This window comes from Sus scrofa, chromosome 13, assembly GCF_000003025.6.
Source record: "Sus scrofa isolate TJ Tabasco breed Duroc chromosome 13, Sscrofa11.1, whole genome shotgun sequence".
Classification (NCBI taxonomy): Eukaryota; Metazoa; Chordata; class Mammalia; order Artiodactyla; family Suidae; genus Sus; species Sus scrofa.
This window is the reverse complement of record NC_010455.5, coordinates 203207811-203324964: the sequence shown is the minus strand read 5'-3', so window position 1 is coordinate 203324964 and position 117154 is coordinate 203207811. Positions and strand designations below refer to the sequence as shown.

The window sequence follows — 117154 nt, the reverse complement described above, 5'->3', positions numbered from 1 at the left end:
CGTAAGATGCCTTTCCCCCACCCCTCCTTTTTCCCTCCTAAATTATCTATTTACATGGCTAATTTATCTCAAACCATTTAATGAGTCAGTTTCTTCCTTTCTTGGCTGCAGTGTGGACACAAAATAAACCTTTTTCTTTTTTTTCTTTTTCTTTTTTTTGTCTTTTTGCCATTTCTTGGGCCGCTGCCGCGGTATATGGAGGTTCCCAGGCTAGGGGTCTAATCGGAGCTGTAGCCACAGGCCTACGCCAGAGCCACAGCAACGCCAGATCCGAGCCGCATCTGCGACCTACACCACAGCTCATGGCCACACCGGATCCTTAACCCACTGAGCAAGGGCAGGAATCGAACGCACAACCTCATGGTTCCTAGTCGGATTCGTTAACCACTGCGCCATGACGGGAGCTCCAGAATAAACCTTTTTCTCCTGTTAATCTGTCTTTTTTCAGTTTAATGCACAGGCCCCCGTCAATAAAAAGGAAAGAGGGCATGGTCAGAAAAATGATGAGCAAGAAGAAACATGTGGGGGAGCTCCCGTCGTGACTCAGCCGAAATGAATCTGACTAGTAGCCATGAGGATGCAGGTACCATCCCTGGCCTTGATCAGTGGGTTAAGGATCTGGCATTGCTGTGAGCTATGGTATAGGTCGCAGACAAGGCTTGGATCCTGAGTCGCTGTGGCTGTGGTGTAGGCTGGCAGATGCAGCTCTGATTCGACCTGTAGCCTGGGAATCTCCATATGCCACAAATGTGGCCCTAAAAAGCAAACAAACAAACAAACAAAACAAAACAAAATTCCATATGCTTCGGATGTGGTCCTAAGAAAAAAAGATGTGGGGAGTCAATATACTGGTCAAATAACCTCACACATATACACAGGGTTGTGACACCTTATTTAGGAGCTGTGGCCCTGACACCACAATGAAACCAGAAAGATGATTCCACAGTCCGGGTTCTTGTTCACAGCAGTTGGAGAATGAACTCCGAGAACACACAGGCAGCAAGCAGGCAAAGTCTTTATTAGAGGAAAGCAGAGAGCTCCCAGGGCTGCTGGGGCGGGGGGAGAACCCCCCTTTTCTATTGTCCCATAGCGGGGTTTTCCTCCTAAAGTTGGGGGGGTACCAACATGAGGTCCAGAGAGATGTGGTTTTCTGCCATTGGCCTTGTGCAATTACCCGTATCAGTCCTTATCCAATAGGGTCCTAGGGGTGGACATGTCCCGTAAGTCTCATCGTTTCTTTGTCCTTTTCATCCCTTAAGCTGAGCCACAGGGGATTAGGGATTAATGTCCATCTGGGTGTAGGTCCACTCCCTACAGTAAACAAGGCCTGTGGGGATGTTACTCCCTGGAGCCCTTAAGCCACAAATGTTCATCCATGGCCACATCGAAGAACACATCCAAGCCCAGGCTCCACACTGACGACCTGAGTTACTATTCTGTCTCAATAGCATAATTCAAAATTCTAATAATTTCAGGTCAGGAGTTCCATTGTGGCTCAGTGGGTTAAGAACCCAGCTAGTATCCATGAGGATGTGGGTTTGATCCCTTTTGCCTTGCTCGGTGGGTGGAGGATCTGGTGTTGCCGGGGGCTGTGGTGTAGGTCACAGACATGGCTAGGATCCCGCATCACTGTGGCTGTGGTGTAGGCCAGGAGCTACGGCTCTGATTCAAACCCTAGCCTGGGAACCTCCATATGCCACAGGTGCAGCCCTAAAAGGGAAAAAAAAAAAAACAAAGAAGATCTTGAAAATAATTACACAGCATCCAGCTCCAGGAATAAAAATCAAAGGTCAGTATTGCTCGTTTTTGCCTTCATTTGCTTTTTTTTAAATTTTCTCAGCTTCAGTCCTTCCTAACATTTAGAATATCGGTCACCAGGAGCCATGAGGACTGGCCTTCAGAGCACAGTACCAACCCAGATCTCCAGCTCTACCCTCAGCCCCAGGTCCTGGGGAATACTGTTAGAGCCACTAGACGTTTTATTCTTTTTCTCTGTTAAGGGCCACACCCACGGCACATGGAGGTTCCCAGGCTAGGGGTCGAATCAGAGCTACAGCTGCCGGCCTACACCACAGACCCAGCAACGCCAGATCCGAGCCATGTCTGTGACCTACGCCCCAGCTCACAGCAATACTGGATCCTTAAGCCCTTGAGGGAGGCCAGGGATCAAACCTGCATCCTTGTGGATACCACTCAGATGCGTTTCTGCTGAGCCGCAATGGGAACTCCTAGACGTTTTTAAGATATAATAACAAAGAGTGTGCAGGGAAAGGGAAAAAACTTTACCCTCCTCAGTCTGTGGCTGGGGCCCTGGAAATGAAACTGACAAAGACAGACTAGCAAGAGAAAAACAAGAGACTAATGAGAATTTATTAACATGTGCAGCAAACAGACATGCGAAAGAAATTCAGCGCTGGGCATCTCAAAGGGGCAGTTAGGACTCAGGCTTCTCTAACATCTAAGAAGACAGTCAATTTGTAGAGAAAGGACAAGGAAAGAAGGTTAGGCTTTGGGGCGGCCGCTGCTGTGGGTAAAGCCTAAGGGAGGACAAGGGTTGTCCTGATAAGATTCGTTGTGTGGCTTCTGATAAGAGTCTCCAGTGATTCAGATCCCTTTGCCCTTCCTGGTACAGAGGAGGGGAGGGCAGAGAATTTGTTTGGTGTCTGCTGTTTCTCAATAATCTTCAGCTTCAAATGATCCTGATGCCAAAGTGGCATCTTTCAGGCTGGCGTGTTCTGATCCCCTACAGATGCCATAACAACTATTGCCAAAACTTGGCCTCTGTCCACTGGTGCTAAATAGAAATGCAGAGACAGAGCTTGGGGCAAAAGAGAAAAAAAAACTTTACTGCTTTGCCAGGCAAAGGAGACCACAGCAAGCTAATGCCCTAAAGACTGTGCCCTCCACTGGGAGACTAGGACGTGGTTTTATCGTTTCGGAGTAGAAAATAGGGCCACAGATCAGGGTCAAGGGTAGAGGCAAGCTTGCATTCTTCTTCAAAGAAGAATGGTGTTTAGTGGCCCCCGGACTGGTTCTGGTGTCCTCCTCTCTGGTTGTCATTTGTTGGGGGCTTCAGTTCTGCAGAAGCACTCAGAGGTCTCATTATGTGTATCGCTTGAGGGGGAACCAGGACTCTGCCCCAAGGCTGCCCTCTTGTCTCTTGACGGCTCCTCCCTGGTCTCTGCATCCCCTCCCTTCCTTGATGAGCAACCGTTGGAGCCTGCCCTTTGGGACTCAGAGAAGCTCATGGACGCTGAAGCATATTCCTAAAAGCAAGAAATGGGGGACCCAGAAAGGCTTGGGTCCAGGAGCCCTGCCACGCCCTGCTAGGGTTCAGTAAAGAGCATAATCGCCCTGAGAAGGTCCAGAGCAAGTGCTGGGCCCTCCTCGGCCAAGTGGGCCCCAGGGTTTGGCCCCAGGGTGTTCCCATTCACCTGTTACTAAGAAGTCACCGCAGGGCAAGAGCAGAAACCCTGCGGACAAGTCACTGGCAACACAGCGCAGACCGTGCAATCCTGAGAGGCTTTTTTTTTTTTTTTAAATTTGGGAGATATGCCTTCTTTCAAAGTTTGAGCATCAAGAGAGATTTGACTCATATTTTTAGCCCATGCTATTTTAAAACTCATAAAGTTTGGATCTACATAAAACATTCACACTGTACTTCAAATTACAGTAAAATCGCTGCAGGGAAATTGGATGCCATTGGGGGTGGGGAGGGAGTCTCCCTGGGGAAATTGGGTTGGAGCTCAGATGGGGGCCGGCAGGTTAGGAGTTAATTGGAAAATGTGAAATAAAAGTCATACTTTTATGCCAAGACATGAGTAATTTAAACAAAAATACAATTTTCTCTGCCCTTTAGTCTCCTCTCAGCCACACCATGCATTGTGTATCTACATTATGCTTCAACCAAGCCTCCCCCATTGGCAGAAATACCGGCTCAACCATAGAGAACGACATTCTCCCAGCATCAACAAGGCAACTCCTTCCCGTCGTGGCTCAGTGGTTAATGAATCCGACTAGGAACCATGAGGTTGAGGGTTCGATCCCTGGCCTTGCTCAGTAGGTTAAGGATCTGGCGTTGCTGTGAGCTGTGGTGTAGGCTGGCAGCTACAGCTCTGATTGGACCCCCCACCCCAGCCTGGGAAGCTCCATGTGCCACCGGAGCAGCCCTAGAAAAAAGGCAAAAAGACAAAAAAATAAATAAATAAAAATAAATAAAATAAAATCACTCCTAGTTCTATTGCCCAGAAGTAATTCTCCTTAAAGATAACTTTCTCTTGGAGTTCCCTTGTGGTACAGTGGGTTAAAGGTCTGGCATTGTCATTGCAGCAGCTTGGGGGCGCTGCTGTGACTTGGGTTCAATCCCTGGCCCGGGAACTTCCACATGTTGCAGCACGATCAAAATGTTAAAAAAAAAAAAAAAAGAGTTCTCATTGTGGCTCATCGGGTTAAGAACCTGACTAGCATCCATGAGGGTGCAGGTTCAATCCCTAACCTCGCTCAGAGGGTTAAGGACCCAGCATTGCTGTGAGCTGTGGTATAGGTCGCAGATGCAGCTCCAATCTGGCGTTGCTGTGGCTGTGGTGTAGGCCAGCAGCTGCAGCTCCATTTGACCCCTAGTCTGGGAAATTTCATATGCCGCAGGTGCGGCCCTGAAAAAGAGAAGAAAAAAAAAAGTATGCCATTTGATGTACAGCCCTCTGTCTCAAAAAACTTATGTAACTGTGCCTTGATTCCTAACAAGCAGAAGAGTTCTCAGAGCTTTCTGAAATGTTATTCCTGGGTTATAATCCTTAAATTTAGTTCAAATGAAAGTTTCCATTTCTCTTAGATGGACGGATTCATTTTTGTTGACAGCAGGAAGGCGGAGGCAGCGGACGTCTCCCCAGGCAGGAGAACAGTGTGCATCTAGGCTCAGCCTCCATGCTGGCTTGGCAGGAGGCCTGGTCCCCTGAGGACATTAAAGAAGCTCCTGGGGGTGAAGGGGGGGGTGGTTAGGGGACCTCAGATGAGCCCCGAGAGGAGGCAGGGTCCAGACTGAAGGTTCAGACAAGACGTTGATCTTCATCTTCTGATACAAAAAGAAATGTCAGTTTAAGTGGCGAAAAATGTGAGCTGGGTAAAGAAGATCAAGGGGTTGCCTGACTTAGGACCTGAGCTGCCTTGGAGCTATTGAGAAGTCCGAGTCTGCAATGGCTCATTTGATGCGTCAACCCGGCAGATCACGGGGCACCCAGGTATCTGGTTATACATTATTCTGGGTGTGTCTGTGAAGGCGTCACTGGAAGATGCTGACATTGGAGTCAGGAGATGGCTCCTCAGTGTGGGTGGGCGTCCTCTCATCTCCCGCGGGCCCGAATGGAACAGAAAGTTCCATTGTGAGCCCCCAACCCCTGCAGACAGTTTAGCTGGGACAGCGCTCTTTTCCTGACCTCGGACCCTGGAGCCCCTGGTTCTCAGGTCTTTGGACTCAAATCGGGACGTATATCATTAACCCTTCCGTTTCCAGGGCTTCATACTTGGACTGGAACCACGCCCCCACCTCTCCTGCGCCTCCTTTCCAGAGTCAGCAGATGGCAGGGCTCCTCGGCCTCCATAATCATGTGAGCCAATGTCTCCTAATTAATAACCAAGTAGCTAAATCCTATTTGTTCTGTTTCCGGAGAACCCAGACTAATACAAAGTTGAAAGAAGTTGATAGCAGTGCAAATGATTCTGGTATAGAAATGCCAAGGAACTTTGGCAAAGATGCAATTAATTTTTGGAGTTCCTGTCGTGGTTCAGGGGTTAGCGAATCCGACTAGGAACCATGAGGTTGCAGGTTTGATCCCTGGCCTTACTCAGTGGGTTAAGGATCCAGCATGGCTGTGAGTTGTGGTGTAGGTCGCAGATGTGGCTCGGATCCCTCGTTGCTGTGGCTGTGGTGTAGGCCGGTGGCTACAGCTCCAATTCGATCCCTAGCCTGGGAACCTCCATATGCCTCGGGAACAGCCCAAGAAATGGCAAAAAGACAAAAAAAAAACAAGATGCAATTAATTTTTGCCCTGAAGCTATTGACAAGTTTTGCATCTATTTATAAATTTTTACACATTCATGATGGTACGCACATGTGTGTTACTCGATTTGTTGTTGTTGTTGTTGCACCCACAGCATGCATGAGTTCCTGGGCCAGGGATCAAACCCACACCACAGCAGTGACAACACTGGATCCTTAACCCACTGAGCCGCTAGGAAACGCCTGTGTGTGTTATTTGAATCCTCCATTGAATCTGTTGTAATATCTTGCTCATTCCCTAATTACTGAGTTAAATAAAATCTGGAGTACACATTCCTTTTAGAGTTGTGTGAGAGCCATGATGGAAAATCCTTTAAAAGGAGCGCTTGAGGAATTTAAGTGAACTAGTGGTATGATTTCTATAGAATTGTTTGTTTTTGGGGGTGATTGGTTTTTTGTGTTTTGTTTTTGTTTTTTTCTTTTTTGGAACCTATCTGTGACATGTGGAAGTTCCCAGGCTAGGAGTTGAATCAAAGCTACAGCTGCCAGCTGCCACCACAGCCACAGCAATACCAGATCCTTAACCCACATGTGAAGCCAGGGATCAAACCTGAATCCTCATGGATACTAGTCAGGTTCATTGCCGCTGAGCTACAACAGGAACTTCCTAGAATATTTTTAAAATATTAAAAGCCGTAGATTGAATTATAAAAGTGTTACAGAGTCCAAGTTCATATTGCTTATCACTCAACAGGCCAGAAATTCAAGAGATGAGGCACTGAAGCAAGGAATAGTGGCTTTATTTGCAAAGCCAGCAGATGAGAAGATGGTGGGCTAGTGTCCCAAATATCCACCTCCCCTGAGTTAGAATTCAGGCTTCTTTTATACTAAGGGGGGCCGGGGGAGGGGTTGCTGCAAACTGCTTGGTGCCAGAATCTTTTGTTCTTGCAGCTGTCCCCATAGGTCTGGTCAGAATGTACCTAGAACCTCCCGCAAGACAAATGTTTGTCTTTCTTCTGCAACTTTTTATCTCTATATGAATGAAAACGTCTTATTCCTTTAAAAGGTCAGAGTCTTGAGATGGGCTGTCCTGCATAGTCCAGGCTATAGGCAACATTCTTTCATTGATTAACTTGTAGCCAAAGCAATAGAAAACACAAAAGTGAAAGTAAAAGAAACAGATCCAACATGGAATCAAATTTGTTCTTCCCAATTACGAAAGTGCCTGCGTTTAACTGTTATTCACTTACAGAAACAGCAATTTCATATTAGGCTCAACCTCATAGAAAAAAGAAAAGACAACCTATCTGAAACTATTACCCCTAGATAAGCATGATACATTTTTAACATATAGCTTCTTATTTTAATCATTATAAGTGATATTATTAACTACTAGAAAAATTAGGTAAATCATTATAAGTGATATTATTAACTATAGAAAAATTAGACAATTCAGAAAAGGAGGGTGTTTTTAAAATGCATTGCTCTTAAGCCCAACATGCAAAGACAAGCAGCTGATAGCATGGCCTGTACTTGATTTTAAAAAATGTTCCTATTGTAGCTACTGTTTAGAAACCAGAATTTATGTGTGTACTGTAGTCCAAACCCCTGCCCTCCGTCAGCAAACACATTCTTTTTCATGACTACGCATAATTTCATCAAATGAAGGTCTCACTTCTCTAAGCAGATTCCCACTGCTGGGCTTCACATGACTTGCAATTTATATCCACCAATTTCCTGGGTGATGAATATACCATCGTAGTGAGATCAGATCATCTACACACCTAACGATTTTCTTAGGATCGGGTCTGAAAAATGCAATCGCTGCTACCGAGACAGTAAAAAAGATCAGGGATTGCGGGGAGGGGGGGTAAATAGGCAGAGAGGGGAGGATTGGGGGCCAGGGAAAATGTTCGGCATGACACCATAATGGGAGAGGCGCATCATTATATATTTGCCAAAGCCCATAGAATACGGACACTAAGAGTGAACTCTAGGGTCAACTGCAGATTCTGGATGGTCACGAGGTTTCACTGTAGACCCATCAATTGCAACAAATGGACCCCCTGGGGAGGGAAGTTGCTAGTATAGAGGCTTTCCTGGTGTGAAGGCAGGGAGGCTATGGGAACTGTCTCTAGACTCTGCTCAATTTTTCTGTGAACCCAAAATTGCTCTAAGAAATAGTCTTTTTTTTTTTTTTCAATCTTTTTGTCTTTTTAGGGCCACACCTGTGATGTATGGAGGTTCCCAGGCTAGGGGCCTAATGGGAGCTATAGCTGCCCACATACACCACAGCCATACCACGCAGGATCCGAGCCATGTCTGCAACCTACACCACAGCTCACAGCAACACCAGATCCTTAACCTGCCAAGCATGGCAAGGGATTGAACCCGAATCCTCATGAATACTAGTCAGGTTCATTAACCACTGAGCCATGATGAGAACTCCTTTTTTTTTTTTTTTTTTTAATGCAATCACTGAGTCAGAAGACATGCGCACTGAAGGAAGTCTGAAACATCCTGGCTCAGCAAGAGTAATTACGTTGCCCCTCGCAGCTAACGTTCAACGCAATCAACACCATCAGCTATTTCGATTTTTGATTATTTGTTTGTTTGGGGGTTTGAGGGGCTGCACTCACAACATGTGGAAGTTCCCTGGCCAGGGACTGAACCCCGAGCCACAAGCGTGACAATGCTGGATCCTTAACTACTAAGCTGCCTGGGAACTCCTTGGTTTTTGACAGTGTGAACAACAACTTTTTAAAAGTCATTGTTGTTTTCATTACAAAAGGAATGTGTTGTCAATGCAGAAAATGTGGAAAATTCAGAAAAATATGCAGAGGTCACTAAGCAGAACCCAAAACCTTGCTGCCTGGGGAGGGAGGCCTAGCATAAAGTGTTATAAAACCTTCTAATCCTTTATGTGTGTGTGTATCTGCACCTATGTGTCTAGGAGTGGGTATGTGTGTGTGTCATCTATAATTTTTAACTTTATTGAATTATCATACATATATATATATATACACATATATTATATATATATTTTTTTGCTTTTTGCTTTTTAGGGCTGAACTCGTGGCATATGGAAGTTCCCAGGCTAGGGATCGCATCAGAGCTGTAGCCTCCAGCCTACCGCACAGCCACAACCACGCCAGATCCGAGCCGTGTCTGCAACCTACACCACAGCTCACGGCAACACCAGATCCTTAACCCTCGTTGAGCGAGGCCAGGGATTGAACCCACAACCTCATGGTTCCTCGTCGGGGATTCGTTTCCGCTGTACCCCAATGGGACCTCCTGTGGTCACCCCATTGCATCCTATTGGTTGAGAAGTCAGATTCAGGAAGACCCTCCACGAAGAACATGGAAGACTCTAGTATCGTGTTTAAACCCACACTTCCTCATAGCATTTGGGCTTGAGGGGAGGACCCAAAGGAACAGAAGAGGGTAACCTGTGTCCACGGGGACATCCTTGTCAAGCAGTCTGGATCTCGGATGTCAGGTGTCCTTCAGGTGACCAGAGGCCTCGTGAGGTCAATCTGGTTTTGCCACTGAGCAAAGAGTGGTGCTTGCCGATGGGTGAGAGGGCTTTCAAATGGGCAACATTTTTTAAAAGCAGTCCTTAGGCGTTCCCATCATGGCTCAGTGGTTAATGAATCTGACTAGCATCCATGAGGACACAGGTTTGATCCCTGGCCTTGCTCAGTGGGTTAAGGATCCAGCATTACCGTGAGCTGTGGTGTAGGTTGCAGACATGGCTCGGCTCGGATCCTGCGTGGCTGTGGCTGTGGTGTAGGCCGGCAGCTACAGCTCCGATTCAACCTGTAGCCTGGGAACCTCCATATGCTGCACATGTGGCCCTGGAAAAAGACAAAAAAAGAAAAAAGAAAAAGCAGTCATTAAATTGGAGAGCCTTCTATTGTACCCTGGCCCTAAGCCAGGATACACCCCCTTAGGTACCAGCCTGCTCTCGCACCAAGACAGTGCACACACTAATAATTACATGGAAAGCAAAATAAAAGTGGCCCTTGAAAGTGAACTTCAATTTTCAAGGACAAAGAAAATTTCTTGTGTTTGAAAATGAATGCCGAAGCACAGGAAAGTATAAATTGCCTTTGGAACATCATCATCTAATTGCTTCTATTCTATTTTTGCAGCAGAATTCTCATTTTAGGCCTGTCAGGATGGCTTGACACATCACAGGTGCATGAGGCTGGGAAGCAATCGTGTCCCCGCTTTTTGGCAAATTTGTATTTGCACAAGGGCTGGGAGCGATCGAAACTCCCCGGGTGGCGCTGTGGGCTTTGCTAGCGGGATCTTTCCTGCTTCTGAGGAGGAACGTTAAACTTGACTTTGACTTCAGCTATGCACCTCTATCAAGCCAGCCCTTATGGTTGAATGAATTGTATCTCCCCAAACAAGACAGGGTGAAGGCCGCACCTGCAGGACCTCAAGTGACCTTATTTTGAGATGCGGTCTTTACAGAAAAGTCAAGATAAAATGGGATCGTTAGGGCCCTAATCCAACTTGGCTGATGTCCTGACAAAGAGGAGAGACTCGGACACCGAGACAGACGTGTGTAGAGGGAAGCCCACATGAAGAGACGTGGGGAGAGGACCCTGGGAAGACGAGGTTGGGGTGCTGCCATCCGCCAGAAGTTGGGAGACACCAGGAAGAATGTGCCCCCTTTGGCCTGAGACACAGCCTGGCCCTGCAGACACCTTCATATTTGGGACTATAAATATCCATTCTTCTAGGCCATTCGATGCATGGTTCTTTGTCCTGGCAGCTCTAGGACTCCTGCACCAGTGAGTGCTGCAGTCTCTGAAATCGCTCCTGTCCAGGAGCCTTGTCTGGTCTCATTTTTCTCATGTCCTCACTTTGCTTTATTCACTTGATGTCCCTACTTCAGACTTGGAATGGAAATCCCCACACTGAGTTTCCCTCAGTCAGAGCGTCCGAGGAGCCCTGGGGAAGAGAGCAAAAATCGCATAGCGTGTGCTTGCAGTAAAGCATTATAGTGGAGTTCCCGCTGTGGCACAACAGGATTGGTGGCCTCTCTGCAGCAGCAGGACGCAGGTTCAATCCCCTGCCTGGCAGAGTGGGTTAAAAGATCCAGCAGTGCCGCTGTTTGTGGTGTGGGTTGCAAGGGTGGTTCAGATCTGATCCCTAGCTCTGGACCTCCATATGCCACAGATGCAGCCAATAAAGGAAAAAAAAGAAAAGAAAAAGGGAAAAAAGAAAATGTTATAGCAGGAAGTGACTTGGCCACAGAGCAGAAAGGCCGCCCCAGCCGCTGCTGAAGTCAGAGACCAGGCCCAGAGGTCAGGGTCAGAGCACCACATGTCTGCAGGACCCCCTCTGGCCTCTCAGGTGGTTTTCCTCTATTCATCCCGCTCCATCATCAAGCATGTAAGACAGTGACCAGCCGCCGTCTCAGTGGATGGCTCCGTAGAGAAGTTGAATGAGCCACCTGCAGCGGGCCAGGGATTGAAATGCATCACCTCCCTCCTCCGACGCGGACTCTGGATGTTCCTCCTGCTCTTGCAGCACTTCCCCCGGGCCAGGCTGCGGGCCTAAGTGCCACCCATCATCACCATCACCGGACTGGGGAGCACCAAGAGAAGCCCAGTCATCTTCCCGTGCTTCAGTTGTGTGGCCGCAACCACATGGTCCCGGCTGGAAGAGCACCCTCTTTCCTGCTAGTCCACCCACGGGGGAGGCCCAAAGTTATGGGGTGGCATCTGGTTCAGGTGCCACGGAACCTTTACTGTGCACCTGAGGGCGAGCCCCCCAACCTCTACCCCAGGAACCTGAATCGCACATCCTAGAGGATGTACAGTTTCTGGCAAAACTCGACCAGGGAGGGAGTCACTGGGAGTGACAGTGAGAGCAGCTGATGGCTGTTCCAAGATTTTCTTCCCAGACCTGCGTATTCTAACCATTGGAAACGAGGCACCAGGTGTTGGCTGCGGGCTCAGCATCACTTTGGCTCTCATGGCAACATTGCCCAGTGGTTATCCCAGGGGCTGGAGGTCCCAACTTCAGGGGATGTCAGCCCTGAGCTGGCATGTCCCCTGAGCCTGCAACAGCCTTTTCCTTGGTTGTTTTTTTTTTTTTTTTTTTTTTTTCTTTTTTGGCTGATTGCTTCCAGGTGATGGTACATGGTGAAGACAATGGGTCCCGCGGTCATACGGTCATACACTCGTGACACACCTGTTTGTCCAGAAAATGGGTCCTTGGTTTGAGCTGATGTCAGGCAGGTTCGTATCTGATAAACCCTTCCTCCTGCGGCCCTCCATAGTGGTGCTGGCCGGACAGGAGCAGAGAAGGCAGGCCTATGCTAGGAGCCGCTGTCAATCCCAATAAGATAAATTACCTCCCGCTGCAATTGAAGGATTCCAGTGCTATCAGTGTGCTACCAAATGACTGCACAGCTGGTAACAGGGAAAACACAGCAGGCATTCAGCAGAGGCAGGAGCTGGGCAGCCTGGGTGAGGGGATCATGGGCAACTGCCATCCACCCTGCCATCCTGGCTCCTCCACCCATAGACCATTATAGGGGCACTGAGCGACTGAGGTCAGGGGCCAGGTGGCACCGCGTGGCCAGTCGTGCTGTCCAACTGGCTGTAGAGGCACAGAGACCTTCAGTGGATGTTTTCCTGGGACGGGGGTCTGCAGCCTCCTGTCTGCTCCCAGCAGCCCATCCACCTATAGAATCAGCGTCCCAAACAGCCATCACCCACGGCCACTCTTCACTTTGCACCAGAGGCACATGGCAATTCCCAGGCTAGGGGTCAAATTGGAGCTGCAACTGCCGGCCTACACCACAGCTGCAGCAACTCAGGATCCGAGCCACATCTACAAACTACACCACAGTTCGCGGCAACGCCGGATCTCCAACCCACTGAGCAAGACCAGGGATTGAACCCACATCCTCGTGGGTATGAGTCAGGTCTGTTTCCGCTGAGTCACGACAGGAACTCCCTCATTTCATGCTTTTTTTTTTTAACGTGATTTTCCACTTAAAACACAACTGCCTTCTTTAGTCTCTTCCAAAATCATAATATATGTGGAATTATGACCGTGATTTTCTTGTAATGTTTTTTGCTGATTGATGCTAACACGAAGTCATAAGTACAAAAATGGAAAAAAAAAATTGTATTTGTGCTTCCTAGAAGCATCTAAGGGACCACTTGTATGAAAAATGGTCATCTGGCCCAAAGTCAGATTTTATAGATTGAGTCCTCTTTTGTCTCTGGAAGAAGAAACTTGGCTGTTTTTGGATCCATTGAAGTGTTTAAAACTTGGATACTTAAAAAGACAAAAAAGAATGCTTTGGTGTTGGCGGTCCTAAAAAGACAAAAAAAACCCTTGGATTTGGGGTTCACAATTTGGGACTCTTAAAAGCTCTTTTATTTCAACCGAAGCAGAGAAGAAAGGGGTGTGTCATTTTCAAATGCTGCAAGTCACTTGGGGTTTCTATGTCAGGGAAACAAATGGGCTTAATTTTGCACAATGAAAGGAAAAATATCCTGGTTCCATTTTAAGTAAACCTAGGGACAAGCAGTAGTCATGAACTGCCACCGTTTCTTTTCTTTTCTTTTTTTTTTTTTTTTTTGTTTGGTCTTTTTAGGGCCGCACCTACAGCACATGGAAGTTCCCAGGCGAGGAGTTGAATTGGAGCTGTAGCTGCCGGCCTAACCACAGCCACAGCAACGGGTGATCCGAGCCACATCTTCAACCTACACCACAGCTCACAGCAACACCGGATCTGTAACGCACTGAGTGAGGCCAGGGATCGAACCTGTGTCCTCATGGACGCTAATCAGATTCCTTTCTGCTGAGCCACAGTGGGAACTCCAAACTGCTACTGTTTCTTATGTTACCATTTCCCATATTTAATGGCTTTGCAAAAGTATCTAAAACATGTTTAAACATCTTGGCACTCACACAGAAGCCGAGTCCTGCATTCCAGATGAGGGAAGCGGACTCTGCCACAAAGTCACAGGGCGAGAGAACCCCGATCTCTTTATTTGAAAGAGTGGAAAATCCAATGGACAAATCAGGCACATTTAGCAGAAAGTATAACACAGTCCAGCAGAGTCTTAGGGAGCACCTCGCCTCACCGCTAACCTGGCCAGATGGTATTGCCAAAACCTCAGCTGCCTCTGTGCACCGATGCCAAATAGAAACACAGATGCCACATAGAAACGTGGAGACAGAGTTGGAGGAAACAGAAAAAGTAGCTCTAATTGCCAGGCAATGAGGGGACACAGCTGGCGAGAGCCTCAAGGACTGTGCACCCCCCTCCCTGGAGGGGGCAGAGAGGAGTCTTACCCTTCATGGAGCCAGGGGCGTGGTCAGCTCCTGGACATTTTTCCGATTGGCTGGTGGTGAGGTCATGGGAGTCGCGTCATCAACCTCCTGGTTCCAATGGGTCCGGGGTCTACATGCTTGTGGGCAGCACACAGTTAACTTCTTCCACCTGGTGGGGGCTTCAGCACCTGCCAAACAGCCCCAAGAACACGGCTCAGGATATTATCTCTAGTCTTGAGGAAGAATTAAAAGTCCTTGACTTTGTCGAATGGCTAAATTACTATTATTTTGCCCTGAGTGACTGTTTTCCTTTTTCGTCTGTATTTTCTCACTTCTCTGATTAAATCGGTTCTTGGGCTAAACTTCTTCTATCAACAAAAAGGCAGGCAATGGACATGAGTCCACCCTGGGGAGACCGCATAAGGTCCTGCCCCGTTACAATGACAAACTGCCTCTTTATTACACATGCCTAGGTTGTAAATACCCCCTCTCTGTCAGGCTTTGTTGCAGCCACAACAAATTCTCTGCTGATCCGGAAGAAATCCATCTCTGCCAGAGAAATATCTGGCAGTCTATTTGTTTTCGATTAACAGTAGGTAAATATATAAATACTTACATGCAATGGATGCAGCTTGACAAAGGAGAAATTTCTTTAATACGGCATGGTTATAATTAAACTAAAAAATGGGAACTCCTTCAATGGAATGCCATAAAATTGTTGAGAACCAAGTTGCAGAGGAATGTCACGTGACCATGTACACTCTACGTTCTTGTGATAAAAGCTTGATAGAAAAATATTTTGCAACATAATTGCAATGTTTGGTAAAGCAAGTGTGCCTGTGGCTGTTTATGGGTGCCGGTGTGTGTTAGAGAACATAATTGCAGTTTTTGGTAGAATGTGCGTGTGTGTGGGTGTCTGTGTTAGGGAAAGAGAAGAAGGGAGAGACAGGCGGACCATCGATTGGGTGGCTTGAACAATAGACATTTATTTTTCATAGTTCTGGAGGCAGAAAGGCTGAGATGAAGATGCTGCAGACTCAGGGTCTGATGAGAGCTTGCAGATGGGCTTGCAGACGGCCACCTTCTGGCTGTGTCCTCACATGGCAGAAACAGGTCTCTCTTCCACTTGTTATAAGGACACTGACCGCATCATGGGGCCCCGCCCTCATGACGTCATCTAAATGTGATTACTTCCCAAAGACCCCATTGCCAACTACCATCCCACTGGGGGCTTCAACATATGAATTTGGGAGACACAGAAACATTTAGTCCACATCAGAAACGGAAAAGGTACACACCAAAATACTGACAACGGCTATCTCTGGTAAAATACAGATTTTTCTCTTTTTTCTTATTTGTGCATGCCAAGACTGCCACACATGTGCATTCCACTTTGTCCTCTGCAGAAGCAAGGGGACTGTGCTGAAACCGCATAGCTCCTTCTTGTTAATTCTCAGCCCTTGCTTCTCACAAGATCCACTCGAGCCCCTGGAGAGATTCTGGGCACACTTCTGAAAATCAAAAGCATCCTTATCTGCCAAATCCAACAATGAACCAACCCTGCTTGCTTAATTTATTGCATCCCTCCGACTCCCTTTTGGTCCTTAGGACATTTTCCAGGATGTTCTGAGGTTGAGTTTCCCTGCTCCCCACTGGCGAGCATGTCATCTGGTTCAGCAGTGGGAGAAAATCGGATTGTTTATATTTAATGCTGCCTCCTTCGATCCAGACTGACGCCATCAGGAGCTGACTGTGGTCCATAGAGGGAAGGATCCAGCGTGGTTTTAAGCACCTGGTTATTTTAACCGTAAAGCAAAAGCTCATGGATTTAGATTTCTTTAATTTGGAATGGATGGTAACATTACATCAAACTTGTAATTCATTTAAACTGTTCTGGACAAAATAAAGAATGCAAATAAGATACTGACGTTTCCTGCACAGGGTATAATTTTTAATAGGCGTCCATCACTTATTGACAGGCAAATCTCGATGACATATTACAGGCAATAACACAATTGATGTTCCAGGTTTGCTTAAATATTTGTTCATTTTTCATTTTATTTTTATGCTCACACCCATGGCACATGGAAGTTTCCAGACCAGGGATAGAATCTGAGCCGCAGCTGCAACCACACCAGATCCTTAACCGGATGTGCCACAGCGGGAACTGGAATTTTGTACCTTTTGACCCCCTGACCCATTTCACCGCCGCCTCTACCCTCACCCCTGGCACCATTCAGTCTCTTCTCTGTATCGATAGCTCAGGAGATTTGGGTTGGGGGGGTGGTTTCTTTTGGAGTCCACATAGGGTGTTGTGGTTTTTTTTGGTAAAATAAATGTTTTATTTTAGAGTATTCTGAGATTTACAGAAAACTCCCCACAGCAGTACAAAGAACCCCAGGTCCCCTTCAGGTCCCCCCAATAGCATCTTAACATGAGCTGTACCCTGTCACACTTCATGAATCAGCGCTTATTTCTTCTTTGGAACTCCCGTCCATGCTTTACGCAGATTTCCTGCTTTCCCCTGATGTCCTTTCTCCTTTGCCTGAACTCCATCCAGGATCCCACGGGACATTCCGGCATCACCTCTCGCTGGGCTCCTTTTGGCTGTGACAACTCCTCAGACTTCCCTGATTTGTGATGCCTTTGACCACTTCGAGGTGTATCTGGCAGATGTTCTGCAGAATGTCCTTCACTTCGGATGGCTTTGATGTTTCTCAGGTGCCGCACAGAGATAGGGTGTTAATTACATGCAAAACCGAGTATGGAATATATAGCAACCCTCTGAACTATATTCAGTTTTCCTGTCAATCTAAAACAACTCTAAGACTTAAAGTTTATTTTCAAAAGTCTAGGAGTTCCCTGGTGGTCTAGTGGCTAAGGATCTGATGGGGTCACCGAAACGGCTTGGGTCACTGCCGTGGCATGGGTTCCATCCCTGGCCCTCAAATCTCTGCATGTTGTGGGCACAGCCCCCAAAAAAGGGTCAATTGAAAAACAAAATCATCGAGATACCCTCTTCTATGTCAGACTGCCGAAGATTGCTCTGGGATTATGGTATAACGCCCAGCTCCGGGTGTTCCTGTGCTGGGAAGGGTGATGCTTCGGCCAGCTGACTCGCTTTCAAAGCCGGAGCACACCAGCACTTTCCATGTGCTGGAAAATACACATCAAAACCAAGCCAGATGGATGGTTCCATGTATTCTATATATTCATAGGAACATATTTTAGGGACAATGAGCGGCCCTGTGTGAGGCGATGGGAAGCGAATTTGTGCCTATTACATACGCAGGAAATGCATGTGTATTTCCTGTTCCGTCACCCCAGATCAGTTAAGGTTCGTCAGTTACAGCCTGATGGAGACCAGCAAGGGAATTAGGCCAGGCTGACCCTAAGCTGAGGCAGCCTGCTGGCAGAGTCTGGTGTCTAGTCTGTGCCCGAACTGGCCCAGGTGAAGCCTCAAACAGGTGAAGTCATCTCCAGAATTTTATCATTTACCATCCAGGCAGTCCCTGTACCTGTTCATGGACTCACACACCTAGAGCCCCTATTGCCTGTACAGGGACTGCTTTTTGTGCTCCAGGGACATAAAACAGATGTGGTTTCTGCCTGCACGGAGCTTACAGTCAGGTGGAAGGGGAAGGCGTGTAATAAAAATAAATCCCGAGTTCCCACTGTAGCTCAGTGGGTTAAGAACCTGATATAGTATCCTTATGGATGTGGGTTCGATCCCTGGCCTTTCTCAGGGGGTTAAGGATCTGGCATTGCCACAAGCTGTGACATAGGTCACAGATGTGGCTGGGATCCGGCGTTGCTGTGGCTGTGGTGTAGGCCGGCAGCTGCAGCTCTGATTCAACCCCTAGCCTGGAAACTTCCATATGCCACAGGTGCAGCCCTAAAAAGCCAAAAAATTAAATAAAATCCCAAAAGTGTAAGCACACAGCCTACTGGTGGTGAGGACTGGGGGCTTCTGGCTTGACCCCCCCCATGAGCACTTGTATCAGGGAGCGGGGGGAGACCTGGATGATGCGTCCGCACTGGGAGAACCCAGGCGCTGGGACTGGTACTAAGGGTAGACATGCAGGAGGGAGAGGTGGGTGGCTACCAGTGCCTCTCAGGTCACCCCACAACTGGGCAGACCTCTGCTTCTCCATCCATCCACGGCTGGGCAGGTTCCTCACAAGTTTGTCCAGGGGGCTGGAGGCGCCTCGGCTCCCTGATGGTGCAGCACAGGCTGCCCTGCCTGGCACTCACTGATGGTCAACTTTGAATGTGCACTTGTCCAAGTTTGGTCGGCTGCAGGTGTCCGAAGTCCAGTGTGCATGCATCCTCTCAGAAAAATGAGCAGTTTGTGCTAAAAACCCAAAGTGCCTCCTGGACGTCAACGACCGAGGGCTGGGCTTCAGGTCCATCCAAGCCGACACCTGCACCCCTTCCTGCTTCTACCCGCCCCCACCCCACCCCTCAAGACATGTGGATGGCGCTCCTGCTGGTGCCCTTTGATCAAAAGCCATAGTCAAAAAATAAAAATAAAAAAAAAAGCTACAGTCCACCAGCATTTACCTCCAGCTCTGGAAAAAGACCTGTATCCTTCAGGCCTCGTGTCCACCACTCCAGGATAGATACTCATTGACCCATCTGAGTGTGTGTCCAGCTCCAGGCCAGTCCACGGTGGCCTGAGGAGCAAGGTCACGAGAAGAAATGGCACTGCACGCAGTCCACGGCAGGGCGTTGGGGCATCAAGCCAATGCTGTGTCTGCTACGGCCAGCCTCCTAACTGCGGCTTGCTTGTCCGACTGCAGCTGTAAGTCCCTGCTCATCCCAGGTATCCCCTGATCTCCTGGGGGTCCCTGGATGCTGCTTCACTGCCCAAGAGAATGCTCTGTGCACTGGGCACAGTTTCACTACCGGCCACTAGAGGGCGACAGACCACAGAGAGAGGCACAGTCACCTAGCCACCCCATCCTCTAGGACAACAGACCCTGAGTCCCCCAGGGGACACTCGGGAAGGCCGGCACGGCCGACATGCCCCCAGGAGGGGAGGTAACAGAGGCCCTGGCTGCAGAGAAAGGCTCACGAGGCCACCGGCTCAGGCCAGAGGGCGATCTCCTTTGAGACACCTTGACAGCCCTGGAGGTGGACTTGACCTGCCTCTGAGAACAGGATTCACTTAAGCAGAGAGGTCCGGGGACATCAGCTCCAAAGGAACCTGTTTCTGGGAAAATTAAGATAACGCGGTGTTTCTCTGCATCTTATGCGGTGGGTGGGGCCGTGGTTCTTGGGCCGCTGGACGTCATCCAGGATGACGGTGGAGCCAGTGTCGCACAGACGGGGAGGCTGAGGGGCTGCCAGGAGCACGCAAAGTTTCAGGAGCCTCCGGAACTGGAACGTGATGCTCAGCTGGGCAGTGGGTTCCAGACCCGGAGCTGGGAGACCACCAGGCCTGGGCTCCCAGGTGCTTTGGAGCCCACTGGGTCCCCTCCGGTTCCTTCTCCCCCTTTGCTCTCACTTTGTCCCTCCCTCCCCCTCCTCCCTCCCCCTCCTTCTTTCTCCCCCCCCTCCTCCTCCCTCCTCCTCCCTCCTTTCCCTTCCTCCCCCCCTCCCCCGCCTCGTCAGAACCCTCCGGGCTCCCAGGTTTCATCTCCTCCCCAGGCAACCATCTGAAACTAACTAGTTTCTTGGGTCCCCTTTCTAAGTTCCGGGGAGGATGGGCTCTGATGGTCCACCTTGCTCAGGTGTTCGCACTGCCACCTGCTGTTGTGGGCACACGGAAACAGGCCACCAAGTTCCCAAATGGCTGCCAGGGCCTCCTCTGTGGGTTGGAGGGTAGCTTTGTAAGAAGGGTCTGTGGACAAGGAGGGTCCCCCAACACACCGGAGTTTGGCGGCTCAGGCTCAAGCCCAGCGCTCAGGACCACAGACTGGCCTCCATCCAGGACGGGGCTGCCCACCAACCTGGATCAGAGAAGCAGCCCCTGCTGGAGGCCTCGGTGTGCCCCCTCCTGTGACCCCTGCTGGGATGCCAGCAGAATTCCATCGAAGAATTACAGGTTCACACGGCAGGGCCCTGTGTGTGACACTCTCACCCTCGCACTGGCTGCTTAGCCCCCAAGTGCAAGCTGGCATCGGCTTTGGAACACTGGATGTGCTCCAACCTCAGGCAAGAACTTTGCGTCTAGTTCTTGCTATGGCCCAGTGGAACTTTCTGCCCTCAAAGCTGTGAAGGTCGCCACGGTCACTAAACAGAGACAAACATATCTTCATATAGGACGCAGTCCAGACCTACATGTATCATTCAAAGAGGCAGTGTAATTAGATAGCTCAGGCGTCTGCCTCCACAGTCAAAGTCATGCTGCTTGGCCAGGAGTGGGTTGTGGTCACCAGAGGTCAGCCGTGCAGCTGAGAGCCTGGGCATCCTTCTAATTTCAAATATCAGTTTATCCTTGCTGTCTATAAGCTCTTTTTTAAAAAAAAAATTTTTTTTTCTTTTTTGGCTACCCTGCAGCATACAGAGTTCCCAGGCCAGGGATCAGAGCCGCGCCATAGCTGCCACCTATGCCACAGCTGTGGCAACACAGAATCCTTTAGCCCGCTGTGCTGGGGATCGAACCTGCTTCCTGGCCCTGCAGAGACACCAGCAATCCCATGTGCCACAGCAGGAGCTCCCTGTCTAAATGATCTGCAGTAAATTACTTAACCTCTCCAAGCTAGGGGGGCCAGATTTGGAGGAAAAACAACAATAACAACAACAAACCACCCAGTTAAAGGTGAATTTCAGATAAACAAAAAATTTTTCCCATAAATATTTTTCAAATAGTGCATGGGATATCCTTATACTAACAACAATTTGGTGCAGAGTTCCCTCCGTGGCACAGAGGGTTAAGGAGCCAGTGTTGCCAAAGCCATGGCAAAAGTCACAGCTGCCATCTCAGATTCCATCCCTGGCCTGGGAACTTCCATATGCTGCAGGCGTGGCTGAAAAGAAAATTAAAATTAAAATTAAAAAATAAAAATTATTTGTTGCTTATCTGAGTATCTAGGACATACTTACACTAAAAAGCAATTTGTTGATTGAAATTAAACAGACTTCTTATATTTCTTTTTTTTGAAGATTTGATGTCATTTATTATTAGTCTTAGAACATCTCATTTTGGACTGGACTCAGACTCAGGCATAGATGCTCTGAGAGGACAGCCTCCATCTCTCAGCAAATCTGTTCCTGACGTTTTTCTTTGGCCTCCTTCATTCTCTTGGGCAAAGGTTTAGCATCTTCAACAGCCTGTTCCTTATTTTTCTTAGTCCGTTTTCTCTTCGGAGCAATACAGGGACGTTTGTGTTACACAACATGCGGAGTAACGAGACGCTGTCTTAGGTGCTTTGGTCCTGGGTTTCTTTTTTCTTTTTTCTTTTTTTGTCTTTTGTCTTTTTTTTAGAGCCATACCTGTAGCACATGAAGGTTCCCAGGCTGGGGGTCTAATCAGAGCTGCAACTCCCAGCCTACACCACAGCCACAGCAACGTGAGATCCAAGCTCTGTCTATGACCTACACCACAGCTCACGGCAACACTGGATCCTTAACCCACTGAGCGGGGCCAGGGATCCAACCCTCAACCTCATGGTTCCTAGTTGGATTCATTTACGCTGCGCCACAACGGAAACTCCTCCTTCTCCCCCTTTTTTACGATGACCAAATTGAGAACACTCAGACTGGCATCCACAAGACAACCCCGAACAGACTGGCTCTTTCTTTCTCCAGTCCTCCTTGGTCGGTAACAAGAATGCCCCTTCCTCAGCAGCAGGTGGACACGGCCATGGGTCCAGACACCCTGCTTCATAGGGAACCTTATTTGTCGTTCCCACCACTGATTCGGACCACATCCCCCTTCCCTTCTTCCCCCAGAGCGTCAGCAGCAACTTCTGTGCCCATAAGTTTTTCATAAAAGGTACAAAGTTTTCATTCATCGTCCACGTCAGTGAATTTCTGGCAGCCAGTGGCCAGGAAAGAGATGTTGGAGGCGCCATGAAAAAGAGATGTCTATATTTCATCCGGAAAGTCTACAAGCCTCGTGGCTTTAACAGAAAAATGAGGATAGTGATGGAACTGACCCTTCATGATGTTACCATGTGGGTGTTATTAAATAATTCATGTAAGGCATCAGTGCATCATAAACGCCCAGTGTGTTAAAATTATTGCTCTGGCATCTAGCATAGTCTCGCCTTTGACAGTTTGCGTTTATGCCTGTTGCCCGGGCAGTTATTAATAGATTGCCTTTGTATGGTAAAAGCTATCCCAGTTTGGATGATAAATTATTTGGTCATCACAGGTATAGCGGCCAAATATTTATACTATAATTATCTCAGTACCTGGGAATGTTTTCCTTCATTTCAACCACCAGATGGCACTGCAGGGTGAGACGCTGAATGAGAAAGACCTACGTACAATTTTACCTCAATAACATCCCTGGGTTGGTTCCCTCCCCATCTCAGCACACACATGTGCGCACGCGCGCGCGCGCACATACACACACACACACACACACACACACACACACACACACACACACACACACACGCTTTTCATTCTATTCAGTGAGACTGGGTGACTCAGTAATTCTATGAATGTTCACTCTAAAGTTGGAATCCAAAAAGAAGACTGTACATAACACTAATTATAAAACCCGTGAATGATTCTCCTCCAGCCTTGTTTTGTTCTTGAAGGGAATAAAATGTATTTCTACTTTCATAAATCAGGCTAAAATTAACCAAAACATTCTCTGTACTCTGCAAGAGCAGGGATTTTTTTTTTTTTTTAATTTGCTTGCAAAATATCTTTAGTATCTAGAGCAGTACCAGCCATAGATCCGTGCTCACCCTAGTGGAGGAAGGAGGAGAGGGAAGGAAGGAAGGCAGGCAGGCATATTTACCATAGCTGATTATTAAGAAGGTAAGTACATAGACCTCCGTAGCTTGGACAGAAATTTAGAAGCAGGAATGATGTGACCCAGTTGAAAACAAAAGCACATATTTATTTCCATTTAGAGAAAGGTTTACTGCAAAGGGAACGACAACTCTATTCTCTTTTTTTTTTTTTCTTTCTTCCTTTTTTTTTTTTTTAACGCCTGCATGTGCAGCATATGGAAGTTCCCATGCTAGGGGTTGAATTGGAGCTGCAGCTGCCAGCCACAGCCACAGCAACCCAGGATCCCAGCTATGTCTGCAACCTACATCCCAGCTCGCAGCAATGCTGGATCTTTAACCCACTGAGTGAGGCCAGGGATTGAACCCTGTCCTCACAGATACTAGTCAGGTTCATTACCCCTGAATGGGAACTTTCAACTTTATTGTTAAGGGAGAATCAAAGACTCTTCTTGGAAAAACAGGATAAACTAAACTAAAAAGCAAAAATTTTGCCCAACTCAATTTTTGCTTTTTAGTATGAAAATAAAGGGTTTTGGAGTTCCCGTTGTGGCTCAGTGGTTAACGAATCTGACTAGGAACCATGAGGTGGTAGGTTCGATCCCTGGCCTTGCTTAGTGGGTTAGGAATCTGGCGTTGCCATGAGCTGTGGTGTAGATCACAGACGCAGCTCGGATCCTGTGTTGCTATGGCTGTGGTGTAGGCCGGCGGCTACAGCTCCGATTCGACCCCTAGCCTGGGAACCTCCCTATGCTGCAGGTGCAGCCCTAGAAAAGGCAAAAAGACCAAAAAAAAAAAAAAAAAAAAAAAGAAAGAAAGAAAAAAAAAGGTTTTATTTTCCTTTCTGCTAGAGATTTGAAGACCTAGCATTCAGGCGACAGCACACACCGAATAATGAACAGGTCAAAGATAACAATATTTTTCCAGGCCAGTGCACCAAGAAAAACATTCAATCATTTCTTTTTCAGTTTTTTTCCCCATCACCTGTCTTTGCCTCATATTTACTACATGAGCTTTTTATTACATTTTCTTTGGCAATTAAAAAGAAATGGAGTTCTCGTCTTGGCTCAGTGGTTATCGAACTCGACTACTATCCATGAGAACTCAGGTTCAATCCCTGACCTCGATCAGTGGGTTAAGGATCTGGCGTTCCCGTGAGCTGTGGTATAGCTCCCAGACATGGCTCGGATCTGGTGTAGCTGTGGCTGTGGCGTAGGCTAGGCAGCTGCAGCTCCAACTCGACCCCTAGCCAGGAAACCTCCGTATGCTGCGGGTGTAGCTCTAAAAAGACAAAGGACAAAAAAAAAAAAAAAGAAAGAAAGAAAGAAACAAAAGACGTTTCACACACACACAAAAGTAGAGTGAGTGGGATGATGAACCCTGACTGCCTTGGTAGGATTCCACCTGTAAATGCTTCAGCAAGGCTTTCTGAAAGATAAACAGTTTTACACCCTAAAAAAAAAAATGAATGACTTTCTAATACAATCAAATATTCAATGCATCAGATTTCACTGGTTGTCTTTTTGCATATATAGCATATGTGCATAGATAATACAATACATGTATTCAATATATACATTCCTATATGTGTGTTCTGTCTATATATCATCTATCTCCATACATATACATATATATGGATCCAAAATAAGATCCAGAATTGCCTTTGATTGCATCTTTTAAATTTTTCTTTTTATTTTGAAACAATCGCAAATACGGAAAAGTGGCAAATACATTACAAAGAACTTTCCTTCCTGCAACTGTTTTGAGAGTGTTTGTGGACCTCATGCCCCATCACCCCCAAGTCTGTAGCGTTTCCTGCAAACAAGGACTGGCTTCTCTGTAACAACAGTACAACAAGCAAAACCAGGAGGAGGTTAACCAGTGCATCATTGCTCGCACGTACCCTTCAGATCTCCTTCAAGTGGCCAATTGCCCCAGTAATGTCTTTTTTTTTTTTTTTTTTTTTTGTCTTTTTGCCTTTTCTAGGGCCGCTCCCATGGCATATGGAGGTTCCCAGGCTAGGGGTCGAATTGGAGCCGTAGCCACCAGCCTACGCCAGAGCCACAGCAACACAGGATCTGATCCACGTCTGCGACCTACACCACAGCTCACGGCAACGCCAGATCCTTAACCCACGGAGCCAGGCCAGGGATCGAACCTTCAATCTCCTGGTTCCTAGTTGGATTCATTAACCGCTGAGCCATGACAGGAACTCTGCCCCAGTAATGTCTTTTAGAGCCGAAGGACCCCGTTCAGACACACGTGCTGTATTGAGCGGTCATGTCTCTTTCGTCTCCTGTAGTCTGGAAAATGTCCTCAACTTTGGACTTTTAAGACTTGGATATTTGGGGAGTGATTTTCCGGATCTCCCTGGGTAGGAATGTGTCTGACACTTCCTCGTGATGATGCATCTTCCGCAGGAATAGCACAGACGTGACCCTGTGGTTTGCTCATTGCGTCTTCACATGGTGGGTGTTTTGACAGGTCCTCAGACTCATGACAGCGGAGGTGAGGTCTGCCAGCCTTCTCCATGGCGAAGTTACTCTTTTCTCCTTTGTGATTTTTTTCTTTCTTTTTTCTTTCTTTCTTTCTTTTTTTTTTTTTTTTTTTTTGGTCTTTTTGTCTTTTCTGGGGCTGTTCCTGCGGCATATGGAGGTTCCCAGGCTAGGGGTCGAATCGGAGCTGTAGCCACTGGCCTAGCCAGGGCCACAGCAACGTGGGATCCGAGCCGCGTCTGCAACCTACACCACAGCTCACAGCAATGCCAGATCCTTAACCCACGGAGCAAGGCCAGGGATCGAACCTGCCACCTCATGGTTCCTAGTCGGATGCATTAACCACTGAGCCACCATGGGGACTCCTCTCCTTTGTGATTTTATAGAGACACTTTGAAACTGTGCAGATGTCTCATTCCTCATCAGACTGTCAATGTATCCATTTGTTTATATCAGTTTATATCAGTATATACTTCCTGTTTTATTTAATGGAATCCAATCTCTTACTTGCTCTTTAGTTTCATACTCAATTTGTCCCTAACTTGGCCAGTGGGAGTCCTTTCAAGCTCGGTCCTGTGTCCTTTCGAAAAGTACCCATCATTCTTTGGCTGCTTGTGTACTTTCTGGCACAACAAGATCTTCCAGGCACATCTTGTGCTTCTCCTGTCCCTGTGCTGTAATCAGGATTCTCTAAGGAAATGCCAAGTGGGGATATTTTCATTCTATTATTCTTTCTTTGTTTATTAGCTAGAATTCCTTTATACCAAAACTAACCCCCAAACTTCCTTTTCATCAACTACGAGTTAATTTCTTTGAAGTACAATTATTATTATTTTTTTTTTTTTTGCTTTTTAGGGCCACACTCACAGCCTATGGAGGTTCCCAGGCTAGAAGTCTAATTGAAGCCACAGCTGCCAGCCTATTCCAGAACCACAGCAATGCCAGATCCCAGCAATGCCAGATCCCAGCCAGCCTATTCCAGAACCACAGCAATGCCAAATCCCAGCTCACAGCAATGCCGGATCCTTAACCCACTGAGCGAGGCCAGGGATCAAACTCGCAACCTCATGTTCCTAGTCAGATTCGTTTCTGCTGCACCACGACAGGAACTCTGAGGTACAGTTTAAACAGCAAGTCAGAATAAATGCGTCTTTCCTTCTACTTGTCATTTTATCATAATGAGTTAGTTTTCTAGCATCTTCTAAAGATGATCAATAAGATTTTTTCTTCCAGTTTTATTGACATGGAAGTGACACACAGCTTTTCCAGAGTTCAAGGGGTACAGTATAATGTTTGTTCATAAATAAGACACACACACCCAAAAGCCCCTCGAAAAATGTCTGTGAGCCAAACAGAAGCAGCATTTCAAATGAGTCCTACTGGCCTTTTGAAATTTAACAAAGAGTATTTCACCTGATAACAACTATGTATATTGTTATGACAACATCTATTCATGATTGTAATAAAACACTCCAACATCACAGGAAAAACCACAATAACCTCCCGGCGTCAGAGGAGAAACTGAACGCAGACAGCAGATGCACTGATGAGGCTGACGCACGGCCTTGACGAGAGAATGAATATCTGGGGTTATCATCATTCATTGAGAAAGGAGGGTTTAGGGCTAATGACACCCCTGGAGCTGCAGGGCCCAGTGGAGATGCAGCAGCTGGAGATGGGGGAGCAGGTGTGGGGCTTGTCCGGAGGAAGCACCCTGTCATCTGTGCTCTTGGGGACTGTCTGGAGGACAGGGGTGCAGGGTCTGCAGGTGAGGGCCACCAGCTCAGTGGGACTCTAGGGGGTGGGTGACAACGGGGGGATGCAGCAGGACCAGGCTCCCTGAGAGCAGTGGGAGAGGGGAACGCATAGACGACCGAGGCCGGGGGTGGGGGGCAGCACTTCCCCGACAGCAGCCACGGGGATGCGATGACCTTGATGGGTGGCAAGACTGGAGGGGCAGCGGCGACAGAAGATCACCTGTACCACCTCCTCCGTTTTATATACTAACCAGCCCCCTTCCAAGCCAACCAGCCCCCTTCCAAGCCATAGAGATTCTGTTCTTTCTTTCTTTTTTTTCCTTCTTCTTTTTTTTTAATCTGAGGCACATGGAAGTTCCCAGACCAGGGGTCGAATCAGAGCCACAGGTGCCAGCCTACACCACAGCCACAGCCACAGCCACATGGCATCCAAGCCGTTGTTCGACCTATCCTACAGCCTGCGGCAGCACCAAATCCTTAACCCACTGAGCGAGGCCAGGAATTGAACCCACATCCTCTCGGATACCAGTCGGGTTCCTAACCCACTGAGCCACGGTGGGAACTGCAAGCCGTAGAGATTCTGCAAGGTGAACATGAAGACCTATAGTCGCAACCAGGCAGCAGCCCTGAAGACAGCTGTGGCGCCAGATGTGGGCTCTTTTCTAGAGTCCCTTAGCGGGGATTAGATATGATGCCACTGATTGGATGCATGCCTTCTTTTTCGCCTTCATCGGGGAGGAGGATTAGATGCAGTTTACAGTCACATGAGACGGAGAGCAGTATTTATTCATAGCTCTACCCCAGGGCTGTATTAATTCTCCTGCCTGCTGTCATAATTTAATCCAAAAGCACCTAGCGCATCTGGACCTTCCTCAAAACAACCCACGGGTCCACTCTAGAGATGACCTGGTAAGCAGACTGAATGACAAAAACAGCAAGTAGGCTGGAGGTGTCTGCAGGAGAAAATGCTCTAAGGATGCAGGGACCCAGGGAAGTCAGTAAAATTTTCAGGCTAAGGCTTCCTGGGCTACCCCAGCTCCTGAAGGGTAAGAGTTCCCATTGTGGCTCAGTGGGTTAAGAACCTGACATAGTGTCTGTGAGGATGCGGGTTCCATCCCTGGCCTCGCTCAGTGAGTTAGGATCTGAGCTGCAGCCTAGGTCACAGACGTGGCTCAGATCCCGCAGTGCCATGACTGTGGTGCAGGCCGGCAGTGATAGCTCTGATTCAGCCCTAGCCTGGGAACTTCCATATGCTGCCGGTGCAGCTGTAAAAAGAAAAATTAAAAAATAAAGGATGAATGATTGCCCCTTATACCTGCCACCTCTAAGAAGAAAGAGAGAACAGCCTGGTTCTCTGGGATCTGGAGGTAGCATCGTTCAAAGGTGGGAATCTTGCTCAACACTTTGACCATGTGGCATGGAAGGTCCAGGTCTCAGGGACACCCGGAGAAGGAAAGGGCATTGCACGGGGTCCGTTGTCGCGAGACGTGTCTCTACAATCTTTTCTCAGCCTCTTTGCTGAAAACTCCATCCTGTCCTGCTTTCCTTTACCCCATCTTCCTGCTTGGAAAACAGTTGCAGTGCTGGTGAAGGACTTAAGCTTAAGCACAAAGACCTAAAGGCATAAGTTAGTCATGGGGTCAGCTGAATGAGACATAATACGTTGGTCTAGACACACCAGACCTGTGCAGATGGGCACGCTGTTTGCACAGCATGATATGTCCTCTTAAGAATAAGAGAAAGAGGAACCTCATGGCCCCAAGGGGTTTATGAGCAGTCGTTAGCAGAACATGCGTCAGCAAAGAGAACCGAGGTGCAAACCTAGGCACGCTGGGTTGCCACAAATAGGCATGCTGTTTGCAGAAGCACAGTGAGGATGCTCTGAAATGCTCTACATAGATGGATAACTCAAATGCTAATGATTGTTAAATGCCTAAAGGTCCGAGTCAAAGCTTAACCATCTACCAGCTAAGTGACTTTTTAAAATAATAAAAGAACTTATAAAATAATTTAAAAAAACAACCCTATATCCTCCACCTATAGCCCCCTCCTCACTTGAGTAATCCTAAAGAGCACAACAAAAGCGGTGTGGTTTCTTGAGGTGGTGCTCTTGGTCCCTGAGACCTTGAGTCATGTCCCCCCGCTCCCCACGCCCCAGTTCCCACCTTTACTTAAGATAAATGTCTCTGTGTCTTGCTTTATGTTAACTTTTTTCTTAAAGTTTCACAGCACCCAGTCTTCAGCCCCGTCCTGCTGAGCTGGTCTTGGCAGTCCATGCTGTGGTGCAAGTGTGCCCGCTGCTTGGCCATGCAGCCCGGTAGACCCTATGGGAAAATACACCATGGGCCACTTAGGACAAACCTCAGCAGGAGAATCACAATGTAGACCCCTAGGATTCTAGAGCAAGACCATGCCAACTGCAGCAGAGAAAGACACTATTTGGAAAAGAGAAAAAGCACATTTGTCCTACTACTGGGTCTGATTGAGGATGACTACCTGGCTATGGACATCAAGTGACCTTGTAGCCATAACTGTCCATTATGACCCAAGTTCCATCAGGACCCACACACTCATAAGGTCAGGCAAGCAATCAGCAGATAGTTCTTAGGATGGAAGTGGAGCCTACAGAGGAGGCACTCAAGGGGCCAGAAGGCACAGGTTAAGTTGCCTCTGCAGGTGGCCTGGAGCCTGAAGTCATTTACCTCTGTTACACCAGCCGCTGTCCTGCAGGTCACACCTGGGGCCACAGGAGTGAGGGCTGTCCCTTATTACTTGCTAAAAAGGAGGTAAAAACTCTTATAGTTCATTGATGAGTGTGCTTGCTACACGGAACCACCTAAATATGGACTGTTGATGCACTATGGCCACTGAGGACTCAGAGGTGGCCCTGAAAGTCATGGTGATAGAATTCCTCCCAACGGGAAGATCTTCGAGCATCTGTCACCCATTTGGAGCAGAAGAAGTGGCCTGATGCTAGGACATATATGGACTCATGGGCAGGGGTGATTGGTTTGGCTCATTGTTCAATGGCCTGGAGGAAGGAAGATTAGGGACAAGGAGGTCTGCAGATGGTCCTGTGGGAGTGGACATTGAGTGTAAAGATCTTTGGGTTCTGTTAGCATCCACCAGAGAGCATTTGCCAGGAAACCAAGCAGATAAAATGACTGGGCCAAAAGAGGTCAGCTCCTTTCATCCACTGAGCACACAAGTACTTGTACAAATGGATCCATGAACAGAGTAGTCACAGTGACAGGAAGGAGGCCATGCAGGGGACCAGCAGCATGGGCTCCAATTCACCAAGGCTGATCTAGCTCCTGCTACCGCTGAAAGTCCAACTTGTGAGCAACAGAGTCACACCCCGAATTCTCAATATGGTACCATTGTTCAGAGACCAACCAGCCATCCCGGGGATTCTCAATGCGGTACCATCATTCAGAGACCAACCAGCCATCCTGGGTGTTCTCAATATGGCACAATCATTCAAAGACCAGCCAGCCATTCTAGGGGTTCTCGGTATGGTACCATCATTCAGAGAACAACCAGGCATCTTGGAAGGTAATGATTCACCTTGAGAGGCATTAACTCATGCTGATGTGAGTTTTTCTTTCCTGTCTACAGGGCTTCAGGCAGCACCACTAGCTGAAGGTTTACAGATTTGACCCACCAGTGTGGATCCTACACGATACTCATTGGACCCCAGGATTCATTCATCATCAGCAAAAAGAATGCGACAGCAGGGAAATGACTACAGCTTCACTGGTCCTACCACATACTGTTGGACACCAGAAGCTTCTGACCCGACAGCACAGTGGAGTAACACTTTGAAGGCAGCCTTCAGATAAGCATTGAGGTTGCCTCTCCTCACTACCTGCAGGGTAATAATGGCTTGCGGGTTTTTTTGCTGTATGTTGGCCTCCTGTAAAGCACTTTATGCCCATTACATGAATTTATATCACCTAATGTTTCTTGTTTGTTTGTTTTGTTTTGTTTTGTTTTTGCTTTTTTAGGGCCACACCTGCAGTATATGGAGGTTCCCAGGCTAGGGATCAAATCAGAGCTGCAGCTGCCGGCCTACACCACAGCCAGGGCTATAGCAATGTGGGATCCAAGCTAGATCAGTGATCTACACTGTCATTTGCCACAACGCCAGATCCTTAACCCACTGTGCAGGGCCAGGGATCGAATCTGAATCCTCATGGATACTAGTCGGGTTCATTACCACTGAGCCATAACGGGAACTCCCACACCCAATGATTTTATAACATACAAATACTGTTATTTTTATCCTTATATTGAGATGAGAAACTTGAGACCCAGAGAAGTTAGGTAACCTGCCCGAAGTCACACAGCCAGGAGAAGGCAAAGCTTGGCTTTCAGGCCCAATGGGTTTATTTCAGAGGCCATGTTGTAACAGAAGAACTGACCTCCCCACACCCCAAAGTCTATTTGTTGGTGGGGGAGAGGGGGTGTGTGTGTCACTGTTACCCCATGCTCTGTTTTTCCTCGACAACTTCCCTAGGCAATTAGATATATTTACAGCTGCCCATGAAAATATAGAGCTTATTACAACCTTCTTTTTTCCCAAGAACACTCTCCTTCATTCTTTTTTTTTGTTTGTTTTTAGCTACTCCTGAGACATGCAGAAGTTTCTGGGCCAGGGATCAAATGCAAGCTACAGCAGTGACAACACTGGGTTCTTAACCTGCTGAGCCGCCAGGGAACTCCTATTTCATTCTTTATAATGCTGCAGGGAGCTGTGTAGCAACAATGTATCTGGTTTATGTAGTCTCCCGCTATTGGTGGACTTTAAAGCCCTTTTTCCCATTAAAATGATTTTTCAATGGAGCATCCCTGCTCAAGCCTGTGTGCACAGGGACAAGTATTTCATGTGATATCCGAGATGCATCAAGAGCTGGGGAGGCAGGATCCCAGTGTTTGTCCACTTCAACTTTAATAGAGCCCCACATTCCCTGCCATCTGCTGCCCACCCCTGCCCCCCAAGCACCCGGCGCCGCTCCTGGCCATCGGTGACATGTGACTCTACCTATCACACGCTCCCTCCTAGAGTTCTCCGGTGGGTTCCTGGGATGCTCCAACCTCATGTTTCCCTTCTCTCCCTCTGACAGCCTTTGCTCATCCTCTTTTGCTTCCTGATTCTCAGACTGGCAACCACAGAATCTCCCATTCTATTTCCCATAGGAAATGCAGAACCCAAGTCTCCACCCTGTGGAAGCAGCCACGTGGTACATCTTCAGGCTGGAGAGACTGCATTTCAACCAGTCCTGGGGAGTTCTTGCTCCCAAGGGGATGCTGCTGCAGGTGGCTTGCAGGGAAACACCTGGCGGAACTGTGAATTCCCAGAAGACTGCGACAGGTGCTGATGTGTGCTGATATAAGAACATGACATGCGCATGGGCGCCAATTCCACCCGTCCCGAGTGCCACATCCCATGCTCTTTGATGACTTAGCCTTGAGACCTCAGCCCCCTGAGCAGGGCTTCCCACCCCTTAGGGGGCCATGGGAATCACACATGCATGGATAATGAACCTATCCCGTTTTGTCCCCCAAAGTCCCCCTTAATAACTCCACCAAGTTCAGTCTCAGAGCTGAGCTCCCCACTCAGGTTTAAGTGCCAAAGGTCAAGTGTGCTCCTTGCTTCGCTGCATTTGGTATCTTAAGCTGCATGAGAGAATTTTTCCAAAAGTCTTTGTGAGTTTTAATGAGCCTCTTGCTATCTGAAGTTCACTTTGAAATAAAAAGTATCATCTTACAATTACAGTAAATTATAATAATGATTATAGTACTGATTCTACATACACCATGACAATTTTCTTCGCAGCACTGAAGCCATTTAACTCTAAATAACATCCTCGGTGACAAAATGGGAAGGAAGAATCAACCTTATTATTCTTTTAAAAAGCAATGTTATTGAGGTGTAATTTATGTACAATAAAATACACCCATTTGGATGCATTTGAAGAGATTTATACAATTGTGTAACAACCCATAGTAAGCTGAATAATAACTCTCCCCCCCCCCAAGGACGTCTATGCCCTAATCTCTAAACCTGTCAGTATGTTACCTTATATTAGGGGTGTCCTAGCTCCACATAGAGCAGATGGCTGTCCCCAAAGGTGGAGCTATGGGATCAGAGTGGAGCCTCAAGCCACAAAAGGTTTTTCTTTTTCCTTTCTTTTTATTATTATTATTATTTAGAGTGTAGTTGATTTACAGCGTGTCATCAAATTCTGCTGTACAGTATAGTGACCCAGTCATACATATATATACATTCTTTTTCTCATACCATCTTCCACCATGTTCTGCCCCAAGAGATTAGATATGATTCCCTGTGCTGTACAGCGGGACCTCATGCTTGTCCATTCTAAATGGAATCGTTTGCATCTACCACCCGCAAACATAAAACATTACGTTAGTTTCAAGTGTACAATACAAGGATCCAATGCTTTTTGTTTGTTTGTTTTTTGTATTTTGTTTTTTGTTTGCTTTTTTCAGGGCTGTTCCCCCAGCATATGGAAGTTCCCAGGCCAGGGGGTGAATCAGAGCTACAGCTGCTGGCCTACACATGCCAGATCCTTAACACACTGAGTGGGGCCAGGGATCGAACCTGGACCACGACTTCATGGATAATAGTCGGGTTCGTTACCACTGAGCCACCATGGGAGCTTCCTCTCCATGACTTATTGTGTCACTGGAAGCTTGACTTTTTGACCCCCTTGCCCATGTGATCCCCCTCCACCCACACCTCTAGCCACCACCAATCTGTTTTCTGTATCCAGGAGCTTGGTTTTGATTGGTTGGTTTTCATTCTACACACAGATGAGGTCATACAGTATTTGTCTTTCTCTGCCTTAGAGTAATGCCTTCAGGGTCCATTAATGTTGTTGCAAAATTGGCAGGATTTTATTCTTGTTCCTGGCTGAATAATATTTTATAGATACCTAGATGCCACATTTTTAAACTATTTATCTGTCAATGGACTTTGAGGTTGCTTCCATATCTTGGCTCTTGTAAATAATGCTGCAGTGAACATGGGGTCCATACATCTTTTCCAGTTAGTCTTTTCTTTTGTTTCAGATAAATATCCAGGAGGGGAATTGCTGGATCATATGGTAGCTGCCAGCCTACACCACAGCCACAGCAACACCAGATCCAAGCCATGTCTGCAACCTACCCCACAGCTCATGGCAACGCCAGATCCTTAACCCACTGAGTGAAGCCTGGGATCAAACCCACATCCACACGAATACTAGCTGGATTCTGAATCCACTGAGCCACAAAGGGAACTTCCCATATCGTTTTCTGTAGTGGCTGCACCAATTTTCATTCCCCTCAACTGTGTAGGATGGTTGCCTTTTCTCCACATCCTGATCCGCATTCGTTTTGTCTTATCTTTTTGATGACATCGTTCTAACAGGTGTGAGGTGATATTTCATTGTGGTTTTGATGTCTAGTCCCCTGATGATTTGTGATGTTGAGTATTTGTTCATGTACCTGTTGCCCATCTGTATATTTTCTTGGGAAAAATGTCTGCTCATATCTCCACTTTTTAACTGGATTTTTTGTGGGTTTTTTGTTTTGTTTTGTTTTGCTTTGTTTTGTTTTTTGCTACTGAGTTGTATGGATTCTTTATATTTTTTGGATATTAGCCCTTTATGAAATACCTGATTTGCAAATAGTTTTTCCCATTCAGTAGGCTGCCTTTTTGTTTTGTTGATGGTTTCCTTTGCTGTGTGGAGCTTTTCTTTTTATTTTATTTTATTTTTTATTTTCATTTTTTTATTTTTATACATATATTTTTTTCTACTGCACAGCATGGTGACCCAGTTACACATACATGTATACATTCTTTTTTCTCACATTATGTGTTCCATAATTGACATAGTTCCCAGTGCTACACAGCAGAGTATCATTGCTAATCCATTCCAAAGGTAATAGTTTGCATCTATTAACCCCAAGCTCCCAGTCCCTCCTGCTCCCTCCCCCTCCCCCTTGGCAACCACAAGTCTATTCTCCAAGTTCATGACTTTCTTTTCTGTGGAAAGTTTCCTTTGTGCCATATATTAGATTCCATATATAAGTGATATGATATGGTATTTGTCTTTCTCTTTCTGACTTATTTCAGTCAGTATGAGAGTCTCTAGTTCCATCCATGTTGCTACAAATGGCATTATTTTGTTCTTTTTCATAGCTGAATAGTACTCCATTGTGTATATATACCACATCTTCCTGATCCAATCATCTATCAGTGGACATTTGGGTTGATTCCATGTCTTGGCCATTGTGAATAGAGCTGCAATGAACACGTGGGTGCATGTGTCTTTTTTAAGAAGAGTTTTGTCCAGATATATGCCCAAGAGTGGGATTGCTGGGTCATATGGTAGTTCTATGTATAATTTTCTAAGGTACCTCCATAGTGTTCTCCGTAGTGGTTGTACCAGCTTACACTCCCACCAGCAATGCAAGAGGGTTCCCTTTTCTCCACACCCCCTCCAGCATGTGTTATTTGTGGACTTACTAATAAATTTGATATAGTCCCATTTGCTAACTGTTGCTTTTGTTGCCTTTGCTTTCAGTGTCAAGTCCAAAAAGAATCTTCTCCAAGACTGATCTCAAGGAGCTTCCTGCCTATGTTTTCTTCTAAGGGTTTTACGGCTCCCACAAAGGTTAATTAGGATTTGAGAATCTGGGGGACTCTGGGACTGGGTGACTGTCTTTTGCATGTGGGATGGGCACAAATCTTTGGGGGCCTGAGGGCAGGCTGTGGCAGGCCGAATAGTGAATAGTAGCCCCCCTCAACACCTTGGCACCCAAGACAACAACTGTTCTATCTTGGTCATTGTAGGTGAGAGTGTAGAATTTTTTAGAATTCATATCAATGGAACCCTGCAGTATTAACACTTTTGTCCCTGGCCTCCTTTGCTCAGCATCATGGTTTTGAGATTCACCCATGCTGCACTTTTGTGTAGTTTGTTCCTTTTTTTTTTGTTTTGTTTTAAAGTATAGTTGATTTACAATGTCATGCCAAATTCTGGTATACAGCAAAGTGACCCAACCATGCGTATATATATACATACAGATGTACATATATTTACATTCTTTTCCTCAGGTCACCCCCCATCATATTCTATTCCAAGAGACGGGACACGGTTCCATCCTACACAGCAGGACCCTATTGCCCTGTTCCTTTTGTAGTGTTGAATAGTCTTACATTGTGTGACTCCATCAAAACTCATTTATCCGTTTTCCTGTTGGTGGGCATTTGGGTTATTTCTAGTTTAAGCTACTCTAAATAAAAACGTCGATGAATATTCATGACCAAGTCTTTGTGTGGGCAGATAAATGCTATTTTTAAATTCGAGAAAACTGAATAACGGAAGTGAATTGATGAGCAAGTGATCCACGCGTAGGCTGGAATCACATGGCAAGATTGTACATCTTGTTTAAGTCTAAGAAATCATATAACCCTTATAGGCTATAATTAGCGTTTCCGTAAATACTCTTTGAAGTAGCATCAAGGTTCTTATGTGCACAGTTTAGGGTGAAGACTCGTCAGTCTGAATATTCCCAATCCTAGAATAACGTTTTAAAAAAAATCCTACCTTGGGAGTTCGCGTTGTGGCTCAGCGCTAACAAACCCGACTAGTAACCATGAGGACGCAGGTTCAATCCCTGGCCTCGATCAGCAGGTTATGGATCCGGTGCTGCTGTGAGCTGTGGTGTAGTTGAAGATGTGGCTTGGCTTGGATCCCATGACGCTGTGACTACGGCGTAGGACGGCAGCTGCGGCTCTATCCTGGGGAACTTCCATATGGCACAGGTGAAAAAAATCCTGCCTTTATGATTTCTAAGTGTATAAAATAACTAAGATTATTTGCCTCCCAAGATGTTTCTAGGGAAAGACCCTGAGGTATTTATTTCAATAATAATTATACTCTAGTGTAATTTACCTTTGACTTTTAAATCACTTAGCATTCTCCCTGGGATCTTAATTACACTGTTAATTTGCTTAGCAAACACTTCCTTGGGAGGAGAACAAGAAATCTGAGCTAAACACATAGAGTCTAATAAATCCTTGGGTCATGAGGCCCAATTAGTGAAACTGTAACTTCAGGTGACAAGCCTGGGATCTCACCAGCTCGGCCCAAGAGGAAGAGCAAGTTCCTACAGATCAGAAGTGAGACTGGGGAAGGTGAAGACCCAGGCATCAGAGGCGCCCTCCCCGGCTAAAGGTCAAGTTGACACGGTGTGGCCAGCCCCTTGGAGTTCAGACGCTCCCCAGTGGGAGAATTCCTCACATGAACTTGGGCATAAGGAAATAGTGTGTTAAGTGACCAAAGGTGGAAATAATTCCTTGCAACTCTGAACACATTGGATCAGCCTGGGATGGCTGAGCAAACATAACTGTCAGGAAAAAAATGAGTCTACTAGTGTATAGCACAGGGAAATCTACTCAGTCCTCTGTAATAACCTATACGGGAAAAGAATCCAAGAAAAAAGGCTATGGGTATATGTATAACGGATTCGCTTGGCTGGACACCTGAAACTAACACAGTGTACGTCAACTCTCCTCCAAAAAAATTTGTTAAAGTCATTGAAATCTAGAAAAAAAAATAGGTCTATTAAATTCCCCCCCCCAAAAGAAATTAAATTGAGGATTGTGTGGTTCACAATCTGCAACACACACACACACACACACACACACACACACACACACACACACACACACACACACAGAGCAAATGGGAAGGTTGGGGAGCTCTTGACAAGACCTAACAGGAGTTCAGAGTAAAGGAAAGCCACTGGCCTAGGACCCAATCCAACTGGCCCCACAGAAATTCCTCTGGAGTTGGAGCTAGTCATCAAATCCTTTTATCTAGAGAAGTGTGTTTTCAGGATCACCCTTAAAAAAGTGATTTTTTTCGAGAGCCCTGGTGTTATCTTTGGGGGTGCTGAGTCCCGTGGCAGGGGTAGGGGCTACTAACAGCATTCAGGACCCAGGGACCAGCTATGTGCATCTCTGTTGGAAGCTGGAAATCACTTTGGTGGCAGAATTTATACCACAGAAATGGGCAATGCACAAATGATGTCCCCCCACCCCCAAGCATGTACCAGCACACCGCAGCCAGCAATGCCACACGGCTGGTGACCACTCCATGCCAGAGCTCGGCTGATAGTAAGTTCTCAGAAATCTCTTATGTCTAGGAGGCTTGTAAGAGGTTAAAGCAAAGTGAACTGCAGAAAATAGAGTATTTGTTCATTACCTTATTGCTATTAAATGTACATACCTTGCTCTTAAAGCATTAGCTTAAAGCAGGGCGGTTTAAGAACATTCCCCTTTAATCAACCAGAAGCCAGAAGTATGAGAGAGGATTTTATGGAGATTAATAAAGGGGAACACAGTATGTCACCCCCAAATATGCCCCTTTTGAAAGCACGTTTTGAATTAAACATCTTTGAGAAACAGTGGTTGCAAGAACACTCTCACCCTTCGCTGTCTCCCTGAAAGCAGGAGATAAATTTCCCAGGTGAAAGGTTTCTCCCTGTACCGGGGGTTGCGGGGGTGCTAGGGGGTGGCGGGGGGGGGAGTTCAGGGGCAGTAGAAGGCATCCTATCGCCAGAGTGTGGGAATTCGGGATCTATAAGCAAAACTTACACTTCACCAATTTACTACCCCACGCCCAAGCCCCTTTGTCTTGTCAATTCACCACAGATTTATTTTCTTTGCCTAAAAGATATAAAAGCTTCCTGCTTTGATCACTTCTTTGAATTTCATGTTTTTATGGGACTCTAGTATATTTGCATGTAATTAAATTTTCTCCTGTTCCTTTGTGTCGTGTCACTTGCATTATCAAACCAGCCAAAGATGGAGTTCCCGTCGTGGCGCAGTGGAAACGAATCCAACTAGGAACGATGAGGTTTCAGGTTCAATCCCTGGCCTCACTCAGGACGTTAAGGATCTGGCGTTGCTGTGAGCTGTGGTGTAGGTCACAGATGCGGCTCGGATCTGGCATTGCTGTAGCTCTGTCGTAGGCCGGCAGCAACAGCTCTGATTAGACCCCTAGCTTGGGAACCTCCATATGCCATGGACACAGTCCTAAAGAGACCAAAAAATAAATGAATTAGTTAAAAATAAATAAATAAATAAACCAGCCAAAGAACCTAGAAGGGAAAAAGGAAATTTTCCTATCCCTGCATTAGAAATGTCAAGCTTTGTGTGTGTGTGTGTATCAAACAGACAAAGAATAGCTCAAACAAGGAAAGAGGTTTATTCTTCTCATGTCATGTGAACTTTACTGGTATCAGCCTGAGGCCAAAGCCACTATCAAGGATGTGTGCAGTGAGAGTGCCTGACAATCGGCTTTTCCGAGTGCAGCGTCAGTGCTGACATTAAGCCTTTGACTGCCAATGCCAAGACCTCCATCTCAAATAGATGCATTGCCAGCTATACAACCAGATCAAGAGCCAGGCTGCCCCATCCACAAAGTTCTCCTTTTAGAAAGCCCTGGGTGACTTTGACTACCAACCACAGAGTGACCCTGTGTGTCCTGCCTTGTGTTTTAATTACTGTTCTTATGTTGTAAATTTTCCAAGAGTGAACCTGCAACCCTAGGCACCCTACCTCAACCCCAATAAAGGCAGAAATCCCAGGTACATACATGCTCACTTTCTCTCTCTCTCTCAGTCTCTCTCTCTCTCTGCAACTTTGCCGTGTAGCCTTAAAGCTGGCGTATACACTCCAGAATCCAGACTCATAAACCTGATTTTTTTCAAAGTTCGTCGATGGTTGTTGCCAAAGTGCATCTTCTAAGCATAATAAGAACCACAAGGGCCAGTCCAGCCTCAGCATTGGCTCCAGTCAGGGACTCTCCACAAGGCCTGTGTAAGCACCCCCAGGCACTCCTAGCCAACAGCATTATTATCAGTAGGCTGAGACTAAGCCTAAACAACGTCATTCTGGTGTCTTCCACCTTCATCCTAATTACCATATGACCCTACTGGTTAACAAATGGCTGCTGCTGCTCCGGCCATTATGTCTGCCTTCCAGGTGGACGAAAGAGAGGAAGCCCAAGAGAGGCCTCCCCCAGGCACTTGTGCCTGAGCCGGAGTTCTATAAAGAGCCTCCCTAGCTGCAAATGAGCCTTCAGAATTAAGTATTTTTATTTGACAGCCTCTAGAGCAGCGAGCAGTGCAGAAAAGGGGAAAGGGTATGGAAAAATTGTCCCAACACAGATCCAAATCCCACTGCCTCTGGAATTCAAATCTGGAAGGTATGATCTCAGGTATTTCATGTTAACCGAACATCCACTTTGAAGAAAGTCTTCCTCAGCCAAGTTCTGAACCACAGAGCACAAAGCATGATTTCAGTGGCTACGACTCAGTTCCCCCTCGGGCAGAATACCATCCACTCCATCTTAGAGGCAGAGGCATCAGGTCACTTACTCCCTGCCGTGGAGGGGCCCTGTCGCCTGGGATCTCCCAGTCTCACTGGAATAGAAAATCCAAATATATATGATTTGGATTTTTTTATATATGATATATAAATATATATATATATATATATGAATGGGTCCCTTTGCTATACAGCAGAAATTGACAGAACGTTGTAAATCAACTATAATAGAAAAAATAAAAATCTTTTTTAAAAAAAGAAAATCCTCCAATATATGGGACACTGGGCAGACTCCGAGGGTCTCCTGGGCATACACAGTGTCCTGGGGGGCTACGGAGAAGAAAGAGCTGTGTTAAGTGAGGGAAAGGCCCTGGAAGATTTCCAGAAGTATGAAGGCCCAGCTGGGTGTTCACAGGGGAAACTGACTGATCCCCAACAGGTGAGTGACCCCTGAATGGACTTGCAAATGACAATCAAAGGAAACCAGGTTGGGGATAGCAGAGCAGAAAGTTTATTCACAGATCAAGGTATGGAGAAGGGAGGGCTAGGTCTCTAAAAACACCTTCCCCCCAGGGGATGGGAGGAGAGGAATTTTAAGCAGTAGGAGGCAGGGCTCCAGGAAAGGGGTGGAGTTGGGGGAGGGCAGCCCCAGAGAAGGGGGAGCAGCTGGGCATGCACAATCTCCTGGGGCATGCGCAATCTCAGGCTTCTTTGCCCTTGGCACAAATCCTGCCTAGCAGAGTGCAAGTTCCCCCTGCCAACCCACAGAGATCTTAGCCTGCTAATGAAACAAATGTAACTTTGTAACTTTCAGACACCTCCAGGTCTCATCTGTGCATCTGCGGTGAACTTATGCTGTTGAGGGCACTAACCGTTGCCTGTCTTGCAGCACCTCTTCAGCAAATCCTGAATGCTTTGAGATAAATCAGGGCAGGTGATAACCTCAACAGGTGCCAGGAAAGTGCAGCCTCAACAGGTGCCAGGAAAGTGCAGCCTCAACAGGTGCCAGGAAAGTGATGGATGGTTCCCCTGACCTAAGTGCCTAGAGGCGCAGAGCACAGGCTGCGGGGAGTAAGATAAGGTTAAAAAGTAGATGGGCGTTTGGCAGACTTTGAACGTGGGGGTGGTGACTGGCAGGATATCAAGAGGAAGCACAAATGCAGCACAAGAGGGAGACCAGGCAGAGGCAGACGAGTTAGGAGGCTATTAGCAACAGTGCAAAGAGAGAGAATGGGGTGGGAACAGGAAACTGGAATTGCCGACCAGTGAAACAGAATCTCAGGGGCACGAGCCCTGTGTCTGTGCTTTAAGGCTCTCCAGGAGGCTGCCGAGCATGCTAAGGGTGAGAGCCGCCCTTCCAAAGATGGGGCAGGCCACAGAGCTTGGTGACTCATGGGGTGGGGGAGGAAGAGGGAGGGGATGAAAATGCACCCAAGTGGATTCCATGGAGGGGGCCCTGTGGAAGGAGAAGCTGCTGGAAGGAAGGCAGTGCAGGTCAGGGCGGAGGGCGCGGTGGAGATGGCTCCTGGGAAAGCCATGGAGGTCCTCTCCTGTCAGTCTGGTCTCCATCCGGGATTGGCAGCAGAGTCCCTGCAGGGCGAGGAAGGCATGGAAATGTCCCTCCATCCTCAGTCCTGCAGGACCCACTGACTTTGCATTTTAATGAGAAGACCCTCTCTGAAATATTTTCGTGGTGGCTCAGGTCTAAAGAGATACCAATGTTTTGCGTTGGAATTTTTTAATTTAAAAAAAATCTGGTACCGGAACAATAGCAAATTCCATCCTGGACTCCTGCTCTGATCTGAGTCCCAACTATTAGAGCAGTGAAACGTTTGAGGGTTAGGGAGGTGCACTTGGCTTTGATTTTCCTAGTTTATCTGAATCATTTTGGAAAATATGTATATAGTTTGCCTTTCATAATCTCTGTAAATTAAGGAGCTGATGAATTTTCTTTTAATTTAGCAATATGCAGAGTTATTTGGGACTCTTTCAAAGGACTTCAGTTTTGATTATAAAGCAATCTTTCTGTCCAGATTCCAATGACAGGCCCTTATCAAACTCCAAGGGAGTCTGGAACCCATTCTATCACTCCCACTCAACGCTGGTCCCACCCAACTTTCTTCTTCCTCTTGGCAAACTTCGGAACCATTTGTGGGCAGCTTTTCCAAAGTGAACTACTTCCTTTGGTGGTATTCCCCCCTCCATTAGCATATTGGTTTTAAACTTTTTTATCCATGTAAGTCACCTGTAGAAAAGCTCACAAGTTGCAGGTATACAAATTGACGAATTCTTACAGAGCGATCACACCTGTGTAACCACCCGAGTCACACAAAAAAGACCATTGTCAGGATCCAAGAGGCCCCTCCTGGGCGTTCCTCCCCATCCCCCCAAGGTACCCCCACCACCTTCTTCTCAGAGGTGACCCCTGTCCAGACTTCCAACACCACCAATTAGTCTTGCCTGTTTGGGGACCTTTTGCAAATGCATGTATTCTTTTACGTTTGTGTAATTTTCAAACCACTGGGTGAACACATTGTACCATATGGAACCATATGGATTGTTCCACATTTGGGGCCAGAGCTTATCCGTGTGTGGGTCTTTAGGTGGACATGTCTGTTGCAAGACATGTTTCCTTGAAAACTCCATCTTGTCCTTCTTTACTTTATCCCATCTTCTTGTCTTACTTTATCCCATCTTCCTTCTTGGAAAAACAGTCACAGTGCTGGTAAATGACTTAAGCTTAAGAGCAAAGACCTAAAGGCATAAATGACTTAAGCTTAAGTACTGTTATGTGCCTAGAGGTCAGAGTAAGAGCTTAACCCTTTACCACCTAAGTGGCTTTCTAAACAAACCCTGTATCATCCACCCATAGCCACTCCTCACTTAATCTCACAATAAAAGCAGTGTGGTTTCTTGAGGCAGTGCTCTTGGTCCCTGAGATCTGGAGTTCCCCGGCGCTCTTGGTCCCTGAGACCTTGAGTCCCCCGGCTCCCACCTTTACTTAAGATAAATGTCTCTGTGTCTTGTTTTATGTTAACTATTTTTCCTTAAGTTCCACAGCACCCGTTCTTCCCCATCCTGCTGAGCTGGCCCCGGCACATGTCAATCGCTGAACTGTAATTGCGTCTCCTGAATTGAGGTTAAAAGACATTATTTTAGGAGTTCTGTGACACAGCAGGTTAAGGATCCAGCATTGTCACTGAGGTGGCCTGGGTCACTGCTGGGGTGCGGGTACAATCTCTGGCCTGGGAACTCCCACATGCCACAGGTACGGCCAAAAGGAAAAAAAAAAAAGACAGTATTTTATTGGCAGACAGATGGACTGAGGGGAGGGAAAATTCTGGGGGGAATGAAAACAACAAAAGGAGGAAAAAGAAAAGGAAAACCAATCGCAGCAACACGGATACAATTAGAGATTCTCATACTAAGTGAAGTAAGTCAGAAAGAGAAAGACAAATACCATGTCATATTACTTATTTTTGGAACCTAATATATGGCACAAATGAACCTATTTACAGAACAGAAACAGACTCACAGACATAGAGAACAGTTTTGGGGTTGCCAAGGGGGAGGGAGTGGGGTGGATGGGGAGTTTGCGCTTCTGTTTCTTTGCTTATTTCTCTAGATGAATATTTCCATTTGTACTTAATGTAGAAAGAGAAATAACATATCTGTTTCTCTAGATAAGACTAAGTACAGGGCATGTGTGCCATCCCAAGAGACTGGATAGAGGTCCCTGTGCTGTACAGCAGGTCCTCCTTGCTTATCCATTCTAAATGGAATAGGTTGCGTCTATTAACCCCAAACAAACAAAAAAGATGGTTTCAGGGACCTCAGAGATGACGAAGGGGGAGATGGTACCACAGGACCTTTCCCATCTCACGTCTTTTGTCTCTACTTGCTGTCCTTTCCTTCCACTAGAAGGCTTTCTCCAGATGCTAAGGACAGGAGCCTGGGACCCATCCTTCCAGCCCCCTGGCAAAAGCATCAGAGGGTCTTCCGGAATTCTGGTAAGCACATTCTGGAAGGAAGACTTTGGTGAGCCGGGCTTGCCCACCATTCCCGTCTGAGAACAATTGCGGGAGGGAGTCTCTCTGATTGGCCAGTCCTGGATCACATGACTGCCCGCTCTGTAGGGGAGGGGGCATTGTAAGCAGAGAAACAGGGAGGGAGAATTGGGCCAAAGTCAGCTGGGGCTCCTCTAAGCGGTAATCTTCCAGATTACGGAGGATAATCTGATTTTTTTCTGGTTTTTAATAGTTATGAGACCATGGCACTGGAATTACTTTAGCCAGGAAGTACGTGCTGTGCACCTATGGTTTATCAGGTCAAAGCTTGGTTCTGGAGAGGGGTGCAAACACAGGGAAGACAAGAACCCTGTCCTGGAGGTGTTTTCCTCTCACTGCAGGAACATGATCCCGTGAGATGGTTATTAGGAGGTGACACGCACACTCCGAGCACGTTGCCTCCTCTGCACCCATCTCTGCCTGTGCTGGCGGTGGAGGTGGGGAGCGGAGAAGCCCGCCAAGTGGAAAGTTGTTCTATATGCGCTTCTGTTTCTTTGCGTATTTCTCTAGATGAATATTTCCATTTGTACTTAATGTAGAAAGAGAAATAACATATATCTGTTTCTCTAGATAAGACTAAGTACAGGGCTTGTATGCCATTGAGGATGGCCTCAGGATGCTAAGCAAACTATAGTTTATAGGACTTTTTTTTTTTTTTGGTTTGTTTATTTTTTGCCTTTTTAGGGCTGCACCTGTGCCATATGGAGGTTCCCAGGCTAGGGGTTGAATCGGAGCTACAGCTGCCGGCTTACACCACAGCCACCGCTACGCAGGATCCGAGCAGCACCTGCTACCGACACCACAGCTCATGGTAATGCCAGATCCTTAACCCACAGAGTGAGGCCAGGGATCGAACCTGCATCCTTGTAGATATTAGTTGCGTTTGTTACTGCTGAGCCATGACCGGATCTCCTATAGTTTATATTTTTTAAAGTTACCCATGTAGGGTTGGTGCAGAAACTGCAGAAACCGTGGCAGCGGAAGGAGACAAATGGCACTCAGATTTGCAGAAGCGAGGTTTATTCAGCACCAGTGTGGGCTCAGAGGAGTTGCCTCTGGAGTCTGAGCCCCAGGTTTTTGTTCTCAGCAACTTTTATACATGACAGGGTCTTGTTGTTCCCAAGTAAGCAGCCCCGACCTCCCCTCTTCCTTGAGCAGACAGTGTTCCTCCCTAAGAAACTGAGCAAGCAAAGTTACAGACCCGAAGCTGATAAGCAATGCTAGGAACACTATCAGCAGGGCTGCTGGCTTGGACATAGGGTACATAGTTGCTACATGATTACAAGAAGGATGGTTTGAAGAACACAGCTGAGAAGTCTTGCAGCTGTCTTTTCAGCCAGGGTTGGGGATGGGGATGGGGATATTGTCCCTTAGTTAAAACTCTTATTTCAGAGGTTCGGTGGACCTGCTCCTTTTCCCTCATCCACAAAGGGCTGGGAAGACTATTACCTTTGGTGCTTCATGAATAAGAAAAAAAGAAAATGTAGAAAGAAAAGAAAATGAAAAGAGAGAAAAGACAAGGGGGAGGAGAACAAAATTCATCACAAAATGAGTGAGTGCTTGGCAGATTCGAAGCTCGTACCTACCACACTGGGGCAGATCAAGTAACCCTGGGCTGTGACGCTGATGTGCACCAAACTGGTTGTGAAGTTAGTGCCACACTTCCTCTAGAACAAGGCATATTTATCCCAGACCTCAGAGAACCCCACAAATAATTTTAAGGACAATGAACAGCGCACAGTCAAAGAAAGTTGATCACCCAAGAACACAACAATATAACAAGCAAAACCATATCATCAAACACAAAAGATAGCTAACACAGACCTGCATAGGCTTCAGATATTAGCCTTACACAGATTATAAAACATCCATGCTTCCTAAATTTAAATAATAAAAGACAACCTTAGAACTACCATCAGCCAACAGAAAACTATAAACAGTGGCCCAAAAAGAACTAACACACTATGTAAAAAGAACTAAACTATAAAAGTGAAAATACAGTAACCAAATTAAAAGTAAATGGATGAATTTGACAGCATATTAAGCTATCAAAAGAGAGATTTCATGCTCTAGAAGATGTATTATAAAAGAAATTATTCAGAATTCTTAGGCAAAAAGATGAAAGATACATTGAAAACAGGGGGAGTGCAAGACAGTAGACCAACTGTTTCAGAAGGAGAGAAGAGAGAGAAAATAGTGGAGAAGATATTTTTTTTTTATTGTTGCTGCAGTTCTTGTGTTTGATTCCCCTGGTCTTTATTTATTTATTTATATTTATTGTCTTTTTGCCTTTCTTGGGCTGCTGCTGTGGTATATGAAGGTTCCCAGGCTAGGAGTCTAATCAGAGCCGTAGCCACTGGCCTATGCCAGAGCCAAAGCAACACAGGATCCAAGCTGTATCTGCAACCTACACCACAGCTCATGGCCACGCCAGATCCTTAACCCACTGAGCAAGGGCAGGGATGGAACCCACAACCTCATGGTTCCTAGCTGGATTCGTTAACCCCTGCTCTATGACAGTAACTCCAAGATTTTTTTTAAATATTAGCCAATAATGATCCAAATATTGATGAAAGACACCAATCCACAAATTCAAGAGGTCCACTGATTACTGAAGAGGATAGAGAAAAGTAAATCCACATCAATAGGAAACTGCAGAATATCAGACAAGGAAAGAAATCTTTTTTTTTATTTTATTGGAATATTGTTGACTTACAATGTTGAGTTAATTTTGGGGTACAGCAAAGTAAATCAGTTATATATATATCCACTCCTTTTGGATTCCAATAAATAATTTTCTTCTTCTCTTTTTTTTTTTTTTTTTTTTGGCCACACCTGCAGCATATGGAAGTTCCTGGGCTAGGGATCCAATGGAGCTGCAGCTTCCAGCCTATGCCACAGCCACAGCAACACTAGATCTGAGCCATGTCTGAAACCTACACTGCAGCTCTCAGCAATGCCGGATCTTTAACCCACTGAGTGAGGCCAGGGATCAAACCCACATCCTCATGGATAATAGTTGGATTCTTAACCCACTGAGCCACAATGGGAACTCTCAAGGAAAGAAATCTTTTTTTTTTTTTTTTTGTCTTTTGGCTCTTTAGGGCACATGGAGGTTCCCAGGCTAGGGGTCCAAGTGGAGCTGTAGCTGCCAACCTACACCAGAGCCACAGCAACACCAGATCTGAGTCTCGGCTGCAACCTACACCACAGCTCCCAAAAACACCAGATCCTTAACCAACTGAGCGAGGCCAGGGATTGAACCCGAAACCTCATAGTTCCTAGTCAGATTCACTTCTGCTGTACCCTGATGAGAACTCCTTTTTTGGGGGGTGGGGAGGAGAAGACATCTTAAAGCAGAGAAACAGCAGACTCAGCAGCAAGAGTGAAAGTCAAATGATGGTTGGAGGAGTTCCCTTTGTGGCTCAGTGGTAACAAACGAGTATCTGTGAAGATGCAGGTTTGATCCCTGACCTTGCTCAGTGGGTTAAGGATCCAGCATTACTGAGAGCTGTGGTGTAGGTCATAGAAATGGCTCAGATCTGGCATTGCTGTGGCTGTGGTGTAGGCCAGTAGCTACAAGCTCCAATTCAACCCCTAGCCTGGGAACCTCCATATGCTGCAGGTGCAGCCCTAAAAAAAAAAAAAAAAAAAAAAAAAAGACGAAAAAGAAAAAAGAAAAAAAAAGTGGTTGGAATGAAATCTTCAATGTATGAAAAGAAAACAATTGCTCATTTCATTTCTATATCTAGTGAAATGTTTAAGACAGAAGGAAAGTGATCTCAGATGGAAGGTCTGAGCTGGGTAAAGAGAGGTACACAATGACTATAAAATAATACTATTTGTTTCTTGGCTGCACCACAGCATATGAAAATTCCTCGGCCAGTTGAACTCACACCACCACAGTGACCAGAGCTGCTGCCACGACAATGCCAAATCCTTAACCCACTGCACCACAAGGGATAATAGAATTTTAAATGATTCAAATAATTAGAGGAAAAATATAACTTTATGCTATTCATAAAAGATACATCTAAAATATAAGAATACCCTAAGGAACATCAAAGTATGGGGAAAATACATGATGCAAAAACAAACAAGATAAAATTTACACAGTTATATAAAGTCAACTAAAGACTCTAACATGAAAAGTATTGCTTAGGGTAAAATGATGCAAAGCTCAATAAACTAGGATGATATAAAATTTTTAATTTATACATATCTAATAACTTGGCCTCAAAATATATATAGCAAAATTCGCAATTGTGGAGGGAGAGTTTTAACATTCCTCTGTCAATAATTGATAGAAGAAGCAGACCAAAAATGATAGAAATGGATATCATGAATTAAAACATGATCTAATGAATATACCTGGAAAATCTTATGTAATAAAAAATCATAAATTAGATAATATTCTGAACGGGAAGCTTATGAAAGTACTAGATAGCAAAACTTTGGGGTTGCAGCTAAAGCTGTATTTAGGAAGAAACACATAGCCTGAAGTACGTGTAGTAGAAAGAAAGAGGCTGAAAATTAATGAGCTAAGAGTCCATCTCAATGGGTAAGAAAAGGAACAGCAAATCAAGCCCAAAGAAAAAAAAATTTGAAACTACAGGGTATAACGATGCAATAGAAACATTTGCTACACCTTCTTAGCTTCATTATAAATTGAGGAAATGCAAATTAAAACTTTCAGGAAAAACAATTACACCCTCATTATACAAGTAAACAGCAAAAAACCTTTGCAATACCAAGTACTATGGAGGATTTAAAGCAGCAAGGCCTTGGGGTTCCCTCATGGCTCAGCAGGTTAAAGATCCCGAGTTGTCACTGCTGTGCCTTTAGCTGTGGCATGGGTTCACGCCCTGGCCAGGGAACTTCTGCAAGCTGTGGGCATGGCCTAAATAAATAAATAAATAAAGCAATGAGCTCTCTTGCGGATGCTTGCAGGACTAAATTAGTACAACCAATCTGGAAACCAATTTGACATTTTGTCTTAAAGTTGCAAATATACACACCAGATGACTCAGCAATTCCACACGAGGACTATAAACCTGGAGAAATTAGTGTGTGTGGACACCAGAAGACATATCCAGGAGTGTTCATACCATGTAACTCATAATAACTCATAAAGCAAAAAACCTAAATGACCCTCAACAACAGAGAGGGTCATTTTGGTACATTCATACAATGGAATATACTGTGGCAATGTAAATAATTGGGCCACAGCCAAAAAGCTAAAAATGAAAAAATAGACAAACTCAACTAAATTGTTTAGGAAAACATGTATAGGCAGCAGAACTATAAAGAAAGATAAGAGGGAGTTCCCACTGTGGCGAAGCGGAAACGAATCTGACTAGTATCCATGGGGATACCAGTTGGATCCTTCGCCTCCATCAGTGTGTGTGTCGGGGATCCAGCTTTGCCATGAGCTGTAGGCTGGCAGCTGCGGCTCTGATTTGACCCCTAGCCTGGGAACTTCCATGCGGCCCTAAAGACAAGAAATTGATTACCCAAAGAATTCACAGTTATTTTGGGGGTCCTACACTTTTTTTTTTTTTTTTTGGTCTCAACCACAGCATATAGAAGTTCCTGGGCCAGAGCCACAGCAATGACAACACTGGATCCTTAACCCATTGAGCCACCAGGGAACTCCCCTGGCAGCTATATTTTTTCTTTCTTTTTTTTTTTTTTTAGGGACGCATCCACAGCAGCATATGGAAGTTCCCAGGCTATAAGTCAAATCGAATCAAAGCTACAGCTGCCAGCCTACACCACAGCCACAGCAGCATGAGATCAGAGCTGCATCTTCGACCTTCATCACAGCTCACTGCAACGCCGGATCCCAGACCCACTGATCGGGGCCAAAGATCGAACCTGCATCCTATAGATACTAGTTGGATTGGTTTCTGCAACGCCACAATGAACACTCCCAGACAGCTACTTTTTAAGGCAAGGACACACAAGAAACTGGTTAACCCAGCACAGTTCCATGTGTTCACTTTATATTCACTAAACTGTATATAGTTTTCATGTTTCGTGTGTATTTTCCTTTTTGTTTTAATGTGAAAAAGACAAAGAACATACACCTTCAACAATAATGAAGTCTGGGGAGCAGGTAGCCTGAATTACTTTTGGAAGTAGAAATGGAACCCAATATACATTATTGAATTTTAAAAGTTAATGAAAAATCTGTATTGAATCAACAATAAAATATCTAAAGATAATATAAGAAAGGGAATATATGCATGACTGGTCCTACACTTTGCTTTGCTGTACAGCAGAAATTGGCACAAAGTTGTAAGTCAACTATAATTTTAAAAAATACCTGCAGCTTGTAAATCCATTTCCTTCGGAGATAAACGAGGACCTCTTTCACTTCCCGCCTCTAGAGGGCAGTATCGTCACTTGGGCAGGGCGCTCAGGCTGCAGCACGTTAGAATCACTGCTTTTAGAACTCCCCAAGCCCGGAATGTAACCAGACCAATTAATTCAGAATCCCTCCGGAGAGACTCAAGCATCAGTATTTTAAAAGTTCCCTGGGTGATTACAGAGTTCAGCCTGGCCTGAGAGCTACGTTCCAGATTAAGGTAATCATGGGGCTTTAGCTTTTTTCAACCTCCTTTAATTATTTTGTGTGTATATACATGTAACTAGGGGATCCTCATTGGCCGTTTTCCCCACAGGTATTAGGAAGAACAGGAAAAATTAACAAAGAATATCTGTAGAGTAAAAAGTGCTCTCACACCTAATGACAAGGTTGACAGCTTCGTATAATCAGAATCCTGTCTCAAAACAGTTTTAACTCCTTCCTCCTCGTATTCTCACTGAACTCTGAGGTTTGTCTAACATAGTGGCTGCAGTGAAGCTTTAACGGATGTCATCTTCCTTGCTTTGCATTGTTCCGTGAGAGGTCTGTCTTTCTACAGAGTTGATAGTTGCGAGTGAGTTGAACGGTGAAAATTCAAGAAAAACCCTGTAGAAGTGAACGGGTTCATGCGGAAGTGGAAGTGGTTTCGGGGGGTGGTGTTGGAAATGGCAGTGATGAAACATAAGAATTTCAATACCTGGAAAGACGGAGAAAACCAATTTTATGTTTTGATGGCCAGATTTCGGTTCCAATGTACGCATTTTCCAGAAAATTTCCCAATCGTCCTTAATTTGTGTAAGCCCTGAGATTAACAAGATTATGAGATTCCATTATATGTTGCAATCGTGGGCTTACACAACAGCCTAAGCTAGAGAAAACCCCCTTAATCCTAAAATTACTGTATTGGACCGAATACATTGCTCATATGGCTCAGACGATATTAAATACAATGTAATACGGGATAAATTGGGGTGCAGTTTAACTTCTCCATGTTTGCCATGTTTTCTGTTTACTAATTTTTTTAAGTTTTATGCAACAGTGTCGACCCATGGTTTTTACAAACCCAATAGTACAAAAAGTCGTATAGGAAAAAAGGAAGACTTCTCCATCTCTGACCCCAGGGTTCTCCTGAAAGGCAGTCCCTGTGAGCAGTGCCCAGGGGATATGCTTCCAGAGATGGGCTGGGAAGGAAATTCGGTGTGTTCAGTTCCATTTTACAATCTCAGCAAACCAGCAAAGCAGTGTGAGCAAGCTGAGCAAGATATCAAAGCAGCAACATCACAAAATCAAGATACTAAAAATTTTGACTTCATGCACTGCTTCTCTGGACGCTACAGAAAGGTGTGTGTGATCCATAAAAGAAGAAGGAAGACACTGTTCTTTAGAAACGGGGCCCTGGTTGCCAGCTCTGCAGGCAGCGTGGGAAGCCGCCCACCTAGGTCCATCCAGGGCAAGAACTCTGAAAGACCGTTTTAGTAAAAGTTACATCTGGAAGGCTACCCAGGACCCTTGGGCACGTGGGAAACAGTCCTGGCCAGCGGTGGAATGAGGAAGGAGGGATTAGTGAGGGCTCTGCACATAAACTCAGCAGATGAAAAACGGACCAATACTCATGCCAGGAGTGGGGAGAGGGAACTTTCATAGAAAAAAATATAACCACTAACACTCCTTCCCCTAGCAGGTAATGATATTTACATGGGCATAAATAACAAATAGCAAATAACGATTTAAGCCCAAACTGTGGTAGAATGAGAGGACAAGCACAGTAAAGTTGAGGGTAGGAGGTGTGAGGTGGCAGAATCCTTATCCGCAATAATAGGAAGTCAATAAAAAATGTCTGAAGCAGTAGAACAAGACACAGCGGATTAAGCATATTATTTTTTTATTTTTTATTGTATTTTTGTTATTTTTAGGGGCACACCTGCAGCATATAGACGTTCTCAGGCTAGGAGTCGAATCAGAGCTTCAGCTGCCAGCCAACATCACAGCCCCATCAACACCAGATCTGAGCCGAATCTGTGACCTACATACGCGGCAGCTTGTGGCAACGCCAGATCCTCAACCCACTGAGCGAGGCCAGGGATGGAACCTGCATCCTCGCGGGTACTAGTCGGGTTCTTCACCCACTGAGCCACAGTGGGAACTCCTAAGCATGTTAGTTGGAAACACAGACTTAAATACTAGAAGGAGCAGCAGAGGGGATCAGACTGGGCATGGGGGAGGGAAACGTACCGCTGTTTTCATTACCCGAAGCCTTGTAGAGCCAGCGGGCTTTTACAGCAGGTAATGCGTCATTTCGATAAACATAACTTCTTAAATGGGCCTATAGAAAAATTCATATACGTTTAAACATAGATACGATATTCCTAGTCTCCTACAGTAGTTCAGCAGCCCAATTTCTGAGCTGCCAGTTTCTATGGATGCTTCAGCACACAGCTCTTTTTTTTTTTTTTTTTTTTTGCTTTTTCTAGGGCCACTCCTGCGGCGTATGGAGATTCCCAGGCTAGGGGTCGAATCGGAGCTGTAGCCACCCGCCTACACCACAGCCACAGCAACAAGGGATCCGAGCTGCATCTGCGACCTACACCACAGCTCCCGGCAACGCCGGATCCTTAACCCACTGAGCAAGGCCAGGGATCGAACCCACAACCTCATGCTTCCTAGTTGGATTCGTTAACCACTGAGCCTCGACGGGACCTCCTGGGCACAGCTCTTAATAACACACTTAGGCCGGAGAGTAACTGTGTTCATTAGGACAGCCTGTGTTACAATGAAACCACCCTATAAACCCTGAAATGCCAGGGACCTCACGCAATAAAGTCTTACGTCTGATGGAGGGCATGAACTACCCTGTTGCCTGGAACACATGACCTCCAAGGTCACCTCTGCGAAGAAGAATGGACCTGGTCTCTCCTTTTCTTTGGTTACACCTGAACGAATCACAAGGGAGGCTGGGAAACGGGCAGGAGTCCCCGGATTGTTAGGTGAGCATCGTAGAACAATCCGGAAGAGGATCATCCGTGACTGGGCACACAGAAGAGGAAAGGGGGGTGCTGGGGAAGTGAGGAGGGGACAGGTGTTGGACTCTTACTTGCCTCCCCAAGAAATGGGGCTCTAACGCCTCCGACCAGCTCCCTGAGTGCTCGTGAGAGGCCCTAGAATAGGCCTGGGAAGTCGTTTACAGTTCTCAGTCACGAGGCGTTAAATTATCCACAGGCAGACGTGTGCTCTTTGCCAAACCCTTGTTCTGTAAGCACGTTTATTATCAGCATATTGCATTACTGCTGGGAGAAAGTTTCCGTATTTCTTTTGCTTTTAAAGGTCTTAACTAAGGGTTGTAAATTGAGTAGCTGCGTGGAAAAAAAAAAAAAAAAGATTCCTTTGAGAAATGCAGTCAGAGGGTCGTGAGGCACCTGTCTCTTCCGGTGCCCTCTGCCCCTGCCAGGGTCAGAGGCTCGGTGCCATCCTCCACACAGTGAGCCTGGACGCCATCATTCCCGCCCTGTAGGTGCATTTGCCAGTGACGCTGTTTGCCTAAATCTCTAGCATACTTCTTATCTTCCCAATGCAGAAATAGTCTTCTTTTGTCCCATCTTTATAATTCTCAAAAGCTACACATGTCATTTAGCCTCTGTACATTTTACTCTTTGCTAAGCCCGTTTTTTTTTTTTCCCCCTTTAATGACAAAAAGGATCTCGAACAGGAAAGTAAGATATACTGGTGTCAACTAGAGAAAAATTATCCATTTGAATCTACACCCTGGCTCACTGTGATCATCTAAGATCTTGTGGAACATACACAATGTTGCATAATCCGTTTCCTTAAATGTGCCTTCTGATGTTGCTATCGAATAGGACCTCTGTGGCTCCCTGAGATGCAAGCCACTTCCAAAGTGGAATGCCACATTTGAAAAAGTAGCCTTGGAGTTCCCTGGTGGCTTGGCAAGTTAAGGACTTGGCATGGTCACTGCTGTGGCATGCGTTGCTGCTGTGGCTCAGGTGTAATCCTTGGCCCCAGAACTTCTGCATGCTGAAAGTGTGGAAAAAAAAAAAAAAGAAAGAGATGAAAACAAGAAAAAGCCTGAAGAACCAAACCTGCTCTTCTCTGCTTCAGTCCCGAAGCCACACCTGTCACTTCTGCTTACAACCTGTTGGTTAGAACTGGTCACATGACCTCAACCATGTAGCAGAGGCAGCACCATCTTATTTCGTACCAGGAAGAGGAAACTTCAATGGGATTTGGTGACACGGTGTCTGTCTTAACAGCGAAATACAGAGACCTCCTGGGACCTCACAGCCAAACGTCACAGGTTGATATGGGAACGCAGCAGGAAGGGCTTCAGGATAGAAATCCCAGAGCAAGTGACAGTAACGAGATACCTTTTCTTTTATACCCTGTGTATCCAGTGTTTCTGGAAACAAAGTGGATTAACACTTGCCGTTGTCTTAATACACAGAGTGCAGGCAAAGCGCAGAGATGCTGAGTAGTTCACGTCCAGACGGCTGCACTAAAGCAGATCCCACAACACAGCTTTTGATGTCCTAGTGGGTATACAAGCTATGTTTACACTATTCTGGTGTCCATGGAGTGTGAAATAGCATTATGTCTAGAAAATGTACACACCCGATTTTTTTTACAAGTTTATTTATTGACATTGCATAATAATGGAGATACAGGTCAGGGTTTTAACCTTTTCTGTTGTTGTTGTTGGAGAAAACAGTGAGTTTCACTTGAAGATCCTCCAGTATTTAGTATAGGATTGTCATATGATCCAGCAATTCTAAGTTTACAACCCAAAGATTTGGAAACTGGGACTCGGATACTGGGTGTTAATTTTCAGAGCAGCGCCGTTCGTCATAAGCCGAATGTCTACCAAAGGAAGCACGGAGCAATAAGATGTGATATGCATGTAACATGGAATATGGTCCGTCTCAGAAGTCCTGACAGCAGCTGCAGCACAGATGGAACACCTGATTTTAAAAGTACTTGTTACGGAGTTCCCGTCGTGGCGCAGTGGTTAACGAATCCGACTAGGAACCATGAGGTTGCAGGTTCAGTCCCTGCCCCTGCTCAGTGGGTTAACGATCCGGCGTTGCCGTGAGCTGTGGTGTAGGTTGCAGATGCGGCTCGGATCCCGAGTTGCTGTGGCTCTGGCGTAGGGCAGTAGCTACAGCTCCGATTCAACCCTTAGCCTGGGAACCTCCATATGCCGTGGGAGCGGCCCAAGAAATAGCAACAACAACAACAACAAAAAATAAATAAATAAATAAATAAATAAAAGTACTTGTTACTAAACAAATGCTACCCATCAGTTGACAACACAGCGTTGCCACAGATCTACAACATGTAAACAACATAGTATCTGCACAGTGAAATCAAATGAAACAATAAAACGGAGGATGTCTATATTCCGGGCAAAATTTAGCTCTTCTCTGGTGGTTACAAAGGCAGCTTAGAGCCGTGGAATAAAAAAAGCTAGGTCCCATTCCGCATCCTGACCATTAACTGGAAAACATTCGAGCAAGTCAGGCGCCTGCTGGATCTCAGTTAAGTTCTCCGCCTGCAGAAAGGGAAAAATACCCTTGTTCTCCCCAACTCCAAGGCTATTGTAAAGTCAAGTGAGAGGGTGCATGGACGTGTCTTGTGCTGATAAAGTGCTACATTTTGGGGGGCCACACCCATGGCATGGGGAAGTTCCTGGGCCAGGGATCAAACCCGTGCCACAGCAGTGACCTGAGCCACAACAGTGACAACACTGAATCTTTAACCACTGGGCCACAAGGGAACTCTGATTGATAGACTGCTGTTTTCAGTTGATGGGGATTTTTGTTGTTGTTTGGTTTTACCAATTAGCTTCTTTTTATGTACCTCACCGTGTTAACAGTTATGCTCTCCAAATCAGCAATAAATGAGGCCAACCGAATTTGACCTGTGGCATCTCCTTGTAATGGTTCCTCTTTCTGTTTAATGTTTTAGATGCAATAAACATAGCGATGAGATGACAATACCTGCATTTTCTCCTCCTTGGTGTAAAGTATTAGGCAGAGACAAAACCCTCACATACGTGAACCCCATGAACGTGTTGTTTTTGCTCCAAGTCTAAATGTGGTCTAAAGAAAACAATGAGGGTAATTTCTCTGTGTTTTTACTTTCTATATTACTGAGGTAGGCAGTAAAAACCATAGTATCTAACATATATTACTGAGGCTTACACCACAGCCACAGCAACTCGGGATGCTTAACCCACTGAGTGGAGCCAGGCATCGAACCTGCATCCCCGTGGATACCAGTTGGGTTCGTTACTGCTGAGCCACACCAGGCACGCCTCAGAAATGTTTTATTAGGGTTTATGTGGTTGAATCAGAAAACAAAAAGTCATAAGGTGTAACTGGTCAGATGCTGCTTCTTTTGCTCTTCATCTGTTATACCCTCCCCCGTGCCATCTTTTTCCTGACAATGTATTATTTTAGGATTCATTGGGTACAAGAGGCAGGACAATGTATTCCTGTCTCAATGCATGAGACACACAAGCGGTCAGATTGTGTGACTCATGGAGCTTCTCCCCATCTGGGACTTTACCATGTGCTGTGTCATCACACGGGTTCTTCCCTCCCCATGTTTCCTGCCCGCCGGCAGGTAGATGAAGAGGTGGAATCCCGTTCCAGTTTGCTGCGTTGTGTTTTGCAAGAACCCTTCACCGGCGGGATTGTTCAGTTCTATCAGAAAATCCACAGCATTTATAACGACTGGGAGTTTGGGGGTGGTAGGTGCACATTATTGCCTTTAGAATGGGTAAGCCATGGGGGCTACTGTACAGCACAGGGGACTCTGTCCACTCTCTTGAGGTAGAGATAGACCATGATGGAAGATAGTATGAGAAAAAGAATATATATATGAATGACTGGGTCACTTTGCTGTAGAGCAGAAATTGGCACAACTTTGTAAATCAACTATACTTTAATACAAGAAAGGGTTTTTTTTGTTTGGTTGGTTGGTTTTTTTTGGGGGGTTGTCTTTTTGCCTTTTTCTAGGGCTGCTCCCACGGCGTATGAAAGTTCCCAGGCTAGGGGTCTAATCAGAGCTGTAGCCGCCGGCCTACACCACAGCCACAGCAACGTGGGATCCAAGCCACATCTGCGACCTACACCACAGCTCACGGCAGCGCCAGATCCTTAACCCACTGAGCGAGGCCAGGGATCGAACCTGCAACCTCATGGTTCCTAGTTGGATTTGTTAACCACTGAGCCATGACGGGAACGCCAAAGAAAAGTTTTTAATATAATTCAAGGGTTGCTAAGTAGCGACATCTCACTCTAGGTCTCCTTTACTTATGACCTGCAGAACAGCTATAAAAGGAAACTTCCCTTCATCAAAATGTGGTCAACCTGCCTTGGGGGTGGATGGTAACCACTTCTAGCTTTGGGGTCCACCCGCTCTCTGTTGCGCTACTCAGACTCACCACAAAAGACAACCAGACAACCTGCAAACAGATGAAAGTGGGCCATGCTGGTGGGTTGCTGGGGACAGAGGAAGGATTACATTTGACAAGGGGGGAGGTGGCTCCCGTGATGGCCCAGCCTCTCTGCCCAGAATCCGCCTTCAGAGGAAGCAGAGGGCAGAGAAAGGAAGTGCTTTGCTCAGCTACACCCAGTGTGGACAGGTGTCTCAGAGGGATGGGCTGCTTCATTCCTTAGTTTATAACAAACTCATTTCTCAGGGTGCAGACTAAATGCCTTGGCTTGCATTTTAAATACACCCAAAACTTTGTAATAACCCGTAAAGGAAAAGTACCTGAAAAAAAGAATATATGTATGTGAATATATATATGGGTGTGTGTGTTTATATGTATGTATATATGTGTGTGAATCACTGCCTTGTACCACTGAATCTAACACGATATTGTACATCAGCTCGACTTCAGTAAATAGTAAGCCTGAAAAAATAAATAAGTGCAAATCAATCCCAGCAGTTGACCAAATTACATAATATATAGATGATAGACAGGAAACAGAACAATCAATAGATGACTCTTTAGATAGGCAGACATGTATATCGATAAATGAGACAGACAGGCAGACAGACAGATAGATAGATACTAGAGAGAGAGAGGGAGAGAGAGAGAGAGAGAGAGAGAGAGAGAGATCGATAGGAAAACAAGCCAGACACAAACCTAGTACAACTGCCATCCCTTCTTTTTCTGCCATTTATCCAAGATTCAATAATTACAATTGCCATTAATCCAAGATGCCACTCATGCCTGACCGTCTCCAAAATTATAACGTTGTTTTGCACCCCATCAGTTCCCCATTTAACTACAACTTACCTTAGGCGAGCTGTGTTTGTAGGTCAAAAATGAGCAATGTAATATTGGCAGTTTCATATGTTCCAGCTCCTGTCACTCTGCTGGCTTATACAAGTGTTTCACACATGTTACCTTGCGTACTCTTTGCAGCACTGCCTGAGGAGGGCCTCTGTGGTGGCACACTCCTACCTACACCCTTGGGTAATGCCCTCCCCTGAGGGTGGCCTGAACCTGCAGAGCTGCTTCTCACGGAGAGAATACAACAAAAGTGAGGAGACCTCCCTTCAGAGATCAGGTTACAAAAGGCTGCAACTTCTGAGCTGCTCAGACTTTCTCTCTGGCTCTTCTTTCGCTCTGAGGAAGCCAGCTGCTGCGTTGTGAGAGCAGAGCAGAGAGGCCCCCTGGCAAGGAACAGAGGCTGCCCCCCTGCTGGTGGCCCTTCAGGGATTTGTGATGGTCAGTTGTATGTGTCGGCCTGGCCAGACTATTCAATGAAACGCTCATCCAGGTGTTACCGTGAAGGTATTTTGAAGATGGAATGACCACATCAAGTCAGTTGACTTTATGCCAAGGAGATATTCCTGGATAATCTAGGTCAGATTCAATGAACTGAAAGCCTTAAAAACAGAGCTGAGGTTTCCCGGAGGAGATGGAGTGTAGCATCAACTCCAGCCGGAAAGATTACACCTGCCTTTCTGACAGCCTGCCTTATAGATTTCAGACTTACCTGGCCAGCCACCGCAGTTACCTGAGGCAATTCCTTGCACTATCTACACCTAGAGACAGATGGAGATGTGGATGCTGATTGAGTGGGGGTGCAGGTGCAGCACCCACAGCCACCCATACCTGAGGATCCAGGTGTAGATGTGGCCACGGACATGGACAAAGCTATATGCTACGGACTCTGTTTCCTGGTGGAGCCCAAACTTATACAGACCTGAATCCAGTCAACAACCACTAAGTGAGCTTGGGTGTGGATCCACCACATGTCCAACCTTCAGATGAGCTGCAAGCCACCAACTTGATTGCCGGCGTATGAGAGATATTCAGCTAAGCTATATCTGGATTCTTAGAGAAACTAGGAGATGATAAATGTTGTTGGGTTAAGCTGTTGTCATGATAATTTGATACCCAGCAACAGCTAACTAATACAGCCATCACTTCAGACTGTGCAGGATGTGGCCTTCCCCAAGGCAGTTAGCTAAGAGGCCAGGAGGAAGGGACCTTTTTCTATTTTATGCAAAGGAAATCCTGTGGGATGGCAATGGCCCTGAGTTGAGGATAAGGAGAGGATGGGTCTCTTCATTTTACTAATGAAAAAATAAACTCCTGGGAGACTCAGTCTCAGGGAGATTAAGCATCTTACCCAGTGTCAAGAGCCAGGATTAGGAACCAGGAATTGAGTTCCAGTCTAGATTTTTCTAGTAAGCTATTCGCCACCTAGATTCCTGGGTCTATATCCCTACGCTGCCCTGTGGCACTGGTGGTCCCCACTGTGGTGCTCTTGCTTTTTGACACAGCAGAATGAACCTCATCTTGTCCATTTTCTGCTCCAGATGATGAGTCAGTCTTTTTTTTTTTTTTTTTTCTCAGAATACTCTGATTGCTTTCATGAGAAAGTTGTATTAGAAGCCACAATCTGGGTGTCATTGCTTCTTGGTCTTTCTGTTTTTGTTTTGTTTTGTTTTGTTCAATGGCCACACCCACGGGTCACAGAAGTTCTGGGTCAGGGATCCAATCCAAGCTGCAGCTGCAACCTCGGCCACAGCTGCAGCAATAGTGGATCCTTGACCCACTTTGCTACAGCAGGAACTCTGCCGCTTGGTCTTTTTGATGGACAGAGCTAGGAACTATTTTTTAAGAGAAAAAAAAAAGATCATAAGACTATTCTGATATATTTCATTCAAATTTCATATTAGAAGGTTTTTATTTAACGTCTTTAATTTTATGCTTTCTCTTACGCTAGAAATCTTGATTTCTAGTGACCGTCCAATAAATATGTATTTGCTTTACATTAATAACAAATAATGGTCTCATAATAACAATATTAATATTACTACTAATAGTAAGAGTTTTGAATGAAGATTTATTGGCTCCTCTTTTGATCCTCAGAACAATTTTTCCTAGAGCTGTAGACTCAAAATATTGTTTCCAGTTACACCAAGGAGGTTTTTTCTGTGTGGTTCTGCTACAACCGGATAGAGACAGGGTTAATTGCTCTCGGTTTTTAGGAATTGCTTTTTATCTGACTTCTATTTCATTAGTTAAACTACACGACACAAGTGCATGTTTCTGAACTGAGCAGGACCCTGTGAGGCCCTCCCAGAATAGACCTCCCCCTACTCAAGTCCGCTGCCTGCCTTTTGTCTATAGAAAAACTTTAGTCAAAGAAGCCCTATAATCAGAGAAGTGAGAAAATACAGAGAAAAAGGAAAACAGTCCAGCAAGGCAAAATAGGAATATAGCCATTTAAAGAAGTCAAGGACCTTTTAGTTAGTTCTTCTTTAAGGACTATAGATAAGAGTTCCCGTCGAGGCACAGCAGAAACGAAACTGACTAGGAACCATGAGGTGGCTGGTTGGATCCCTGGCCTTGCTCAGTGGGTTAAGGATCCAGCGTTGCTGTGGGCTGTGGTCTAGGTTGCAGAGGCGGCTCGGATCTGACACTGCTGTGACTCTGGCGCAAGCTGGCAGCTGCAGCTCCGATTTGGACCCCTAGCCAGAGAACCTCCATCTGCTGTGGGTGCGGCTCTAAAAGGACAAAAGCCAAAAAAAAAAAAGGACTATAGATAATATTCTGAGCCGTGTCCTTGGAGCTGTTTTGCAGGTGCTGAAGCCCCACTGGGTGGAAGACGTCAACTATCTGCTGCCCACAAGCACGGAGACCTCAGACCACGTGGGACCAGAAGGTTGATGATGCTGACTCCCAGTGACCTCACCACCAACCAATCAGGAAAGTGTCCGTGAGCTGATCACGCCCTCCTCCTCCAACGAACGCTATCAGACCCCTCACTTCCCCCTCAAGGGCGCAGCATCCTTGAGGCACTCGCCTGCTGTATCACCTCGCCTGGCAGTGAAAGCTACTTTTTCTGTTTCCTTCAACTCTTTCTCTACATTTCCATTTGGCATCGGTGTACAGAGGCTGCTGCTATTTCAGCAACTGTTCCAAACAGAACTATATACTAAATATATTCATGGAAGCCGTCCCTGCAGCCTGTCTCGTCCACACCAGTACACGGATGACCATCGTTGTAAGTTCTGTACATCCTTCTAGCCTTTCTGAAAACATGAGCAAATACGTGTATTTATACGAGGAGGAATACGCCCTAAGCGTTGTTCCATAGCTTGTGTTTCTCCCTTAACGACAAGATACAGCCTGTAGATGAGACCCACATCTGTAAGGAGAAACCATCCCCGCTCCTTCTCACTTATTCGGAGTGATCCCTTGGGGGGATGGTCCCTGCTTCGTGCACGGAGCCTTCAGATGGACACCTGGATGGCTTCCAGCACTCTCTAATTTCATCGCTGATTCTCACCAGATAGACCCAAGGGGACTTTCTCTCTCCACCCACCTCCCAGCATAGAGAATGAGACGGAGCTTCAGCCCAGATCCCACGTCCCTTGTTCACAACAAGACCTCCACTCCACGCACATTTTGACCCAAGTCAGTTAAGAGAGAGAAAGTCACTGTCCCCACCTCCTCGCCTCTGCGGCAAGCCATCCTCCCTCCCTCCGGGGTTCCTCGCCTCCCGCGCTGCTGAAAGGGCTCTTGTCAAGTTCCCACGGTGGCGCCCCTGCTGCTTGGTCCCGTGGACCAGGCTCAGGTCATCTTCTCCAGGAACTTGGGCTACGTTTGCCCTGCTGGCCTTTTGCCCTGTCTCCTTGGCCCCTGTGACAAAGGACCCTGTGGGTACTCCTGGCCAGTCCCTTCCTTCAAGCTCTGCCTGTTCCTCCCAGTTCTTAACCACATCCTCTTCTATTTTTTTAAATTTTTAAAATTGAAGAATTCGATTTACAATGTTGCGTTAGTTTTGGCTATACAGCACAGTGATTCGTATATACATGTTCTTTTTCAGATTCTTTTCCATTATAGGTTATTCCAAGACATACATTGCCTATAGTTCCTTATGTCATACCGTAGATCCTTGTTTTTTATCTCGTGTGTGTGTGTGTGTGTGTGTGTGTGTGTGTGTGTGTGTAGTAGTAGTTTGCATCTGCTAATCCCAAACTCTTAACTTCTCCCTCCTCCTCCCCTTTCCCCTTTGGTAACCATAAGTTTATTTTCTAAGTCTATGAGTCTGTTTCTGTTTGGTAAACAAGTTCATCTGTATTATCTTTTGGAGCCTACATATAAGTGATATCATATGGAATTTGTCTTTCTCTTTCAGACTTACTTCACTTAGCATGATCATCTCTAGGGCCATCCATGCTGCTGCAAATGGCATCATGTCATTCTTTTTTAGGACTAAGTAATATTCCATTGTATATGTGTACCACATCTGCTTTATCCATTCCTCTGCCAGTGGACATTTAAGCTGCTGAAATGTCAATGGACGCTTACATTGTATTGGAAGAGGGCTGCTATGGGCATTGGGGTGCATGTATCTTTTCAAATTAGAGTTTTCGTCTTTTCCCGATATATGACTAGGATCATATGGGAGTTCTATTTTCAGTTTTTCGAGGAACCTCCACACTCTTCTCTATAGTGGCTGCCCCAGCTTACAATCCCACCCACAGTGTGGGAGGCTTCTTAACCACATCCTCTTCTTATCTAACTATGGTTCTTGGGGACTTTCATTCATTCTTACTGTTTCTTCTATGATCTCAGTTCCTAGATTTAGGTCTCCAGCCGTGATGTTTCTCCTGATGCTTCTCCTGGGCTCTCAGACCTATACAGACAACCACATCCCAGAAGCTCCACTGGGGCAGCCCCACCTATTACAAACTCTCTCTGTCCAAACCAATGAAATAACTTTATATTTTAAGGCAGGACAAGAAAAAATTAAACATAAAACTCTCTCTGTGTTTTTTTTTTTTTATGTGGGGGGACTCCCCCTCCCTCCCTACTGTGCAGTGTGCTTCTGCCTTACTCATTAACCAGGGCTCCCCACAGACGGGAGTGCCTGCTCCATGGTAAAGATCAAGGTTTCCTTTCTTCCAAGGCTAGCAATGTCACTTCTCAAAACAATAGCCTTCTTTCCTGGTTCTGCAGGGTGTCATGGTGACCTGCGGCTCACTGTATACCCATTTACCTGAGCTGGGAACCTTGGTGAACTTTATGTAAAATACCTGTCCTTTACTTTGATAGATGATCCTTTGTCTTGAAAATGTGCGTGACGGAGCCTTTGACTTCTAACAGGTGGAACAGCTCCCAGAGCTTTCTGAGAACCTGCTTCTGGGGTTATAACCCTCAGTTTGGCTCCAGTAAAGTTCCTTTTTTTTTTCTTCTTAACATGATAGTTAATTAAATTTTCATCGACGGAACTGACACTCAGTATCTTCTCTCCTCCTTTTGTATTTTCTATCCCAAAACAGGGAACCGCTGTCCACCACGTTGCCCAGCCCAAAACCCTTGGTATCATCCCACTGGCCTCCTTTTCTTATTCCCTGTGTTTAATTAGTCGTCCAGTTCTAGGCATCTCACTCCTTAAACAGCTCCATTATCCCATGGCTTTGGTCATGTCCTCTTGTGTAAATTTACTATCATGGATTTCCTGGCTTCTAGTTTTACTTGCTTTTAACCTAACCTATGTAGAAAATCCAAGGCATGATTTTATTTGTTTGAACCTTTATTTTTTTCTTTTAGGGCCACACCTTCGGCATATGGAAATTCCCAGGCTAGGGGTCGAATCAAAGCTGCAGGTGCTGGCCTACACCACAGTCACAGCAACGTCAGATCTGACCTGAATCTTCGACCTACACCACAAGTCATGGCAACACCAGATCCTTAACCCACTGAGCAACGCCAGGGATTGAACCTCCATCCTCACGGATTCTTGTCAGGTTCATAACACACTAAGCCACAATGGAAACTCCTTGTTTATAGGTTTTTTAAAAAGTGACAAATTCCTAGGTACACAGGACCTAAAATTTATATATTTGGCCCTTTGTGCTTCCACATAATTTTTAAGTTCATGTTGTCAAGTTCTATAAAAAGCCTTGCTGGAGTTTTTGTTGGGAGTTCACTGAATATATAGATGAATTTTGAAAGAAATGACACTCTACAACACTGTATTTTTTCAAACATGAATGTGATATATCTCTCTATGTATTTAATTCTTATCTTGCTCTTCAATAAAGATGTATAATTTTCTTTTTTTTTTTTTTTGCTATTTCTTTGGGCCGCTCCTGCGGCATATGGAGGTTCCCAGGCTAGGGGTCTAATCGGAGCTGTAGCTGCCAGCCTACGCCAGAGCCACAGCAACGCAGGATCCGAGCCGCGTCTGCAACCTACACCACAGCTCACGGCAACGCCGGATCCTTAACCCACTGAGCAAGGGCAGGGACCGAACCCGCAACCTCATGGTTCCTAGTCGGATTCGTTAACCACTGCGCCACGACGGGAACTCCAAGATGTATAATTTTCTTCATCAGCATCTTATATATTTTTGGTTAAATTAGTCCTAAATAGCTTATAGTTTGTGCTGCTGTTACTAAAGGAACTTTTGAAATTATTTTCTTTTAAAATCTTTTTATTTTGAAATAATTGTATATTCAAGAGAAGTTGCAAAAATAACACAGGGAAGTAGTAGTATTACTTTTTAAGTGGTTATTATTGGGCTGTTACTGGCTTATGTATACAGATCTTTTATCCAGCCACCATGATGAGCTCTTGGCTGTTCAGTAGACATTTCAACAGAACACTGCAAATCAACTATAATGGAAAAAATAAAAATCATAATAAAATAAATAAATAAAAATTAAAACAAAAAAACCTGTGAAAGCAAGCCTCCTTGTCTTGGTGGGGTTTTTTTGCTTTTTTTTTTTTTTCTCCCTTCCCTTCATTTCTGGCTGCACCCACAGCATATGGAAGTTCCCAGGCCAGGGATTGAGGCTGAGCCAGAGCTGCAACCCATACCACAGCTCCAGCAATGCTGGATCCTTAACCCACCGAGCCAGGCTGGGGATGGAACCAGCACCTCCACAGAGACAAGCTGGGTCATTCACGCGTTGCACCACAGCAGGAACTCCTTGTCTTATTTCTTACACTCTTTCTTCTTTTTTTCCTTGCTTTTTTAGGGCCGTACCTGTGGCGTATGGAAGGTCAAAGACTATGGGTTGAATTGGAGCTATAGCTGCTGGTCTACACCACAGCCACAGCAACACCAGATCTGAGCCTCATCTGTGAACTCTACCACAGCTCACAGCAATGCAGGATCCTTAACCCACTGACCAAGGCCAGGGATCAAGCCCAAGTCTCAAGGGTACTAGTCAGGCTCGTTATGGGAACTTCCTAAAGCAGAGCTTCTTAATTTCAGCACTATTGACTCCACAGGGAGTGTAGCAGGATTCCTGGCCTCTCCCACTAGAGGCTGGATGCCAGAGCACAAAGCCCACACCTCCACCCTCACCCTCCCCTGCAGGTTTGGACAACTCATTCATCTCCAGATGTTGCTAAATATCCTCCAAGAAGCAGCATTGCCTCTGTTCCAGTCCAGAAACACTCCTTGAAAATATGTTCTTACATGTCATCGCGAAGCTTGATTTTTGCTGTAAGCTTTGTGTGCATATCAATTAGGGTTTAGGGTTACAAACAACAGAGACTGTCAGCCTAAACGTACTACAAAAGCGACAGCAACAAAGAGATATCCCATTTCTAGCAGAATCGATGGAGAGGCTGAAAAAAGCACGCTTACAGAACAGGCATGAGCCAAGGAGGCTATGTGGGAACCCGGGGCCCTGGGAACTTTCCAAGAGCAGCCTGGCGAGGGTGCTGGCCAGATGCTTCTGCCCTTGCCACCTGACAGAGCCCCAAACGAAGTGGTGAAACCCATTCCTGATCAAGGTCACGGGTAGAGTACCCAACTGGCTAGGCTTAAGTCACCAAGCCGCTGAGGGTAGGAGGGCCAGGATCTGGCCTTTGAAGGTTCTAAAGTGGTAGATGGAGACTCACAGAGACTCACGGAAGGTGGATTCTCCAGGAACTCCCGCCTGCCAAGAGCATGACCAAAAAAAAAAGAAAGAAAGGTGGATTTCCCTAATGCAGGAAGGAGAGGAGGATGGTGGGCAGCCTAAAACTATGTGCAAATACTGAGATGTAAAAGATAACCATGGGGATGGGAATGCTATAAAATTTGGTTGTGATGACCACTGTACAACAGTAAATGTAATAAAATTCATTGAACAATAAAAAAAAGATAACCAAATGGAGTATAATGGCCTTTGTCGGGTTACGGAAATATTTTCAAAGCCTAATTTGTTTGTTTGTTTGTTTTGCATCAAGGGCAGGATGGTTAGTTTGATATGTCAACTTAGCTAGAGTCCCCAGTTATCCCATCAAACCCTAATCCGGTGTTGCGGTGGAGCTATTTCCTAAGTGTGGTTAGTGGAGCCAGTTACACTCCACGGAAGTCGTCTCTGGCTGGATGAGAGAGGAGCTTAAGAGCCTACTGAGGTTTCCTAGGGAAGAATGAATTCTGCCTCCAGATGGTCACATCAGCTCTTGACTGAGTTTCCCGCCCGCTGACCTGCCCTACAGATTTCAGACTTGCCAGCCCCTACAGTCACCTAAGCCAATGGCTTGAAATAAATCTGTGTGTGTATCCAGTTAATATGGAGCTTTGAGTAGAAATACTCAAATTTCTGTTTCTCTGGAGAACTCTAATAACAAAAGACACTGAACTTTAATGAATTTTTTTTTTTGCTTTTTAGGAAACATGGAAGTTTCCAGGCTAGATGTCAAATCGGAGCTACAGCTGCCGGCCTACACCACAGCCACAGCAATGCAGGATCTGAGCCACGTCTGTGACCCACACCACCGTTCACAGCAACACCGGATCCTTAACCCACTGATAGAGGCCAGGGATCAAACCCACATCCTCATGGATACTAGTTGGATTCATTACCCTGAACCACCATGGGAACTCCATATTAAATATTTTATCTTGCTTTTGATAAGAATCTTTTCTTCCCCTTGGGGGAAGAGGCAACCAGTTTTCCCCTATCATCTGTTCTTTCTTCCATAGCAGTAAGTCTCCAGGGGACACATGGCCGCTCCGTGCTCTCCCCAGGTCCCTTGCATCCAGACGGGGTGATGTGACCAAGTTCTGGCTGATGAGCTGGGCTGTGAAGAACTATGTACAATTTCCACGTCTTGTCCTTGAAGGCGGGGGGGGGGGGGTAGAAGGGCACACCCTCCTCTTGAACGTTTCTCCTTCTTACTACGCAGAGTATATCATGAAGGCAGGTGCTGGAGCAGCCATCCAGACCACTCCATGGATGCCGTGTGCCGAAGGTGGCAAGGCAATGATGGATTCTAGGCCATTACTGGCCATGCGTCACCACACCAACTTAGACCACCATCCAGAGTTTTGTGTACGACAAAATTCTGTCTTATTAAAATTTCTGGGTTTTATCTTCTTCATTTTTTTGGCGATAGTTGACGTCCAATGTTGTGTTGGTTGCAGGTGTACAGCAAAGTGATTTAATTGTACAGATACATGCTTTCATTCTTTTTCAGGTTCTTTTCCCGTTTGGGCTCTCACACGGCAGTGAATAGATGCTCCTGTGCTATACGATAGGTCCTTGTTACTGTAAGTACACAGGGGTGTGTATATGCCACTCTCAGACTCCCAATTTCTCCTGCCACCAGTGTTTCCCCTTTGGTAACCATAAGTTTGGTGTTAAAGTCTTTGAGTCTGTTTCTGTTCTGTAAATAAGTTCTTTTGTACCATTTTTTCATTAGAGTCCACATATTAGTGATCTCATTTCATACTTGTCTTTCTCTGTCTGACTTACTTCACTTGGTAGGATAATCTCTAGGGCCATCCATGTTGCTGCAATTGGCATTATTTCATTCTTGAGTAATATTCCATTGTATATACGGACCACATCTTCTTTCTCCTGTTCTCTGGTCATAGACATCTGAGTTGTTTCCATGTCTTGGCTCTTGCATACAGTGCTGCAATGAATATTTTTTTATTATCTCACAGCTCTGCAGGCAAGAAGTCGGAATACGCGGGACCAGGCCCTGCTAAGAACCTCACACTGTCGCAAGGTATTAGCCAGGCTGGATCCTTATCTGAACGTTTTGGAGAGGAATCCACTTCCAAGTTCATCCAGGTTGTTGGCACATTCTGTTCCTCGACACCGTGGGGCTGAAGTCTCACGTCCATGCTGCCTGGGTGTACGACTATAAATATAATAACAGTCATTGAGGGTTTTTTTTTTTTAAGGCAGAGCAGAAATAAAGTGTGACATCAGCAGTTCCCTTCACACTGGCCTGTGAATTTCTCCGTCCACAGAGAGTTGTGACCAAACCCAGGACTGTCCATGACTGTGTGAAATCCTTCCCCAGGTGTACTATCCCACGTCACAGAGCTAAAAGGTAGGCCTTCAAAGGAGTCACTTAAGTAGAAACCACACAAGTAACACGCCCAGGGCTGTTGTTTGAGTCCTAGGTGGGTCTGGTCTGCGTGTTTGTGCCTAATGGCCAATGATTCTACAAACCGTGACAAAACATGCTTCTTATCAGGCACCTGCGGCCACTCCCGACTCTGGGTTGACAGATGCTCCAGCCTCTTCTCTCATTGCTTGAATAGCACTGTGGGCCTGAGGGTTTCTTTGGGACACAGTCAACAGAGAGGAAGACTGGAATGCAACCATCAGCCTCCTGTACAGCAGTGAGGACTGGGCTACACCCATATGAAGACAACTTTCGTTAGGGCTTTTGGCAGAAATGCTTGACGTGCTGCCTTCCTGTCTCAGGCGAGAGGCCAGGAGTACCAGACAGGAGAGGGGCCTCAGATGCACAGGTCCAATTTCCTTCTTTTTTTTTTTTTTTTGTCTTTTTTGCCTTTTCTAGGGCCACTTCCCGAGGCATATGGAGGTTCTCAGGCTAGGGGTCTAATAGGAGCTGTAGCCACCGGCCTACACCAGAGCCAGAGCAACTCGGGATCCGAGCCGCATCTGCAACCTACACCACAGCTCACAGCAACGCCGGATCCTTAACCCACTGAGCAAGGGCAGGGACCGAACCTGCAACCTCATGGTTCCTAGTCGGATTCGTTAACCACTGCGCCACGACGGGAACTCCCAATTTCTTTCTTGTAGAGACAGTGAAACTGAGTGAGACCTGACTTGTCTACAGGAGACACCAGAAACAAGGGCTTTTTATTCATTTCTCTATACTTGACTTAATATCACACAAAGGTGTCAATCAGGTATCCGCTAATAAAAATAAAATAAATTAAAAATGATAGGGAAATGAAAAAAAAAAAAACTGGGAAAAAAATCCTTTCCCCTTCTGCCGGCTTCCATGCCCTGGGTCCATGGCCTCTGTCACTGAAAAAGGACTTGATGCAGTGGGCCAACAAGGTCAAGTGCTAACCAAAGCAGTGGGGCAACTGACCCCCAGCAGGCTTCTTCACCCACAGACCAGCTTCCCCTTCAATCCTATGGGGTCCCCAGAACCCAGCCGGCCAGGGGGACAACAAATCATCCTTTGAATTAAAGCTAGTTGGAGGGCGTTCCCATCATGGCTCAGAGGAAATGAATCTGACTAGCATCCATGAGGACGCAGGTTCGATCCCTGGCCTTGCTCGGTGGGTTAAGGATCCAGCATTGCCATGAGCTGTGGTGCAGGTTGCAGATGAGACTCTGGATTGGGTGTTGCTGTGGCTGTGGTGTAGGCAGGCAGCTGTAGCTGCAATTAGACCCCTAGCCTGGGAACTTCCACATACCGCAGGCACGGCCCTCAAAAGACCAAAACATGTTTAAAATAAAGCTAGTTGGAGAAATTTCTTTCACTAACCATTAAAAACCTCCCAACCCAAGCGACTTTTTTTTTTCCAACTGTTATTTAAAGATCTACTTCATGTCTTTATTTACTATCAATATCTGAAGAGAGACTGCCACACTCAGGGGGCATCCAGGATGGGTCAGTGCCTGTCGCGACACATCTTTCTACAATCTGTTCTCAGCCTCTTTGCTGAAAACTCCATCCTGTCCTGCTTTCCTTTACCCCATCTTCCTGCTGGAAAAACAGTCGCAGTGCTGGTGAAGGACTTAAGCTTAAGCACAAAGACCTAAAGGCATAAGTTAGTCATGGGGTCAGCTGAATGAGACATAATGTGTTGGTCTAGGCGTGCCAGACCTGTGCAGATGGGCACGCCGTTTGCACAGCATGATATATCCTCTTCCCAAGGGGTTGTTGAGGGGTCGTTAGCAGGATATGCATTAGCAAGAACCGAGGTGCAAACCTAAGCACCTGTGGGGCTGCTGCAGATAGGCACGCCACCATCTGCGGAAGCACAGTGGTGATTCTCCAGATGCTCTGCATAGAGAGCTGACGCCAAGCTTCCTTGATGCTCATGATTGTTAAATGCCTAAAGGTCAGAATAAAAGCTTCATCGGCAACCGGCTATGTGACTTTTAAAATAACTTAAAAAAAACCTATATCCTGCAGTTACAACCCCCTCCTCACTTGCCGGCATCCTCAAGACCACAACAAAAGCAGTGTGGTTTCTTGAGGCGGCGCTCTGGGTCCCTGAGACCTTGAGTCCCCCGGTTCCCATCTTTACTTAAGATACATGTCTCTGTGTCTTGTTTTATGTTAACTTTTTTCCTTAAGTTTCACAGCCCCGGTTCTTCAGCCCCAACCTGCTGAGCTGGTCCTGGCCAATGCCAAGTGACAAGAGATGATGACTTTAACGGCCCTCTTAAAGAAACTAAGTATCTCCTGACCTTACGGCAGTGCTGCCAGCATGGGGAGGAGGGGCCCCAACAGTGATGGACCACAGTCCTTCCAGGCTTACGCTGACCCCTTACTTTTCATCTGGTCTCATGGAAAAGGAACACGGTGTCTCAACTCCTCTTTGAGACCCCACGTCCGCTGGGGCTACGGCAGAGAAATGACTTCAAGCCCAATCACCACGTATACGTCATGTCACCAGGGGTCCCCACATTTGTTCTTTTAAGACACTGGATACAGGATGTGAGTGCTGTAGCTTTTTTGTTGTTCGGTTTGGTTTGTTTAGGGCCACACCTGCGGCATATGGAAGTTCCCAGGCTAGGGGCTGAATCCGAGCTGCAGCCACCAGCCCACACCACAGGCACAGGAATGCGGGATCCAAGCCACATCTGAGAGCTACGCTGCAGCTCACGGCAACAGTGGATCCTTAGCCTTCTGAGCGAGGCCAGGGATCGAACCCACCTCCTCATAGACACTACGTTGGGTTCTCAACCCGCTGAGCCACGACAGGAACTCCTGCCACTGCTCTTTTTACTTTTATCATCTCCTGATTAAAGGCTCCCACCCAGCAGCTCCACCACCTTTGAATCCTGGTGGTTGGAATCACAGGCCCACCCTGTGGCTCATGCAGCCAAGCTCCGGCTCAATTCCCACGCACAGCCTCATTCATTTGTTCAGAAAAAAACAACGGGTCATTGCGAGAGGCATCGCATGCCCAGTCCACAGAGGAGAGAGACAACACACCTATGCCAGACAGCACCATGTCTGGTAGTGATGCTCCCTATAAAGCAAATAGAAAAGCGTGAGGGAACAAGGGCAGGATGGCAGGGAAGGCCACAGAGGGGGGGCTGGGACCCCCCCACATTCACAGTAAAGACCCCAGAAGGTGACTATATTTGGAGGTGGGGGGGCGGGGACCTTTAAGGTCAAGGGAGGGCTTAGGGCCCTAATCCAAGACAGCAGGTGTCCTGAGAAGAAGAGGACACAGGAGAAGACCGCTGTGGACGCACCAAGAGGGTTCAGAAGGAAACAACGCTGCCAACCCCTCGCTCTAGGACGTTCAGCCTCTGGAACTGAGAGCAAGTAATAGGTCTCTGTGGTTGAAGCCTCCAGGTCTGCGGCATCCTGTCAGGGCAGCCCGAGCAGGCCAGCACCCACGGAGAGGGGGCACCTCACTCAGAGCCAGCGGCGATGGCGAGGAAGGGGTGCGGTCCGAGGTCTCAGGCGTGGCGACCTCGGCCGGCTGGCACGGCTCGGGGAGGAAGTGGCACCGGCCACGGAGACAGGAAGAGGCAGGTGAGAGGAAACGCAGCAGAGCAGGTGGAGGCCCGGAGTGGGGGCCATGGGGGCGGGGCGATGGGGAGTGGGGAGAGGTGAAGGGGGAGGCCGGGTTCGGCGGTGTCAGATGGCACCGAGGGCTGCAGCCGCACACAGGTGCTGGCAGCTGTAAGGCAAAGGGGCCGCCGTAGGAATGGTCGTGCCGTGTCAGGTGGGGGGAAAATGGGAGCGGAGGATGGGCGGCGGGAAGGCTGTTCTTGGGAGAAGTCTTACTATTAAGGGCGAACAGAGAAAGGGGACGGTGCTGGAAAGGAGGCAAGCCTAGAAAGTTGTCTTTGAGTGGGACGTGAGCATCCGGTGTGGCGGGAATGTTCCAGAAAGGAGGAGGTGATGGGCGCTGCCGTCGGAGGAAGAGGCAGTGGTGGGAGTGGAGTCTGTGGGGGGAAGTGGGGTGGGTGGGTGGGGGGCAGGACGGGCCTTTGAGGGCACCAGGGACAGCCTCCACGTTGTCGTGGCAGGGAGGGCAAGGCCGGCTGGCAGGTCACCCATCCTTTGAAGACATTCCTTTTCTGTGTCTCCAGGCATCCACTGCCCCTTAAACGCACCGCCGTCGGACCCGCCAGCTTCCTTTCACGTCTAAGATGGGCTGAGAATGCCACCTGCCAGGAGCATCGGTGGACAGTGACTTGCAGGTGCAAAGTACGGCAGGCGTCATGGCCAATACACACTCAAGTCAAAGAAAAGAAACAGATCTGGGACATGGAGAGCACACTTGTGGTCGCGGGGTGGGGGGGGGGGAGTGGGGTGGACGGGGAGGTTGGGTTGATAGATGCAAACTTACGTTTAGAATGGATAAGCAATGAGGTCCTACTGTCCAGCACAAGGAACTCTATGTAATCTCTTGGGGTAGACCATGATGGAAGATGATAAAAGAGTGTGTGTGTGTGTGTGTGTGTGTGTGAGACAGGGTCCCTGTGCTGTACAGCAGAGATTGATACAACCCTGAATCAACCATACTCTACTTTAAAAATGATAGGAAAATAACAAAAAAATAAAGCACAACAGTTTCAATCATTTTATTTCCATGCAAATGAGACTTTGCGAGATCAAGGATCCCAGCTCTACCTCAGAGGTGAGTTCCCATGAAGATTCAAAAGGTACAGTCACCTCCATTCACAAGATTTGATTTCTTAAATGTCAAAGGTAGCTTTTTAAAAATATAAATATACCTGAGAGAAAGAAAATTCCAACGGTGTCTCCCTGATACTACCCAGGGCTTACGATTTCTGACAGGGTGGCTCACCAATTGCCACTCACCCAGGCTCTGCCCTCTAAAGACCCTACAGGAGTGAGGGCTCCATTGGTTTGCTTCCCAAATCCAAGAAAAACAAGAAACCCCCATCTCTCACAGAGACAAGCCTGTCAAGGCTGATCAACAGATTTTTTCTAAACACATAAATCAAAGTCGAATTTTAAAAAATAGTTTCTCCAAACAAAATAAATATAGAAAACATCCATGTGGGGGGGGGGAAATTGTCCAGTTCAGACTCTACATTGCTGGCTTTTCGGGAAGAGGCCAAGTTTATCATATCTATCTACAACTTAGAATGAACCAAGTTAGGTGTATTATACTACTGTAATAATTTAATTTTCATCAAAGATAAATATCATATTAATAAATCATAAATAAATACATAGCCTACTCCCAAATATGATAACATAACAATCAGGTAAATTGCTCTCGGGTACAAGGAGACATTTTTCCAATATCTTTCAGTAGTGTATAGATTTACTTTTATTTCTGGTCTTTTGGGATGAAAGGAAATTGACCACAAAGTGTCCTCAGTTGACCTTAAGTAATTTCCAGTCGCGCTGGACTTTTCTTAATGTCTTATTTGATCGAGTGGAAAATAAATCCATTCCCCTCCATCTGATATTTTCCAAAGCAGAATTTAACTAAGCCTATCACTACTCCTTCAGTTCCTCTCTTTGTCTGGGGACTGAAGGACTGAGCCCGAGAAGACTTCGCATTGACTTCCCAGGAGCACGTGTGGCAGGAGGTCTGAGCCAGGCTGGGTAACGGCCACCCTGGCCACCAAAACTCTGCCTGCTTCAGGTGTGGGCTCCTTCAACTGGAGAACAGAGGTGGCAGGACAAACAGACAAGGCACAATAATATGACCCCCCCCCCAAAACCACATGGGGCTAAGGAATTCATTTTTCTACTTATATTTAAGATTGATTTAAGTCAGATAAGAAAGGAATTGGGTATTTCAAATTAATTAAGAACTAATTTGGAGGTCTGTCCCTCTCCCAGTCGCAGGCACTAGGACGTACCCCTGATGCCTTGTCCCCTTGCCCACCCAGCCTTCATGTATCTTTGCCCTAGTCGGGGGGCGGAAGGGGGTGGCTTCACTGCTCAGGTTGGGGACCACTTTGGGAGCAAAGGGTCCATTCCTCATAGTCTTACTTGAAAAGCAGGAGAATGGAGGAACCTCTGCTTCTAAATAGCACAAATCCTTCCTCCATCAAGTTCCAGAAAACGGAAGCACGTTTCACATCCCAGACACATAACTGAGAGTTTATTTCTCACACATCTCAGCACAAGCTCACATTAGGCAGAACCAACAGAAATAAAAGATAAGTGGCAATAACAACCTGTAAAAGAGGCTTCTGGAACTGGTATTTGAAGGGACCTGCAGTTCACCCCTCTCTCTGCTCTGGCCCACCCTTTGGCCTGATACCTCACCCGGCAGCTACTTGGAAACCCTGGAAAGTCATCTCCCCTATACCACACATGTTCTAATGCCCAGCCAAGGAACTCGACCCAGTCTCTTGGGATAGGACATAATGGAAGGTGATATGAGAAAAAAATCATATATATATACATGACTGGATTACTTTTTGTAGAGCAGAAATTGGCACAGCTTTGTAAATCAACTGAATTTTAATAAAAAATCATTCAAATCCCTATTAAAAAAAAAAAAAAAAAGAATCTTTTCCCCACCAAGCACAGGCCAGGCGCCAGGACAGAGGGAAGAGAAGCCTGGGAGAAGCTGACAATCGCCTGGGAAATTCTAATGCCAGTCCCAAGAGGACAAATGCTAAAAACGAATTTTTTTTTTTTTTATGGCCATATCCAAGGTGTGTGGAAGTTTCTTAGCCGGGGACGGAACCCAAGCCACAGGTGCAACCTACACCACAGCTGTGGCAACGGCATATCCTTTAACCCACTGCCTCAGGCTGGGGATGAAACCTGTGCCTCCACAACAACCCAAGCCAATGCCTTTGGATTCTTAAGCAACTGCAATGCAGCAGGAACTCCTAAAAATGAATTCTTTAAAAAAAAAAAAAAGTGAGAAAACAAATACTTCCAAATGAGAAGCATGGAGAAACAGGTAAACAGCTCATCTATTTTTAAAATGAGGAGGCATAGCAGCTGCCCTATGAAAGCAGGCTTGTCAATTATTTAATGTCTCATTGAGCCGTAGACTCTCAGAGTGCAGAGCCCAGGAGAACCACCCAGGCCTGGCCTTTTCCCTTTAGCCAGTGTACCAGGGCTAAGTGGCACAGAGCACGCTAAACAGGAGTATGGGCACAGCCCTTGCTTTTGAGAAAGACATCCATGTTCGACAGGCTGTTTGATCTCTCTCACTTCCTTTCACCTTTTCTAAATATCCTCCCTGAAAGGTGGAGTTCAGGAAAACTGTGAACAAGGCGACTGCAGACCATTCTTGCAGCCTGTGTTTCCACTACACCCAGAGTGACATGTGGCATATACCTGCTATGTAATAGGTGACAAGTGAGACCTCTGGGGCTCCACACTGTCACCCCAATGGCTGAGAATGCTGGGGGCTCCTGCTGTCTACATCCCACGGAAGCAAGCATCACCTCGCTCTTCTTAGTGCCCTTCACACTGGGGTAAGACAGACAACTTACAGAAACAGGCTGCGCCTGAATATTGTGCCTCTGTTTAGAGCCTCGGATCATACTTTCTCTCTCTCTCTCTCTCCCTCTCTCTCTCTCTCTCTCTCTCTCTCTCTCTCTCACACACACACACACACACACACACACACACACACAGGCTGATAGAAGCCAATGCCTGGAGTGTTGAACCCACACTCTTCTGAGGGACGGCTAGTTTTGCAAGGGCTTCGGGTGAAGAGAAGGTGGAAAGTGGGCTGGACTGAAGGGGGTCCCTGTTCTGAAGCCAGACACTTGTTGAAGCCGTCAGATGGAGACTTGAAAGAACTCAAGAAAGGGCAGGCCTAGACAGGACAGACCGGAGGACCCAGCTAAACGGGAAGTCCCTGGGGACATCACAGATGACAAAGGGACAAGTTCCAGAAGGCCAACTAGGACCGGGAAGGGGCAGACAGAGATGCTGTCAACACTTGGGAAAGAGGCGGTGGCAAGTGAAAAAAGAGAAGATGGCAGACCCCTTGGGTGGGGCCAGCGCTGAGCTTCCGGTGAGACTCAGGGTGCTCTGCTGTCCTGCGGCATCATGGGAGCACTGGCCAACCCCACCCTGGTGAAGGGTGGGGCCCTGAAGGCCAAGAGGAGGGGCCTCTGTCACATCTGAGCCTCCCTGGCAAGTCAGTGAGTCACTCTGAACCTCCGTTTTCTCAGCTCAAAGTCAGGGCATCGATTATAAGAATAGCTGCTGTAAGGGATCAAGGACTCAGCAGGTGCAGGAATGGTTTACCATGTCTGTCGACAGAGAAGGCACTGAGCAAAGGCTTCCTCTGTCAGCTGTCAAGAGAACAGGTGCCCCGTTCATCTTTGTGATGCTGTGTGTCTTCCCAGCTAGAGCTCTGTTTGCAGAATCCCCGGCCATGACCCTCAGCTTGACCCTCATTCCCGACATCCTGTAAAAAGCACTGAGCATATTTGTCCAGGGAATGAATCAGTAGGAGCGTCAACAGCTGGCATGAGCTTTCGGATGCTGCATGCTGATCCCGGAGAGGATGCTCATGGAGGAACTTGGCAAAGTCACTCCATTTTCCTGAGCCTTGGTTTTCTCGTCTAGAAAAGGAGGCTGCTTTTTTATTTTATTTTATTTTATTTTATTTTTTTGTCTTTTCTAGGGCTGCATCCTCGGCAGAGGAAGGGTCCCAGGCTAGGGGGTCTAATCAGAGCTGTAGTTGTCAGCCTATGCCACAGCCACAGCAACGGAGGATCCGAGCCACGTCTGCGACCTACACCACAGCTGACGGCTGAGGCTGTTTTTTTAAACTGCAGATAACGTCTAAGGCCCCTCCAGCTCTGTTTTTCACCAGTTCAGGTTGTCTACCTTCTGAATTAACTGAGTCCAGAGACGCTGTGCTCTGCAATTTTGAAGAATGCAGTGGACACAAGAACTTCTTCAAGAGTGCCGGGGAAGGGGTTCCTGTCATGGCTCAGTGGTTAATGAATCTGACTAGGAACCATGAGGTTGCAGGTTCGATCTCTGACCTCGCTCAGTGGGTTAAGGATCCGGCGTTGCTGTGAGCTGTGGTGTAGGTCGAAGACACGGCTCGGATCCCATGTTGCTGTGGCTCTGGTGTAGGCCGGCGTCTACAGCTCCGATTAGACCCTGAGCCTGGGAACCCCCATATGCCACAGGTGTGGCCCTAGAAAAGGCAAAAAGACATTAAAAAAAAAAGAGTGCCAGGGAAGATTACAAGGAGAGAAAAGGGCAAGAACTGAAACACAGTCTTGTAAAGAGTACCCCAAAAGTCTCTGGGTGAGCCCACAGATCATTATAAAATGCCAGTATAGTATGTGCCAAAATTCACCACCCTAAAATTGACTATTATCAGAAGCACCCACGTGGAGTTCCCATTGTGCCTCAGCAGTAATGGACCCAACTAGCATCTATGAGGATGTGGGTCTGACCTCTACCCTCACCCAGTGGGTGAAGGATTTGGCATTGCTGTGAGCTGTGGTGTAGGTCGAAGACGCAGCTCATATCTGGTGTTGCCGTGACTATGGTGTAGGCTGGAAGCTGTAGCTCCAATTCCACCCCTCGCCTGGAAATTTCCATATGCCACAGGTACAGCCCTAAAAAGACAAAATAATAATAATAATAATAAACTAGAGGACAGGTTGGAAGGCAGCCTGATCGGATCAGTGAGACCAGTTAGGAACCTGCTCTCTGAGATCACCTGAACCAAGATGGCAGCCTGGACTGAGGCTACAGTGATGGACGTGGAAAGAAGAGGCCAAACCCACAGGAATCAGCACCCATCAGGCATGGCAGGGCCAAAGCCAGGCCGAGGAAAGTCACATAACTGAATGGGCAGATGGACAGTGACAACACTTTCTGCGACCAGAAACTCTGGGGGGAAGGCCAGGCGTGGTTTTAGCCGCGTGCCTTTAGCTGTGCACACGCGGGGTGGCCAGCGGGCAGGTGCCGCTCGGGCAGCGGACTTGAGATGTGGAAACTCAAGCACAGGAGGCCTGCAGGTTTTGTTGGCTTGGGTTTCTTCCTCTCTCCCTTTCCACGGAGTGCTGTGTGGCTACAAGAGTGTGTTTTAAGACAAATGGGGATTAAGTATATTTAGTTTAAAAACAAAGAAGGTGGCTGTACAGCACCATGGGAGTAGCATCAGGCTGAGGGTCAGAGGCCCCTCTGAGCCCAGAGCTGATGCTCAAACTCTGCAACTCTTGGTTTCACATATAAACTAAAGAGATGGGACCAGAGCTCTAAGGCCTCTGTACGCACGGAAGCACAGCAAGCCTACCCTCATCCGAAACTGTCTTTTCACCTTTCATTCCAATTTCGTCATCTTTATTATTATTTTTTTTTTCTTTTTTGGTCACCCCACAGCATATGGAGTTTCAGGGCCAGGGATCCAATCCTGAGCCGCAGCTGCGGCAACATGGGATCCTTAACCCACTGTGCTGGGCCGGGGATCAAACCTGCATGCCATCGCTCCCAAGACACCGCTGATCCTGTGGGATCAGTTCCCACAGTGGGAACTCCGGTGTCATCCTCTTTAGAAATGAGGACTGTGGCCCGGGGCCTGACCCACCTTGACAGGAGGAAAAATGGAGCCAGAGGATCCTGAGGCTTTCGGGGCAGTGAGGACCCTGTGTGCCTGGGATCAGGGGGATCCCGTCAGAGAAGGTGGTTAACCTCGGAGCATAACAAGAAGTAGGGATGGACCCAAATAGATGCTTCTAAGAATAGAATTGGAGGGGAGTTCCCACGGTGACTCAGCAGGTAGTGAAACCCACGAATATTCAAGAGGATGTGGGTTTGATCCTTAGCCTTGCTCAGTGGGCTAAGGATCCATCGTTGCTGTGAGCTGCAGTGTGGGTCGTAGATGTAGCTCAGATCCCACATTGCTTTGGCTGTGGTGTAGCCCAGCAGCTGCTGCTCCAATTTGACCTCTAACCTGGGAACTTGCATATGCCACAGGTACGGCCCTAGAAAAATTAAAAATTAAAAAAAAAAGAATATAATTGGAGAAAGACATTACAGGATAGGGAAAGCGTTCAATGACTGGGCTGTGGGAAGGGCAGGCGAGAGGGTTAGGATCATTCAATTAGACCCATGGACAAAATGCCATCTCTGAAAAGTGGCTGTGATATTAGGATTTCCACCCAAATGACTGATGGGACTCATTATACCAATCTCTGAGATTGGACAGCAAGGCCACCACTTTCAGCAATTAAATAAAAGGCAGGTGCTGCAGTCTGTAAAAAGTTCTGCCATTTGCTGTCATATTCGAGGGGTTTATTCCATACCATTGTATGCGTAGTTTCTTAGTTTGACGAAGATACAGGCAATTACACTTGGCTCTTCTGTTACCAGACATCGTCCTTGAAATCTATGCAACAGACTTATCAGCAAAGCTGCCTCCTAAACCAAGGCCAGGTTTTCAGCAACTAAATCCCTTCAGTGGGGTCAAAACAGCCTCAGAAGGTGACACCCTTCCTGGGTGACCAAGGACCACCCACATTCCTTGCACTTGGGCAGCCCAGATCCTGGGGCACCAGCAGTGGCCCCGAAGTTCAGAATTCACCTGCACAGCTGCCGCTGCTTTGTAGGTCTAGTTTTTAAAAATAACCTCAGGGAGTTCCCGTCGTGGCGCAGTGGTTAACGAATCCGACTAGGAACCATGAGGTTTCGGGTTCGGTCCCTGCCCTTGCTCAGTGGGTTGACGATCCGGCGTTGCTGTGAGCTGTGGTGTAGGTTGCAGACGCGGCTCGGATCCCGCGTTGCTGTGGCTCTGGCGTAGGCCGGTGGCTACAGCCCCGATTAGACCCCTAGCCTGGGAACCTCTATATGCCGCAGGAGTGGCCCAAGAAATAGCAAAAAGACAAAAAATAAAAATAACCTCAAATGTTGGTGTAGTGTGGTTTTGAGTGTCTGAAGCATGTGCCTTATGTAGTTACTTAGATACAGAAGACAGCGGAACTGATGTTATTTTAATAATCCCAGGTAGATTTCCTGACACCTGGGTTTATTGCTGTCATTCCCGCAGCACGAAAAGGCGGATACAGTTGAAGAAAAGAGGTGAATTTCTATAATCATGAAAACAGAGGAAGGAGGTTGTAGAGGAGCTAAGGCTGGCTGGTGGGGGCTGGGGACATCACAGGGCTTTATCCACTTCTGAGTGTAGGTGTTTCTCCATTCTAGCAAAAGGGGACATGTGGTCAAGTAGGGCCGCCATATAGCATTTCGAGGCTTCCAGGTCCCAGGTTTTCCAGTAAACACAGGATGTCAGCACCCCATTCACAGACTCATAGAGGAACTCTATGTTGGAACCATAATGTTGGGTACGTTCTAGAAATCCTTCACCCCTCAGTTGAGGCTCATCTCTTTCCCTCAAAACCTCCTTCTAAAGGTCATTTCACTGCCATTCAACCCATATCTTTGAGCAGCGACTCTGTGCCAGGAACTGTGCCAAGAGTCCGAGGTTCCTCAGTGAAGAAAACCAGGACCCTTTCCTGCACAAAGCTTTCGTTCAAGTGGGATGAACTGTAAACAATACACAAAACAGAAATATTATAATAAATAGATATTGTCTACTCTGCTAGAAGTGGATGAGTGCGATGGGAAAAACATAACCAGGCAGTGGGGGCCCACTGGGTGGGGTGAGCTGCATTTTCCATAGCAGGTGATCAGGGTGTGTCTCCTTAAGGAGACAACTGAGAGCATCCTGGTGCTCTAGTGTTTAGGACGCGGCATTTTCACCTCTGCAGCCCAGGCTCAGTCCCTGGTCTGGGAACGGAGATCCCACACGTTGCTGCTGCATGTTGCAGCCAACAAAAAAGAAAAAAAGGAGCTAATTGACCAAAGATGTGAAGGAGGCCAGGAACTGGGCCCTGAGACTGCCCTGGGAAAGGGTGACCTTGGCAGAAGGAACAGCCTGTGCAAAGGCCCTGAGGAGGCCGGGTGTGCCTGGGATGTTCCAGGAAGAGCAAGGAAGCCAGTGCAGCAGGATCATATGGCCTTTCAGGGAGGCCAGCGAGAGCGCGGGGAGGCGTGAAGGGATGTCAGGGAATCAGAGGCAGACAGGGATATTGAAGATGTGGCTTTTCCTCGGAGGTGGGATGCCACCAGAGGGTTCAGAGCAAGGAAGGGGGATGCTCTGTCTGTGTTTTCAAAAGGGCAGTCTGGATGCTGCGTGGGAACAGACCAAGGGAGGTAGTGATGGAGGCCCGGAGACCAGGTGGAAGCTACGGCAGGAACGCAGGTGCGAGGTGATGGGGGCTTGGATGGGGGCCGCAGCGCAGGTGGGAGGAAGCGTTCGGCTTCCGGATACAAATGGAAGGCAGAGCCAGTGGGCTCTCCAGACACAGTGGCTGAGAGAGCAGGTACAGATGGCTCCAGAGTGTCTGACCTGAGCCACTGAAGGGTGGAGCGGCCATTCCCCAGGGGGCTGAGGCTGCAGGTGGCTTAGATTCCGGGGGGGAGGGGGGCAGGGTTCATCACCAGTTTACTTTTGGATTCGCTCACCCCGGGACGTCAAGGAGGCCATGAAATCTATGATACCGAGGAGCAAGAGAGAGTTCTGGGCTGGAGACCAATGGGCATCCTAAGGACCAGAGAGGGTATTTTAAACCGAGGGGCTGGACGAGACCCCCCGAGGACAGCCAGGGATGTAGGAGGTGGAGGCTGAGCACCAGGCACCCCAGAGGAGGCAGAGCCAAGAGGTGGAACAAGCAAAGAAGTGGCCAGTGAGCGGGAGACCCGAGAGCATCAAGTGTCCTGGAGGCAAGCGGGCGAGGCCAGCTGTTGGGACAGCAAGATGAGACGGGAGACCAGACCACAGACCCAGCATCACAGATCAGCAGCGGCCTCGGTAAGAACCATCGGACGGAGTCAGGCTTTCGAGTCTGATGAGAAGGGGCTTTGGGATAGAACAGGAGACACATTTCAGAGAACAAATATGGAAAACTCTCCTGTGGGGCTGAACAGCAAAGGAAGCGGAAGTTGGGTGTGAACGGAAGGGGTTTTCACGATGCTTTGGAAGATAGGGAACTTGGGTACGCAGGGGCACGTGTGGGCCCGGCTGGCAGAGGGGACATGGCAGCGAGGGTGGGTGTGAGGCCCAGGCGGGAGTCTTGCTCTTGAGGAGCTCAGAGGAGCTGGCAATCAAGCCCCAAAGTGGAGGGGCTGGTGCTCCGGAGCCCCGGTTTCTGCAGTCCAGCAGAGGTGGTGGAGACTGGAGGGGGGGCATGCGTGGTGGGAAAACTGAGGAAGGGCCAGGCACGCAGCCCGAGCCCAGGCAGAGGGCACCTGCCTCCATCTGTACACGGATTGCAACCCTCTGGCCAGCTGATGGCCCGGGGGGCACAGTGCTGGGTGTGACCACACGGCCCAGTGCCCCCAAGAGCTTTGGTTCACTTCCTGTTTCTGCTGCTTTTCAGTTATGTGAGCTCGAGCGCGTTGCCACACCCCTCTGCCTCTGTGTCCTCATCTGGAAAGCAGGGACGTCGGCAGCCACCTCCCCGAGGAGTGGTTGTGAGCCCTGAAGGGTGTAACACCTGTAAAGCCCTTATCTCAGGGCCTGGCAAATAGCATCTGCCATCAGCATCACTTCCTCTGGATGCCCCACCAGCCTGGCTCCCCTCCAGTCCCATTTTAAAACTCAGGTTGGGGAGTTCCTATTGTGGCTCAGGGGGTTAAGAACCCAACTAGTGGAGTTCCCGTTGTGGCTCAGTGGAAACAAACCTGACTAGTATCCATGAGGACATAGGTTCGATCCCTGGCCTCACTCAGTGGATTAAGGATCTGGCATTGCCAAGAGCTGTGGTGTAGGTTGCAGATGAGGCTCAGATCTGGCATTGCTGTGGCTGTGGTGTAGGCCAGCAGCTGCAGCTCCCATTTGACCCCTAGCCTGGGAACCTCCATAGGCCGTGAGTGTGGCCCTAAAAAGACCAAAAAAAAACCCAGCTAGTAACCATGAGGATGCAGGTTCAATCCCTGGCTTTACTCGGTGGGTTAAGGATCCACTGTTGCCTCAAACTGCGGTGTAGGTTTCAGGTGTGGCTTGGATTCCGTGTTGCCATGGCTGTGGTCTAGGCCGGCAGCTGTAGCTCCAACCCCTGGCCCAGAAACTTCCATATGCTGTAGGTGCGGCCCTAAAAAGAAAAAAAGAAAAAAGGAAACTCCAGGTTGGGTGTTATTGGAAAAGCACCGCTTTGCCTCCTGACTCAGGCTAGCACGGCTCCTTACTCTTACACACCGGCAAGGCGGCAGCATGGAACACGGCCTCCACTGACACCTGCATATTCCTCAGTACACAAACCCGGGTGTGAGGTCCTGGGCAACCTCGGGGGCTCTCTGAACTTCATTTTCATCCTATGCCGAGGCAGGACCAAACGAGCTCTAAGGCCCCTTCTCAAGTTCTACGGTCACAGGAAAATGTTTCCCTAGAGAAAGAAAGATCTTCATTTAGATAAAGAAATAGAACGGAGGGAGGGGAGTTGGCAGAGTCACGAACCTGACTCGTATCCATGAGGACGCAGGTTCGATCCCTGGCCTCACTCAGTAGGTTAAGGATCCTGCATTGCTGTGGCTGTGAAGACCCTTAGCCTGAGAACTTCCATATGTAGCAGGTGCAGCCATAAAAATACAAAAAGAAAAAGAGAGAGAGAGAGAGAGAACACAGAGGTTGTAGTGGAACCAAGCCCATGCTCATGGGCCCCTAGGGCCAAGGGCTATGGTGGATGCTGAGAAAACCAGATCCTGAGTCAGCCACACTTACCCACCCAGCCCGATGGCCACATACATAGACACACACACCAGATAAGGGGAACAGCTAAGCCCAGACCCAGGCATAGTGCCAGACAAGCTCCTTCACCCTCACAACCCACTGTTATCTCCAGAATCAGAGACAGCCCATTCTACAAGTCCAAGGGACCAGCCCTGGCAAAATCTGGGCTTCCCCAAACAAGTTCAGTGCCTGATTTTCCCACCTGAGAAGGTGGCTTTTCTGAACATGACCCAGCACATTCAGAGCAGCCAGGATACGAAAACATATCCGCCAAGAAGCAGCTCCACCCAGATACAAGAAATGCTGTGCAAAAGAGAACGCCAGGCCTCTTTCTGCAATTTACCATTGTCATGGCCATCCTGCAGCAAACCTCTTCCCGAGGCCAGGCAGGAGCTTTGGCCAATGTTTGTAGCTTACGCAGCCGCCTGAGGTCTTGGCTTTGGCTGGTAAAGTATAAGGTAAGAGCTGAGCATCCTGATCGGAAGCAAGATGGCTTTGCGTGTGACAGTGGCTCTCCCGGCAAAGACCCTTGCAGAGAAGGGCCCCACTTCCCTTAATCCTGCAGAACAGGCTCTTCCAAACCTCCAGGGGAAGAATATCGAAGGTTCAACTCCACCGTACAGAACTCAGCTGTCCCAGGGCCATCGGAGAAAGTCAAAGAAGCTGAGCTGAGATCGGGCTCAGGAATTGGACCCAGGGAGACCCTCCTTGACCAGAAGTCCCTTCAGCGCTGTGTCCCGGGGCTTCTTGGGAGGGTCTTGACTTAAATTCACCTGAATTCCCAGACAAGCTCCCAGCAGCCTTCACAGATGCAGCCTTGCGCCCAGCAGCCCTCTGGTTTGCGCTTGGAGACCTGAAGAGCAGACGCAGGGCAGGTGAAGCAAACAGACGGGGGTGCCACAGGTGGCTGGCAGGACACGCTGTGCTGCTCTTGGGGTCCCACGCTCAGCAGAGTGGCCAACTCTGTACAGCGAGTCAAGCTTCACAGTGATTTCTGAGCCAAATCTATAAACCTGATTTCTGTCCAGAGCCGAGTGTTTCTTGGGGTGCAGCCACTGCAGGAATATCTCCAGGGACGTGTTTGTGGCGAGCTGAGTGCCAAGCGGCTAGCAAGGTCTCAGGCCAGCCAGACCCATCACCATCTGGAGGTGGATGTGGGGGATGCATTCATTCACCCCAGACTCAGCACTGGAAAGCAGAGGAATGGGACTGGAGGAGGAGGAGAGGATTCTAGGAAGGGACAGACAGACACCAGCAGCCAGGCCTTCCTTCCTCAGAGCCCCGCTCCCCACAGCCCTCTTCCAGGGAGGCAGCCGGAGGGGCGCACTGGGGCGGGGGCTTCTCATCCTGGCTCCAGTGTCTGCTGGCTGAATCTCGGGACAGCTCCTGGTACCTCTCTCAGTGGCCCGGTCTTTGCGTGTGAGATGGGGTCGGTAACATCCACCGCTTTGTCCGGATGCCGACCCCCGAGATGAAGAGACACAGGTGCAGGCAGCTCCCGCGCTAGTGCAACAGTGGAGGTGCTCAAGAGACACGATCTTAGGGCTTTGGGGCACCAGGTGGCCATCATCTGCAGGGGCATTCGCGTTTAGACTGGGAAGCCTTCAAACTATCACCCTCCCTCTTCTTCCGCCTCCTCCTTCCTCGCTCCCTCCCCACCCCCCGAGGCGCCTCGGCAATGCCCTCGAAGATCTTTTGGACGCCACCGCGGTGGGCTGTCGGGCATGTGTCCAGCTGTGCCTTTGGGCCCCGCTCAGGCCTCCGGACACTCTGCCTCCAAGGAACCTTCCAGAGCCTGCCAGTAGTTCAGGAGGTCTTGAGGCTTGACGTGGTGGGAAGCAACGATCCTCCGGTAGCGGCAGATGGTGAAGGGCAGCCCGTCGGGGAAGAACGTCTGCTTGGAGTGCAGTTCCTCCAGTTTGATTTGCAGTTTTTCCAGGCAGAGCCCCACAAAGACATCTTCCAGTTTAATGAACGGGACGCTCTCGGCCACACCGTACACCTGCCCTGCCACGTCACTGGAGAAGACATAGCCGGTGCCCGAGCAAAAGGGCGGGTACTTCTCCCACGGGTACTCGTACTTACTGACAAACCACTTGTTGTACCTCCTCCTGATGGGATACTCGTTCAGCTTCAGGAAGCCCGTGAAAAACCGCGTCGTTCGGTTCTTGGCCAGGAGCAGGTCCGTCAGATAGTAGATATTGACAAACATGTCGGAGTCCTGTTTTCATGACGAAGGTCGCCTGCGGACAGAAGCGGGACACCCACTCCATGCCCATCATGGTCTTGAGTGTCAGATTGAAATACACGTCCAGAAAGTCCTTCTGGATGATGTCGTGATACTGCTCGATCTCCTGGGCCACCGCTCGCGACAGGTCCCCGCTGTTGGTGGTTCCCAGGAGGAAGAAGGACCTGATTCGCTTTCCCTGCACGGTGCTCGCTTTTCCCCACGTCTGCCGGATGGCCTTGCGCGCCAACAGCTGCTCGTGGGACGAGGTCACCAGCAGGACGAGGAAGGGGGGATCCTGCCTGCAGTCTATATCCGGGAGCTGAAGGAAGTCCTCGTTTTTTTTCTTGAAAGCCAAGGGTTCTCCTTGAGAAGGACTGAGACTGTCCAAGCTAAAATACAGACAAAGGGCTCCCACGACCACCAGGGAAACATAGACCCATCTCATCTTCACGTAAGCCATCTGAAAGGAACACAGCCACATGGTTAGACCTCAGAAGCAGGATGGCGTGTTTCCCTTTCCCGGGGAAGCCGAGACCCACGTTTCACAGCTCGTGTTTCAGAAATCCTGGCACCTCTCGGCACAGACAGGTGGAGAGTCGTGGGTCCACACGGAGGCTGGGATGGCCACCAGTGATGTTCACGCCAAGGTGGCACATCAAGACCACAAGGAAATGGGCCCTGGTGCTGGTTCTAAAGCTAGCCAGCCCCTCGCTGGTGGGAGTCTCAGCTTCCTTATCAAGAAGTCTCTGGAACCCCATCTCTCACCGGATCCTTCCGATTCTGCCCTTCTCTGACTCCAGAGTGACGTCCAGCTAGAGAACCTGCAGGACTGGAAACCACATGTTCTAGATCTACCTATGTGGGTCGCTGTCATTCTTCTCTGATGGATTTGGGTACCGTTTCAACCCTCCCAGAAAGAAGCAAGAGCAGTTTTCAGATGCACCCAACTACCTGCTAGCAGTGGCTTCTTTTTTTTTTTTGCTGCGTTTTGGTTTTTTAGGTTACTTTTTTAAATCCCCTGGTTCGTTCATCTTTTGCTCATTATCTTATTCCTGACAAATCCAGGATCATCCATGTCAGCATTATAACATTAAGAAAGCAAATTATACGCATTGTGGCTCAGTAGGTTAAGAACCTGACATAGTGTCTGTGAGGATGGGGCGTCAATCCCCGGCCTCACTCAGCGGGTTAAGGATCTGGCATTGCCACAAGCTGCAGCGCGGGTCACAGATGAGGCTCAGATGTGGCGTTGCTGTGGCTGCAGCTCTGATTTGACCCCTAGCCTGGGAACTACCATATGATGCCAGGTGCAGCCATAAAAAGAAAAACAGAATAGGATAGGATAAGATAAGTTAAGGTAAGGTAAAATAAAATTTAAAAAATAAAATAAAATAAGAGAAAGAAAGCAAATTACTCACTCTTTCCTGGGTAAGATGAACTTCTGGTTTGAAAGCTCAGTCAAAGTGTAGATTCCAAGGGGAAAGGTTTTCCAAAGAGCTGTCAGCATGTGACGTTCGGTGTTATCAGGTTTGGGCTTGGTTGGTTTACCTAAAAATCATTCTCTTCCTTGGGAAGCCCTATAAGGAAAAAAACGAAAAGAAAGGAGTCCTTCAAATCATTCATGCCTTGCCAGCAGCTCTTCACCACCTGCTGGAGCATCTGCCATAGTGCTGATGCACCACCTGCCTGCAAGACATGAATCCCCAGCCTCACTTTTCACATCTGTAAAATGGGAACCATCAAGACAGATCCCTACCATGTAATTCACCTGTTGACAATAATAACAGTGAGCAAATATCCGAGAGGCTTTCTGGCCGAATGGATCAGGACGCACCCAGAGTTTTTAAGGAGACACGGGAGGCTCATAAGTCAGTTATCGTCACATTACAGGGTTGAGGGGCTGAGGGTTAAAGAAACTAACAAGGAGGGAACTCATCAGTTTTCAACCCAGTGTCCTGTTTTCAGAATGTTATGCTGAATAAGAGAACAGAGATGCCTGCAAGAAAAGAAAGTGACCGAATGACATGAAGAAAGGGTTGGTTATTTTGATGGCAAATGAGATCCTCAAAATTTTGTTGTTAAAATTTGTTCCAAATACATTCACCATAAAAGAAACGGAACGCTGATGGAACTTTCCAGAACTAACCAACTCAGCCCGCTGGATGGGCCCCATGAGGGGTGTGGTGTTTGAGCTTGTTTTGGAAGGACAGTGTGATGGGACAGGTGGGAGCGGGTAGGAATTCCAAACCCAGGGACTCTCGGAGTGTGGCGGGCAGTTCAGGAGGCTGGGTTCCACCGTTAGGACACCTGCCCCAGAGCTGTCTTCACGCACCTGAGAAGACTCTCGCTCTCCCACAGGCCGTTGCAGGACAGCGTGGCTTTGTGGGCAGTGCAGAATAAACAGGCAGCCTGAACAACCCAGAGGCTCTCAAACTCAGGAGGTGGAAGAATCTCCAAGGAGGCCAGATAAAAACGAAAGTCCCAAGGCCCCGTCCCTTAAAAAGAACAAAAGAATGCCATTGGCAGCAACGTGGATGGATAGAGAGATTCTCATACGAAGTGAAGTACATCAGACAGAGAAAGACAAACACTGTATGATATCACTTGTATGTGGAATCGAAAATATGACACAAGGAGACTTGTCTAGGAAACAGAAACAGACTCACAGATGTAGAGAACAGACCTGTGGTTGCCGGGGGTCGGGGGGAAGGACGGGCGTTTGGGTTCAGCAGGTGCAAATGGGGTATATGGAATACGGTTAACAACAGGGCCCTACAGTAGAGCACAGGGAACTAGCGTCAGCATCCGGTCATTATCCATCATGGAAAAGAATTTGAAAAAGAATCTATGTGTATGTGTATATGCAACTAAACTACTTTGCTAAGAGTAGAAATTAATACAACATTGCAAATCAATATACTTCCACAAAGTAACAATGTTTAAAAACGGTTTCCATCCCACACAGACTCGGATAAAGCAGGTCTGGAGCCCAGAACCCTGCATTTTCGTATGTCCCAGGTCGGCCGTATAACTCTAGGCTGGCCCCTTTGAAGACCCCCGTGGGCATGATGTGGTCAGAGCCAGTGTGGAGTGAAGCTCCCTACAGGTGCCCCAGACCCAGGCTGGACCAAGCCCTCAGCTCGCACCTGGTGTCCAGCCCTGTCCAGTGGCGGAAGCTGAGCGCCAGCACCTGAAGCAGTGGAGCAACGCAGCTCTTGCGGTATGATGGATAACTATGTGTGTCAACAGTCCTTAGCAAGAAATAGAGAGGCCCGTCACAGGGGGCCCTGATCCAGTCATGACCGTGTCCTTATTCCAAGGGGACACTGGACATGGACAGGCAGTCAAGGCGAACGCCATGTAATGACAGAGGCACAGACCGGGAGGATGCTCTTCCAAGCCAAGGAATGTCCAGCATTGCCGGCAACCACCAGAAGCGGGGCAGAGCCTGGAACTGATGCTCCCCCAAGCCCTCCCAGGAACCAACTCTGCCCACACCTTGACCTCGAACTTCCAGCCTCCAGAGCTGGGAGAAAATAGGTATCGACAGACACTCGTCCGTCTCTGGCCCTGCCACCCAACCTCATCTGGTCCTAAGCCTTCAGTTCTTGGTCCTTGGAAGGCAGCTATGCTCACCCCTCTACCCCAGCGCTGCTAAGCTCATGGCACTTGGTTACCACCAGCCTCGGGAACGAATAAGGAGCCCACATTCATGGCAAAGGGAAGGGCTCAATTTCAGTGGAAGTTCCGTGAAACTAAGAATGTCCCTTTGTCCCATCCTGTCAGACCTCCCTCACAAGTCCTGCTCTGGCGCTCAGGGCCCCTCGCCGCGGGTGGACCTGCTCACACACCTGAGCTGAGGGTCACACTGCAAGGTGAACAACGGCAGTGATTCCAGGAGAGGAAGGACGGCCCCGAGGGTGTCTGAGGCACTGGGGGAGGTCACCCCTGCATTTTCAGTTGCTCTAGGAAGGTTTTTGGGGTTTTTTTTTTTTGCTTTTTGCCTGGAGCCGTCTTTTTGCTGAGAAGGGACTTCGGATGTCCCATCCCCACGAAGAATGGCTTCTTTCTCTGCTTTTCACATTCCCTCATCTGCTCAACAAGAACTGTGTACGAAAATCCCAGTCACCCTTCAGGATGCTGGAAGTTGCATGGGTTAAGTGTCCCCACTGGCATGGCCTCAGGGCCGTCCCGGGCTCTTCTTTGGAGGCCACCCGGCTAAGACAGGACCCTCCCATTGGAAAAGCTGTTCCCTCACCGTCAGGAAGGCGAGAGCACCACGCCCTCTTCCCAGACTCCTTCCCGGCCTCCCTGAGCCTGCTCAAGGCAGGCAGGGTCCAGGGGCACAGGGCTCAAGGAGGAAGACGATAAATAAACCTTTGAGGGGCTCGCACACCCACAGGATGAGTAGACACGACACAGCAAGGAGGCGTGTGAGTCTGATGGGCCCTGCCTGGACCAAACTTCCTCTCAACCCCCTTTCTCAGTGAGGCCTTGACCTTGGACCCCACGTCAGCCAATGTCAGCCAGAAACCCCCGCCCTCAATATCTGGTCAAATGCCTCACCCCCAGGCTTGGTATCGCATCCTCTAGCCTGCCTTCAGCAGGAATCCTGCAAGTTCAGTTGATCCAGGCTCCTCTCCCCCACCCATATTCCCTCGCAGTAAAATTCACGCCCCACCCATGGGTCCCCCAACTTGCTCAGCTGTGAATTCCCACTTTTCTAGGCTTGTATTCAGAGCTGAGCCTGGCTGTGACAAGGCCACATTTCCCTTATCGCCGTGGTTCTGGAATAAAATCTGGTCTTGGCATTTTATCTGTGGTCCAGCTCTGGCTTTTCTTTGACAGCACAGAGGATGAAGGCACGTGGTCAGGACAGATGCTCCGGGGAGGCCCATGGTGAAGGCAGGGATCCAGAAGGGCTGGGGGGTAGGGGTGGAAACAGGGGGTGTGCAGAAGGAACGCTTGGAGGTGAGGCCCAAGACAGTGCAGGGCAGCTTGGCACAGTCTCGAGGAGCTTAGGGGGTGGGTGTTGAGGGTTTTTCTAGGCTTTCTGGACTGCTGCGTCTCTGGGGTCCATGGGGCCTCTCTGCCCTTCCCTGATACAACTGAGAAATCTCTCGCTTAGCTTTCATTGTCATGGTGTCTTTGAAGGGCCGCACCTGCAGCAGATGGAAGTTCTAGGCTAGGGATGGAATTGGAGCTGCAGCTGCCGCCTACGCCACACAACCACACCAGATCCAAGTTGTGTCTGCAACCTACACCACAGCTTATGGCAACGCAGGATCCTTAACCCACTGAGTGAGGCCAGGGATGGAACCCACATCCTGGTGGATACTAGTCAGGTTCTTAACCCGTGCTGAGCCACAACGGAACCCCTCTCTCTTATTTTGAGTATGGCTGCTCCAGCCCAACCAAGTGATGGAGCAAACAGAGCCAGAGATTCATATCAATGATCAGTAGTCTCAGAATCAGTGACTTTTGAGCTTGCGGAAGGTATTTTAGGGATCATTCTGGAAATATGGCCTACCCAGATTCCAGCTGTTATGAAGCACCCCAAACAAGGGGCAATGGACACAGTAGGCTGCATCTGTGCTGTGGGTAATGCATCCTAACCCTTTTTTTGTTTGTTTGTTTTTTACTTTTTAGAGCCGCCCCCGTGGCATACGGAGGTTCCCAGGCTAGGGGTCCAATCGGAGCTGCAGCTGCCAGCCTCCACCACAGCCACAGCAACACCAGATCTGAGCCATGTCTGCGACCTACACCACAGCTCACAGCAATGCCAGATCCTTAACCCATGGAGCAAGGCCAGGGATCGAACCCGCAACCTCATGGTTCCTAGTCGGATGTGTTTCCACTGCGCCACGACAGGAACTCCCATCCTAAGTCTTTATGGCCTGAAGTTTCAGTTTGTGACAAACAAGTTCAGCCGCCCTTTAAGATGGCCAGCCACCCATCCGCCAAGCTCCTATAATCAGCCCACGTCCTGCATTTTCTGTTCCATCTGACCTCCCCCCACCTCCACCCTCAAGCCACACTTGTTCCCTTCCAGGTCCTTGAGCATGCTCCTTCCTTCCAGAGCAAAAGGCCTTCCTTCTGCGACTTTTCCAAGCCTCCCCCCGCCCCCACTTCCACTCGACCTCACCCCTTAGGGCTCATTCCTTTCCTTATTATTCATGCCACCCACTGCATGGTACTTAACAGCTTCATGAATCAGATTTTATCATTTCTTTGTGCAAACCTTGGGCAACCACCCACCTTTCCCACCGGTGGATCATTCCAGAAGCACAGAGCAGGGACCACGGCCTGTATTTTCCACCACTGTCACGTCCGCTGACTCACAGCATTTGACACAAAGAAGCCCAAAGAAAAGATCTGAATGAGAAGAAGCCACCCAGGGCTCCAGAAGTCAAATTCTGCTTCTTTGCAACCTGAAAACAGTTTCTTACATGAAGACAAACGCTTGGTTGACACAGCATCTGAGGATGAGCTCACCCGCAAAGCGGTTGGGCGCGTTGGGTATTTTTGCTCCATGCACACGGCAAACGACTTCATTTATTTCTCAGAAGAAACCGAACCTCGCTTATTTCCATGGAAGAAGAAAACAGTCGAATCGGGGTTTCACCCCCTGCTGTTCACACCACGGAGGCTGCTGGGACATGAGAGGGGAGGTGTGGGATGCTTTTAGGAGCGTTCAGAAGCTGAGTCCAGCCGCTGTAGCAGGAAGGGGAATAAAAAACTGCAGAGAAGACAGATGGGGACTGAATGGCACACACGGGGCACCATTTCCAGTATGTGCCTCTTGGAAGAAGGCAGAGGAGAGACGAGACTCTTCATTCTGAAACCCGTGCACACACAACACGTATAACGGAACTGCTGTGTTGCACAGCCGATGCTATCACAACACTGTAAATCACCTACACTTCCAAAAACTTTAAAACTTAAAAAGAGGAGATCCTGCTGGGGCTCAGTGGGTTAGGAACCCGACTGGTATCCATGGGGACACGGGTTCGATCCCTGGCCACACTCAGTGGGTGAAAGATCTGGCGTTGCCACGAGCTGTGGTGTAGGTCGAAGATGCAGCTCGGATCTGGCGTTGCTGTGGTGTAGGCTGCCCGCTGAAGCTCTGATTCGACCCCGAGCCTGGGCACTTCTCTATGCCGCAGGTGTGGCCCTAAAAATACTAATAATAATGCACCCATAGTAATAAACCATGGCTGTCCAGACGCAAAATTCAAAATCACACATGATTTTTCTACCTAGCAGAAGTGGCTCTTTCAGAATCGGCTAAAACTCTGCAGCCAGCCCCCGACTCGCATAGCCGGCTCTCCCTGGTCACACGCAGGTCGCCCTCCACCTGCCACTTCTCTAACTGTGGGAAGACCTTCTCTCCCCTGATTTCATCACTCACAGCGACCTCTCAAGCCCGAGAGAGGACAACCACAGAAATCTCCAAGCATCAAGCGAAAAGCTGAATCCTAACATCCACCAGTCCACCCTTCAGGCTACCGATGGGGACTGCAATTACTATCGTTTGTCTTCTGCTGGAATGTTCTTTGGACACGGGCTGTTTCAGGCTTGGATTTCATTGCAGGAGGGATGGTAGGACATTCTGACGTCATGGCAGATGCTGTTATAACAAGTGAGTGTGTTTTACCTCGAGGCAAAGAACACCTCCTGCCTGAGTTTTCCTACCCAGTGATCGCATCACTTCCTCCAGCCAGTCCTTCCTCGCTGATCGTCTCTAAGAAAGTGGTCAGGTTCTAGCAATGCAGGAAAGGAGCTTTGTTTTTCTAGTAGAAATAGAGAAAACCACTGTTCCCACTGTGGCTCAGCAGGTTAAGGACCCGACATAGTCTCTGTGAGGATGCAAGTTCAATCCCTGGCCTCACTCGGTGGGTTAAAGATCTGGCATTGCTGCAAGTTGCAGCATAGGTCACAGATGTGGCTCGGATCTGCCGTTGCTGTGGCTGTGGTATAGGCAGGCAGCTGCGGCTCCGATCTGACTCCTAGCTTGGGAACCTCCATATGCCACAGGTGCAGCCCTAAAAAAGAAAAAAGAAAGAAAAAGAAATACAGAAAAGCTCATGACTTCTGCTGTTGGGTGCAGGATCCCTTGGCCCGGCCTGAAGGAGCACCCCGTGCCAGAGGGTCTGGATAAGATTTTTAAGGTCATGACACTTAGCCTAGAAACTCCCTGGTGGGAGAGGGTTAAGGCCCCCTTTTATGATTCAAACACCCACCGATACAGTTGCCTCAAGATTTCACTCAAGCTTCCAAGACTGCTCAACCCAGATTTTCATGTCTAAGTATGAGCCATGAAGAGTAAAACAGTAGACATTTGAGGAGAATTAGACACTAGAAGGAAAGATTGGGCAAACATCTGTTTAGTCTTCTTAAGAAAGCCAATTTCCACACAACACCCTAGAAACAAATTTCACAACTGCCCCACATGTGTATAAATAGTGAGCCAATTACAAATAACTCGTTTCCAGACCACAGCGCAGGCCTCCTCGAGACACTTCCATGGCAGGATTCTGTGGGCTGTCTTGTATTTCCAGGCGTTGTGCAAGTGCAGAAGCAAAGAAAGCGAATGCCAGTGCCCAGAAGCATTCACTAATTTAAACTGACCTTTCCCCAGATTTTTGACCTTGGATCACCCTGCCGCAGTGGTGACACAGGGATGCTGACTTACACGTGCATTCTAGGATTCCTTTATCACCCCGGGGCCAGGGTATAAGACAGGGACTCAAGGCCAACCCTCATGGTCTTCATGCAATGGATGAAGCCACCTGTCTGCACCCCCCTCCCCTTCTCAATGAATTTGGGTTCCCAGACCCAAATCACGCAGCCTTTTAAACAGGACAGCTCAATGGCCACTTGCCACCGGGAATCTTTGGGTCATAAATTAATTAGCAAAGGAACAATGGGATAGTATACCTGCCTTGCTAGATCCCCAGAAGCCCCAGGAATGCCAAGGCCTGGCACCGTGGGAAGGAAACAGGAAGAGATGCACGAATAGTTGCTGAATGAATCATCTGGGTGGAGCCTAGGATGCTTCCCCGGCGTCAATAAGCCCCATCGATCCGCTCAGCCCTCCTCTCCAGGTGGATCCACATTCACGCCTCACCCTGTCCTCCTAATGTTTAATTCTGTTTCGTAGAAATCGCCCACATTCTGGGACCCAGGCTTGCAGCCTGAGGAGACTCTGAATTCCTTCCTCTTCAGTTCCAATAACAAAACAGGTTAATGACAAGCAGAGCAAATGGCACTTATTTTTCTCTTCCGATGACAGCCACAGCCTACGTGAATTTCTGCTGGAACTGTGATTGCAAAACCAAAATTCCCTCCAAAAAATGTTTAAAAGGCCTTATCTCAATAACCTGATATCTTCTGGTCAGCAGCCTCTTACTTTCTTTCCCTTTCAAGTCAAGCTTCTGGCATAAATAGCCTGGAGTCATCACTTTGTACAGTTTATCCATCAATTACTTAATCTTCAACCACCGCAACCTGCTTCTACTCCCATCGCTTATCTGAAAGCACTCCACCAACAGTCTGCTTTGAGTTGGGAAGAATTAGCAGAAAAGCAGTGACAGCTTATTCTTCTTTCCTGCTCTGCCAAGAATGCAGTCTTTACCAGCTCGTTCCTTGCACAGGAATCAGGGTCATGGATGAGGGAATAGCTGAGAAATGCAGAGTTACTAGGAGAAGAGAGTAGAATCAACATAGGAGATAAGAGGTGCTGGGGTGACAGAAAGGGCTTCCAAGGGCTGGATTGGAGAGGCTTTTGAAGAGCTCAGAGGGGAGTTCCCGTCGTGGCGCAGTGGTTAACGAATCCGACTAGGAACCATGAGGTTGCGGTTCGGTCCCTGCCCTTGCTCAGTGGGTTAACGATCCGACGTTGCCGTGAGCTGTGGTGTAGGTTGCAGACGCGGCTCGGATCCCGCGTTGCTGTGGCTCTGGTGTAGGCCGGTGGCTACAGCTCCGATTGGACCCCTAGCCTGGGAACCTCCATATGCCGCAGGAGCGGCCCAAGAAATAGCAAAAAAAAGACAAAAAAAAAAAAAAAAAAAAAAAGAGCTCAGAGGAAGTCCCCTCTGAGGAAAGGTAACTTGGAAGGTGGCAGATCACAGGGATGGAGTAGAGAGAATTTAGAAATTTGTGGGGCACTATGAATGGAATCGTCTTAGATGCTCTTTGCAAGGTTTCTGTAAAGATCCTAATTGCCTCATGGATATTCAACTGATGACATTTTCATACAGATCAGATGAGACTGGGAAAGATTCAAGATCAAGACTGAGCCACAGGGCACATTGGCTCTATGCAGGCTTCGGCTTCCAGGACCTACTTGTGAGCTTGGGTGTTTCTTCTGGTAACTGTCCTTGGCTTCTATGCTATGCTCATCTGCTTCTCCCCTGATTGCTCTGAATTTTCACTCTGACTCGCCTTTGTTGGCTCTTCATCCTTATCAGCCCATCAAGTTCAGGTGTGCCACTGACCCTCTCTTCGTACAGACGCAGTCCCCCTTATCCGCTCTCATGATGACACACAAAATCATCCCTCACTCCATCCTGTCCTTGCACATGTCACATGCTTTGCCCAACTCCAAATCCAAATGCCAATGGACACCCACAGACATCTCCAATACCTCTTCCTTTCAGGCTGAAGGGCCTTAGGATCTACTCAGTGACATAAGTATCAGATCCGTGCCCATTTTCACTGTTTTATCTTGAGAACGTAGACTTAATCACCTCCACTCCCAGCCTCTATGCCGTTAACCAAAACTTCTCCAAACCACAGTCCAGTAGTACCATTCCTGCACTTATGACTTTCCAGTGGCGATGGAATATTACTCAGTCATAAAAAAGAATGAAATCATGCCATTTGCAGCAACATGACGAGACTTAAAGATTATTATACTAAGTGAAGGAAGTCAGAAAAAAACAAGTCTCATGTGACATCATTTATACGGAATCTAAAAAATGATACAAATGAACACAATTATAAAACAGAAGTAGACTCACAGATGCAGAAAACAAACTTAGAGTTACCAAAGGGGGGAGGAGGAAGGAGGCATAAATTAAGAGCAGGAGATTCATGGATGCACACGACTATATATAAAATAGATAAACAACAAGGGCCTATGATATAGCATGAGAAACGGCATTCAAAACGGCAATCACCAAAATGGAAAAGAGTCTGAAAAAGAATATATATACACCTATTATACACACATTATAACTGAATCACTTTGCTGTACATCTAAAACTAACACAATGTTGTAAACCCACTACCCTTCAATTTAAAAAAAGACTTCCATGGCATCACATCTCCTCCACCAAGCAGCCTATGCTCCCATCGCAAGACGGTTTAAAGTCCCGTGAGTGGCCCTTCTGTCCCAGACCGCCCTGCTACTCTTCGGCCAGGCCGCCCATGGTCTCCCAAGCGATCTCGTCTTAATCCTTCAGATCCAGCTCAGACTCTGCCCCTTCAGAGCAGTTTCCCTGACATCTCCCCGGTGCCACCCCAATCCCTTGACACACCTTGACCCCGGCCCTGCCCAATTATAGTTATTTGTTCATACGTCTGTCTCCTACTCTAGTAAGTGGCTTGGGACAGGCACTGTGTCATTCACATTTGTTTACCTCCCAATGCCTCGCAATGTACTTTTCATTGTAAGAGATGCTCAGTAAACAGTCACGGGCTGTGTAAACAAATACGCACCGTGACGCGGTTGAACTGTGTTCCCTTCAAATCCATATGCTGAAGGCCTAACCCTCAAAGGACCTCAGAATGTCACCTTAGTAGGAAGCAGGGACACCGCAGGGGTAATTAATTTAAGATGAGGTCAGACAGGAGCAGGGTGGCCCCAATCCAATATGACTGGCGTCCTTATAAAAAGGGGACATTTGGACACAGACACCACGTGAAGCTGAAGTCAGAGACCTGGGCTGGGTGACACTTCCATGAGCCGAGGAACATCAAAAACTGTCGTCAGGAGTTCCCATCGTGGCTCAGTGGGAACAAATCTATCATCCATGAGGACGCAGGTTCGATCCCCAGGCTCACTCAGTGGGTTAAGGATCTGGCATTGCCATGAGCTGTGGTATAGGCTGCAGACGTGGCTGGGATCTGACCTTGCTATAGCTGTGGCTGTGGCGTAGGCCAGTGGCTACAGCTCCAATTCGACCCCTAACCTGGGAATCTCCATAGGTTGTGGGTACAGCCCTAAAAAGACAAAAACATTAAAAAAAATAAATAAATAAAACTGTCATCAGGAGTTCCCACTGTGGCGCAACGAGATCGGCAACATCTCTGAATTGCTGGGACTCAGGTTCAATCCCTGGCCCAGCACAGTGGGTTAAGAATCAGGCTTTGCTGCCACTGTATAGGTCACTACTGCAGCTTGGATCTGATCCCTGGCCCCAGAACTCCATATGCCCCAGGGAAGCCAAAAAGAGGGAAAAAAAATGTCATTAAACTGACCGGAAGCTAAGGAGAAGCCTGGAGCGGACTCCCCCTCACAGGCCTCAGACCAGCCCTGCCGACTCCTTGGTGTTGGACTTCCAGCTTTCAAATCTGTGAGACAAGACATTTCTGTTGTTTAAGCCACTCGATCCATGGTACCTTGTCAGGTCAGCCCCAGAACACTTACGCATTTCCTAAATGAATACATGAATCGATCGCTCAAAGCAGTTATTACCTGATTATCTGCAATGTGCCTTGTGCGAACTTTGCTAGGCAGCAAACACCACAGTGGTACGAGCCGGGTTTCCGTGCACCAGGCACCCTGCCTTTAGATCTAACGGAACAGGCTTCCTCCTCTCCCCATGAATATTTTGAAAGGAAAAATGTATTTTCCATAATTGTTCCCCACTAGATTCTTACGTCTGTGCAAAGAAAACTCTAGAGGCAGGAACTGCTACCAAAGAGTTGACGGATGGTTACAACATGCAAGCATCGAAAACAGCTGTCCCACATCATCTGTTTTCCTGCCTCGCCTTAGGTCGCAGGCACTGCCCTCTCTCCTCCGACCCCCTCTAGGTAAGCAGCGCTTTTCAGCAAATCTACGGAAACTGCCTTTCCTGAAATGTAAAAAGAAAACATTCACAGGTCATCATTCCCTCGTCAAATCCTGGTCCCTTCTTGGTGCCTCTCCCTGGGCGTCGTGTGCCAACCAGCAGAGATGCCGTGAATGGGTGGAGGAAGCCAGAAGCATGTGAGAGAGACGTCTCAGGGACCAAAGTCACGGATTCTCAAGCAGCCCTCGGTGCGTCACAGCCGGGGGCGTCGGGGGGCGGCTAATGTGTGCAGAGGGAGTGAGCAGAACCAAGAGCCAGACGTTCAGGAAATTTCCCTCGGACACGCGGGTTTCTTACAGATTCTGCCTCCAGCTCCTTCAGTCCCTTCACTCCAAACCTGGTCGAAAGCTCACGGCTTTCATTTAAGATGACTTTGACCAGGAAACCACAGGTTTTACTGTGAAATGATTACCGTGAAAATATGACACTTTTTAAACGCTTATGAAAATTGGCAAACATCGATGGGTTTGTGAGCGCGTCTTCCTGTTCCCCTTAACACCGCTTCCTTTTTTTCACTCGTATCTGGCTGTTACAGAACAGGCGGGACCATTTGCCTCTAAACACCAAAGCTGGAAGTGTGCCTTCAGGATTTTGTTGAGAATATAGATTTTGTTTTAATAATAAGAGAAATGAAGTATATCGGTTGGAGAAGCAAGAACTCAAATGTAGACTAAAATTAGGGTGTTATAAGGACGGTTTTCAAATCCTGCTCTTTTTCATTTTAAACCAGCAGGTCCATGAGTACAGCGACATGTACTTCTGGATGACAGAGTAACTCTGGTCAGGCTTAAGAGGAACACAACAGGCCAGCATCCCCAGGATACAGCTTGATTGCTAGTTTTATTACCAGGAATTGACACTGAGTTTGACAAGATCATCAAGAAGCCAACCACTTAGAAATTAAGAAAATCAGAAGGAGTGTGATGGATGGGGAGTCTGGGGTTAACAGACGCAAACTGTTCATTTAGAATGGATAAGCAGGAGTCCCCATCGTGGTGCAGTGGCTAACGAATCTGACTAGGAACCGTGAGGTGGCAGGTTCGATTCCTGGCCTCGCTCAGTGGGTCAAGGATCCGGTGTTGCCGTGAGCTGTGGTGTGGGTTGCAGACGCGGCTCGGATCCCGCGTTGCTGTGGCTCTGGTATAGGCTGGCGGCCACAGCTCCAATTCGACCCCTAGCCTGGGAACCTCCATATGCCGTGGGAGTGGCCCTAGAAAAGGCAAAAAGAAAAAAAAAAAAAAGAATGGATAAGCAGTGAGGTCCTGCTGTACAGCACAGGGAACTCTACCCAGTCTTTTGGGATAGACCATGATGGAAGATAATATAAGAAAGGGAATTATGCATATGACTGGGTCACTTTGCTGCACAACAGAAATTGCCACAACATTGTAAACTGTACTTTTAAAAAAGAAAAATTAATTATGAGGTGCAAAGGAGAAATTAAAGGTGTAATAACAGATTACTTATAAAACAAAACAAACGAGAACACTGGGTAAGATTCCTGAAAATGTGTTCAAAGTTGCTTTCAGGGGCATAGCCCGAAGTATTTCCATTATTAAAGGAAAGAAAGATGGAGTTCCCATTGTGGTGCGGCAGAAATAAATCCAACTAGGAACCATGAGGTTGAGGGTTCGATCCTTGGCTCAGTGGGTTAAGGACCCGGCGTTGCCGTGAGCTGTGGTGTAGGTGGTAGACACGGCTCAGATCCTGCGTTGCTGTGGCTGTGGTGTATGCTGGCAGCTATAGCTCCGATTCGATCCCTAGCCTGGGAACCTCCATATGTCATGGGTGCAGCCCTAAAAAAAAAAAAAACAAGCAAAAAAATAAAAAGAAAGAAAAGGATTAAGCTCTCAAAGACTTTAGAAAACAGACAAATATTAGAGACAAGAGCAGGAATAATAAAATTCGAAAGAAGATTGAATTAATTCAAACATTACAATAAGATATGATTGATAAATATGCACACATCCTCTCTTTGAAATAGCCAATAAATTTAGAAACAGGGGGAAGGAAAAAATAAAATGGGAAATGATACATATAGAAGACAATCAAAATGTGTAGAGGTCTATGTTTGGAACCCAAGAGAACTAACTGGGTCAAATCTTAAATCAGCCACTCTCTAGTAGTGAGATTCCAGGAATATTTATCTTCTTAAGATGGTTTTCTCTATAAACTCAAAATGGAAAACTTGTGAAAGGAAAAGATAATACCAACTACCTCTTAAAGTTTTTGTGCAAGTCCAGTAAGTACTTCACAGTGACCAGGAATTAATAAGCACTCAGGCATTATTCTAAACCATTCCTAAGACTTGCATGACGTTGGTTTGATTCGTAAAGCCCTACCACCCCCGTCTCCCATCTGCTCAGCACATAATCACTTAATGTTGCCCAACCAGGTCCGCCATGCAAGACGACATTTGTGATTTCATCTTCAAAACAATACAATTCCTAGAAATTGGTGAAAGGGCAAATTCTTCCCGACTTGAAGTGGAGCTGACACAGCCGTGTAAGAGCGGATGAGGGGGCAGCTGACATGGATTGACTTGACAAGGGTCAAAATTTCCTCCCCCAAATAAGTCCAGACAGCATGGCCTCATGCTACAAGATGCCTCCTACCACAGAGGTGACCTGGCGAGGCCCTGCCTGCAGAAAGGCAGACGTTGAAATGGCAAGAGTGGGAGTTCCCGTCATGGCGCAGAGGAAACGAGTCTGACTGGGAACGTTGAGGTTGCGGGTTCGATCCCTGCCCTCGCTCAGTGGGTTGAGGATCCGGCATTGCCGTGAGCTGTGGTGTAGGTCGCAGATGCGGCTCGGATCCAGTGTTGTTGTGGCTGTGGTGTAGGCCAGCAGCTGTAGCTCCAATTAGACGCCTAGCCTGGGAACCTCCATGTGCTGTGGGCGTAGCCCTAAAAAAAAAAAGACAAAAAGAAAAGAAAAAAGAAATGGCAAGAGGGATAGAACGTGTAAGAAGAGAACAAAGAAGAGCAAAGAAGAGAATTTAGAAAACAAGAGTCAGGAGGGGGGGACACGGAGGTGAAAAGGGACCAACTGGACACATAAGAGAAAAACCAGATTACTGTCATCCCTCAGTATCCACGGAGGACTGATTCCAGGACCCCTGCAGATGACAGGATCCTCAGATGCTTACGTCTCTTATATGAAGTGGCATGGTATTTGCATATAACCTAGGCACATCCTCCCGTATAATTTAAATCACCTCTAGATTACATATCCTACCTAGCACGATGTAAATGATATGTAAATAGTTTTAAATACAATGTAAATGCTAGGAAAACTTCAGGTTTCACTTTTTGCAACATTCTGCCATCTTTTTCCCCCAAATACGTTCTATCCATGGTTGGTTGACGTCGAGGATGCAGAAGCCACAGAGACAGAGGGCCAACTGCACCACTCCAACGGTGGCTAAAAACTAACACTTGCTGCGTGTCTGCTCCTGTGCTGAGCATGTCTCAGGGGATGACTCACTCGGTGCTCACCACACATCTCCCAGCAGGAGCCAGTGTTCTCCTCCACCGAGGGGACCCCCACCAAGTGAGGTCACCAGCCTGGGTCCTAGAGCGCGCCAATGGTCACAGCTAGCATCTACAGCAAAGCAGAGGTCCACAGTCCTCAGCCCCACGGCTCACTCCCCATCTCAGGGTCACAGGGAAGGGGCCCAGGGACCAAAGGGGCCTAAAGACGGAAGAGGTCACCATCAGGTCAATCCTACCAAAACCTGTGGAGCCGGAGGCTCGTGACCTTCCAGAACGCAGCTTCGGTGGAGGAATCGTGGCTCAAATCAGGCAGCAGATGACACTCCTTAGGAAGGAAAAGAAGGCCACAGGGGACCGCTGGCTTAAGCAAAGCGCTCCATCCAAGGAAAACAACAGCTAAAGAGACAAAAGTCCAAAGCAAGGGACGTGGGAAGGAGTGGGAAGGAATGGAGCTTCTGGGTCAAGCCTGAGAAATAGGACAAGCAAGGACAGTACTAACTGATAACGGATGGGAAACCGCAACGGGAAGAGAGAAATGCCCGCCAACATCTTTCCCAAAAGTAAAGTCCACGACAGTAGGTGCATCTTACCTGTGAACAGGGAGGGGCTCATCAGCAAAAAACAAACACCCCTTGGAGTTCCTGTCATGGCTCAGTGGTTAACGAATCCGACTAGGAACCATGAGGTTGTGGGTTCCATCCCCGGCCTTGCTCAGTGGGTTAAGGATCCGGCATTGCCGAGAGCTGTGGTGTAGGCTGCAGACGCGGCTCGGATCCCGGGTTGCTGTGGCTCTGGCGTAGGCCGGTGGCTACGGCTCTCATTAGACCCCTAGCCTGGGAATCTCCATATGCCGTGGGAGTGGCCCTAGAAATGGCAGAAAGACAAAACAAACAAACAAACAAACAACAAAAAACAAACAAAACCCCAATGTTAAAATGGGCACAGGACTTGAATAGACATCTCTCCAGAGAAGATACTCAGATGGCCAACAAACTCATGAAAAGATGCTCAGCATCACTAATCATTAGGGAAGTGCAAATCAAAACCATACTGAGACGCTACTTTATACCTACCAGGACGGCTATTACAAGACACATATTTTTTAAATTAGTGAGTGCTGGCAAGTATGTAAAGAAATGAGAACCCACCCTGGGTCCTGCTACAGGGACTGTAAAAGGATGCGGCACTGTGAAAAACAGTATGGTGGTTCCCCAAAAAATAAAACCTAGAAATACCATTCGATCCAGTAATTCTCCTAGTATAAACCCCAAAGAAACAAAAGCAAAGACTTGCACAAATATTTGCACACCTACATTTATATCAGCATTTTGCACAACAGCCAAATGGTGTAAGCAATCCAAGCATCCACTGATAGACGGATGGATGGATAAACAATGCAGCATAGACACACGATGGAATAATACTTGGCCTTGAAAAGGAAAGAAATTCTCACACGCACACACACAACATGGAGAAAACGTGAAGACACGATGCTAAGGGAAGTTAGCCAGCCCTACAAGGACAAATACTGTATGATTCTCCTTATATGAGATCCCTCAAATGGCCAAACCCATAAAGACAGAAGGTGGAAGGGTGGCTGTCAAGGACCAGGGACTACAGGGGAGAAGTGACTGATAATGAACAGGATTTCCTTTCAGGACAATAAAAATGTCCTGCCTCTAGACAGTAGGGCTGGTTGCAAAACACTGTGAATGTACAAGATGTCATGGAATTGTGGCTACCGTGGTCCATTTATATATACTTTGCATAAATTAATTCTGAAAATTTGAGAATCAATGAATTATAAATTCTATGCATAAAATATATGCCATCGATATTATACCCCTATAAAACTTAACAAAGAAAAACAAGAAGAAAGCAGAGACTCAACAGCTGAAGGGGAGCCGTAATCAGAACGAGTGGGAATATGGAGTCCTTTCTGCTGGCGTAGGGCAAGTTTTCCCACTCTGGGGCCCTGCCAGACATCAAGCAGATGGGGTATCTCTGGGGCAGCGGGGTTGGGGTGGGAGACAGCTGGAAGTGCAAGTTGGGGAACCACACTGGATTGAACGAAATTAAACAGGCTTCTTTACGGCACGACATTTTCGAGACTTCACAAAGTACACACGCAACGTGAATCTCAAAAGACGATTCATAGGCAGGGTTGACCAAACTTCTTTGATCTTTGCACCGTGTATGAGAAACAGACCCCACAGAATAACAAACTCAAACAAGTAAAGAAAAGACTGACTGAGTGGGGTTACAGCAGGAGTGGGGTGAGTCAGCAGGAAAGTACCATCAGGCCCCATGAATCTGAGTAACCAACCCTTAGCAAAATGCCTTTCTTACCTCCGAAATCGTCTTCTCTAACCATTCAAATCTCCCACATGGTGTTTGGGATGATAGGTTTTCCTTAGCCTGAAAAAGCGTCTCCGTTTTAGCTGATGGAGTAACAAGACAAGACTACCTGGCCACAGGTGATAAAGATGACCCAAGAAGGAGCTACAATTAGACAAGTGTGAAGAGCGTGTCAGCCTCAGCAAAACAGGAAACTGAAAAAGCGTGTGGGTGATACTCACATAAGTGCTGCACTTGAAGTCTAAAATGGGAAGGGTATATCTGTCAAAGAGTAATTCAGATAAAACTGCAGTTTTATCGCATGCAGTTGGGTTATCTTCCTTACAAATGATCTTCCGTAGGAGTCAGCTTGTAAACTGATTCTCAGAACAGGAGCGAAAAACAAGATTTACAAGACAGTGAGAACAGGGAGAAAAAACTTCAGTCTGGGGGTAACGAGTCTTACTTGCACCTTTTTTTGAGGGGTAAACAGGTTAGTTAATAACGAGCAAAGAGGGAATTGGGGCATTTTGTCCTTGAGAAAATCAAAGAAGTTTATCCAAAAAGTCCAATTTAGTTATTTATGGTTTCTCCAGCAAACTCATGACTCTTTGAGAGTTAGTGAGTCGTGAGGCCGTCCTGAAAGGCTGTGTCTGTGGAATATTGGCCACCCATCTCCCATCTCCTCCTCCACCTTAGTAAAGCCATCTCTCCACCATTTAGTTGCCTCATTACTCAGAACTCTTGATTCCTTAATTCCATGTCCAAATATAATGGGTACCTGTTTCTTTCCAAAGAGTCCCATCACCTGGCATGGTGCCAGGCTTCATACAAAACAGGGTCACTGCACACCCATTCTGACCCGCTGCAGATGGGTTGAAGAATATTAGCAATTGTTATTGCTTAAATGTGTACTGAACATTTCTTTCTGTACTTTTTCCACACCGAAAAGAAACAATAAGTTCAAATTGGCCAAAAATATGCAAACAACACCCCAGGGAAGGGGCCCACCTCTTGGCATCTTCCTTGAAAGTGGCAGTCTGCGAAAAACACTGAAAAGACCAGAAGTTTACATGTATCTTTAATGAGCAGATGAAAACGGGAAAAGGTGAGGAACTGAAATTCATAAAAGTCTTACCTGTCCCCCTTCCCAAGGTGGAGAAATGTGAACAGAAGTGTAAGTACGAAGCATGAGGAAAATGACCCTCTAGAGTAAAGTGAGGTTAAACCTCCAGTCTTGCCTTCCCACTTGCCACAGAGAAAGACAGACCCCTACTGAAAGGAGAATTATTCTCTTTCCCCAGAGATAAGTGTCTCCAATAACAACCAGGACTTATCAGAAGGACAAAAGTGATGTGGCAGATAGGTTAGAAGGGTCAACTTACTCTTCCCAAGAGTTCCTGAAGAAAAGAACTGAGGGAAGAGCAAAGAAGAAATATCAGCTGAAACTTTCCTAGAATTGAAGATAGGAATTCTCAAGTCGAAACGGCGCTCAGCATCATAAATAAATTGAAATCCACATCTCAACACACTGTAGGGGAACTGCAGAACAAGAAGGATAAGGAGAAAAATCTTAACAAGCCATCAGAGAGAAAGGCAAATTGTCCATGAAATCCTGATGATGAGACTGACAGAAGTGTCTCATGACTGATGATATAAGTCAGTGGATGATGGAATGTTATCTTCAAAATGCTGGAGGGAGGAGTTCAGTTGTGGCTCGGTGGTAACAAAGTATCCATGAGGATGGGGGGGAGGGGGTTGATCCCTGGCCTCACTCCATGGGATAAGGATCCAGCATTGCCATGAGCAGTGGTGTAGGTTGCAGACACGGCTCAGATCCCATGTTGCTATGGCCAATAGCTACATCTCTGAATCAGTCTGGGAACTCCCAAATGCCACAAGTACAGCCCTAAAAAACAAAGAAAGAAAAAGAAACTAAGCTATTCTTATTTACAGAAAATACTGTATCAAACCAAATAGTCCAGATTATACCACACTAACAAACAACCCCATATCAGGTCTAAACACTATAAAGTTTATTGTCACATAGGCCAAGGCCACTGCTGATCCAGGCTACATTTGCAGGCAGCTGTCCTTCATGTGCTGATTTATTATTTTATGGTATTTTGACCTTTTGATATGTTCCTATCAATATGTGCTTACACAAGCAGAGCAGAGAGAGCTGGAATATCAAGCTGACTGTGCCTAACTTCAAAAGTTTAGAGTCCTCCTCCATGCTAGGAAGACACAAGTAACCAAAATGTACAATTTTCTATGGAAAACATCCAAGAGAATCTACACATAAACTATTATAACCAGAGTTCCCTTGTGGCTCAACAGGTTAAAGATCTGCCATTGTCACTATGGCAGTTCGAGTCACTGCTGTGGCATGAGTTCCATCCCTGGCCCAAAGAAATGCCACATGCCACAGGTGCAGCCAAAAAAAAGGGGGGGGGGACATAAACTGTTATAACTGATGAGGAAATGTAACAGATAAAAAAATTAAAGAGTTCCCTGGTGGCCTAGCAGTTAAGGATTTGGCTTTGTCACTGCTGTGACTGAGGTTGAGTCCTTGGTCCAGGAACTTCTGCATGCTGAAGGTGCAGCCAAAGGAAGGAAGAAAGAAAGGAGGGAAGGGAGGGAGGGAGAGAGGAAAGAAAGGGAAGAAGAAGGAAGAAGTAAGGGAGGGAGGGAGGAAAGAAAGGAAGGAAGAAAGGAAAGAAGGAAGGAAGGGAAAAACATATCAAATTTATCAAGCGTCTGTGTTATTACAGTTAAAAAATGCGGAGTTCCCGTCGTGGCACAGTGGTTAACGAATCCGACTAGGAACCATGAGGTTGCGGGTTCGGTCCCTGCCCTTGCTCAGTGGGTTAATGATCCGGCATTGCCGTGAGCTGTGGTGTAGGTTGCAGACGCGGCTCGGATCCCGCGTTGCTGTGGCTCTGGCGTAGGCCAGTGGCTACAGTTCCGATTCAACCCCTAGCCTGGGAACCTCCACATGCCGTGGGAGCGGCCCAAGAAATAGCAACAACAACAACAACAACAAAAAAAAAGACAAAAGACAAAAAAAAAAAATGCATAACTTCAATCTAATCCAAAGAAACTATCAGGCAAATCCAAACTGAGGAACATTCTACAAAATAACTGCCTGGGACTCTCCTAAAATACCAAGTTCCTGAAAGACAAAGGAAATCTAAGGAACTATTACAGATTGAAGGTGATTCAGGAGACAAAACACGCAAATACAAGATGGGATTTGCTGAGATCCTGGACCAGAAAATGAAATTAGCAAGAAAAATGGCAAAGTTCAAATAAGATCTGAAGATTAATTAAGAGTACCATGTAGGAGTTCCCTGATGGCCTAGTGGTTAAGAATTCGGCATTGTCACTGCAGTGGCTCTGGCTATTGTTGTGGCTTGGGTTCATTCCCTGACCTGTGAACTTTTGCATGCCACTGGCATGGCCAAAAAAAAAAAAAAAAAAAAACACAAAACTGTGTCAATGTTAATTTCCTGATCTCAATAACTGAACTATTAGTGTTAACATTTTACACAACCAAGTAAAGGAAAATCTGGGTGAAAGATTTCTAGGAACACTCTATACAATTTTGCAACTTTAATGTTAGTCTAGAATTATTTCAAAATAAATATTTTTTAAAGCAGCTCCAAAATTAACAAAAATCTCATTCACAAGGGTATTAAAAACTACAAGGAAGGACAGGAAACTACACTCAAGGTCTTGTAAAAACCTCCAATGGAAAAAAATCTGAGGAAGTTCCCTGTGGCATGGTGGGTTAAGGATCTGGCATTGCTGCCACAGCTTTAGCACAGACTGCAACTGCAATGTAGGTTTTATCCCTGGCCTGAGAACTTCCGCATGCCACAGGTGCAGCCAAAAAAAAAAATCTGAAAAAGAGTATATGTGTGTGTGTGTGAATATATATGTATACATATATATATATGAATCACTTTGCTGTACACTTGAAACTAATACAACATTGTAAATTAACTATACTTCAATTAAAAAAAAAACTATAAAGGAAATTCCTGCTGTGGCACAATGCCTAAAGGATCTGGCATTTCTGTGGCAGCACGGGTTGGATCCCTGGCCCAAGCAGTGGATTAAGTGTATGGCATTGCCACAGCTGCGGTGTAGGTCACAGCTGTGGCTCAGATTCAACCCCTGGCCTGGGAACTTCCATATAATGTGGGTGCACCAAAAAAGGAAAAAAAAAAAATAAGGAAGGTATCAAAAGCTAAATCTAACTAAAGATGTACCAGACTGGCATATTATAAAATGTTATTAAAGAACATTTAATGAACAATTCCACAAATAGCAATAAAATAAATAAAACAAAAAGACATGAGCTATATACAGACATACCATGTTCATAGATAGAAAGATGCTATATCATAAGTATGATGCCATTTCTCCCTGTAGCTAAAAGATCTGGAAAGAGGGCTTAAAAGAACAAGATGAGGAAACTTACCCTATCAAAGCAAAATGCTATAAAGAAAGCAATGAAAGCACTCTGGTATTTGGGCAGAAACAAGCAAAACCACAAAACCATGACAAAACAGAGCAGACACCCTAGAAGCAGACCCACAGATTTTTGAACTAAACTTGACAAGGGAACCTAAAATTCATATGTAGAATAAAAGGCCCCAAATAGCTAAATACATTATAAAGAAAAACAAAGTAGGAAAACTTGGTCAGTTTATTATGACTTAGGGTAAAGCCATACTAATTAAGTCAATGAGGCATTTGCGAGGTGTAGACACACAGACCAAAGTTATGGACTGCATTGTTTCCCCTCAAAAAAGCTCTAACCCCAATGTGAGTATATTTGGAGACAGGGCTTTTAGGAGATAATTAAGGATAAATGAGGTCTTAATATTAGGTTCTAATCCAGTTCATGACCTTATAAGAAGAGGAAGGGGAGTTCCCGTCGTGGCACAGCGGTTAACGAATCTGACTAGGAACCATGAGGTTGCAGGTTCGATCTCTGGCCTTGCTCAGTGGGTTGGGGATCAGGCATTGCCGTGAGCTGTGGTGTAGGTTGCAGACGTGGCTAGGATCCTGCGTTGCTGTGGCTCTCGTGTAGGCTGACAGCTCCGATTAGACCCCTAGCCTGGGAACCTCCATATGCTGCGAGAGCGGCCCAAGAAATGGCAAAAAAAGACAAAAAAAAAAAAAAAAAAAAAAAGGAGAAGAGGAAGGGACACTGTCCCTTCCCTATAAGGACACAGCCAGAAGGCTGCCATCTGCAACACAGGGACAAGGTTCTCATGAGAGCCCAACTCTGCTGACACCCTGATCTCCCACTTCCAGCCTCCAGAATTATGAGAAAATAAATTTCTGTCATCTAAACTACCCCAAGCTATGGCATTGTTACTATGGCAGCCTGAGCAGATCAAGACAACCAATAAAACAGAATATACAGCCCAGAAATCTACATCTCTATGCACAGAAATAGTATTACAAATCACGAGGGAAAGGATCACTATTTGTGAATTATTGTTCGGAAAAATCCAATTTGAATCCCTAGCTCACAACATCCCAAAAGGAAACCCAACAAGGATTAAAACCTAAACATGAAAAGCAAAACTTGAAGACTTTTTTTTTTTAATGGCCTCACTTAGGGCATGTGGAAGCTTCTGGGCCAGGGATCAAACCCCAGCCACAGCTGTAGTAACGCCAGATTTTTAACCCACTGCACCAGGCCAGGGTTCAAACCCTCACCTCTGCAGCAATCTGAGCCACTGCAGTCAAATTCTTAACTCATTGCACCACAGCAGGAACGTCAAGACTTGAAGACTTTTAGAAGAAAATATATGAGATTATCCTTAAAACCTTAAACTAGGGAAATTTTTCCTTTTTTTTTTTTTTTTTTTTTTTTGCTTTTTAGGGCCACACCTGTGGCATATAGAGTTCCCAGGCTAGGGGTCTAATCAGAGCTACAGCTGTCGGCCTACACCACAGCCACAGCAACACAGGATCCGAGCCGAGTCTGCAACCCACACCACAGTCCACAGCAATGCCAGATCCTTAACACACTGAGCGAGGCCGGGGATCAAACCCGCAACCTCATGGTTCCTAGTTGGAATCGTTTCCACTGTGCCACGATGGGAACTCCTCCGGGAAATTTTTCTTAAGGCAGAAAAAAAGCACAAACCAGAAGTGAAAATTTGGCCAACTTCACTAAATTAAGAATGAAAAAATACTGGTCAAAAAATGTAAAAATATAAGCCATAGATTTATAGATAGTAGCAGACATTTGCAATGTGTATTACTGAAATGAAAGCTCTAGAATCTCTTCTAAAAATTTCTAAATCAGTTTTTAAAAGACACCCCAAAATGTAACATAAGCAAAAGACATAAACAAACAACTCACAAAAAATGATTTATATATACATATATCTATAAAATTATACATACATATATATAAAAAGACACTTTACTAGAATCAGGCAAATGCATGTTCAAACAGAGATACTGTTTCATAGCCACCAAATTAACAAAACTTTACAGGTCCGATAATTCTAAGTGTTGATGAAGCTGTGCAGAAACAGAAATTGTACACTGCAGGTGGAGATATAAATTAGTACAGCCATCCTGGAAAGCATTCTTAAGCATCTAGGGAAGGATGGAGATAACGTGCCCTTTTGCCCAGTTACTCTTTTCTAGAAATGCACACTAAAGGGAAATCACACGTGTGTGCAAAAGGAGACAGGAAGGTACGAGAATGTTGTTGTCACACTGTGACATCCCAAGAACTTTCCAAGTAAGTTAGAATCACAGGAAAAACAAATAGAGACTAAATGCAACTGTCATAAAATCCTAATTACCCCCAATTCCAGGCACACCACCTCCTTCATCTCAGGCAACAGAAAAGCAGATAAAACATGCTATCTGGGACACAAGGTGAAGCTCAGAGAAGAAAACCCATTTCACACAAGGACAGACACAAGCAGGGACAAGTCCCTCACATTACAGCTGAAGGTACAGCTGAACCTGCCCCTGTTAAATACACTTGACATAAGAAAGAAATGGCAGGGCGTTCCCGAAATGGCTCAGCAGAAACAAACCCGACTAGCATCCATGAGGACGCTGGTTCAATCCCTGGCCTTGCTCAGTGGGTTAAGGATCCAGTGTAGCCGTGAGCTGTGGTGTAGGTGGCAGACGTGGCTTGGATCCTGCATTGCTGTGGCTCTCGTGTAGGCTGGCGGCTACAGCTCCGATTAGACCCCTAGCCTGGGAACCTCCATATGCCCAGGTGTGGCTCTAAAAAGACAAAAAAAAAAAAAAAAAAAAAAAGGAAAGAAAAAGAAAGGCAGAGGAGGAGTTCCCTCTGTGGTGCAGTGGGTTAGGAATCTGACTGCCACAGCTGAGTTGCTCTGGATGCATGGGTTTGATCCTTGGCCCAATACAGTGCGTTAAGGATCCCATGCTGCCACAACAGCCCAGGAACTTACATATGCTGAAGGTACGCCCATAATTTTTTTTTTTTTAATGGCAGAGCAAATATACATAATTACAACAGAAAAAAAAGAGAAGCAAAGTGCAGAAGCCAATACCCTCCCAGAAGTAGATGAAAAGCTCTCACACACGTCCTGGTGATGCTCAGCAAACACCAGAGAACTATCTCTGGATGTTTATTTCTCCATCCCTAGTGTTCTGATTTGGAACACTTCATCAGAAACGGGAGTAATGAGGACTTTTAACTACGATTTTTTTGGTTTGGCTTTTTTTTTGGTTTTTTTTTTTCTTTTTTTTTTTCTTTTTTTTTTTGTCTTTTGTCTTTTGTTCTTTTAGGGCTGCACCGCGGCATATGGAGATTCCCAGGCAAGGGGTCGAATCAGAGCTGTAGCCGCCAGCCTACACCACAGCCACAGCAACTCAGGATCCGAGCCTCATCTTTGGCCTATACCACAGCTCACGGCAACACTGGATCCTTAAACCACTGAGCGAGGCCAGGGATCGAACCCGCAACCTCATGGTTCCTAGTGGGATTCGTTTCCACTGCCCCATAACGGGAACTCCGAACTATGATTTTTATCTTTATTTTTGGCTTTTTTTTTTTTTTTTAGGGCTGCACCCACAGCATATGGAGGTTTCCAAAGTAGGGGTTGAATTGGAGCCACAGCTGCTGGCCTACGCCACAACCACAGCCACAGCCACATGGGATCCAAGCCATGTCTTCGACCTACACCACAGCTCAAGGCAATGCCAGATCCTTAACCCACTGAGCAAGGCCAGGGATTGAACCCGAGTCCTCATGGATACTAGTCGGGTTGGTTACCCCCGATCCACAACAGTAACTCCTAAACTATGATTTTTAATGCTGTCTGTGTAATACTATGCACTTCAGGCTTTAAAAATGTTGACCACACCCTAAGCTACCCCCCAAAAAAGTTTTTACAATAAATGATCTCCTGCTATAAGAAACTAAGAACATGAAATCACTGCAACAAGAAAGGACACGAGATGGAGTTTCCCGGTGGCTCAGTGGGTTAGGGATCCAGTGTTGTCACTGCTGTGGCCCGGGTTTGATCCATGGCCAGGGAACTTTGGCACACCATGGGCATGGCAAAAAAGTAAAAAATAAAGGAAAAGAAAGGACAAAGCAAAGGAATGAGATTAAAAAGGGAACCTGCCGAGTTCAGAAAACAAACAACCTGAGAGCAAAACACCTTTAAAAAACTAATACATGAAGTAGGAAGAGTTAGACACACAATAGACTGAGTTGAAAATTTAACTGTAACGCCCAGGAATGGCTTCAATAGTTACAGAGAATCAGAAGTTAAAAATAAAAGGGGTAGCGGCCAAAACTGAAACATCGAATTAAGTACTGTGGCCCTAACATTAGTCATTTTGTCCCAGCAATTCTGCCATTGCTCAAAACAGTTTGGGTACATTTGGGGGCAATCTTCATACCTCATTCCTTTTTTTTTTTTTTTTTTTTGCTTTTTTTGCAGCATATAGAGATTCCCAGGCTAGCAGTCGAATCAGAGCTACAGCTGCCAGCCACAGCCACAGCCACAGCCACGCCAGATCCAAGCCTCATCTGCAACCTACACCACAGCTCCCAGCAACCCTGGATCCCTAACCACTGATCAAGGCCAGGGATCGAACCTGCAACTGCATGGTTCCTAGTCGGATTCATTTCCAGTGCTCCACGATGGGAACTCCTCATCCCTCATTCTTGATCTGAAACGATTTTATACAACATGGTTAAGTGCTTTGGCAAACAGGCAAATAACAGTAACAGGGACAACTCTGCTAGTACTTATCCTGGTACAGTGGTAAAAATTTATAGCTATGGAACCCTTTCATCCTCCTAAGCACCCCCAGTGAAATACGTATTCCTATTATCTCTGATTTCAATTAGGAAATTGAGGCATAGAGAAGTTAAGTGACTTGCCAAGGTCACGGAACAAGTACCTGACCGAGCTGGGATATGAACCCAGGCATGTGGGCCCAGTGTTCAAACGCCTTCTCGCTTCCCGACGGAATGAATGGAGGGTCATCTATTTCCTTTACCCATCGTGTTCTCCAAAGACTTCTGGCTCTTTTTCTTCTATCAAGCCTATGGGAAAATGTTCCAAATTAGATCAAAATGTAATAATAAATATTCTGGTGATGGGTTTCTTTAAATACATCTCATTCCAATTCTGGTTTTCAACGAAGGCCACATACATGGTCAAAAACCTCTGTAAATCCCCTCACCCACCCCTTCACTTTGCCTCTTCGGATACAGGTTCACTCCCTTTGGAAGCAAAGAAAAATCTGGTCAAACCCATAGGAGGCCAGCCGCATGGCTGAAAGGAACCCCAGGCCAAGAGCAAAGGAGAAAAGGCTGCAGTTAGGAGGGCTGGAGGGAGCCCCTCGCCCATCCAAGGGGCTTCAGGAAGGGACAGTAGAGGAGAAAGGTCGACAGAGCGGCCGAAGAGGCTCCCAACCTGGGGACACCCAAGAGC

General features: G+C 47.0%; 1 protein-coding gene, 1 long non-coding RNA gene and 1 pseudogene across 2 annotated transcripts; 1 reads left to right on the top strand and 2 right to left on the bottom strand.

The window, feature by feature from the left end:
- LOC100516646 lies at window positions 21518-28893 on the bottom strand (annotated as a pseudogene).
- On the top strand, window positions 51409-70608 carry LOC102166913. The gene is made up of 4 exons (XR_002338076.1): window positions 51409-51549; window positions 59782-62881; window positions 69310-69382; window positions 69782-70608. It is a non-coding gene; the product is annotated as an uncharacterized LOC102166913 (long non-coding RNA).
- B3GALT5 (beta-1,3-galactosyltransferase 5) lies at window positions 74880-116612 on the bottom strand. Its single transcript, XM_021070992.1, is given in 4 exon segments — window positions 74880-88253; window positions 88255-88722; window positions 89681-89839; window positions 116310-116612. Coding segments are annotated over 2 exon segments (936 nt in total). The 5' UTR covers window positions 89681-89839; window positions 116310-116612; the 3' UTR covers window positions 74880-87785.